Source organism: Thalia democratica, chromosome 8, assembly GCF_965202585.1.
Source record: "Thalia democratica chromosome 8, ktThaDemo2.hap1.1, whole genome shotgun sequence".
NCBI lineage: Eukaryota > Metazoa > Chordata > Thaliacea > Salpida > Salpidae > Thalia > Thalia democratica.
In genome coordinates this window covers 17068580-17212758 of record NC_139172.1, presented here as the reverse complement: position 1 = coordinate 17212758, position 144179 = coordinate 17068580, and the positions used below count along the sequence as shown (strand labels likewise).

The following is a 144179-nucleotide window of genomic DNA, read 5'->3' as shown; positions in this document are numbered from 1 at the left end:
CTGCAACAACGGCATTCACACCACCAAGTACACCGCTTTGTCCTTCCTCCCAAAAAACTTGTTCGAGCAGTTTCATCGTTTTGCAAACATTTACTTCGTCTTTATCGTCCTTTTAAACTTTGTGCCTCAAATCTCTGCCATTCAGCCTTTTGTGTCTATGATTCCCGTAATTGGTATTTTAGCTGTCCAGGCGGTCAAAGATCTCATTGAGGACTATGGTAGAAGAAAGAACGACGCCCAGATTAACGATAGCCCTTGCCAGGTTTTTTCAAGGTAGGTTACGATATACGAATTTTGACGGCGGTTTCGTTCGGCTGTTATTGGTGACAACCGATTTAGACAGTTTCGTTCAAGCAAAATGAGTGATACTTGCTGCAAAATTAGTACTAAAAGCATTTTCAAGTTTTCTTTTTATCAAAGCTTTTCTTTAACTATTAGTTTTAGATGTGCCAGTATATAATACGAGCATAAAATAGTTGGAATTGTTTTCCTTGTACATACAATAGTTCATCTGTAAGTTAGTTAGCAGTTTTTTTTTTAATGATTAGGCAGGTAACATAAAGTATGCTGTTTATAGCTTATCTTGAAATTATCATAAAATGTTTTAATTCGTTACAGCTGTATTAGTGTACAGTTATTTATATAAGTACAATAAATAGCAATTATTTCGAATATGATATAATAGATTGTGATTTTTTTTTTATTTTGTACTTTATAATAACTTAGTCTTTATACTTAACCTCATTTTATTTTTGCATATTTTTGTTCACGTGATAAAATTATGAATAATATCATTAAAAACTGAAGATGACTGCATATTAAAGAAGTGCAGAAAACTATCATAAATATTTTTTGATAAACAAAAAAAAATCAAGTGTTTAACCTTTGGCAGACTTGTGAAAATAAATATGTATTCTAAAAAGTACTTTGTTGAAAAAGTTTTTAGCTTGAAAAATCAATGCGGATGTAAATTGTGGCTTGAAAAATCAAAATTACATATAAAATGCACAACTTTTTTATTTTATATCATAATTACTTATGTAAGAGCAACTGTTGTTTTTTTACCTTTTCTTGTTTAAATCAGTGTTTATCAAATTCTGCAAAAACTTGATGAGTAATGAAAAATCTTTTGTCATAAAATATATTATTTTTATTATAAATAAAGACTAAACTTTTGATATGTTTTAACAGTTATTGAAAGTTTTTTATTGATGAAGACGATTAAATCCTAACAATATTTTTTGTTGAAAATTAAGTATGTACAAGTTTAGTAAAGTAAAAATAAACTGCGTAAAAGTTTTTCAAAATGTTTAAACTTACCGGTTTGAATAGAAATTTATTTTTTTCTAAAGTAGTTCATTGTGTTATTGTTTGTTTGACCACATTTTATTTCAGCAATATGCTATGCTAATACACTGACGTTATCAATGCGTTAAGGATAGTAAAAAGTTATATAACTTAGAAAGTATATGTATACACTTTTATTGAATTTTCGAGATTTTTTTCAATTCAGTATCTAATTACAAACCAGTGTTTCGCCCAGTAGGGCTCTTTGGTTGTAAATTAAATCTGATATAAGTTAATTAAAAACATAGGTGAAATATACTATAAATATTAATCAAAAGCAAAACAAGAGGCTAACAATTGTTAAGTATATAGGTTAAAACAATATAAAAGTTTGTCTCATAGTATTGGTATCAGTTGAATCAAATTAGAACTAAAAGTATAACACTTTTTAAGTTGAAGTTATTTTCTTATTTTATATATAGTTAGATGATCATTTATATTTGATGTATAATGTTTTTGGTAATTTATATTTTGACTTATAAAACTTTGATTTTAAAAGTTAAAGTATCAATTTTGCAGCTTATGAAATAAATAATTTGTTTAACAAATCAAGTTATTTAAAATACTGCTAAGTGAAAGTCTTTAAACACACATAACTTTTACATTACAAAAGTTGAGTAGACAACTAATTAAACTTCAGAAAGTTTCATTTTTATAGCTATACTTTTCTTGTAAAAGGAGTCAATAGTATGAAGTGACATTTCGCACAAAAAAGTAAATCCATGCAATTAAGAGATGATCCGTTTTTTTAATACTTTTTTGAAACAATTGTATTTATAACTTTGTTTTTAATAATTAATTATTCATGTTAATTGCTAACTTTAATAAATCGTGTTGAGTTCTTTTTTAACAAAAGCTTACAATTTCTTATAAATTTCAATAATTTATAGAACTGTATTATGCTATACAAAATGTTAAACCTAGTCTTAAAGTAAAGTGAAACTTCTTTAAATCCAACTACGTTGAAGTTTTCTGTTAAACTTATTTTATTACTCCATTTAAACAGCTTTGTACTAAAACATACTTGCTATTAATTACAGTAACCCTTTGTAACAAAACTCTGGTTATTCATCCAAACTTCAAAAATTAAGTACAACTCGGTTAACATTTAAAGTACAAAAACATTCAATTTTATTTTAACAGTTCAGACATGAAGTATCACAACAGCAAGTGGTCGAAACTTCGCGTGGGAGACATTGTCAGGGTGACTTGCAACTCTGTCATCCCTGCCGACCTGCTGCTGCTGCATTCTTCCGACGAGCACGGTGGCTGCTTCATCGAAACGTCGAACATCGATGGAGAGACCAACCTGAAGCAGCGTGTCGTTGCCAAGCAAGCAAGTGAAAGAGTAAGTTTGTTTTTAAAGTTACTTTCTACTATTATTATATTTTAAAACGTCTAAAACAATTGAATTTTATTTTTTCAAAATTAATTTAAGTAGTTGACTGTTTATTCAATGTTTTTGTATTAACAAGAAGTAGTTTGACTTATAATAGTTTGATAGTACTAGTTTGACATGATATTCCAAATAAGATTTCGTAAGTATATAAACTTTTTAACTTATGAATGGTAGATTTCATGTTCTTAAACAGTTTTGAAGCAACCAGTTTATTTATTCTTTTATAATTAAAACAAAGTAATCACTCTTATAAGTAACTTAAAACTTTAAGCTCCACTTTAAACTTTATTGAGTCAGTTTATTTTACTGAATTGATATCACAGTAACGATCTTGTTAAAATATTTAACTTAGTTCTGCATTCCTATATTAAGTATTCAAAATCTGAGATTTTTGCTGTTATTTGATTTAATAAACTATGTTTGAAGGTTTATACATAGTATTTGTTAAAATGTTTTTATTTTACTTGTTTTTGTTTTGTTTTTCAAAACTTTAAAGTCTGAGATGTTTTATACACTGTTTTGAATATATATAAATGTTTTTGTTTTTAGTTTACTTTTGTTTGTTAGAATATTGTTTAGTTGATATTTAAAGTACAGAGTGTTTTAAGTTAACTTTTATAAATAAGTTTCGCTTAATTTTAGTTGTGATAACTTTTTCATAAATTAAATACTTTTGTATACAAAGTATAAATATCTAATTTATTGTTTAATGTATACATGTAAACAAATCTATCAATTGTAAGTTTTTTTTATTGCTTAAATAACTTTATAATTATTTTTAATTTAAATGTTTATCTAGTTATTTTATCATAGTTTTTAGTTTTTAAAACAGTAATTGAATGTCATTAAAATAAAAAATGTTTTTTCTTTGAAAGTAATTAATTAGATACTAATTTTAATGAATTTTACCTGGTGTAAAGTTTTATTGAAAACTTTAGTTTTTATTATTTAGTCATAGCTGTTTTTGATCGTAATTGATAGTTTACCTATAAGTAAAATATTCACAAAACATTTAATGCTAACGTGAACGGTAAGTAGTTTTAATTTTAAACCGATTAACTTTTTTAATTTTTTTTATTTGCAATAATGAAAGTACTATTCAGAAATAGAACATATTAAAAAAGTGAAAGAAAGTATTAATTTAGTAAAAGTATTTTTTCTTTGTTTGTTTTTTGTTTGAAATAATTTTTCTAACAAATATACTTTTTTAAAGTACTTGAATCATAGCATTTTTAAGGCCTATTTATCTACGTCAGCTTACATACTTAAACATCAATTCAAATTTTTGTTGCAATTTTTACAAACCAAAACTAGAAATATCACAACATTTTTTTTTTCAATTGTTTGGTAAATTTTTGAACTAAGTGTAGTTATTTATTTGAATAAATTTAGCTGTTTTGTTGTTTTTTTAATAGTTTCAAAAATTAATAATATGTTATTAAAATGTTATTAAAATTCATCATTAATATGATTTAGATATATGTATAAAATCATAATGTTTTTTATGTTTCATGTTTATTGTTAAATAAAAAACAACGAGTTACAATGGTTACAAACTGTATAATAGATTTATTGAAAACATTTAAATATCTAGTTATTGATATATTCAACATTACTAAAATACGTTTAAAGAAGCTATAAGAATAAAATTATTTCTTTTCATAACGTAAAATTATTTTTTAATACTTTGTACTCATAATTAGAAAAAAATACTAAATTAAAACTGTCATTCAACTAAATTAAATAAATATCCTTCATAGTTTATCTATAATTGAATCGATTGTCTAACTGTTAAGCTTTATTAGACTATATTAACCACTAACTATTTATAATGGTTTAAAATTCTGTTTCAAAATTTGTTTTTACAAAGTTTGAACAGTGCAATTCATCACGTTTGAATCTAATTTTTTTTTGTATAAAAGTTTTAACAACTTAAAAAAAAAAACATTACGCTTTAGAAATATAGACATAAGTCTTTTAGTGTCATAGCTTATAAAACTATTTTTAGTTTAAATACTTTTTTTACAGAACTTAATGCTTTTTTGGACAACTTTGTTTTTTTATCATAGTATCATAATTTTTTGAAATTAACTTCTTTAATTGATTATTTTTAATACGCAAAATCGGAATTATTTTTTTTTATCATTAATAGTTTGTATGTAATTTTTCTAAACTTCTTTTAATGATTAGTTAAAAGCAAATAAAAAGAAAGAGTATTGTTTAATTTTTTAATAACTATCTTTAATAAAAGTTATATTTTATGCTATATTATTTATACAAATAATTAAAATCGTAAAATTTTCTAATTATTTAAGTCAGCTTGTTATAATTGTATTAAGGCTAGTTTTAAACATTGGATACTAGTTTAAATACTTACATATATTAACTTAAACCAAATAGATCTGTTGAAAAAATATTTAAAAAAATTGTTTTAGTAATCAGCATTCGCTACATTTATTTGATAGTTATTTGAACACTGTGTGTTTAAAATTAGAAACGGTGCATAAACTATGTTGTTTATTTTTTAGAAGAAAAACTTCTATTGAAACTTATTTTTTTCATGTTAACTAAATTATTTAAACTTATTGTTTAACAAGTATATTGATTGAAAACAAGCACACAATTTTTAAAACTTATTTAGAAAATATCAGGTATGAATAAGATCAAAACCATTTTATTACAAAACATTTATGATAACAATTTGACATGTCAGCTTTAAATACTTTGTAGTTGTAAGTTTTAGTTTCAATCAATTTTTTTTTGTTTTCTTTATGTAAAAACCGATTTTGACCTTAAAAGTTTGTTAAATGCTTATTTGTTTTTCCTTTTTTTCTGGAAGAGAATTTAGCAAATTATAAGTATCAAGTTAGTTGAAAATAGAATTTTTGTTTTTGGCGTACTTTAAAGAAGAAAGTATATACACTTATTTTATTAGTGTATGTGTAGTCTTATTTTGCTTTTAGTCATATATATAAATATATACCACAGATGTTCTTGTGCTAAAACTTTATTTCAACTAACGGCGTTTCACTGCTCTCAAATAAATTTAAGAACAGATCTACGGAGTCTCAAAAAGCTCTAAGAATAAAAAAGCTCTATTCTTAGAGCTTTTTGAGACTCCGTAGATCTGTTCTTAAATTTATTTGAGAGCAGTGAAACGCCGTTAGTTGAAATAAAGTTTTAGCACAAGAACATCTGTGGTATACATTCCGATAAGCTTAGCTTATCAGGATCTCCAGGATTTAACGCCTTATAACGTTACATCTTATATAAATATATATGTATTTTATGTGACGTTTAAGTACAAATTGGCTTTAAAATCACTTAGATATGGTAATTAATATTAAATTTTTAACTGTAAAGATATATTATGTGGTATCTAAAACCATATATTGAAGTAGAAATAAAACGATATACTTAATTAAAATGTTTTAATAATAATTTTTATTCTGTATAGAACGATAGCTTTCGTCCGGAATTATTCAAAAGCATAATTGAGTGTCAGACTCCAAACAATGAAATTTACAAGTTTCACGGCAACATGTTAGTTATTGTATAAATTTTGCAGTTAAATATTTTCAAATGCTTTTTTAGTAATGTCTAGTTTGTATAGAAAGTATTATTGTTCACATTTAAAATCTTTGCTTACAGTATTGTTTTATTAGACTTATGTAAAGAATTTAAATTTTTTAGGTTTGTTATGAAGTAAGAAAACTTTTTCAGCATTTAAAACAAATTAATTTTTTACTCATTAGTTTTAAAGATAGTTAATCAAGCAGGTTAAAAAATTTTAAAAGCTGATGATTCTCTACAAATGTATAAATAAACAAGTCTATATATATATGTATAAAATATATTTCCAGAGTCGGTTCCATGACACATTTTTTTTAAGCTTTCGTCTAAAAAACAACTAATAAAAAGCTTCTAGTAATAAAAAATCTACAAAACTGTATTTGAACATTAAAAGTTTAAAAGCACTTTCGACTTATTCTCTTGTCTAGGTAAGCTTTAAAGAATTGTTTGAAGTTTATTTGAAGAAGATAATAAATCGAAAGTACTTAAAAACATTTAATGAAAACACAACTTTGTCGCATATTTATAGTAAGAATCTTTTGGTTATTTATATAAATGTACGTGTAAATAAAACTTCATAACCTACATAAAACAGTAAATTTTTAACATTTGTTCTATAGGTATTTGTATTATCATGCTACTTGTAAGTACGGAACTCGTGTATTGAAAAAAATCACGAACAACTTAGTATAACGTCATCATCAAATTTAGAATAACTTTTGATCAAAAAGTAAATATACCATGATCATTTTACAAATTGAAAACAGTTGTTTTTTTTTACCAAAATATAAATACTACCGCAATCTACTGTTATAATCTTTTGTAATTTAAGCTATACGTTTATGATATAATTTTTACGTACATACTTAAGTACTTTTTTTTATATAACTTTTTTCTGTTTAGTTTATTTTATGCTTTTGTTTTATAATAAACTTTTATTTCTTTAGTATTTTACTAAGATGATTGTGAAGTCTAAAACGTTTTAGGAATTAATAAGCTATTTCATACTTATACTCTTTGTCCATTGCTAAGGTTGAGAGATTTTCAAATTACAGTAATATTCATTATGAATAAGAATTTTTAAGGTACGCATTTTTCGTTGGGTACGCACTTTTGTATTAAAAAGACTTTATGTTAAAATAAAATTTTCCATTCAGACTATTACTTTTTAGGTACGCACTTCTTGCTAAGTGCTCTTTTTAAGCTGTATTCAAAGTTCGTACTTAAGAATAAGATTACTATACTTTATTTTATAAAACGATTTTATTACTTATCATTAGTTTTAGGAAAACAAGAAAATTAATAACCAATATAAAGGAGTAAAACTTAATTAGGTGTGCGATTGCCATATAATTACGACAAATGTAAAAAATAACTAAAACATATTAAAAAACATATTAATAGCTGTAAATAATGAAAAAGTATCAAGGAAAAGGATGTAGCACGTTTTTTTTAGGTTTGATTGTTTTTAAAAAAAAATTATAAACCAAAAACAGTTTTATATGTGTTTAAAAAATAGTGTAAGACTGTTTTAATACTTTGAAAAAACTAAAATTTAAGAGCAAAGTGCTATATATGTACATTTTAAAAAAATGGTATAAATATTAATTAAATTTTTTTATGATTATTGAACAAAAGATACCAAGCACTTTATATTTGTGAAAAATATTTATTAAAAAAAAATTATAATATTGTCATTTTATTTTTGTTATAAAATATATAATATCAAAATAAATATGGTGTATATTCCTTTAAGTTTTGAAATTTTCATAGCTTTCAAAAAGGAGCTTGTAAAGTTTGAAAAAAAAAATTTCATTTCTAATTAATCATTGTTGTTATGTTTTCATTACTAATTTTTTCAAACAATAAACCAAAATTTATATAGTTATTGCTTAAACAAAATACCCTTTGATAATATTTTTTTATCCATTTTTTTTGTAAAACGAACAGTTGTTTTACGTTATTACATACTGACAGAATAAACGACAATAGTCTTAAAATAAGCACAAAATCCAAACAAATTTAAACGCCGCTTCTCAATAACTGTTTACAAATAAATCTGTATGAAAATAACGCCCCATTGACATCACCGTGACTTTGCAGTATGGTAAGTTTTTCGATGGAACGTTTTTAGAAAAGTAATAAAACTTTATTGTTAGCTTAAAGAAGTGGGAAGTAAGGAAAGCGCTCGGGCGTTAAATGTTGTGTTAGTAGATTGAAAAGTAATGGAAATCGCACACTGATGATGGTTTTGCGCTTCAATTATATAATACTTACTTAGTCATAATTATTTAATAATAAAGTTTAGTTTTAAAAGAAATATGGGTTTAAAATTAAACATAGATTAAAACTTTATTTTACGTAAACTTGATTAGCGGTAATTGAAAAATAGTTTAAGCACCTAAATGTTCGACAAATTGTATTAGTAACTTTTTGATTTTCATTATATTAATATTATGTGCTCTAACTTGTAAATTTTTGTACAGAATACCAGGAGATGGTTCCGACAAAATTCCAGTTAACAACCTCAATCTGTTGTTAAGGGGGTGTGTGATCAGGAACACAGATTACGTTGAGGGAATTGTTGTTTACGCCGGACACGAGACTAAAGCCATGCTCAACAATAATGGCCCAAGGTAGGAAAATGCCAATGATTTAAATGATTAAAAAGTATTACTACTCACTTAAAAAGTACTATAGAATTACTAGTACATACTTATTCCGAATAATTAAATGTTTTCTTGAATGTAACAATGGACTAAAAAAGCAATACAATAGTAATTGAAATTAATATACTACTTTTTGTACCTAATAAATGAACTATTACCTTTGCTGAGCTAAGTTATATTTTTATAAACATTTTAAAGCTTGTACGACATAAACTATTAAGGTTAAAAGCTTTTAGTTTATTTTAGAAATGAATATACTAAACAGTTAACAAATAATAGTTGTATTTACTAATGATAATTAAAGTAAAATGCTCTTTGACAAACTAGCTTGTTATTAAAAAAAGTTTCCATAAATTCTTAAAAATAAGAGAACAATTTTGTTAAAGACATTAAGAGTTTTAAATTGTTTATTTTATGATAACAACTGTTTAGTGTTTTTATTTCAATTTTTTGTTTACTGAACAATTTCATCTGAATAACATAGAAATAATTAAAAATAAGCAACTTTTTTAAGAAAAAAATGTTTCATTTTGTACCAAAAAATGAAACAAACTTCTTCTCAAAGCACAATACCAAACTGTTATGCAAATATTTACATTCAACAGGTACAAAAGGAGTAAGCTGGAAAGGCGAATGAACAAGGATGTTTTGTATTGTGTGGCCATGTTGATCGTAATGTGTCTCACTGGTGCTATTGGTAAATTTTTGTTTTATTATTTTTAGCATGTGTGCTTTGTGACATGTATATATATTGTGTAATTTTACGAGTTTAATAATTAAAAAGGATAACTTAAACAATTTATTACACAGAAAAGGATATTTTAATTTTTGGAAAATTTTGAAGCTGTGGTACTTAAAATATTTATATTATTTTAAATATTTAGTATATTAAGTAAATAATTTTTTTATTTTTATATCTAAATTTCCAACATATTAAGTGACCAATATTGCTACTTACATTTTTGCCTTCGGCAATCTTCTCAAACTTTTATTTTTGTCGCGCACGAAGTCAGTCACGCATGACGAATTTGTGCAAAAGCAGCTTGAAATAAAGTTATTCAAATGTAATTATTAGTCATAATATTCAAGCTGATTAGCGATGGTAAGTATTTTTAGACAACAAGCTTTATATAGATTTTCAAACATGTAGTACATGACTGTTACTCGTGCTTTATTTACACTTTAGAGTACTTGTAAAGTTGTTTGTTCCTTTAAACTTGTTTAGAATAAACTTAACCTAACATAAACATCATAAATGATAAATCTAATAAGCTGATAATGATGTGTTAATTAGCCTTTGTTATTTTATTAAAATTTACATTTTTTTGTTAAAGCAGTTTGTATACTGCATTTAAAAAAGTCGTAGCTAAGCAATAAAAATTTGTAAAAAACAGATGAACCAATCAATAATTATTTAGATATTTATTTCATTATTATTTTCTACTTTATTATCTCTCTAACGGTAGCTTTTATCGCAAAAGTATTTTAATTTAAAAAATATGAACGGTAGTTTTCAACAACTACATGAACGGATAATTTTTAGTTAATAGATTAATATTTTTAAAGTTTTGAAGTGATTTTATAGAACTAGTTTTAGCAAAGCATTTAAAAAAAGGTTTGGGAACAACGACTATAACGTTAAACTCTACTAACTAGTTCATTAAACAGATTGATATATTAAATTTTGTTACTATTCTATGTTTTGTTTTTTAGTTGATAAATAATAAATAACAAATGAATATAATTAATACAAACTTTAATATTATTAACAGCATTAAAACTTCAACCATTGCCGAAACGTTTACTTTTAATATTAAATAATAATTAACACATTTTTTATATTACACTTATTTTCTAAAATTTATCTTTCTAAAAGTTTAATGTAAAGTTTTCACTTAGTTAGTCAACCATCATTCAGATTATAACAAACATGCTAACATTTTTGTATTGTATGTGTAAAATATTAAGGTGAAAAACCTCAGACACTTATTTAAGTTTTGAAATAGCACTTCACTCTAAATTTGTGTGGAAGTCAGCCTTTTGAGAGTAGCTATGTGGTATTGTTTCGGCTTTGTGTTTTTGCGCTCTTTTTGTCCCCCTTTCAAGTCAATAACATATTTCGTTTTTTTTGGAAGAAATTGAAGAGGCACGCCGTTATTGCGTTTTGAATTTTTCTTTATATGAGAATAGTTTTCAAGTACCTATATGTTTTTTGATGTGTGATGAATTAATTGCTAAAACTTGATTAATTAGATTATGTTTATCCATCATTTTTAACTTTCATTCAAAAAACAACTTTATTAATGCTTTAGACATAAGTCAGTTATTTTAAAACTGTTTGTGTTAAGCTCAATATTAATTGCTGAAATTTAATAAAAGTGTTTTTAAAATTGTAAGAAGTTTAATATAAAAACTTTGTTATTTATGCTAATTTTTACCTACTACACAAAAATATTGTTTTAATTACAGTTAACTATTTAAATCTTTAATTTTTGAACTCGTAAAACTTTTTTTTTAAATAGCTTACTTAATCAATGTTAAATTTACTATCAAAAACTTTTAGGAAACGGTATTTGGACCGGCCAAAAAAACAACATGAGCCAATCTGAGCTGTTTTTAGTCCCCAACAACGATTTTGAGGACTATGATCCGGCCCTTTCTGGTTTCTACATGTTTTGGACGATGGTTATTTTGCTTCAGGTAAAAGTTATTGAAATTCAGAGCTTAATTTAAAGTTATCAGGAATCTTAATAGTCCGAGTCATTTTAGATGTGTAAAAATTGACATTACTGTTAATTGTTAATCTAAACTAAATACTTTTTGCTTGTCGTAGATATGTACAATGTAAAAAGAATAAAAAATATACATCTTAAACTAAAATTTTTTGTATGCTGCGTTTACATCTCAGCTATATAGAATCTAAAAAAAATATTTTGTAAATATATAACAACTAAAATTTGTCAACAAATCAAAGATTTGCATATTCTAGCAAACTTTTAGTCTTTTTGTAGTAATTTTTGATTCAATTATGTTTTATATTACTTTTAAGAATTAAATACTGTTTTATAAAATTATATGGTCAGTTATGCAGTGACAGTTACACAACAGAGCGATGTTTTCATAAAAAGTATAATAAAATATAATAAAATATAAGTTCAGTGTATTAGTGTCTAAAAAGTACCACAAAATCGTTATTTTATTGAAACACAAGCTCTTCACGTATAACGCGACTGAATTTTATTGATTTAAGATGCATGAAAACTTACTTGTAATAAAAACAGTAGAATAAAAGTTTTTTTTATCAAATATTCATAAGCTCGAACAAAGTTCTAATGTTACTTCAACAAAAACTATACGAAAGTGTGCAATGGTAAATATTCGATATTTTATGTTCAACGCAACACTAATTAGGTCAGAGCTTCACTTTTTTATATAATTAAAGCTTGTTTATAAGTTTTTATCACGCGGTGCTTAAGATAAATCATTGAACCGTTTTAAGTAATAAAGAGTTCACATAAGTTTAAATCACTCTGTTTTGTTTTTTTATTTTACTTTCGGTTTTTTTCAGTTTGTAAAGTTTTTTTTTAACAAAGCATTAAAATTTAGCTTGCTTAATTACTAAATAGTAATTTTTTTACTTTCTCTGAAATGTAAGTACTATTATTTTTACTATTAAGATATAATTTTGACATGTGTTTAGGTTTTAATCTAAGTTATTGGTCTAAAAGTATAGTTAGTTTTTTCTGTAACAATTTTTCTTCAAAAAAAAATAGTTTTTTACAAGTTTACGAAATGTTAGATGTTTAGACTTTTAGTTTTTGTTTGAAGTTTTTTTTTCAATTTTTAAACAAAAGTAAACAACTAATGACTTACTATCTTTCATGACTTCTACGTTTTTAAAGGTTTATTTATTACACTAACGAGCAAGTTTGTTTGGGAAATAAACTTTAAAAATAAAAAATAAATGTATTTCAAGCTATAATAAAGTTTTCTAAAACTATAAAACTTTTCATAAGTGTTTGTTTATAAATATCTTCTACAGAACAAAAACAAATGTTTGTAGGGTAAAAACTAATTTTAAAGAAACTTTAAAACATAAGCTTGTAAAACAACATTCAACTGTCTTTAATTTCAGTTTTGCTAAAAGATGATCTAGTTTTATTAAAGATTTAACGTTTTGTATTCTCATATGTAATAGAATATGTGATATAATACAAAATATGTTCTTAAACATTTGAAGAGTTGATCATAACAGTTCAAGTACAATTGTAATAATTTAAATACAAATAACTACTGCAAATTGCTATTAGTCTATTTTTAAACAAAATTAAAATGACTTAGTAAGAAATAGAAATTCCAAAAAAAAAAAAAGACATACATAAGCTGTTTTGAAAACATACTTTTTGCTCATAAAGTTTTCCGTACTCGTTAAGTTGGTTTTTGTCCTGTAATGCTTCTATCAGGAGATCTAAGGTTAATTAGTTTGCTTAAGTGCATCTTGAAAATTATTAATTTAAAAGATATTTTAAGTGCCATCCAAAAAGCAGTTGAAAAGAGAAAAATAAACTTATTCGCATTTTACTAACAAAGATTTTTTTGTTGTTGTTGATAAATATTAATTTTAGGTACTAATTCCAATAAGCTTGTACGTGTCAATAGAACTGGTAAAATGGATGCAAGTTTACCTGATCAATTCAGATATTCATCTGTACCACGCGGAAACAGACACACCTATGACATGTAGAGCCCTTAACATTCCAGAAGATCTGGGCCAGATTCAGTTTGTTTTCAGTGATAAAACAGGTACTCTGACTGAAAACAAGATGGTATTCAAAAAGTGCACTGTTGGTGGGCAGGACTACCCACACGCTGCTAACGGTTAGTAAATCAATTTCAACTAAGCTTAATCAGTATAAAAGTCGGTGAAAATAGTTAAAACTTTTAAGTTTTTTTTTGTTAAAATGATAATTTTTGTCGAAGTTGCATATTTTATTAGTTTTGGAAACTTTCTAAATGCTACTTTTTTTATAATGTCTAAACAAATATAAACACTTTTTTTAAGACTGTATTAGTGTATAAACAGATTAGTAGTAAGCAATAGAATATTAAGATTTTGATAGTATCACATACTACTTCAAAAGTAATTTTTGAATTGAAAAAGATTTACTTAAGTTGTTTGCATTTAAAGTATTAAAACAGTATTTTCAATACTCTAAAAAGTCTGTATTACTGCATTAATGTTAGTACATTTTTCTATTTTTTCAAACTCTTTTTTATATAAAATAGTGTTAAAAAAGTTTGTTTTATACTTGAAAAAAAAAAATATTTGAAGTATTGTCAAAGGTGAAACACTTTAATAGGTTAAATATTTCAGTTGTTTCTTTCATCACAAACTTAAAATTTTTGAGTCATAACACCAACTGACCAATTTTATAAAAACAATTTATGTTCTATTTCAGTTTTTATAGTCTAACAAAGCTTTTGTCACTTTTAAGTTTGAATTATTTATTTCTTTTAGGTAAATATACCTCAACGTATTATTGAAACTTTATATCTGTTTAAAAAAATTAATATGCATAATTTCAAACTCTTGTTTTTAAAACTCATATTTTTGACAAATAAATACTCCTTAAAATATTTAATACACAAATCAGGTTGAGTAATTTAAATTATTTCTATTATTTAAAAAGCTCCTAGACTTCTGTGACATAAAAAGTCTTAAAAGTATTCGACAGTACATCTAACAGATTCAATTCACTTCTCATTAACTCACAACTTACAAAAATCTAAAAGTTTAGCAAAAAAAATAGTACCAAGATAAGCAAACAACTAATTGGAAATATTTTAAGTAACGATTGCGTTTTTCAGCTGCAAGAATAGAGAACAGTGAACCAACACCAGCTACGTTGCAACCAAGTTTGTTTTGTTTGTTAACCAATCACATGAGCGCTGTTTATTATGTTTAGTTTATAAATTCCTCTTACTGTTCTACTATCAATTCACTTAAAAATAAAATCTTTCGCTACTACGAAGTAAGTTACGAGTAAGTTGTGTGAAGTCCTAAGCATGCTGTTGCGCTTCAAATAAATCTTAAAAACTATAGATCCTTCAAAAAGAAAGCGTAAGAAAGAAAAGGAAATCAAACTAGACAGAGACTCAATCCCGATGAAATATAGTTATTCTGGTGGATCTGTTAGATCTTACCACAGGTTTTTTTATAACATTTGTTGTCCTAGTATTTCTTTGTTAGAATGTTTAAATAATTGTTCTTTCTTTATAAAAATGACAAACATACGTTTATTTTTAACTATCTTACTGCAAAAGTTTGACAACATAATTTTTGAAACTTCAAAAGCTCATATGTGTTTTTGAAAATAGAAAACAGTGACTGATTTTAGTAAATATTGCCCAATGATTTTTCAAAATGCAGTTATTCAATTTTTAATAGAAGTTTTAAACTGTTTATTACCAAGAATATTTCTTAAAATTGTCTTTTTACTCTCAACAGTTTCCAATACTGTAAAAGTAGTTGATAAAAGTTTCTGTATTGTGTGTTTACTTTCTTTGCAGGTGTTTTGATTGAGACTTTAACTTTTCAAAAACGTTTATGTATACTTAATAAAGTTATTGTTAATGCACCATTAAGTTTTTAGATACACAAAAAACTTTTGTTTAACTTTTGTAAACATAATAACTTTTTAGTTTTGTTCTGAACGTAGTTTTAAGGAGTTTCATGTTAAATAAACTATCTAATTTTTTACTTACATTCCAATTTTTTACCGCATTTCAAAATATAGTCCATAAAACAAATAAAAGGCCTTATTTTTTCTATTATTTACTTTAATAATCAGATAGCTGCCAAGTTCAGTCAACTCACTAGGTTTCTAAATAATTTGATAAAACGATTACCTTAAGCTTCTATAAAATAATATTAGTACTTTTAGTTACAAGTATTTCAATTCTTTACAGAAAATCTACTCGCAAAAAAGCGCAGACAGCATTCAACACGGACACAGTAAGAAAAGAGGCTTCAAACAACGACCTTACAGCTACCGATTCACCAGTCCCAACTCGCAAAATGAAGAGAGTAAGAAGAGTTTTATAAACTTAACACAAATTTTTTTTTTGGTTTTTGTGTACTTAATTTTAATTAGTAAATACGCTAATCCTTACTTTATAAGATTAATTTAAAAATAGTACTCAAATTACATTGAGATCTTAAACTTAGCACCTTATTTTAAACTAAAAATGTACGTTGGAATCTATTTGTATTGTTTGTTAAATTAAACACGAAAATGACAGAGAGCAAGATTTGTTTGAAAAACAAATTTAAATGAGTATTAATCAACATAATATATGAAACAAACAAGTTTTGAATTTGTAAATAGTTTAAAATAACAACATAGTCATGGACAACAATGTAGCTCATTAAAATTTCATTCTTGCCTTTTCTTTAAAATTACTTAGCCGGTTTACGCTTTCATTTCGGTTATGAAGTAACTTATACATCAAATACTAACAGACTTATAGGATTATTCTGTCCTAAGCATTCTAAATATTTAGTTTTTTTTTTAATAAAAAGTTTTAAAATTTAAAAAGGTTTACTTGTAATTGTTTTTTTTTAAACACACTCTTGATAGCTATTTAATACTTTTCTTTTGAGATTATATAAATTGTATTTAACAAAAATTTCTGAAATAACTTTTTCAAGATATTTTTGATAATAAAAAGAACTTCTGTTACTGATTTTGCTGACTTTTAAATGTTTCATTTTTAAACAGTTATTGTTATATTATTGCTTTTATGATAGTTAATCTATAAGACTGAGAATCACTAAAATTTCTTATTAATTGTTCTATTTTAGTTTTAAGATGCTTATTTTGTTTTAAGGTTTTAAATAGCTTTTTTTTGAATACTATTTTGTTATTTAGAAACGCAAGAAAATTAGGTCAAAGTTATTAATTCAGATACTTTGTATTATATTCTAAGAAATACTTTTATTGATTTGAGAAAAAATATCATTAATTTTTACGGTCAACTAGCATAAAGTATCTAACAAACAAGATTTTTTTAAATTACTTACCGTTAAGACATTGCAACACTTTATATCTAACTAGGCTGTTAAAGGAAGTATCATTTGTATAGTATATTTTTTGTAAATGTTATAACTTTTGATAAAAACTTAATAATTATTAATAGTAACTAAAATTCGGGTTAAGTGTATAAAGGTTTCTTTTATTTAAAGAAAGTGAAAGGAAGTTTAAAAATTCAGACAAATTCAATACGGTTTAAAATAAAACATATTCCAACTTTTATATTACGTATAGCTTATTCTGCTATAGTTTTTTAATTGTGTTTATACTCAGTTAATCATTAATTTTATTTGTTTTTTTTAATAACTTTAAAAATAAGTTTGTATTTATATTTATTGTATGTTATATATTTATTTAGAATTTTACATGTTTATTAAAATGTTCAAACATTAAAAACGAGAAGTTTTACTTAAAAAGTTTAAAACGTTTGGAAATCATTTTAGTGGTTTTTTATAAGTAACTTGAGGTTAGTTCTTAAATTTATTTAATTAAGCCGTACAAAAAAGCTTTTTTTAATGTCAAAATAGCTATCATTAAATATTTTTAAGTCATTACTTAAGTATATGCACAAATACAAACTACACTAAAATTATTAACAAGTAATAATAAAAATTTTTTAACTTTTTTTAAAGTATTTATGACCAACTTCTAGAGTTTTATCCTTACTATCTCTAAAAACAATTACTTACGTCACAATACAATAACATCTCACACTGAATTTTATTTTAGCAAGTTTCAACAAAGAGGCCGGCCTCTCATCACCGCCGCAACATTTCCTCTGTGAGCGCTAGAGAGCTGCAAGCTACAATAGCCTCCATTACCGATCCCGTCACTTCCGATGCCAACAGTTCCGGTGCCAGTGACGACGAGTCGTTAGGCAGCAGCGCCAACCTCGAAACTGATGTAACTCCGGACCCCGTTCTCTACCGCCACCTAGTCAGCGTACCTTTTAAAAGTCTTGCGTCCAGGCGAGCGGTTGATATGTCAATGAAAAAAGAAAGAATATTTGACTTTTTCGTCAACCTGGCCATATGTAACACGGTTGTCATTAGCAACGACGACGGGGACACTACAGATGCCGGTTCCCTCGCCGGCACGCCAACTAGCGTTTGTTTACTTTTTATTTGATTTTAAATGTAATTTAAATGTGAGCGAGTAACGTTTAAGTTATATGAATTTGATTTTAAACTATTATGTATAAACTATAGCTGATTACTTTGAGTTAATTTTTTTTTAACTATACAGTGTAAAATACTGTAAGAGGTAAAATTAACTAGTAAACTTGTATAAGTATCTAATAAGATATAATTTAAAGTAAATTAATGATACCTTTAAGATTTTGAAATAATAACTTCATAATAATTGAGTTTATGATATGACTATTTGGTTAAAATAAATAGTAGAAGTATTTTATGTATGCGATCCAGCAACTTATTTATAGGTTTCAAATACAATGGTAGTCTAAAAAAACAATGTTAACAAAAATATTTTATTTCAAGCAATTGAACACAAAAATTAAATTTTTGTTGTTTTAGATTAAAATGAAGAGCTTCGATAAGTTGAAAAAATGGTTTGAAATTGCACCGAAATTGTCTCCTCTTACTAGCCCAAATTCACAAGAACCAACCGTTTTAAGTGTTAAATCTCTTGATCCAAGTAAAAGAGAGCAAGCTTTAAAAAGGTTTATTTTATTTTCTTAATCAATCTAATTATAATTTTGGTTTTATTAAAAGATTTACATACTGGTTCTTATTTAACTGACTTAAAATTAAACAATCATAAAGTATCAAAAGTTCAAGTTAGTTTTGTTTTAATTATTTTTTATATGAACAAACATACTCAGTTCTTTATCACCTCCACCTGTGGTTCCTTCTTCAAATGGACTCGTGAATCGGCATGACGAGGGAGACAACTTCAGGTACGAAGCTGAGTCACCTGACGAAGCCGCATTGGTGTACGCAGCCAGGAGTTACGGGTGCACGCTCGCACATCGCAGTCAGAAGGCAAACAAGAACACCGTGACAATCTCACTTCCCACTAAACACAGACTGACGTTCCAAGTAAGTGATGGAGTAAATAGAATCTAGCTGATCAGTAGCTACTAAGTTTGTAGTACAAAAATAAGTTTGTAAATGCATAGAATGTAAAAATTACTTTATTATGTGAATACCTGAACTCATATGTATATAACTGTATTATTTTCATTACTTTAATAAGTAAACGAGAAACATATGTACCCTTGTTCAATAGTTAACTTATAACTTTATAAGAAAAACTTATTTACAAGTGTCGTATAAAAACAATTTTTTTTTTGTTAATTACATAAATTAGTGTTTACAGTGAACTTAAAATTAATTTTATGAAGTTTCTATGTATAAACCGAGTGAAGAAAAACAAAATCCTAGTTCAGTACTAGGTTTAACTTTATTACGTCTTGTTTAACTAAAGTTTTTTTTTTCAGTAAGGTAACTATTGATTTTTGGCATTAACATTTTCCAGGGAAAGTTGTTTAACTGTTGTTTAAATTTAAAACTACCTTCAAAACTTATCCTAAACAATTTTTTGTTCCATTTGTTTTTATTTGTACTTTACATTAACTTTTAAAATAGAAAAAAAATGTTAGTAGATCTAGTAAGTAAACTGTAATCAATTTTTAAGGTGTTACACACTCTTGAGTTTGACTCAGATAGAAAAATGATGTCTGTAATCGTCCGTGACATGAATCGGTCCAATCAGATCGTCGTATACACGAAAGGCGCTGATTCGGCTGTGCTGGAACGACTTGCACCGTGCACTGACCAATCAGAAGCTGAAAAGCAATGTAAGTTACCTTTACAATAGAATGAACACTTCAAACTTTTAACTAAAACTTTTGTTGCTTTCTAAATTTACCTACAAAATGTTTTTGTAATTAATATTTTATGTTTTTGTATCAGTTGAAATTAAGTTGTTTTTATTTAAAAAATGTATATAAAAAAAACCTAAGCAACAACAATTTTGGTATATCAAAAAATGATCTATTAAAAAAATGGTTTGTGTTAATGAGATAAATAAGTTAAGTTAAATTAGAAGACGTATGGCTAAATAAAAAGTCTTCAAAAAAAAAATGTAGTACAAGAGTTTTAGTAAAAGAAACTTTTGTATTTATAGACGTACTAAAACTTACAGCTTTTTATATCTAATTATTTAAGATAGGAACGGAGATTAGCAGCAATAAACCATAGCACTTAGGGTCACTAAATCTACAATATTTTAATTTATAGCAACTGTAGTCTGAAACTCTTACATTAACATAAGCTTTAAAATGTTATTAAAATAATTTTTATATGTAAAAATCCGTAATTTTCATAACTTGTGATTTTATGAATTAATCAGCAAAAAATTATATGGAAATATTATAAGCTATTATCCAAAGTATCAGCAATTTAAATGTCTGAAACCCAAGTTATGATTAACACCCATGGAAAATTCTTTATATACAGGTGTGGGCCAAAGGTATCTTTTTACACTTTAAGTACTGGTATGGATAGACCTACCAAGTATGGATAGAAGTTTTGAGTTCTTTATAATTCTTGCTATATTTATTTTTTAACATAAAAGCTTTATTGATTTTTAGCGGGCTACGGTGGAGACTTGTCAGAGTTGGTATCAAACTCCAATCAGGTTGTTAACCAAACAAAAAAAGCATTAAATGATTACGCTCACCAGGGTCTTCGAACTCTATGCATGGCTAAAAGAGTTAGTATTATATAAAGACTTTCCAATTTTTTTATAGATAAAAAATTGATATTCATTTTTTTAATTCTTTATAACGTTTTACTATTTTACAAATCATCAGTTTAAAATAGCTACTTGTAAGATTATAATTGTAGCAAAAAAACTTTTTTAATTGCTTTAAAAACTTTATTTGAGTTAATGTTTTTTTTTATAAAAGACTTTTTTTGATTGTTTTTATTATCCGTTACAATATTGTTGTAATTTGTTTTAAATCAAAAAATTCTAAGTTCTCGACTTAAATAGCTTTAACAAAAACTTTAACTAAAAAGCTATATACCAATATAGGAGTGAAACATTGTTTTGTTAATAATAAATAGTAAAAATAAATAAAAATTACAATACTATAAAAAGTTAAAACGTTTGTTTATTTTTATAATTTTCAAAGGTTTTGTCTGATGAAGAGTATTCAGAATGGGTAAAAAATCACAATAAAGCAGAATCTTCTCTTGAAAATCGCGAAGAACTACTTAAAAAATCATATGATGCAATTGAAAGTCAGTTTCAATTGTTGGGAACAACCGGAATCGAAGACAAGTGAGTTTTAGTTTCAGCTTTGACTTTGCTATGTAAATGTTATTATTTAAATGTTTGCATTTTTATATAATAATGGTGTAAAGCAGAGAATATGCTTATTTTCTAACTACTATTTACAGACTACAAAACTAAAAAGCAGGAGCAGTTTAGGTCAATAAACTTATCTTAGTTTAACAAGACTCTTGTTGTAACTTTTTAATAAAAAAACACATTTAAAAACAACTAAGTAATGTAAAAGTATTGTGTTCTATCATAATATTTAAATACTTACAGTTTAATTTTTTAAATGTACTATATTCAATGAATATAAAAACTTACAGTTTAAATAGATATTCTTCTTGTAAGTTTAATTCTATCCTTTATGCTTTTATTTTTAATATCAAGGTTATTGGTGTTCTGTTTTATAAATGGTCTGATTTAAATTTTAATTAAACATGGTTTAATTCTTTTTTATACCAAGCTATTAAAGTACCCAGTACCATTGATTACAGAAGTTTACCTTTAAACTAAGTCTAAGTCTACCCTACAATATAGAAAAGTTCAATAAATATGAATTTATGGACTCATATCAAATAAATAGGTTACAAGATGGAGTTCCTGAAACAATAGAGTCTCTCAGGCAAGCTGGAATTCAAGTTTGGGTTGTGACCGGAGACAAACAGGAAACAGCAATCAATATTGGCTACTCTTGCAAGCTCATTCACCAGGACGATGAAGTCATAATACTGTCGTCAGAAAATAGGGTATATAATATATTCTATAATAAAAAACTGTAATAACTTGCAGTTACTTAAACAGCTTAATTTAGTTTATACTTGTTTTCGATAAGAAATATTAAACTTCCTTACTTTTTATATGTCTACTTAGTTTGTTTTATTTTATAAATTTTTGAAGTTGTATTACCGAATACCGGTCTACCAAATCTCGATCCAGGTAATTAAAAGTTTTTAAAACTATTGATGTTAACTACACTTCGAATGTGTTTTTTTTTTCATTCCTTTATTAATTATAATAGGAGGAGTGGGTAACTTTTTTTGTTGATGAGCCAGTTTTACTATACAAAATCTGTTATATGTTTTGGTTTTAAGAAAGCAAATAAAGAGATCTCAACTACTAGAGGAGAAATAATGAATTTATTCTTTCAGAATTTATTTTACAAACTGAATTTCGGTCAAAGACCTCGTCAGTGCTTTAATAGTATTTAATAAAATTTCTTTTTTGAATTATTAAAATATGTTGTCTTAAATAAAGCTTAAATAAGAAATCTATTGTCGACCAGACATATCAATAAAGTAAAAATTGACGGGTCGCATATTTTTGAAACATCGTACTATAAAACTTTACATAATTTTTTTCATTTTAAAGTTATATTGAAATTGAAATAAAACATTTTTTAACATTACTGTGTACAGAAACTCAAATTTTTAGTCCATTTAAAAACAATTTTTATATAAAAACTCAACTTTAGTTGTTAAACTGGAAAATATTTTACGCCCCAAAGCTTGTGCGTTGCAACCTTTGATCCACAACCTATGATTATGTTCTAATTAAAAGTTTAACAAGTTTAAATAACAAATATCTCGTTAATTGATTTCCAGTTCTTAAGTTTATTTTTATATAAAAGGTCTGGACAACGTACGGTCTGCGGCTAAGATCTGGCCCGGGAGTAAACTTTTGTTGGTAAAAATATGGTACTAACAAAAAAATTAACAAATATGTTCAAATAATTATTAAATTTAGAGTAAATTACGATACTAATTCAATGCTTATATTGTTATAACTTGGTGCAAAGACGAGCAAAAAACTCCTATTTGGTATATTATTACAAAATTAAAGCGGCCCACGAAAGTCTATTTCTCACAAATCTAGTCCCTTATATACAAAAGGTTGTCACATCTGGCCTTGGCTTTACAAATAAAATAGGTTACAATCAAAATTGAACAAAGTATACTAAGACTAAATGATTTAGGAATTAGAAAATTCGTTAAATTTTGGAAAAGTACAGGTTAACACAGAAATTGATGTGTTATAAAAAAAAAAGGAAGCAAAACCACTATAAATCGATTAACTTGATCTTATTGTTTCAGTAAAGGAAAACATACTCTAATAAAGTACAAGCTAAAAATTACCTTCGGAATTTCAATTAACCAACTTTTTAACTTCTGTTTGTATCAACAAAAAAAAACATTTCCAAACGCAAACTATAACTTAATTAATTATTTTTAAGTATCAGTTACTGTGAATTTATTCATGCTAGAAAATTTACTAATCTTTTTTCAAGACTTTTTTAATTTCTGTGGTTTCTTTTTACTGTAGGCTTTTCTTAACAAAAATAAATTAGTAATTGCTCTTTAAGATTATTTTGGTCCTGAATTTTTATGAAATAAAAATCTACCCAGTAGATCACTAATTTTAAGTTTTTTTTTGTAAGCTTTTAACAAACTAGTAAGTAAAATCGAAAAATATTTTTAGGAAGAATTTATTCAAAAACTGGATGAAAATACTGAGCTTCAAGAGATGAAAAGGGGAATAACCGCTCCTGAAGACGAAGTTTCTGGATCTGCTTCCCTGATAACCAGAATAACACGATCAAATTCAGACCAAACTTATGTCTCTCCTAAAGATAAAGAAGATCCTTTAGGTTAGAGAATTTATAAAAAAGCATTACAAACTACTGTCTATTTTATAAATAAATATTGTATGGAAGCTTTGAAACTACTTAGTATTATATTTTGATAAGTTTTCATTAACGTTTTTTACCTTACAAAAAAAAACTACAGTTTTTTATAAATAGTCGGCTTAGTTTTAACTTATAAAATATATTTAAAGATGAAACTTTTTTTGGAGTCAGTATTTGATTCTTCTTTTGTAAAGTTTAAATATTTTGTTCAGCAATTGTGATTGACGGCAAGACGCTTGGTTTCGCGCTAGAGAAAGATTTGCAAAAGAAGTTTGTGAGGCTGGCCAAACAGTGCAGATCGGTTCTTTGTTGCAGGGCAACTCCGTTACAAAAAGGTGAAGTCGTCAAACTCATCCGTGACGAACTCAACGTCATGACTCTCGCCATCGGTTGGTGCCTTGTAACTTTTTATCTTACTTTGCATCAAAGTGTTTTTCGTATTTTCTTCCTAGTGCTCATGTTTACTTTTTAGATTATTCAGTTATTTCTTATATGTTTTTAGTAATACCACATAAAGTGTAAAGCACTTTTCTTATCTTTATATATATCATAAAAAATAAATCTATGCTTAATAAATGTTCATAAAAATTTTGTTTTACTAACTTGTGTTGATAAATATCAAAAAAATTAACTTAATGTTGTTATACAAAAAACCATTTAAATAAATAAAAAAACATTTTTTTAAATCTGTTGCAAATAACAATCCTAATTTAAGGTGACGGAGCAAACGACGTTTCGATGATTCAGGTGGCAGATGTTGGGATCGGGTTGTCGGGTCAGGAGGGGATGCAGGCAGTCATGTCCAGTGATTACGCCATTGCACAGTTCAGATTCCTACGCCGCTTACTGCTCGTTCACGGTCACTGGAATTATCAGAGGCTCGCATCGCTTGTTCTTTACTTTTTCTACAAGAACGCAGTTTGTTTATTGCATGCACTTGTTGTATTAATACCTGCTATATTTCTTAAATCTTATAAACAGTTTTTAGTAACTACTCTTAACTTAAAATCGATTAATTTTTAGGCGTTTTCCTTTCTTATTTTCTGGTTTCAAATATTCTGTGGCTTTAGCGGAGGAAACATGATCGAACAAATGTATCTTCTCCTCTTTAATCTCACAATAACCGGATTCCCTCCTCTTGTCAACGGAGTATTTGACAAGGACCTCAAGTCCTCAACTCTCTTAAAAAAGCCACACCTATATCGGCAAGGAATTGATGATGAAGTACGTACATAAATTTGTAATAACTGTTAAAACTATAAATTAATATTTTTATTCTATACTATAAGTTTATATTTATTTAAAACTCTTGAATATAGTTTAAAATGAGAATTATAAATTTTTAACTTGGTTATTATAATAAGGTATAAAAACATAACCGTATAAGTTAACAATTATAAGTTAATTTTTGTTAGATTTCAGTCACTTTCATCTACATATTTATATGAAACATTTACTATTACATTGGTATTAATTTTAAGCTATTTGAAATGTTAAGTAGTTTTTTTCAAACAATCAATAAAATTTATAATTAAGTTTTTCTAAATTTCATTGATTAACAACAGTTTATACTTTTTAAATATATTTTTATTTTTCTAGGTGTACAAACCGCGTACTTTTTGGATAAACATACTTGATGCAGTCTATCAGTCTTTAGTTATTTTTTTCGTCATAATGGGAGTAAGTTGAAAACAAAACAAGTTTATAGAAGTGTTACAATAATAAACAATAATTTATTGTTTCAGGCTTATTACGACTCTGATGTCGGTCTAATTGAGTGGGGAACAGTTGTGACAACTGCTTCGGTTTTTGTTATTTTACTTCACCTTGCAATAGAAACAAAAACTTGGGTTTGTTAAAACTTTATTTTTTAAATTGACAGTAAAAAAACATTTTTACGCTAATGTAGATAATTATTAATCAGTGGGAAGTTCGTTATAAAGTAAATTACCTATTAGTAATTAACTAACCGGAAGGTATTCTAGTGTTTTTGCATACTGTTGAAATTAAAAGTTTATAAAAAACATTAAAAAAAAACCTTTATTAAGTTATAGCGAATAAGTTTACATTAGTTACTTAAAATTCAAAATACAAAATACAGATTTCAAAATCAATTTTTGCTTGGTTTTTCTATAAACTAAGCTGTAATAAATACTTCTAGACATGGATTCATTGGGCGGGTCAGATTGGAAGCGTAGTGGGATTTTTTGCATTTGCTCTCATATATAATATTGTCTGCCCCGCCTGTCTGCCCCCGAGTAACCCATACTACGTAATGGAAAGGGTTATTCAGACGCCAAAATTTTGGCTTTCAATAGTTATTGCCACAGTTATTGCCTTGCTACCCAGGTGAGTAGTCAAAAACTAAAAAACTTTAAAAAATAATTTGTTAGTTTTTAGTTTGTTTATAAAAGTTTGTAATCGGTTTACTTCCATAAACTAGCTTTATTACAAAAAATTAGCTTAAGCAAATATGCATCAAGATAAAAGTTAAACAGCTGTATAACAAAGAAATATCTAATGTTTTAAGAGTTTAAACTTGGTTATAGAGCTTAAAAGTTTATACAGCTTTTATTTGTAAAAGTAACTCTATTTTTAAAACAGTGTAATCAAATAAACTTTAATCTTATCTTTATTAAGCTAGTAAAGTACTTTTGTTACTATGAAAATTTTGAGTTTTTAAGCTAATTAACATTCATTCAAAACAAATAGCTCTTGAACTTCTTAAAGTTTTTTTCCAAGAAGTTTTCATTTCTATCGAAACAGTTTTGAAGAAAAAAAAGGTTTTACTTTTTAAATAATGTATTCCATTATATTTTTGTAAATTTTGAAGTTTTATTTAACTTAATAGAGCAAGATTCTTTTTATAGAAAATACTTTTAAACATTGAAAATTGAAATATAAGCTGATATACTTTTTTAGAGTATTGTTTTTTATAAATATGTTTATAGCTTCTCAATTATATAAATTTTTATATAAGCAAAAAAAAAAAAACTTTATACCGTTTTATATCAAAAGGGCATTATTTAAATGTAAGTAACAAATTTGATACAGTAATACCTAAATAATACTTTTTTTACCATAACCAGTTATTCAAAACAAAAGATTTATAATAATATCTTTACTATTTAAACAAGCTTTAAAACATCTAAAAAAAATTTTTTAGATTATAATGTTTAAAAATGTTCCAAGTTTGTTACAAAAAAGATAAGTTGTAAAACATAGGTGTCTGACCATCATTGACTTGGTAGGAAGGCTAATAGGAATTTTCACTTTATTATTTTAACTACTGAGTTATAATTTTTTTAATAAATTGTTTAAATTATGTTTCTTTCTTTTTTATTAGACTAATGTGTGTTTTTTTAGATACACAATTTAATAATCAATTTTAAAACATCAACCATTTTAAGCTTTTGCTTTGTGGACAAGTTAAATGATTATGCTCACACAACGATTGTACATCTCTGGTGTAGGGAATCATCAGATACTTTAATTATTTAGGGATTAAATATATAGCGCAAATTTCAACTTTTCGTTGCCTGTAAAAATACTTTGACCTGTTTTAATATCTGATAAAAAAATTTTAACAGCATAAATAACAATAAAAACGTTGTTTTGTATGCTTAATAATAATTCAAGCTTTGAGAAATAGTTTTACATTTTTTCTTACGGCAGCAAGAAGCTTATAAATATTAATAGTATACAATAATTCTAATGAAAGTTGTAATTATGGATTTATAAATAAATATTGTTAAGAAACTAAGTCAGAAAAACTTTATTTGAATAATTTAAATAAATAATAATGTTAGTATTAAAAATGTTAGTCAAGTGTAAAAAACTTAATTTTTATATCTGTTTTGTGTTTCAATAATTTTTTAGTTTGGAAAGCTTTATTTTTACTTAAAACATCTATTTTATATCCTCAATAAAAAGTTTGCTAATTTAATTCTATTTATTTAGTAGTAAGTTTTACACTCAATTTAGATTTTTTGTTGATAAATTGATATCATAACTACTACTAGTAAAAGTTTTTAACCTTTTTTAAATCCTATTTTAAACTTGTTAAAGACTAATTAATAACTCCTTTAACTTTCTATAACATAAATGATTTTTTATCCTCCAGGTATCTCATACGTGCGATCCAGACAGACTTCTTTCCTACTGACTCGCAACACGAACGAGTGATGGAGAGGAGAAAAATTCCCAACGTTCGCCACAACTCGTCCAACTCCGTCTCACCTGACCACACATCGGCGTCAGAGTCTGAGTATTCCGTTTCTGTGGTGACGGGAGCTTTCCGAAGTAACGAGAAAGTCGTGGAAACTCAAATAACGGAGATAAAAGACCAAGTCAGACGACCGAATCAACTCATAGTCTCAAGTCACGAAATTAAAGACGAGGCAGCTGAAGTAAAACATGTGAAAAAAAGTTCTTCCTCGACCAGCAACAAGGGCAGTGTTGATTTGATCGCCATGAATGAAATTTCAAAATCTTACGACAATCGGTCTTATGACGCAGATATGAGCGAGGAGGAAGACAACCTGCAGATAAATCCTCCCGTCACCTTCGCTTCCTCCCAAGTTCGCAACCACCGGCGACCGCACACCGCATCCCGTGTTGTTTCGATGAGAAAAGCGCGCGAAAACGACGTCATCGAAGACCTGATGATGTCACAGCCGGTCGAAGTTGTAGAAAATGCTTGGGCGGAAGATAAAAACGTGGTTAACAAGCAGCCACCGCCTACGGAAGACCAACTAAAAACTGAGACAGAAAAATTTACTAGTTTAAGGCATCGATCATTATCGTAACGACGTTGTTAATTGTAGAAGCATAATTTAAATAAAGACAGAAGGTGCAGCGCGTTTCGTTTATATTTATTGCATCACGCCAAAGCCAGTATTTTTTATAAAGCGTTTGAAAATCTATGCAAAAGTAAACGTAGAACTTCAAAGTCTTTCAGAGGCTTTTAAAATACATTTTTTCAAACGAAATGCACTGTTAGTTTTTCCTATTAATTTTTCAATTATATCACAACAAACGTGCATTCTATCGGTTGAATTTAGACCACCGAAGTATTATCTATTCTACCTAATTTTTCGATACATTCTTAACAGCTAACAGTGCATTTAGACAGCTTTTAAAAGTTAGTCACTTAATTACTTTACAACTTTTTTATATAATATTAGTTTTGCTAAACTTTTAAAGAAGCACAGTTTACAAACGTCCTTAAACTCATTTACTAAAATGAACAAGTTATTAAAACAACTTTTTTAAACAATTAACCTCTGAAACAAGTGTTTTTGTTTAATTAAAAAAAAAATTGAATTAAATTTTAAAATAAGTATTAAGTGTCGATATATATACGAGTATAGTAATTGATAGTTATTAGATCCCTTTAATATTTTATATTTAAACATAAACTGTATGCTCTATATGAAGTATATTATAATTAGACTGCTTAATTTTAGATATAATTTTTTTAAGTGCTTATATTTTTTTAAATGAAATAAAAAATACTGATATAGGTCAAAAAGTTTTTAGCTTACTTTCTAGCACAAAAACATGTTAAAAAGTATGTTATTTTTTTTATTTTGTAATATTTTTGGGCAAATACAAAACTTTAATACTTTTTTATTACAAGAACAACAGAGAATTATTTCTCATACAAGTTTTCAACTAAAAATGCAGTTTTCTAAGTTAAATAAAAAAATTTAAATATTAAAGTTACAGTATTAGTTCAAGTCATTTAGCATTACAAAAAGTAATGATTTTTTTTGTAAAAATTTCAAACAAAAAATATTGTTTTAACAAATATTTTATATGGATAGGTATTAAAGCCTTTTTTTAATCTAATGAAGTTTTCAATAGTTCTATTTTCCTACTTTTAATTGAAATTTTGTTTATTTTTGTTTTCAAGTTTTAAAAATTTTAAGTGCTTAAGTTTTGTTTATTTATAACCTTTTCTTCAGTTAAAGTTTTTTTTTCGTTTAAACGCTATAAAACATAATTTAACATTTTATTTTTGAGTTTCAATTCATGTTATACAGTTTTAATAATCACAATGTAGCTATAGTACTTTATTATAATTACAACAAACACGATTGTTTAAAATTATTACTAATTTGTTTTATAGCTGTATTACCGCTTTTAATTAAGGGTATCAATGTTTACTTTCATAGCTAAATAACTGCATACTGCTTTTATCTTTTACTTGCAAACTTTTGTGTAATGTGCCTTTCTTTTGATACTGAAAGTTTTGGTGCCTCTTTGGTATAAACAATAGCATAAAAATACTAGTCTTTTTGTATATTTTTGAAAAGTGTTTTTTGATTCCTGAGATGTAAAGAACAAGCTTTTGAACTTGTAGCTTAAATGTTTATAAAGTCTTGTTTACTACCAAAACATTTAAATATAAATTTTGTTTAACTTTAACAAAAGTATTTTTTTACAATTTTGTAATTTTTTGGAAAAAAAACATTTTAGCAAACTGTGCACTAAATTATAGATATATATGTAAACTTGATTTATTTTAATCAGTATAGAAAGCAAGTAGTTATCTTATGACTTATCAAGTATTAATGGAAATTTGAATTTAAAAATAGGTTTGAGGCTTAAATGAAGTGAAGCTTCTGCACAGATGCACTTTTATTAATTTAAACCCAATTCTAATCCAAATCCTAAGCCATTTTTATGATATTACTTTTTTAATATAATCCCTGATTTTAATTAAGTTGTAAGCAAGCTGCAAAACAAATCCGGCCCACCAAAAAAATTTCTGTGGCCTTCGAACTATTTTCTAGACTAAAAATAAACTTGCAAAACTAGTATATTTATTACTTTTTAGTAAACAATTTTAAATGTGTTTTATTTTGATTGAGTGAAAACAGTAAGGCTTTTTAAAACATAGTTTACATACAAAATATATTCCATTTTTCGTATAATCTTGAAGGTTACGTTAACCCGCAAGGACATATCTGAAACGGAAGGCCATCAAAAAACCTTTTGTAGTAAAATATAGCTTGTAACTTGTAAAAGGCCGTCAACTATACTTGGTAAAAATCGAATTTAAAAGTGTTTCTAAGTAGCACACAGTACAAAAGCAAAACTTCTTAACTTTTATAAGAATTTTTTGAAAGTTTTTATGATATTTGTTTTGTCTAATCACTATTTTAGTATTTTTTTATTGAACATTTTAAGTTTTTGAGAGAAACCACAAGCGCAACTACTAAAATGAGTAAAAATACTACTCAGAAACTTTAATATGGTACTCCATTATATATATTTAAAAGGGTCTGGTAGTGTTTCATTAATTGTTATCTTTGTAATCTCTTAATTGAATGTTATTGAACCAATTTACTAAGGATTCATGAAGTCCATACTGACTTAAACTATAATGATTATTTTTTTGATACTGAATCGAAAACGTTTATAATATCAGTGTAAACCTTTTTAGTATAATCGTTTTTGAGATAAGGAACTCTTCAAGAATGTAAGCATGTTAACATTTGAATGTTTGACGAGCCATTACGGATATAGTGTTGATATTGTTTTATTGTGGTTTATTTTTATAACAGATATATTTCTCAAACTGTCTGTCCGATTTGTTTAAAGTAGATTAAAGTTCCACCAAGTAATTAAATAAGTAAGCATTTAATTATGAGTCAATAAGTTAACCATACCAACATCTATAGCTTGCCACGCGAGCACATTTGAAAAAAGAAACTTTTCATTCAAAACTAGCAAAACAAATTAGGGATATAAAACTTTTTTGAAATATTTTACAACTCAATGGTTCATTTTTACTTAGGAAACTTTTGACCGAGGAAGATATACTTCTTTACTTTTACGATATTAGAAAAATCGTAGTTTAACAACTTATTTTCATCAATTTGTAAATTAATTGTGCACGTCTGCTACTGGTTTGTTTACAAAAAAATTGTCTTTTAATTTAATAATACTGTCTTCACACTGTAAAATAAGTACTAGTTTATTGAACGACAAAAAATAGCGCTCAAATTATTTGGTCCTAAGACCTGGAGTACGAGGAACTTTTAGGTTATCGAGTCGTACACCACGGACACCTTTAAACGTCTTGTAAATAATAATAGTAGAACTTAAGTTTAGATTTTAATTATTTCTCGTAAATTTAAAGAATCTGATTACTTATGCAGTCTATTTATTGTTATTTTCAAATCGTTTAAAGTTTAAACATTTGTTATATACCTGAGAAAATTTTAGACAGTTTTAAAGTCGATACTTAAGTTTTTTTCTGAAGTGTAAAACTAATAGCTTCTAAAGAAATACTTTAACATTAAACAAAAAATGTGTGCTACCCCACTGAAAAAAATCTAGACATGCCCTTAGTTTAAGTAACTACAACATTGTAAAACAAAATGGTGTAAATTAGATCAGATATTAAAAATAAAAACTTTTTTTACTAAAAATAAAACTAAGGATATAACTTACTTTTACTACATAAACGCAATCTGTGTGGTACAATAAAAAGATAAATCTATACAAAAAACGTAAAACGCTCTGCTTTAAATAAACTTAAACAAAGTGTTAAAAGATTTTATGAAGATTTTAAGATAACTGATGCTATAAGAAGACTTATAGTTTAATTTTTCAAAGATGAAAAATTGAAACATAAACAAGCGTTAAAACTTTATACAGCTGCCGTATTTGACCCATGTAAAATAGTATTTAATCATTCAATATAAAAATTCTTGAAACATTAAATACTACAATCAGTTAATTACTTTGATTTATATATATTTTTTTTAAGTTGACTCTAGTAAAAAAATATTAAACTTATTTATGCTCTTTCCCTATGTTATTGTATTTTCATTATAAGTTAAAATAAAATATTACCACAAATACATAATAATATAGCTATTTAGTTTATAAATATTATTTATGTAGTTTATATATATATTTCTTTTTCATTTTTAATTGTTTATGTTATAATTTTGAAAAATATTTAAGTAGTACTTGACAACAGGGTTGCCAAAAAGTAAGGATGGTCAATAATTAATAAAGTTCGTTTGTATTAACTTAAAAAATTGTAACGGGATATCAAACTACTTTTGAAAAACGGTTTTGTGTTTAAAAGAAAATTATTGTTTTTTTAATTAATTTAAATCCTACTACCGGGGATATTTTAACACTGCTTTTTACAATGTCTGCTACAAACCCATCTTTTTTTTAATTTATTTATAAATCCTAACCTCTAAAATATTTTCGTTCAAAAGTTTTGAGCAACAATAGCTGTTTAATACTTAGTGTATATAAGATTGACTATTGCTTTTACAAAGTACATGTTTATTTACAACTTCTTAAGACATCGATCAACTTTGTTACACTTCATTTTTTTTTGCTTAAGGAGTTTATACACTTTGTGAGAAAACTACTTGTTATTTTTAATTACAAGTTTAAAGTTTTAATTTGTTAATACAAGTTAAAAAGCTGAAATGTAGAACACAATTTTTTGTGTTTTAAAGGAATAACATTAATCAAGTTATCATTTTACAATACCTATAGAAAATAAAAAAAATTCAACTACTAAATACTTTTTACATTTTTTCTTCGTGGATTAAAGTTTTGGTATACTATCAAAATCCACCCGAGTTCAAAATCCAGCCGATTTTTTTTCTTTATTTATTAATTAATTTTTTTTTTTTTTACATTTTTTTTATTTAATTTTTATTTTTTTTTCACTATTACTGTTACCTCTAACTCTTACCCTCGATCGGTAAGCGTTTTTCGAATTTGACTGGGTGGGTTTAGATCGCGGGTGAATTTTGAACGTGTCGCATAAAAAATCATTACTAGTTGTTATCTTCATAACTAAGCAGAAATTGCATAGCTGTTTTATGTTAGTATTCTGAACTATTTTTTTGTTTAAAATATTCTTAATTGAATTTTAAATTTACTAAAGATTATTCTAACTGTAGCTTTTTTAAATCTTAAGTTACTGTAGTACATATTAGTTTAATAATTGTTCAGTTTATTTATTCTATAAATTTTATTTGAACTAGATAAATAATTTTAAGGATTTCTAATTTGTTTATGACTGTTATTCATGCAGACGCATGCTTAAACTTTACTTCTTATTTAGAAAAATATACATATGTTTGTTAATTTGAATTATTTTGATAAAGTTTATATTAGTAGTAGTGAAAAATCTAAATAAAAATTGTGATTTATAAACTTATTTGGTTTGAATAAATACTTATAAAGCTATATTGTACATAAATAAAACAAGCTCTATTTTTTTAACAAATATTTTATAAGCTTTTATTGAAAACTTTTGAGTTTTTTTATGATTTAACTTCTTAGTTTTACTTTTTTTTGTATAAATATTTAAACGTTTTTTTTTTGCTTAGATAGTAAATGCTGAAATAATATATTCATTTTGTAAGTAAGCTAAATTTTAATGGCAGATATGCTAACTTAAGAGCTGTTTGAGGTTACAAGCATATTATTGTCATTTACAGGGACGTTTTTTGCTGGTTTCCTGGATCCTTTGCACCCCCCAAAAAACGTAAAAATTACTTAAAACGTTATTTATACAGAAAATTAACATATGTCAATAGATTTTATTTATATTTTTTTCTAAGTTTTTAATTAATGAATGTTGAATATATAAGTTAAGATTTGAAAAGTTCCACCATGTGCTTGTCGACTACTAGCTGTCAGCTAAAGCAATAAATGATTTTCATGCACTGTTTTTGACCTAAAAAGTAAAATTTTATATTAGTTACGCTTAGTTGCTTGTAGAAAGCAAATATATTTTAAGGTGACAAAAGTTTATTAATTAAATGTATGTTAGTTTTAATCTCATATCAGTTTAAAATTAGATTATGTTAAAGCAGATTCCTCAAATTTTATACTGAAAAACTTTCGTAATAGAATGAAATTTTGTTTAGTTTATGTTTTAATTCTTATGGTCTTTAACTACTTGCCATTTAATTTCAACTACTCCGACATGACATTATTGTAGAGACATTAATTTTTTTTTTTGCATTTTTATTAAGTTAAAATGTTTATGTTTCTTTATCATTAATTTTTTTACAAAAGTGTTATGCTAAAACAAGGTGTAAATAAAGCTATCATATTTTTTCATACAGAATATTTTTTTTAATGCTAAATCATTTGCATTTTAGTTAAAGTAACTTTACACAAAAGTAGTTTTCATAACTTATAGTAATTCTTAACTTTAAATGATTTTTATTCAAATTTATTAAAGTACTAGATGCATTATGAATAGCAACAAAATAGCTTGAAGAAAATTTTGTTTGTGATTTTTTTACTTAAGTTATACCTCATAACTGACAATTAAACATTTTAACGCTTGAAACAGCTCTAAGTTAAGTACAATTATTTAAAAGTATTTTTTATCTTTTATAAACTTGTTATTAATTGTATTTTTTTTTTATACAACTTTTATATAAGTTGTCTTCATTTTTTTTTGTTAAAGTTATCACTTGCTAGATTGAAATTAAAATCACTTTTAGTGCTAAGTTAATGACTTATCTTAAACAGTAAAAAAGTTTATGCTATTTTAATTTCTAAATAAACTGAAACTTTTAGAGAAATTTTTAGGATTTCTAATTTATATCGTTATTATATAAACTAGTTAATAAATATTATTATATAAACTAGTTGTTACTTAAAGTTTTTGACTAGTATTTAAGTTATTTTATTTTATTGACTGTTTTAAAAAGATTGCTTACAAGTATAAAAATGTACATTATTACTTAGCTAAAAAAGTTTTTGATATATTACTGTAGGTACCTGCACACTTTTAACTTTATATCTTTTTGTTATATATTTTTTAAACACATTCGAATTCATAAAGTACGCTAGAATATGACTACATCCTTTTAACTTTTTGAGTTTTATCGAAAATAAAAGGTACAAATATGATTTTTTTTATATTTTATTTTCGATTTTAACTTTTACTTGTTTTAAATTTAAGCACTTGCAATTATTACTGACTTATAATTAGGCTATAAGTTCATTAATCAGTATTTATTAATATGTTATCATTGCTTATTATATAAAGTTTTTCCTTTAATTTTTTTATTTTATAACTACAATTACTTTAAATGTCTACGGCTAGCGTAAAACTATTTTCTTAAATTTGCGGTCCACCAGCAACTTTTTCTAAAAAAACTGGCCCGCGACTTATAATAGACTGCCAGCCACTAAGTTAATGAGATATTTTTAGTTTGAAGTTGAAATTAAACTATGATAAAGCTTTACATTTTTAGGTCTAGTAGTTTAATATACATAAAAAAAGGTAAAAGTGTATACTTTAAAGATAAAGCGACATTAATTAAAAGCTAAGTTTAAAGTTTTAGTACAATTAACTATTTACTAATAAACTAAATTTAAAAAACAACGACTTCCTTTTTTTTATTTCCGTATACTTAATAAAAGCTCTTTCAAACCGATCAACTTTTATAACAGAAAAACGTCTTTTGTTTTATTAAAGTAATGGTTTTGAAAATTTTAGGTTTTATTAATGCTTTATGATAATTGTTGTTTTGTTTCACATTTAAAGTACAGAAATAATAAATACCTTTCAGTCATGTACAAACTAGTTGATGTGTTAAAAGCAAAAGAAAAAAAATTCAAAATAATTTTACAAGATTTTTAATAAAAAAAATTTAGAAAAAATTTTTTTGTGTAATTTACGTATATTTTTTTATATAAAATACTTATATTTAATTAACTAAAAGACTAGTAAGTTTTATAGTTTTTTTATAGTGTGACTTAACTTAATAAACTATTTTATAACTTTTACCTATGATATTTAAATACGGACAATTTGTTCTACAAATATTTAAAACTATAAAAGTTGCACAAACATTTTTTATTCACTTATTAAAAGTCTAGTTTTTATTTATCTATCACAACTTGTTTAATTTAAAACATAACACATGATTGAAACTTATGCTTTTGATGTGTACAAAAAGTTTCATTTTAAGAAAGCTTTAACTAATTCTAAACAGTTTTATATAAGTTTAAATTGTTTTTTTAGATAAAATAAGAATCAAAATAGGAAACGAGTTAGATTTTGATTCAAAACTAAACAGCGTTATGGTAAATGAAGACAAAAAGAAAAATTTATTTGAACATGTTTAAAATAAAATTACTGTTAGAAATTTTCTCTTCTTTTACAGTTTAGCTGACTTAACATCGAAATCTATTGAACGTTAGTTTCCAATGGTAATTGGAACCCAAAAATTTTCACAGTTAGATTTTAGTTTTGTTGCCAAAATACTTGCAAGTTCTGAATTAAATATTGACTCGGAAGTTCAAGTTTTTAATGCAGCAAATACGTGGTTGAAACAAAACTTCGAAGAACGTAGCAGATACACAAAACGTTTGTTACTAAAAGTTCGACTCGCGTTACTTTCTAATTGTGCATTGAAACATCTACTAGACAAAACCTTAACGTTCAATAAAGACAATGAATGTGTAAGCATATTTAAAGAAGTTTTGGCTAGCAAAGAAAACTTTTTACCGAACAAGTCTAGTTTTTTCTATACAAGAAGGTATTATAATCAAGATATGTTCAACATTCAGATTTCAAGTGGTACTACTGAAAAATTTGAAGTTCTTCGAGGTGTTACACAAATTGATGGGGGTGATTTAAGAATGTAACCGTTTTACCTTTGATGGAATACCCTCTTCATTCGTTGTCGAGCAAAACAACTGTTTACTTAAAAGGAGAAACTTATGTACTAGATTATTTTATAGAACCAGATAATTTCGGTAACAACCGGAGTATTGCGTTTGAAAAATATTCATTGTCTGCCAACTTATGTAGTAAAATAAGTCACATGGTTGACTTATGTGAAGATTTTTGTGTGTGTGTATTTATGGACAGTATTTTTATTATCGGAGGTGGCTTTGAAAAAGAAGATAGTTATACAAGCACCAGTTTTTGTTTGCAATTTGATAAAACGCGACTAGAAAGAAACTTCTCAGATGAAAGTGGCAAGGCATTGTGAGTCGTGCGCAGTTTTCGAAGGAAATACTTTAGTTTCAGGTGGTTTTTGCGTCACACCAACAACACTCAGCTCTCACTTAGAATCGGTAGAATCTTATGACGTCTTTGCAAATAAATGGTCACCTATGCCTGGTCTGGTCAATCACGGTGTTTATCACAGTTTAGTTGTTCTTAGAAACAAATTGTTTGTTATTTCGATGTTTCAGGGAGCCAGCAAAGTTTCTAGCAATGTCAGTATAAATTTGTTGCTTTTAAGACCACAAATTTTCGGTTTATAAACAAAACTATATCGATTGGAAATAAAATTATGGTCATCCAAGCATTGTGTACGTATATAAGATGTTCTGATATTGATAAAGATGAATGGTTTGAAGAAACAGGTGAAGTTACAAAAGATCTCAGAAAATTTTGCTCCTTAAAGTTACCACGTTATTAATAACAATTTTTTCTAAAGATTAAAGAATTGCGGTTTTTAATTTTTGTTGTACTATTACATTACCATTTAGCAAGTTATGTTGTTTTTGAAAAAATACATAAACACATGTTTTAGTTTACAAATAATCTTAATGGTTTTTTAGTCCGACGTTACTTTGTATATTGCACATATATTTTATTTATACAAAATTTTATGTTGAAAAATTTATAAGTTAAACAGTTTTCATTTCCTTATGAATTAATTAAAAAAGTGTTTCAAGTTTCTAGCTAGTTCCCTATATTAACATTTTTAACTGTGGTTACCTAAAGTGGGCCATACACGATAAGGTTACTGTTGCTAGTAAAAGGATACTCAGATACTTTTTACAAAAGATTCTAAACTTATATTAGGTACTCTGGGGTTTTATTAAAGAGCGAAAAAAAGCCAGAAGTACTTTTAAGAGATATTAGAGGCTATAATACATATTATTTATTGAACTAAAAAAATAAGCGATCAAAACATTTTGTCTTAAGATCTAATGCATGATAAAACCTTTCGGTTATCGAGTTAGACAAATTGGATACCTTTTAACGTTTTGTCCAGGATAGTATATAGAACTATCAAACTAATAAACACAAAGTACCATACTGTAGACTGGAAATGAGGTTCAAGCGGTTATGGACTATAAAAGTTTATTTTGTCGAATAGAAAGCTAAACTTAGTATTAAATATAGTTAGGTACAACTTTATGTTTTGTTTCAAAACTGGTTTTGTTAATTTTCTGCTTCAACTATTTAAAAAGTTATGTAAGTTTAAACCCAACAAGTTTTTACCTTTTATAATGTAAAAACTACTAATAATTCTTCGAAGCTTTTGTCAAAAATTTGCTTGGAGAATGTTACAGAAAAAAAATACCTACAAAAATTACTAAAAAAAAAAATTCTTAAAAATTGTATAATATGTATCGAAAAATAAGCTAAGTTATCAAAATCCTAAAATTTTAAGACTATAGTTTATATAATATTAATTATAGCTTATTTCATTTTAAAATCAGCTTAATTTAGTAAGGTTCAATTTTTGACAACACTTCTTGAAAGTACTCAAACAAGTTATAGAAAAATGAAATGTGTTTTGATATGTTTTTTGAATAAGTCGTGCACCGTTAAAAAGTCGTTCAAAGTTTTTTTTTTGTATGTTAAAGAATTTTTGTATGTAGTCTAAACTTTAATTGTTTACATGTAAAAGTTGTCTAAAAATTATGTTCTTTTATTTTAGAAGTTTAGCAATTTTCAAGTTTTTTTGCCTTAATTATCAAATTCTGGTTTTTCTCGGAACCCTTTACAAATCACAAAATTATTTGTACTAAGAAAACAATTAATTGTAATAATAGCAAGCTCTGAACATGATTTTAGTCAAGCGTTGATTAGATGTATGCATTTACTTATAATTAAACCACAGATCGTTTTCTTAAGTTAGTTATTAGCTAGAAATAGTTAGTATGTTAAGAATGGTGTGCCGAAGGCATGTATTTTTTAGACTTTTTCAAAATAACTTATTTTAGAACTAAAAATATTTGATAATATAAATCTATCTTAAGTTTTTTCAAACAATTTTCCCACATCCACAAAACAATGTTGTTTATTTTAAGGATTAAATTTATTTCCAATTCGTTTGCATTTTTAAATAGAGTTACTTTTTTGAATCATTGTCGCTATACGATATTTGCTGAGGCTGATTGTTCAATTCGATTTAACTTGAGGATTGCCGTTCGTCAAAGCGAAGTTTGGAAAAAGTTATTCTCTCAAAATAAGAGACGCAAAATCACTTTAGCACCGCTACGAAAGAAAACTAAAAGTTCGAAGCGCAAAACATTGTCGAGCGGGTTTAAAATGATTATTCAATCGGCAATTGTTAGTTGCACTTTTTTTACACTTACACCTATTGAAGTTTTTTGCACTTTACTTCACTTTTAAAAGAGCATATTTTTCAAATACAGGGGTTAAAAACAGGTTGAATGATCAATTACATAGATTAATGTCCGATACCGGGACGAAGGGTAAACGTAACAAACCCAAAAAGAAGTTTTCCGTCCAACACATAGTAAGCAGTTCAACAAATAAAGAGGTTAGTCAAGTAATTATGGACACGGCCGCAAGTCATAATAGGTAAAAAACGGTCAATGAGTTTGACCTGACCCGCCAAGCAGAAACCTCCGGCATGCATCGAACTTTTAGCTAAACACAACGGACAAACATTTATTTTTTTTTATAACAACTTGCTATTTATTTGATTTTTCTTCTACAAAATGTATTCTATTGCAATTGTTTAATAAGACTTAAATAAAAAATATTACAAAGTTGCGCGTTCCAACGATATTTATTTTCTAATATTTTCCTTCCGTTTAATGTTTTTCTAGTAAATCTAGCCTCTAGACTAAAAAAGTTTTTCATCCCTATAACAGGCAATAAGCAAAAAAAAATCAAAGTTTAATTCAACATTATAATTTTTGAAACTTTTAAATTAACTAGATCAAGAACCGACCGGATATAATATTTTTAAATAGATCCGGATTCGGTAGATCACTTGTGATAATGCTCATACTTTAAGTTTAAAATGAAAAAAAAAATAAAGTATTTTTTGCTTAATAAAATTACTGAAGATCTGGGTCTACTTATAAAACAATTGATTCTTAAAAAAAAAAGTTGCGTGTACTGGCACCTCAAATTCATTATTCAGAACCTTTCTACTTTCATAGTTGCTTAATAACAAGAAATATATACAATAAGTAAAAAGGCAATAAATCTTAAAAAAAAAAAAACTTATCAAAAAAAATTGTTTACTAAAGCTATTTTTATAAATTAACAATTGTAAAAAAGCTTCTTTTTTTTTAATCAATTGCTAAATTTACTATGAAAGTTTAAAAAATTAAGGCATAAATTAAAACAGTATTTTTCCTATATTTACATTGAATCATAAAGTAATATTAATTTTATTGTTAAGAAATCCTAAATACTTTAAACAAAAACTATCATTTTCATCAGCTTAAAAAAATGAGACATCTAAAACATCAGTTTATTAAGCTAGAAGATGTAGTAATGTAAAGAAAAATATCAAAACTGCTTTATTACTTATTTTATTTAAAATGACCTCTAAACTAAAACAGTTTAGGAAAAATTTAAAATTGTTGTAAATTTATACAACTAAATTTTAAATGTAAATTTATACAACTAAATTTTAAATGTAAATTTATACAACTAAATTTTAAATGTTAATTTAGTACAACAGAAGTAAATAAGTTTGAGTATGAAAATATGCCTTTACGGAGAAAGTTAAAAATTTGTTTATCAAAAGACTTATAAACTGTAACAATATATTCTAAGTTTATTAATTAAATATATAACAAACTTTTTGAAAACTTTATTATTAGTAATCTAAATTTAATTAAAAACATATTTTAGTTTAGTTTATATAAAATATTTTATACAGAAGTAGAAAATATTCTAAAAAATTTTTTGTTGTAAGTTTTTAATGCAAACGATATGAGTAATTATAGAACCAATACACTAGGTATTCAAAACTAAAATAATCTAATCACAATGTAAAACTAAAATAATTTTCTAAGAAATTACCTATTGAAATTATTTCGAACGGTAATTACATAAATAAAAAACACAGTAGTGCAGATAAACTATACATTCTTCACGAACTTAATTTTAAACAAAATAGTCTTCATAAACACTATCTTACGTTCAACATATATCTGATATCAAGGTGACACCAACGTCAGTTCAGGCCTTGTGAACTTTTTCCCTGTCTTGTGTTTGGTACTGCAGGTACAACTGAAGCAGGGTTGTAAGCTGAATCATGTCGGTTTGCAGCTGATGAGTGTACTTGAGGAGGCGGTGATGCTTCAGCACTTGCTGCTTGCACAACTCCTCCATTTCGCCGTCCAATTCCGACACGTCTTCGCCGGCCAGCCTGTATTCTTCCTGCAATTACAAAGAAAATGTTTATCACGACAGGAATGAAGCAAAATTTATGGTATTTTTTATTGTTACTAAATTAGTTTCAGAGTTGCCTGCCACTTTGAGAGGAAAAATATTATGAGCTTAATAAAAAAACTTAAACAAAAATACTTTATTGAATGTGCATTGTCCACTGTAGTGTGCTATATCATTTTAGTGTTAAGAAGAAAATCTTGTAGGTAAAATATATTTAAATGTATGCATAATCAGTATTGTTCTATGTTTCAGTCTATTTTTCAAAGTTTTAATATGTTATGAAACTATTTGAACAAAAATGAGCAAATATGTAATGAACGCATAAACACTCAAGCAAATGAACGGCTCTCCACTGGAAGAAGTTGTTTGTAGGAAAACTACAAGACACCACACAAAGTTGTGTAATTTAAAACAATATTTACAATGCTCAAAGCTGGCTATAAATTATTCAACAAATTAAAGTTGGAAAAACTCTTGAAATAGTGTGTACGGGAAGCTCATTGCTAGTAAGAATGACATTAGATTGCAACATCGTAATAAGAGTAAGAATAATGTAAACAATATCGGGAATGGGTCTGAAATAAACTGTCACTGAACAATCCAGGTGGAGAGTCAATGTTGGTGTCTATGTTTGACTCAAGCGTAAAACATAAAATATTCTCTGATCCATATACTTGCCTTTTAAATTGTGACTGCAAAGGGTCATTCATAATAATTCAATAATCAAATTGAATGTACAGTAATTCATTTAATGTTTAGACATTATTTTGTATATTTTTAGATAACTGTTTTTTAATAAGTATTAAACTTTTAAAAGAAATTTTATTTACACTTACTCTAGTAGTTAAAAAACAATGGTTGAAACTACCTTTTGTGCTTCAATTTTTTCTTCAATGATCAAATTTCTCTTATTCTTCACAGACGAATCGTGTCTAACTACAAACACGTTTCCAATTGCCTAAAAGTTAACAAGATAATTTGTACAAAACAAATAAGTACAATAGAAAACTTTTAAAATATTCCTAATTTTTTTATTATATAAACAATACATACGTATTCAAAGTTTAAAACAAATAAATTATTTTAGTGAGAAACTAACAAACCTTGTAAGCATCATCAAGCATTCTAGTAATTAATCTGCATTTATTTACATAATAACAAAAAGTACTTTTTCTCTGCTGGCTGTTTCCCTGGCTCAAACCAGGAGTTTTTGTGAATTCATAGTTTTCCAAATATTTTTGCTCGTACAACTGTTATAATATTATTTAAAGTAGGTCGAATACCATTAAGACTTCAAAATATTATTTTAATTTAAAACTAAGTTAATTAGAAATACTTATTTCTTAAAGAAAACATTAAAAAAACAGTTTAAACTTACAAGAATGTCAATCACTTTTTACATATAATAGTTGAAAAGTTTCTTGACTATATACTTTTATGTTAAATTTAATTAAGATAAACAAACGAAATAAGTTTGTACTATGTCTATCATACTAGTTTTGTTATAAATGACACTCTGGTAAATATATATCTTAATGACTAGCAGAAGAACATTCTAATTTTTTAACTAAATAATCCAAATCACTATATTATATACAAAACATATTATAAAACAAGTTGTAATAGCTAATAAATGTAGAGAAGTACTTTTACATATATGGCTGAAAACATAGTTGCATACTCTTAATGGGTGAATGTCATTTTTGCACAGCCTCAGTTTTACATGAGGTGTATCTTTTGCACGAGTGGTCACTTTTGCATGATCAGTCACTTTACAGGTATTAACCCTGACCCTAACTCTGGATCTAACCATAACTCTAACCCTGACCTAATTTCTCACCCTACCCCTGACCCATAACCTCGTGCATAAGTGACACTTGTACAAAATGACGCTTCATGCAAAAGTGACGCTATGAGAAAGTGAGGGTTATTATTTTTATAGAAGGTTTAGTTAGAGTGAGTTTTTTTTTAATAGTTTTCAGTGCTATTGTCAACTAAAAATAAAACATATTTTATATAAAAACCGTGATATTTTTAAAAACATGTTTAATTATGTCTTTAAAATTACGGATTTTATATTATACTTTGTAAAAAACCCTAAAATATCTTAAAAACCAATTTAAACAGTTTGTAAGATGATAATGATACTTTACAAGTACAACTTTTGATTTAATACATTTATTAAAAAAACAAATACATTAAGTATTTTGAGAATAAAGTTAAAAAACAGTAAAGTTTATGGTAGATAAAAAAATAATTACAAAACATATTAGAACTATTGAAGTTGATAAATTAGAAATATGATAAAAACTAACGTTAAATACATGCAAGGTAACCACTTTTGGCTCCATGACACAGACACGTTGAATTTGATCAATTGTTTTCATGCTGTCTAGTAATTCACCACATATTTGCATTTGAGGGGCACCAAATCTGCAGTTCGTTGTTTGGTAGTTAAAAATATGTATTTTATTTGATACTTATTTGAATAAAAATTAATTAAAGCAACAAGTATACAAATATTTATATCAATTTTTTTAATTTTTAAGTTCCAGAGCAAAATCAATTAAAAAGTTGTAGAATTGTTTGAAATGAAACTCAGAAAATTTAGCTTTAAATTAAATCTTAAACTTGTCATTTAAAAGTATTATGAGTATATTTTTATTTCTTACTTAAACTTTCATACTTATAAAACATAATTTATATTACCTTAGAACTATCTAGTTAGAGATCAGTTTAAAGCGTTTTATCAGTTGACTATTGAACAATACAAACAAAAATAAATAAGTACAGTAACCTCTCGCTTATTTACGCACATTGTGTCCACAGAAAAAGTGCGTAAAGATATGAGAGATGGTAAAGAAACGAGAGGTACCAAATATGCTCACTATAATGGCTGTTTTTTTAATATTGCCTCTAGTTAAAAGCAGACTGGGCACTTTCCCACTTTTAACTATTTGTTTACTTTATTTTTTAAATGTGAAAACAACAGATAAAACTAGACATATATTAAAAAAAGGATTTGAATTTCTATAAAATAATAACACGAGTAGAAATAATTTTACTACATTAATAATAAGTAGAAATTATCTTTATCTTTATTTATATGTGACATTTATATTCTATTCTACTTGGCAAATTCAATTTATAATTAAGCATTTCTTTCGAATTATAAAATGGTGTATCTTAATATATAGGGCAAGACTGCTGTATTATTTCTTTGTGTTTTAAACTCTCATTATTTCATTATACTTTCATTATTAAACACAGTCATATTTATTTCAGAATTTTGATTTAATCTCTTATTGTTAACTAAATGTCTGATATACTGAGGTATAATTAATTGTTTATCAATTAGTCAAGGAACATAAATTTACAAATTCTAAAGATGAAGAGAGGTGTGTTAGCATTCAAAAACATATTTTAATTTAAAAATATACATCAAACCTAACTTGTGTAATATTAAAAAAAATATTTTTTTTATTTTTTGAATTTTATAGAATTCTGAAATGCATAACTAAACGAGAGTGCGTAACGTCACGAGTGCGTAAAGATCCGAGAGGTTACTGTAAACATTTTACGGAAATAAAACTAAAGTTGTTGGTTTATTCTAAACAAATTTGTTAAAAACTTAAAATCAACTAACTATTTTACATTATTAGACATTTTATGTTAAGAAATGTTTTAAATTGGTCATGATTATTAGTTGTTTATACTACTTAGTAGTAAAAATGGATTATACAATTAATTTATTTAATTTACAAAACTAAAACAATTGTTACAGAGCAAATGAAATTTTTAAAGAAAAACTATTTCAAAACATCACATATGTGTTTATAAGCTATTTCTTCATTTTATTAGTGAAATTCCTAAACTCAGAATTGTTATAAATCTGTTAAATTGTAGTTTTTCTAATTCAAAACAAAAAATAGTTGTAAATCTTTTTTTTTTTGATCTATTTATACTACACAATAAGAGAAAAATATTAACTTTTTCAAAACTCGATTCAACAGATGAGCCTCACAAATTTTGTACACGGCGTTTTTAATATTTATTGAATATCTTCCTTCAGCTTCTTCATAGTTGACTATCCCATCTTTCATTTGACTTAACTTTTGAAGATAATCCTCTGCCATCTTCCAATTTTTTTTTAAATTAACATTTAATCTTAGATATAACTATTATTTATTTTAATAGTTTATTACTAACAAAACAAATTTTCACTCCTATATTTGCATATAGGAGAATCTAAGTTGTTGTAAACAAATCTTATTTAAATAGATTCTATTTGAATAAAGATTTGGTTACAACAACTGAGGATCTCCTATATGCAAATATAGGAGTGAAACATTGTTTTGTTAGTAGTAAATAATAGATAAAAATCTCCTTAAAGACATTGAAGTCGAGAACTTTTAATTGTTTGCTTTAAAATAAGTTACAATATTATCTTATATGTAAGGAAAACATTTAATTTACTAAGTAGTTTTTTTATATCGTTAGAATGGTAGTGTAAATACTTTTATTTTAATTTTAAAAGCTAAATTAAATGCGCAAACCTCTTGCAAAGGCAGTTGAAACTTAATTAACTATTAAAGATTTAAATTAAAACTAAAGATGTTTCTTAAACACCAAATCAAGAATGATTTTCAACTCAGTATTTTATTTTCAACTTCCACGTCAAAATTTTATAACTAATTAATATAATTCTAACTTTAGGTGACAGCTTTGGACTTTTTGGCATATTTTCGATTATTTCTTCAGAATTAAAGCTGCTGGTAGAAACAACAATTCCACGGTTTGTATACGAAAGAAAGTCCGATTTGGCATGCAGCCTAAATATGCACCTAAACAAAACATATTGTTTAAAACGTTTAAAAAAAAAGTAGCGATGGATCATTAAAAAACTATATCTATGCCCATAAAGGAATGCTTAAAAAAACTCAATAATACCTTTTCAAACAAAAATCTAAAACAAAAAAAAATTGAATGGAATTTTACCTGACTAGGAGTTCAGAAATTGTGTTGTATTTTTTACCAACGTGTTTGCTTATAAAGTCATCTCTAACATAATCATTCAATCTTGATATATTCACTGACCATAACACGTCGTCATCCTGTAAAAAGCCTTGAACATTATAAATTTGTTTTTATATTAACTTTAAGACCTTACATTTCTTTGTCTTTTTACTATAGGTTAAAACTTTGGCAAGCTGATATATACAAAATGGAAGAAATACTATACAACTTAAAAAAGAAAATTTTTAGTATTAAAACAACATAACAGCAGTAGTGGACAATAAAGAACTAACATTTTCTATTTTCCTCATTTTGTGTTGAGGACAATCATTGCTATTTTCCATTAAGCCTATTAAAGTTTACATGTGAAAGAAATGTTTTTTTTTCAATTAATAAATTCCTTTAAATACTTTCAGAGTTTGAGATTTTAGTTTAAGATTGTTAAATATATAAGTTTTAATTTTTATAAGCATAGAAAGCAACATTTTTTATCTAAAAGTAGTCAAATTCAACTAGAGTTTTCTAATAACAAAGTAGGCAAATAAATATCCAATAAAATATTTTTTTCAATTTTAACAATAAAAACCAATCTAACTTTAAGGCCCAGTTTTTATTTGATGAAAGCTATTCAATGATAAATAGAACTAAATAAAAGTCAAATGTTTAAAAAACTTAATGCTTTTTACTCACTCTTATGGTTCAATTTAGGTTTTAGAAATCTATAACACTCATAATCTTCATCTCTATCAAACTGTAGATAGCAATTTTCTCTTTGTACTAAATTACGCTCTCTGTTTTTTAAAACTAAAATTTAAATTAAGTATTAGTAATCGAACATAGTTCTTTTACTTTATGAAAATTTATGAAACGGTATGATTATTCACATAAAGATTGCACACTATACAAATTATAAAAAACTTTTTTGAAAAAGGTTACCATTAATAAGAGAAACATAATAGTTAGCCAAATCAAAACTAGCTTAGTAGCCGTTTAATTTTTTTCAACATTTAAGGCCATATAAGAGTCAAAAAACTTGAACAAAGAAAAATTAAAATAAAAAATAAAGTTGACTCTTATAAGACAAAGTACAAATTATTGGTGGAAGACTATTTTAATTTCGACAAAACAAATTCTTATTGTTAGTTTTTATGTATTACCTGCTTTAATAAACTTTTTTTCAAAGTTTTACTTTAATAAACTAATCTTATTAGTTTACATGATCTTTTTTTTTTTTTTTATTTTTAACATCTTTTAAAAAATAGTAAAAATAAGTTTCAAAACCTACTAAAACATGACTATTTATAGTAATGTTCACTTTTCTTAATACAATTATTTTCTAACTTACTGTTATTAATATAATGTTATGATTAAATAAACCTTATCAGCTTTCTTTTGTAATTCAAATTGTCATAAATTGAACAGTCATGTAAACTAAAATTTTAATTAACTTTTTATAGATTACAAAAGTTTAAATTAACTTTAGGACATAACAATAAACTAAAAAGTACTCAATTTTTTAAAAACTAACAATGTTTCTCTATTGAGATATAGTCTCAATTTTATATAAAGTTTCTGATACATACGAAACTGCCATGTTTATTATTAATTTTTCATAGGTTTTAAAAGTTACTGAAACCAACAGTCAAAAGTTTTTCTTTTAAGTTAAAGATCAAAAACTTTCCGAAGACATTCTTTAATGTCAAAAAATATTAAATTATTTTTTTGTGAGTGACTTAACTATTAGTAATGGATTAAATGTATAACACTAAAGATTGGTTCAAATTTAAAAATATGATAAATTTTTAACAAAATAGTTTATTTTTTCTTATAAAATTTTTCACCTTCCTTAAAAAACAAATGCTTTTTTTCTGCTCATTATGCTCATGTTTTATTTTATATAATTTTGATACCTTATACCTCAAAAGTTATTTCAAAATTAAAAAGTGTCTTATAAAGGGTTGCCAAATGTTTTTTGCAAATTTTTTCAAGGTTTTCAAAATTTCCCCTGATTTTTAAAAGTACACATTTTGGGTCTATTTTTAGTTTAAAGTTGAGTTTATGGTAAAAAATTGTGTTAAATAGTATAAAAACATTGAAAAGATACTGTTAAGTTACTTCAATGTGTTTTTCAATAAAAAAAAATGATGTTAGCAAAAAAAATACTTATATTATAAATTCTTGTGTCAAATCGAAATTTAACTACTTAACTTGTTACAGGGTTGCCACAGATCAAGCTGAGAAAAACTTCCTGACTTTTTCCCGACTTTTTACTAAACCTTTCCTGACTTTTTTAAATCAAAATCCTAATTTAAACTTATTCTAAAATACATAATCTAACACTTGAAACCATCTAAAGTTTTCAATCTTATTTTTACACCGATTATAACAACATTTATTTTTTGCTAAAAATTCAATCATCTAACTTCCATTACATCTCTTAAACCATCTGTGTATGATTGATGTATTTGCAATAAACAGCTGTATCAGCAAAATACTTGTAACATTACCTTATAAACATAACTTGTCTGAAAAAAGACACAATTTTTTAGTATTTTTTAACATAAATGTATCTAATAGGAACTTTTATAATTAAAATACATCTATAGTTATTATATAGTTAGCCTTATATCTGTTGTATAGAATTTTTATTTCCTCTTATCATTTAGTACAAAATTTGTAACAAATAAACCTACTCTTATTTATTTTATAAACTTAAGCTTTTCTCTAAATATTACAAATATGTAAACTTAATCATGGCATATACCTCTATTATAACTTATTTTACAAATTTAAACAACTTTGAAAAAATTATAAATAAGTAAATTATACACATCAACTTGTTACATAAAATACTATTTTACCTAGTTATAAAGAACTCAATTATTTACTTAAACAAAAAACACTTTGACTCTAAAATTATGCTAGATAAACTTTTGTGTATATATCACAGTTTGACTATGGAAGTGCCCTTGCTACAAATCATCAAAACTAAAAAGCTTACAAAAACTGCTTGTTCAAGTAGGGTGGTTGTTCAATATGTTAATAGAAAAACTTAGGGCAGTTTTATACAGGATTATTTATTAATCTATACCAGTTGAAACGTACCAGTTGGAAATTAAATAACTTTGTAAATTTATAGGAAAACTTTGCATTTTTAGTCTGACTTTAAGGATTTTTAATTAATTTTGAACCATTTGAAGGCTTTGGAAAATAAGGAATTTTGTTAATTTAAACTGACAAAATCAGAGTTTTTTTTTAATTTTATCGAATTACCTGACTTTTCCCGATTTTTTTTTAAACCATTTTTTACAACTTATCCTTTTTTATGTCATTTTTTTAGTTTTTCCTGACTTTTCCTGAATTCTTGACTTTTGCTGACTTTGTGGCAAACCTGCATGTAATGATTTTTTTAAATTCTAGGTTTATTAGTGATTTTTGTTCAAAATTCAAGTTTTTTAATTTTTTTTTCAAAATTTATCAAATTCCAGATTTCTTAACCTAAATTGTCAAATTCTAGGTTTTTCTAGGATTCCAGGTTTTTGGCAACCCTGCTTATAGCTAAAATGAAACTTTAGATAGGAAGATCAGCTTGTGAAAAACAAGGTGGACCTTCCCCGGTGGCATTAACAGTTTTATATTTTTTTTATCAAAACAAACCACAAAAAAAGATCTAACTATTTGCAAATACAGCTCTACTACTAAATAATATTATTTAAATATACTTTCATGAACCTTCAATAAATTAGATATTAATTTTGTATTTTAGTTAGCACCATAATTTCAATAAATAATAAAATAATTAAACTTAAATTTTATAAAAACAATCAAACCTCTGAAGAAAGTGGGCTCCCACCAGTTGGTTAAAAGCAGTTTGGGCATTATTAAAACATTTTAGCAGTTGTTCATCACTACACTCTTTAAAAGACTTTTTTAATTCGTTCATAACACTTTTTATTAGGTTTTTGGTTGAAATCTAAAAAAAAAAATACTAGTCTAAGAAAAATACAAAATACTAATCTGTTTTACGAACGTTTTTACCTTTCCATTCAATAGAAGTTTTTCCATGAAAATTGAAGCAGTTTCACCATACATATCATAAGTAGAGTAGATATAATGTGGTACCAGAACTAAATGTAATACCTGAAAATTAACTTTCATTATCAAAAATTCAGAATTTTAAAACAGATAATACTTTGAATTTTAAACTTTGTTTAAAATGCTCAATAATTTAAAAATTAAGTAGAGGAAAATATATTTAAAATAAAACAAACAACAATTTTACTCATGTTCCAGATTTGTAGTTAATATGATGAAAATAAAAATGAATTAATCTTCTTTAACTTTTAAAAGTTGTTATCAATTTGTAGAAATTTTTTAGTAATTATATTTCAACACAGCATAACTTAGTTCTTTTTAAGTTGCTTATGATGACTGCATCTTAGCATAAAAAAAAATCATTTTTTATTATTTTTTAAAGTTTTCATACCCCTTAAAAACTCTTTAAATGTTTTTTTCTTATATTGCTTTTTGCTGTTAAGTCAATTTAAATTTATAAAGTTTACATTTTTAAACAACTTGTAACACTAAAACCGTTAATTGAAAAAAAACCTATATAGGTATGAAATATTAAAAATAACTTAAAAAGATAATCTAAAGAGTATTTTTTAACTTATAACTAGTACTTATAAATGCATTTTTTTTATATGTTCTTAAAAAGAATTATTATAAAATATTTTAGATTTATCTAAAAAAATAATACTGATGGTATAGGTAGAAAAATGTGTATTAAATAAAATTTTTACTTACATTGTTAACATTCATATAGTACTTGCAGGGATTCTCATTTTTAAATTTGACAAGATTGTGCTGTTCCAGTACACATAAACATTTTTTCACCTACAAAGTTTAAAAATTATTACAACACAATGACATATAGTATATGCTAAAATAAAAAATAGGTGATGCAAATATTTATAATCTGCTATTGCTAATAACAAGAAAATTATTTACTTTCTAGACTTTTTTACTTTTCCTGTTGATTTAAACATCAGTTTACACATATAATTTCTTGAAACTTTACTTTAAAAATAGAAAAACTTAACTTTTTTTACCTAAAACATAAAACACATATCTCATAATATTTTAAGTTATCAATAATTTTAACTTCAAACTTACACAAAACTAACAAATATGTTGTACTATTAAAAACTGATATTTACAAACAAAATTGTATATGTACAGTGTAATCAAGTCTTGATATAAATTATAACTACATTAGCTATAAAGGGTTAAATTCATAGTTTAAAATTAGACTTAATTAAATACTTGTATACAATAATTACTAAGCTTTAATTTTCTTTTTACCATTTTTATAAACTCATAGTGAGACAAATTGAGATAGTAATCAAAATTAAATAGTTTGATACAGAGGTTACCAAACTCATTTTCATAACCCCCCTTGACGGAAACTGAAAATAATTGCCCCCTTTGTTAAGATGATTTACTAGTTAACTATTTAATTACTTAATTACTTTTTTGTCACCTTACTTATAAACGCCCTTTGATAGCCAAAATCATCCCTAAAGAAGCAATAATGCCTATTCTGGGAAACCCTGCTTAAACAGGTTCCTTATGCAAACTAAGAAAACTAAAACTAATTCTTTCACTATTTTTTTCTGCTCTTACAATTTTTCAGCTACTTAAAATCATTTTAATCTAATGCATATTAAACTGTAATCATTTTGTCATGAGAAATTATCTAATTTTAAACTTAAAGTAAAACTAAAAGAAGAGCTTTTTTCTGGTTAAAAACTTTCATCATTTCTTATTTTAGAAAACTTGTTTTAAATGTTGCAAGGAAAACTCAATAAAAATTTTAAGTATAATGCTTGAGAAAAGAACAGATACAAAAAAATTTAGTTTGTTAATTTTTTTTACAAATTTATTATATATCAAAAGTTAATTATTCTTTTGTTATAAACAAAATATATATATGTCTTTATTATAAAGCTCTTTTAGTCTTAGTTATTTTTTATCCAAAAAGTTTTAGACAATCCCTTCAAGTGCTTAGTTATTTTTTCTTAATTTGATCACTAAAACCAAAATATTAATTTAAATAGAATTTTTATTTTTGAATGTAATTTAACTTTCTACATAAGTTTTAAATAAAAACCAACTATTAGTTTTGGTTTGTACAAACAAAACTTAAAACGTGTACTAATACATTCAAAGAATCAACCTGATTTCTTTTTAGCTTGGTACTGTGCACAATTGAAGACAAAGTAGATTGTGCACCATCACTTTTTATTATTGCTTCTCCAACTTTTGATACAATATCTCCGAAATTCTCCTTTAGAGCTTCAATTGCCAGAAAAATATTATGTTCCATTTTAGATATTTAAAACAACTGTTGAGTATAAATATGTTTGAATATTGGCATTATAAAAATAAATAAAATAAGCTTCGTTTAATAATAGTGTGACCTTAGTTTGTATACTTAATTCATAAACTGTTAATTAGTAAGAAACTATAAATATAAATTATTTTTTAATTTTAACTAAAGAAGCTAAGAACAATATTTAACTGTTTATTTTATTTATGTGATATGTTTCCTTTTTGATTAGAAGAAATTATTTCTCTAATATTATTATCATAAGCATGAAGCATAAACTGGGGTATATTAACCCATCCTTTTAGGAATGATGTCTTTAAAGCATAAATTCTTGAACAACAATAAAAGAGACCCCTGCTTTTAACATATACCACACCAAAACATTAACTATATTCAAAACAGCTGATGCAGAGGGCCACATTTCCTTACTCAAAAATTTATAAAACAATGTCATTTTGAGTTTATACTGAAGTTTTAAGATGGTGCTTTGTCATTATGTTAGAAATTTAAAAACTAATCTTTAAAATGTATTTTATCCCTTTAGAATCTTGAGTCAAATTAATATTGTTATAGACCAGTTTCTATTAAAACTTTGAATTAAAAAAAAATTAACAGTGACTTCCAAAACTACAAATAATATAAGTGTAAAAACACCACATATGAGTTTGCAGTAGGCTCTTCTTACAGACTTATCATTGATCCCTAAACACTTTGCATACACTATATAATCTGACTGACAACAGTAGTTCAAACTATTAAGAATTTCTTTTCTTTAAAAGTAGTTATTTTAAGTAAGTGTGAATTGTGCAGTAGTGTTCATATAATTTTTGAATTTGCACAAAAATTTATTTGAATTTTTTTTTTAATAAATATTCGCATAAAAATTCTTGTTTCAATTTTTAAACTAGTTTTCAGGTTTTTAACTTTTATTTTTAATCCAACTATTGAAAGAACTATGCTTACAAAAACTAATGAAGATAGCTTTTTATATTTTAAGCAAAACTAACTGCAATGCAAATATGTTTTAACTGAGCTTCTCAAAAAAAAAAACTAACTAACCTGAGTTTTCAAAATTATTACAAAAAAAATCAAAATAGCTAAGTTAGACTGAGATTATAAAAGGTATTAAAATAGTCGGAGTGTGTTGTAATCCTGATTAAAGCAGAATCTTACATGCTATTCATTATGATATTTTCATTTCGACTATAGTTTTTTAACCTTTAAGTTCTCATTCTTACATGTTTATTAGAGGATTCTCACTGAAAGTTTTTTAAAAGGTCTAGAAAACAAAAATTACAAAAACAAACTTGTCTTAACAAATAATAGTAAAACTAAATGTAAAAGCCTATTTCTAACACTTCTAAAAAATTAGTAATTTTTTGGTGAAATATTATAACATTTTAATTTGATTCCTAATAAGTAATTTCAATTGGTTTTAAAGTAATTTAAAGTAAACTATAGGGATAGGGAGTACTTTGGTGATGTTTGCTGGTCTTATGAGTCCATATGAATTGGATGTGTTTTTGCTTCATTAAAAAGTATATGAAATAAAAAATAATTAATTCAAAAACAAAAGTTTGTTGCTCAAAAATTAATTTCATCCCCAAAAATCACTGACTTTTCAATTTTTTACTCAAACAGTAATTAAACCACTTATACATGTCCTAGATTTATAATTTATGTCTTAAATGAAAGCTTGTACTTATTGACATAAATTTAAGACATATTAACTGCTTTTGGTGTATTATGATGTCATAATCACTTTAAATGTGCAAAATTTGTCTGTAAAATGTAGGGGCAGGGAGTACAGCACATTTTTTGATCATATTGTAAAATTCAAATAAGTACATATGATTCGGATGTGTTTTTGTTTAATTAAGAAGAGTATAAAATAAAAAAAAATTATTTTGCAAAAAAAAAGTTGCTGCCCAAAGAACTGATTTAAACCCCAAAAATCACATATTTTTTGATTTTTTGACTTAAACAGTAATAAAATTACTTATACATGTCCCAGACTTATAATTTATATCTTAATAAAAGCTTGTAATTATAGGCACAAATTAAAAACATTTAGACATTTCAACTGCTTTTGTTGTATAATGATGTCATTATTACACTAAATATGCAAATTTTGTCTGTAAAATTGTACTTTTTTTTTCTAATATAAAAAGCAAATTCTAATGCTGTTTTACTTATAGTTTTTGATTAAAAATATAAATGTGTCAAGTCAGCTAGGCAGAAAGATATTACTGATGTAATGTCATTTCAATTGCATGTTTATATATATTTAAAATACATTTCAAATCACTTTCCATTATTAAAAATTATAATTATTGAGAGCAATTTATATAAGTAAATACAATAACAATTAACTGTATGAGCTTAAAATTAAAAAGATTTTATAAAAAGCTTTGAAATTAGAGAATTAATATGTTTAAACAAACTAACAAATTAAGTTTTAATTTATTTAGATGTACAATACTTTATAAACTTTAACTAATAGTAATTTGAAAACAATAACATACTTAAAGTTAAAAAAGAATAATACAGATAAACATTTATTGTTTAATTAAATAAAAAATTGTAACTTTAAAAAGAAAATTACACTAAATTTAATATATTTACATGCACTTTCTATGATATATAATCTAAATCTTTTAATCTTAGAAAGGTGCTTTAATAATCATAATTAATAACGGAAAGTGATTTAAAACTTATTTTATACATATATATCAACATGCAATTGAAATGACATTACATCTGTAATATATTTCTGCCTAGCTGAGTAGACAAATTTTTTATTCTAAATCAAAAAACTAAAAGTAAAACAGCAGAAAAATTTAATTTTCATATTAGAAAAAAAAAGTACAGACAAAATTTGCGTATTTAGTATAATAATGACGTCATTGTACAACAAAAGCAGCTGAAATTTCTTTTATTTATGCCTATAATTATAAGCTTTTATTTAGATAGAAATTATATGTCTGGTACATGTATAAGTAATTTTATTACTATTTAAGTCAAAAAATCAAAAAATGTGTGTTTTTGGGGTTTAAATCAGTTTTTTGGGCAGCACTTTTTTTTGCAAAATTAATTTTTTTTATTTTTTATTCTTTTTAATTAAGCAAAAACACATCCAAATCATATGTACTTATTTGAATTTTACAATGTGACCAAAAAAAATGCTGTACTCCCTGCCCCTACATTTACAGACAAATTTTGCACATTTAAGGTGATTATGACATTATAATACATCAAAAGCAGTTAATATGTCTTTAAATTTATGTCAATAAGTACAAGCTTTCATTTAAGACATAAATTATAAATCTAGGACATGTATAAGTGGTTTAATTACTGTTTGAGTAAAAAATTGAAAAGTATGTGATTTTTGGTGGTAAATTAGTTTTTTGAGCAGCAAACTTTTATCTTTTAATTTTTTTTTCAGATTCTTATAAATGAACCATAAAAACATCAAATCATATGTACTTATATGAATATTACAATATGACCAAAAAATGTGCTGTACTCCCTACCCCTATAAACTGCTTCTAATTGTTTACCAACTATTTAATGCTGGTTTCAAAAACTCATTTTTATAATCACCCTCTTGACAGATTTTTTTTTATATATGTGCCATTTTTTATCATATATCCTCTTTTACTAATAATTACCCATTTCAGGGTTGTCACTGGTTTTTGAGAAATTTTTTCCAGGTTTTTGAAAGTACACATTTTGGGGTTACTCTAAGTTTAAGGTTAAAAACTGTGTTAAGTAGTACAATAACATTGAAAAGATACAGTAAAGCTACTTTAAATAAATGTATTTTTCAATCAAAAAAACTTTTCATGATGACAAAAAATTTTATCTATATGATTACATGATAGAGTGTCAAATCAAAATGTTTCTACTTAATATGTAAAAATTGATTAAAATTCTAAGTTTTTCCAGGTTTTATAGTCTAAATTGTCAAATTCCAGGAATCCAGACTTTGTGGCAACCCTACCATTTACTTTTTAACCCTTTTACTAGTTATATTTCCCCCATATAGATATTTAATTATTTATGAATATTTTTTTATGATATTTTTGAGTGGCTTATAATGGTTAAAAGCTATTCAACATTTGACCCTGGAGCAGGATTTAAACCAAAATTTCCAAACTGTTACAATTAAAAACTACTTCAGCAGTAGGCAAAAAATAAAATTCAATGCTTTAAGATTTTTTTAATATTTTCCTAGGAAATATTTTTTTTAAACTGCAATTACCCTGGGAACTGGGAAGCATATGAAAATCCAGGAAAATTCAAGGAAGTGGGGACCAAGTTAGTAACTAATCAAGTTGTTTGATTACTAACAACGATTGACCTTTTTATTACTATTTATAACTTTTCCAATTTTTCCTATAACTTGAACTTTAACTTACAACTAAATCTATTTAACTGAATGAAGATATAAAAATTCTATAAGGGTTGATATCAAAATAAAATATTATGCTTAAAAGTCTGTGAAAATCTGATTTAATATAACCAAAATACAAAGGTGCTGTGAAATTTTTTTTATTTTCAAGACAACTTTTAAAATTTTAAAACAAATAACTTTTACCTATTTTATATGACATGGTCTATTGTTGTTTTTGTATATAAATGATAGTTTTTGTATAAATGACAAGAAATTAATATGAAATAGTTTGCTGATGATACCTGCCTGAGTTATTATCAAAGTGACCCTAGTTATATGAATAGTAAAAATAAGTGTTTAGTATGTATAAAACTAGGTATGTACTTAACTGAATTTTGAATATATATAATATTTCTAAGTCTTGATAGAAATGTTCAAGAATACTTCAGATCTTTCAGAACTCTGGACATCTCCTCCAATACTCGACCCATAATATTGTTTATTGGACAATAAGAAATACGCTCAAAAAGTTTGGTCCAAGGAACTGGTGTACAAAATAACCTTTTTGTTATCGAGTTGCACACAAAAACAGTTTAACGTCATGTCCAGGACATTTAATGCATGATGCATGCTAATAAACTTTTTACTAACTGTTCAAAACAATAATTTTGCTTTTCAGTGAAACTTAAAAATAGATATAATTTAACAAACAGTTTATAGAAAAATAAATAAAAACATTTAAGTTTTAAAATATATCCCTAACAACAAGAAAGACAACAACCCTTCCTTCATAACCAAAATACATACTTAAAAAAACAAAAACAAAAGAAATAACTTAAAATCAAACCAGGCTAATACTAACAATAAGAAGAAACAACTAAAAACTGAAAATATTTTTACTACAAAAAGTGGATCATAATAGGCTAACCAAATGTATCTAATATGTTATAATATCTATTTTCATAAACTTTTGTAAACTTTTCCATTAAACTTTATTGGCTCTCAAGCTACACATTTAGGCGTTGAAACAGAAATAAAAAAATTGAAAAAGTTGTTTTTTTAAGATAATAAATTTTTTTTTTATGGTTTTGTTACTAAGCAGAGAGATAGTATAAAATGCTTGTCCTGGACAAGACATATAAGGTATCCTGGTGATCGACTTGATAACAAAAGGTTGTTTGTGCACCAGGTTCTAGGACCAAAAATTTGAGTGTTTTTTTATTGTTCTATAAACTATAGTGTTGGATACAGTTTTTGATGGTAAGCTGAGTTATAGGATACATTTTAAATCTCTAAAACTGAAGCTTTCTCAATTTTTTTAAATTGAAATGTTAATTAGACATGAAAACATTTAAAATGGAGTACCATCTTTTTACTCAAAATAATAAATATCTGTTGGAGTAGTTCTCTGTAATGTAAATTATTAATAATTTAGTTTTAACATTTATAGCACGATAAGGAATACCAACTAGAGCAATTTGTTATAAACAGATGAAAAATTCAAAATCCCCTAAAAGTGTTAAAATGCTTTTTTCATTTACACTCGGTGTTCTTAATGAAAATAAATATACAATATTTGATACAAATTGAGAACTTTGATTGTTACTATTAAACCTAAACTAAAAATATATGTTTAAGGAAGCTATTTTTGCCTTTTTTCTTAAAAATTATTTTAACAGGATTTTTTTTAATTCTTATATCTTAGAATCATACTTTTAGTTTATTATGGATAAAGCACTTCTTGTTTTTAAAAATAATTTGTTTCACAGGAAGAAGGATTTACTTTTAATTTATTTGTTTCATTTTTTTGGTTTTTTGCTTATTTTTTTTCGGTTTGTTTTAATGAATGTTTTTTAGACATTTCTTCTTAAATTTATATCTATAATTAATTAACTTTACCGCAAGATCAACAACAACAGCATCCGAGACAACCTACGGCTACGACCGGTTTCGTCCTAAATAGAACTCATCGGGCAGGCATAGTCGCGTGAAACCGCTTTTGAGATCTAATCAAGCGGGTTTAAGTACGACGTACTGAAGCGACCGCTTATGGGTAAACTTAAAAAATTTATGAAAAACTTTTTGTCAGTTGTTTTAGCTTACATGTTACATAATACTGTCGGTAGTCGGTTGCAGAGATGTTAAAATGCTAAAAGTTACTATGGTAATTCAGCAATGAAGTGTTTTATTTTTGGTTTGTTTTAAGTTAGTAATTTCACGCTTGAGTAAACAAAGCAGAGCTTTTTAACATGTCTGGTCGGTTGATAACCGAAAGGTTGTTCGTGCACCAGGTCCTAGGACTAAACACTTTGAGCGTCTGTATTTTGTCGTAAAACAAACTATGTATATTGAAAAAAAATTAACACTGTGAGAATTAAAATATAACACATAAAATCATTTGGTTATAAAATTTTTAATGCTTACTTTCCAAGCTATAAAATTAAATCTACGTAGTTTTTGTGAGGTATAAATATTCAATACCTATTTTATAGAAAAAAATATCTATTAAAGTATGTTAAATATCTTTTATTACTTACTTGTACAATCATAACTATTTAATTGTAGTTTAACACAAATTTAAAAGAAAATTTTGAACTGTTTAATACAGGGTTTCCCAAACTCATTTACTTAATCGCCCCCTTTTCAGAAATTTGAAAAAAAATCGCCCCCCACGATTTTACATAGAAGTTTTTCTCTTGAGTATAAACTTTTTAGCTAAAAAAGTTGTGTTCGAAATGTAATTTAGTGTGGTACTTCTTAAGTACGCACTTTTGGGCTGTGTTCAAAGTAGTTTACAGGGCTTGAGAAATTAATTTACAGTTATTCTCTATAAAGCCAAGTAAAGTTTATTAAAATACTTAATTATTAAAAAGCCTCGTGCAATCTGTAAACAATCTTGTTTAAATATGAATTGTTATGAAACTAATGAAACTTTTAGGTCTGTGGTGGACAACTTTTGTAGTCAGCAGTTCATATTTACTAAAAAGTCCATTTCGGCGTTAACTCGTTAAAAAGATGTAATTGCAGGCTGCCTAATTCAAAAAATTAACATATAAGAATATTAAAAAACTCGAACAAAATAGCTATAAAATTATTCAGTATTATTGTGATCTAGGAAAAACTATTGTAAACTGAAAATCAAATTGAAAGCTTATTTCAAAATATTAATTATCAAAAAATTAAATTTATCTATTTTTTACAAGTAGTTTTCAAGTTACTTAGCAGTTCGAAATTTGACTGGATCTGAACCTTAAGTTACCCATCTGAAAACTTAACTGAAACCAGGCATTATAATAATCTCTCATATAACGAAATTCGGACATTTAGAAGTTAATACTAAGTAACTTATTTAAGCCGCAAAAAATACTTAAATTATTTTATAAGAAGGAATATTCTAAAATTACTATTCTAGTGATTAAAAAACTATAAAAGAATGAAAAGTAATTTTACACATAATAAAATAAATATTAAAACATAATTTCTGATCTAGTTTGAGGAAGTTTGACCGACTGGTTGATTATCTCACTTGAAAAATGGTTTCATCAACAGCTTCAGTTAATGCAGTAAAATTATTAATTTCTATGCTAAGATATATTATAAGCAAGTTAGTTGTAAAGTTTAAAATTTAATTTTAAACTTTTTAAGCTATACGTTTCGTAGTAGAACACCATGAAATAGTATTTGACTTGGAATAACATTTAGGAAACTAAACCTTAATTCTAACAATTTATTTTTCTTAACTTAAATTCAAAAAAAATCAAATGTTTTACAATTAATTCTGTGAACAGAAAGTAATCAAAAAAAAAACTTTTTTTTAGGTTAAAATTTTGTTTTGTAACTGTAGCAGTCTTTTTGATAACTTATTTGATTCTACTTAAAAAAAATTTTTCTAGCTGTTAGCCTATAATAATTTTACAAAGGAAAATAGTGAAAAATTAAAAGTGAGCTATTAAAATAAACAACACATTCTAATTGCTAATATATTTTGAATTAAGATAAAACAAAAAAAGCAGTTGAATTAATAGTTTAAAATTCCTTAAGATATAGATTTTTTAACAATAATAAATCAAGTTAGAAAATAAAATTGAGTTTAAGAACCTTTTACATGAAAAACTTAAAGTCATTTCAAATAGAAACCTCAAATCTATACTCTTTTAAAACCAAAAAAATATTTTTTGAGATAAAAACTTAAATGGTTATCAAGTTTTTTTTTGATTTATACAGATTAAACAAGTAGTAACAGAAATCTGTCAAATAAATGTCTTTCAAACAAAAGTTTTAATCACTATGCTATAAAAAACTTTAAGTGTAATGTAATTGAAAAATATAAACTACAAAATTAACCAGGTCGAAATAAAACTACTAACAACTGTGAATTATAAACCATTTAATAAATACAGTAGACTTCCGCTTGATTTCACACTTGGAACAATTTTAAAAAGTACAAACTTAAGAATTAATACCATTTTTTTTTACAAAATGACAAACTTCAACATATTATATGCAATAATGTTATAAATAAGCATAAAATCCACTAAAACATAAAACAAACATTCATTGAAAAATATATCTATATAAGCTATCTAAAATTATATTTTACTTTTTTTTATTAATACTTGTTTATTAAAAGACTTTATTCAGGTTAAATTTAAGAAGATATAAATTTGCCTTTTTTTTTGGGTAAAAAGTGCGAACTCAAGAGTGAGTCTACCATAATTAATGTTTATTAGGCATTATGCAAACTTGTTGGAGAATAAATAACTTGGTAAGTGTTAATATGAAAAGATTACTCAAATACGATACAAACCAGGTTAAGTAAAAAATATTTTAAAAGATCAGATAAAATAGAAAAAACTTTCATAAAACAGTGTCTGCTACTGAAGTCTAATATAATGTGAAGGATGAGGTTCATAAATGCTTGCATGTTTTTCTAATCTGATTCTTAATCAATAAAATAAAGCCTTAAGTCACCACCTTTACAAATATCTAGATTAGATCTTTTGCTCAATATGTTGATAACTGAACTGAAAGCTTTCTAAACAACATAGCTAGACGGAAAAGCTATAAACAATAATCTAAAATCCTCTAAAATAATTTGATACTTTTGCCTTAGTTTTTGTTAAGTCCAAAAGCTTTTATATCATACTTTGGAAAAATTTACTTTAAGTTCAAGGTTTATAAGTCTAAGAAGGTTTTCTGTAAGTCGTTTACTTCAAAAAGATCTGCCTCGAAGGGATCTATGTTTTTATCTAAATAATAGTATTTCAGTGTCAAATTTTACTACTTAATATGTTAAAATTGTTAAAAATTCCAGATTTTTTGTTGCCTAAATTGTCAAATTCCAGGTTTTTTTAGGTTTCTGGTAAATTGGCAACCCTGTTTAGTTTTATTTCTTAGTCTAACTTAGTGACTTATCCAAAACAAATTGAATATATCATGATGTGATAGTTAATAACAGATAACATAGATTTTTACAAACCATTTATGATCCCAAATAACATATATGTCAGGTTATAAAATGGTGAGAGGGATTTCGATCGTCGATGATCTATGTAATTGTTATATAAGAAAATATATGAATGAAAATATGAAATTTACTTAAAAGTAGGAGTCATAAGCACTTCATTTTTTTCTATATTTTACATAAACAAAATAAACTTTTTTGTTTAAGTTTTACCTCAGGGTCAAATATTTGAATAGCAAGCTAAAATTAGTAAAATATCAAGATATAAAGTAAAAATTTTATGACAGCCCAAAATTTTAAAATCGCCCCCTTTTCGCCCCCTTACTAGTTATCGCCCACCCTTTCGCCCCCTTACAAATTATCGCCCCCCGACTTACTAAAATCGCCCCCAGGGGGGCGATATCGCCCACTTTGGGAAACCCTGGTTTAATATTAGTATAATATTTTTTTCTTATTAAAATTCTAAAATAAAAAAATTATCAGTTCTAATACTTAAAGTAGTACAAGTAAGTATAAAAGTAGTTTATGAATGTATTAAAATAATTCTTTTACGATATATAATTTTATTTGTTTAACCTTATAAAAATAAACAAGCTCGTTTTATTAAACAAATTTTTAATTGCTTTGAATATTTAAAATTTTACAAGTATAGCTATTACATTAAATTAAATGTTAGTAAATCTAATAATACGTCTTAACAATATTCTTGTAAACTTTTTTATATTTTGTTAATAAAACTTCTTTTGCTCTAAAGATACGCACTTAAGCGTTGAAAGAGCTGTTGGCAAATTGAATAATAGTTGATTTTGATAAACATAACAAAAAGTTTTAATAAGTTGTTTTGTTATTCAGCAATGTTATTTTGTTAATGTTAATTTATAGTGCTTAGATAAGAGTTGAAACGGTTTTTTGATAAAATTGAACAACTTTAACAGTAAAAGTCTAAACAATTTTCAATATGTATATAACTATATAGAGTTTTTTTTTTGTATAAAGTTTTAAATAAAGAAAAATAAATATTGCATTCGTATATAACTAGTTTTGTCAGAACCCTAGAAACAAAGAATTCTGAATACTGAATAAACACCAGTTTTTTTTTACTTGAAATGTTATTCTTCAACAATTGTGTATAATTATCTCATAGGTTTTAAGAAAGCTGTTCACTAAAATATTGAAAATATACAAACAGATATAGCAAAAATTGTTCTTTTAACTGGACTAATAAAGTTTTTCTTAAATTGAAATATTTTGTACAGCGTCTTTACAGAAAAGAATAAAAGTTTTGTGTAAGTATAAGGCTTTAGACTAAAATAAATCAATCTTGTTGTAATATATTGATCACTCTAGTTATTTTTAAGTTTTAAGTAATAACAGTTATATATGTATAATGTGGGTCGTATCGGGTCTAATATGCACGAATACATTTTTGCAGGAAGGGTCAAATTTACAGGAAGGGTCATTTTGCACGAGAATAAAAAAAAATAAAATAAAAGATAGAAAATAAAATTAGTAAAAAAAAAATTAAAAAAATGTTTAATAAAAACAACAAAAAGAAAAGCTAGCGACCGAGGGTAAGGGTTAAGGGTAACAGTGATAGAAAAAAAAAATTACAAAAAAAAAAAAAAAAATAAGCGAGAAAATAAGCTAAAAAAAGTTACCCATCGAGGGTAAGGGGGTAAAGTGATAAAAAATTTTATATACCTAAAAAAAATTACTAATCAAAAAAAAAAAACAAGTAATAAAATATATACAAAAAAAAAACTGTAAAAGAAACAAAAACTCTAAAAAAAGCTACCGAACGAGGATAAGAGTCAGGGGTAACAGTGAATAACAAAATTTATATATACCTAACAAATTTACTAATCAAAAAATAAAAATAAGCAAATAAATAATAATAAGATGTAACTTTAAAGGGCGTTAAATCCTGGAGATCGTGATAAGCTGAGCTTATCGGAATATATACCACAGATGTTTTTGTGTCAAAACTTTATTCCGACTAACGGCGTTTCACTGCTCTCAAATAAATTTAAGAACAGATCTACGGTGTCTCAAGTTTTTAGATTTTATAGTTTTTTTTTTTTTTCTTAGAGCTTTTTTGAGACTTTGTAGATTTCTTCTTAAATTTATTTGAGAGCAGTGAAACGACGTTAGTCGGAATAAAGTTTTGACACAAAAACATCTGTGGTAAATACTTTTAATAAACTAAAAAATAGAAATAAAATTATCGTCCGAGGGTAAGTTTTAGGGGTAATAATGATAATAAAATAAAAATGAAAATTAAATTAAACTTGAAAAAACAAAAATTTTAAAAATTTAACACGTGCAAAAAGTGTCTTCGTGTAAGAATTTACCTTCGTGCAAAAGTTTCTCTTCGTGCATTTTAGACTTCTACCCGTAATATTCTTAAAATATGCATGTAACTTTTTTAGTATTAATAAATCCTAACAAAGCTGTTAAAAAAAATTTAGGGAGTGAATTATGTTTTTTACCTTCACAAGTCTATGAACACAAGGAGTCGATATATTTTTGAATTAAAACTCAAAACGTAATCAAAAATACATATCTAAATTAAAAAAAAAACTTAAGAATAAAAACTTAAGTTTGAAACTAAATCTTAAAGTTCGAAGAAAATTAGGTTAACGGGTCAAAAACGCACAGTGTGACTTTAGCACGAGCTTTAGCTGTTCTAAGTAAGAATTCTTAAAATTAAAATTTTTCTCTTTTGAACATTGTTTTCCATTAAATAAATAATAAGTTTTCTAATTTATTTTATAACTGGACTGATTAGATTAAACTAAAAAGCCAAAACATAGGTTCTTGCAAAATTAACGCTCGTGCATTATAACTTCTACTGAACTCTTCTTAAATTGTCTAAATGAAAAATTTAGTTTTTTAAAAATTGTTTTATCAAGCTGTATTTTTGTTTCTAATCTAAAATTTTAGGTTATATAAATTAAAAGGTAGTAAATTGACTTTCCAACTTAAGTCGTTTAAATGAAAGACTATCATAGTTAAGTAATAAAGTAGATCAAACTAAAAAAGTATTACTAGAACTATAAGTTTTGATATAAAAGAACAAAATGAATTATATGTACATTGCGTAGGTAAAAAAAGTAATGTTTGAAGTAAACAATACTAGCAAAATGAAGGCAAGAGCTTATAGAGTCTAGAGCAGGTTTTTCCAAACTTAAAAAACTACAGCCCCCTTTTGTAAGATTTTTTTTTTTTAAATACCCTTAGTTCAGCCTAAGACCTTTTTTTTTCTGTTCATCACCAACTCAAGAATTTCTAGTGTAAGTTTTAAATTAAGGCCTCATGGCCCCCCTTTACTGCTTACCAAAGGGGCCATCTGGCACACTTCTTCAAACCCTGGTTACAGTATTTAAAATGTCTACACTATAAACTCTATAGTATATACCCTAATAAACAATAAATTTTTACATAAAAAAAAATCAAACAAAAATTTTTACTTTAATCTCTTTCTTAAAGTTAATCAGGTGTTGTAAGTTGAAAATAACTACAACTGGAAAGACTAGAGAATAAATTGACTTAGCAAATGACGATTTGGTTACCCTGAATGTAGAAGTTGTAATTTGCCTGAATTATACTTAATAACTATTCTATAAAACTTTAAGAAAAATAAGTTAATGCAAACCCATATAACTCTTTCTTTTAAATAAAAAATTAAACTGTTTTATGCTACTTTAGTAAATATTAATTGCTACGACGAAGGGTTCTAGTTTTATATAGTTATAAACATACTTTTAATATTTGAGCTAGTTATTGTGTAGTTTCAATACATAAAATTAAATCGTAGATGAACTAATTCTCTATAGTATTTATAAGACTTTATAAAGAACTAGAAAATATATTTAAAAATGTCTAATATTGTTGGTTTGGATTTAGATGATTATCTATAAATATTATTTAATTTTGTTCGATAAGCAGATACAGATAAGTCTGTCGTCATTGAAAATTTATAATATATAAGTATAGAACTTGAAGCATGATAAATAGTTATGATTAATAAATACTGAATTTTAAAACTCTGAATTTATTTATCGAGTATAACTTATGTTTTAAAAATGAATTTAGCTTTTTATGCACGAAGTAGTGAATACAAAGAAAATAACTGAAAACAATCGTTTGCAATGCTTCTTATTACGTATAATAAATTTAACAAGTTTTTTAATCGTTACGGACTAAAAATTAAGTGGTATTGGTATTTTAGAGTTTAGATCTAAGAATTTTAGATGGCCTTTTGAAAACTTAACAGAAACTTGTGATTATGGATAACAATTATAAAATAGCTGTGTTTTTATAAATTTGAAACACTAGTTTTTAACTTTTTTTGTTTCGATCTAAATGTTGCGTAGTATTTTATTATTTATATTTTTTTATTACAAAACGATATTGTTTTTTACTTTTGACTATTTATAGAAACAAAATCACACGACTATAATCATAAATGATCAAATTGTATTTGTACTTATATAAAAGAAGTTTAAATACAAGATTTATATGATAAATATAATTTTTGGTTTGAGTTTTTGATTGTAAGTTTTGAAAAGATTGTGTTTCTTAGTTTATCAAATACTTGTTTATTTAATCTTTTTCAGTTAAGGAATGGCCTAAATACTGTTATTTTTAATTTGTCTTTTGCTAATAAATAAATGTGTTTTTTAAGAATTCGAAAATAGTGTCAGTTAAAATTTGAAAAACACTTATTCTTAAAGAATCTTAAATTTTCATTCTAAAACTTTAAATCAGTTGTAAAATTAATCAAAAACTATAAAAATAAATTACAACTTGTTCAGCATCTTTTTAGTTTCATTAAAAGAAAGTATTAAATTGTTGTTATAAAAACTGTAGATAACTTTAAGTGTTGAACAATATTTTGTGTTTTATACAGATGACGAAAAATATTTTGTCTGAAAAATAAAATATTTTCCCATTAATAGTTAATAGAACTAACTATTATTAATTAAAAAATACTTTTCCAAAATACTGGTTATATTTTAGTAAAGTTGTAACTTAGGAAAGCAACAACAACAACTTAAAAAACAATTTTCTATAAATAGTCAAAATAAGTTAAACGTATTTTACTTAGGTCATTTAACTGTTTATAAAGGGAAAATTAAAGCTTAATTTTTTTTTACGAAACAAATATAGTTGATATACTTATAGCTTACTTTTTTTAACGATAAATTTTAAACATATAGTTAAAAAAAAAGCATATTGATCAGGTAATTTTGAGCTATTTACGTATATGAACACGCCATTCATAAATCTTTTTTGTTTAATAAAAATAATATTACGGTAAAAACGATGACATATAAACCTCAAATAAAATGCATTATAGTATATAAATTTAAATCTTACTAGTTAAATGATTTTAGGAGCTCGTTTAAACTTCTGTGAAACTTGAAAGGACCTCTTGAGCAAAGGTGCTCAAATCGCGGGTTCAAAGCGCTACAAAGAAGTGTGAACGTATAAAGTTGTTATCGGGGTAATTTGTAAGTGCCGGCCAACGTCACGTAAAGAATCTGATGTGTTTGAACTGCTAAATACAACAATGCTGTTTCGGTTGATAGCATTGTATTTATTAAAATCTTGTTCATTTGTTATCAGTTGATAAAGTTGACAATTACTTTTTGATATTTTGTTATCATTTCTAGCTTTAGGGTTAACGTTTTAGTAGTAATTAGTTATTTATTACCGTAATTTTAATTTAAGGTTATAATTAATATTTTATTAAAATTGATTATCAATACAATTATTTTTTGATTATTACAATTAAAAAAAAAAAGCAGCTTTTGTATAAGTGTAAATTCTAAAAAATGTTTTATTTTTGAAAGATTAATTTTAATAATAAACTATATTCAGTTTTTGAAACAAATCATTAGAAATTTAAATTTTTATAAGACGTTATAGTATACTGAAATATAACGTAAAAGTTACAAATATTCAGAGTAAAAACCACCGAAACAACAATTTTATTCTGTAAAAACTAAATTGCACTAACGGCATTTGTATAACAGTGAAAAATTAATGAAAAAAATATTCAAAACTATATCAATACTTTTTTTCAAAGTTATATATATTAGTTATAAATAATTTATAAAGTTAATACTTATTTAAATTCCCAATTAGTTAAAAGTTATTGTACCGTATTTGATTTTGTTTTACATAAAGTTAATGTATTTTCTAGATAGACCAATTTATTTAAGTTCAAAACATTTTTAAAGAAAATTATAAACATCAAAAAATTAAATTAATTTTTTATTTACTAACCTATTTAATGAATGAAACATATTATAGTAGTTATATTTTCTGTCATGAACTTTAAAAAAATAAAATTTACTTAACTGTAAGTTTATTTAAAAATTAAAATAGTTAATAAGGATTATTTTTTATCAAGTGTAAGAAAAAACATCTCAATGCTTTATTTATAGATCATCGTTAGCAATTTCAACTTATTAATTTAGATATTGTTTATGAATTGGACAAAAAGTTTTACAGATTACCATACAAGTATTAAAAGAAGGTTATCAAAAAAAAAACTAACTTGATTTCTTTTAAACAAACATGGATAGTTTAAAAGTTTTTGCCAGTAACAATAAAAGCAAGCTAGAATTAGTCGTTAACAACTTTAGAACGAAGCCGAGGGTTTCAACAATACAAACTGGAGATATTAAAACATTACAAGTAAGATACTGAAGAATGATCTAATTAAATACAAAAAAAATATTTATACATTAATTTAACACACAAAGTTAGCAAGTTTACGTAAGCTAATACTGTTAATAGTTTTTATCTTCAGCCTATAAAAAATAACAAGAAGTATGCGAATAATCACAGTTGAAATTAGAATTTAATTAAAGTTTTAGTTCAGGGGTTCGAAGTTTTTTGTAAGTCAGGGCAAATTCTCCTAGAAAAAGTCTTTCGCGGGCCGCAATTATTTAAAATAGTTGTAGTTAAATACCAGTCAATAACAAAAACTAATTTAAACCAAAAATGTGATAAAATATTCATCAATAAAGCATGCACTGTAACTAGTAGTTATTCAAATAACTATTAATTGTTGGTAGTTACCACATAAACTTTTATTAATGGTTGTAAAAAATGACTAAAAAGTTGATTGCGGTCCGCAGTTTGCCGATCCCTGCTTTATTTTTGTGCTAAATATTAATTAAATAGCAATAAAAACCTAAAAAATTGTTTTGTAATTTTATAATCAAAAGTTTACTAAACAAAACGTTTCAAGTACAAGCCAATTACTACGTCATAATAATTAAGTGGTGTAGAAATTACTTTTTGTTATCGATACTATTATTTATTAGCTACGACAAAATCGAATTTTGACAGTTCACAATGTTTTAAAAATTCAGTGTTTCTTCTATAGTTTTAAACAGAACTTTGAATTTAATCAAACTATATAAGCAAAAAATAAGTTTGATATATGCGTTTTGGTAAATATTTTTATAGCTTGTGTAAGCTGTCACTTTACGTTTAGTTTAAGACTTTAAATCGCACACAACTTTATAACAATGATAAGTTCAAAAGCTGCATAATACCAAAAAATATTTTATCCAACATAAGTTTATTAATTAGTTGTTAATTCAGGAAATTTAAGTGAATTTCAGTTATATTTATGTTGTTTGCCCTTATTTTAAGCTTGTTTGTTTAATTGTTAAATTTACGACCAGTCAGTATCCATGGAACTGTTTTATTGCTTATGTCTTACTTTGTTTGTACTTTTTCTTACTCTGTTCACTTGTTAGTACTTAAGTTTATTTTTTTCACTTTATTTTCAATGAGCTGTTTACAATGTCTATATCAAGTAAAAGTTCTTCTAGTTCATTAGAAAATTCCCAGCCTACTGGTTTAATTAAGAACAAGCTGATCAATGATAAAAATATCAATTTAAGTGAAAGTTCAGAGAGTTCTAGTTTGGTAAAGTTCGATAAAAAAAGAGTTTCTAGTAAAAACTCTTCAAAAAGCAGTTTAACAACTGTGAAAGACGACGTAGAGTCTAGCAAAGAAAGCTTTATGTTGTCAAAAGGCGGTAGTACAGCTTCTGTAAACTTAGTTCAAGACTCAAACTTCGAAATCACTAGTGCTAGCCACGAAATTATTGAGAAGTCTAATAAATCTGAACCTTCTACTTTAAAAAATAGTATAAGCTCTAAATCCCCAAACAGCAATGTTGACCTTTCTCAAAGCTTTAATGAAAACAGCGGTCAAACATCAAACAAAGTACCAGTTTTTTCTAGAGAGAGAAACTTAGGTATAAAAAAGCAAAATAAGAATATTACGAACGAAACTGCTAGTAAAGAGCTAACAGAATCTCTAAAGTCTGAAAGTTCTTCTTCAATAAGCAGTCTAGTGAGAAATGATGAAAATGCTGATGATGCATCTGAAAATACTAAGCTTGGTGAAACTTCACAAAATCTTTTACACAAATCAAGTACAAGTTTAGACAATACAGAAGGAATTGAAAGTAAAACACACGAGTCAAAACTAGATATTGAATCGGAAAAAACTAATAATGTTGACAATGATAAATTGAGTTCTTCAACAGTTACAAACAAGTTAACGTCGAAAAAAAGTTTGGAGAATGTATCTGAGAAACTTCAAGAAAGCGGAGTAACAACAAAAACAAGTGCAAAAGTCATTCCCTCAGTTACGCAAATTGACAATAAAGTGGAATGTTCTGCACCAGTTAAAAGTCAATCTTCCTCATCAAGTTCAAATGATGATGAAAAGACAAGTCGAGTCAGCTCAGCGGACACGATGCGGTCAGTGAGAAGTATTTCTCCTGACTTTAAGGACGCTAACCCGGAAGTTGTTGACCAATTTGACCACAAGAAGTTCCTCAGCACTTTGAACAAAATTGACGTAAAGAAAAATGTAGAAAGAAAAGAAGTTCCTGTTAAGGAGATACCGGAGAAGAAAGTTTTCAAGAACAAGGTCAGGGATCTGATCATGGAACGTTTCGGGCTTCCTCATCACTTGAAAGCGAGAATGAACGCGAGCTTGTTTATATCGGGTGCTGTTAGTTTGGTTTGATACATCTTACTAAATTAAGTTTATTGGTATAACACTAAAATAGTTTTTTTCAAAGTAAGAAGTTTTTGCCTGTATTTTTTTAGTTATTGAATTTTTGTCTTTGTGTTTTCTTGAACTTTACTTTGCCTACTTGCCATCAACTCGAAAGTAATACTTCAAACATTTTATTTCAGCAGTAGTTTTATTATGACTTCTTTCTTTAGATTAAGAATAGACATGCAACTCTTATGTGGTTTAATTAATTAGGAATATATTACTAAGTTCAGGTGTATAATGTAAGTAAAAAATGAAGAATAAAACAAAACTTTAAAAAAGTTCTTTATAATTAGCTTTATTGTAAGTTTAAGCAAATTATATATTACTACTCGTCTAAGGTTTAACTGTTATTAAAAAAAAAAAGAGTTTGGTTTCAAGAATTAAAAGTAGATAAACAACCAATTAATCTAAAAAGTTAAACAAGTTAAGAAAAATCAATAAAATTTAAATATATAATTTATGTATGAGTTTCGTTTTTTGATTCTAATTTTTTGGTGATGGAAATAGAAAGAAATAAAAATATATATAGTCTAATATTGAACGATTTCAGAATAATTATATACATACAGATTTTAGGTTTAAGTTTAAAATATTAATAAAATTTGTAAACTAATAAACTTTAAAATTCCCTTTTGAGTAACTTATTTCTTTTATTAAAATTTATTTTCAAGTATGTACTTACACCAAGTTCGAGTAAGTTTTAAAGGTCTTTATCAATACTTTTATTTTGAATATATTTAAAACAAAGTTTTAAGAAACTAAGTGTTGACTTAAATGTAAGCCTTTTTTCAAGTGAAACAAATTTTGCTAAACATTTTGTGTAAAGTAAATAGTCTATATTTATGCTTGAAAAGTATTAGTTATTTGATATAAGTTTTAATTGTATTAGAAGCCAACAAAGCTCTAATCCGTTAAGTTATATATTTTTCTTAAGAAAAAGTTCTTAAACAAATTTAACTTTTACCATTCCTATACATCCCAAGACGTTAGCGTTGAGCAAAGCAAATAATAGTTTATTCATTACATGTGTAAGATCAGCATTTTATTGGCAAAATAAACATAAAGCACGCTCGTGCTTGGCTAAATAAATTCCTTGAAGCGAGACGGCGAAAAAGTTATTGTTACTATGGTCACTAAACGCTCGCTGGCGCTGAGTTTGTGCGCTACAATTGTACTCGTAATATCGTTTTAATACGTTATTTACTTAAAAGAAAGCTCTCCGATTAAACTTTTCAAAAAAAGTTTTGAATGGCGTTTATTTCATGGTAGAACTTATACTAAAATACATCGCTGAGTTGTAATAAACTAGAAAAATTTTAAACTTAAAACCCTATTTTGTTGCTGATTAGGAATAGTAATTTGTTGATTGTATTAAAGTTTAATTTGATGTGTTGGAAACTATGTCTAAGGAAGCGAAGAATTTAAAAATTGGAAAGTATAGACAGCAAACCCACAATGTTGTTGAAGCGATGGTGAGCAAATACAAATAATACGTATTCTTGTCTAAAGTGTATAAGGATGAACGTTTGATTAATATAGAATATTTTTTTACAGAATTACAATGATACAAAAACAACTTGTAAAAAGTATAACAAAAAGTATTTTTTGTATGTCAAAACTTTAGTAATTAAATATGTAAAATCGAACAATTACTTTTAGTAACATTTTATTTTGTCAAGTTTGATAACCACTTAGTAAACTTGTTCATTATAAAAACACATCAAAAGATTTAGCTATTACATAATAAACTATAAATCAAGTTTTTAAACACTTTTGAAACTAGCCTTTCAATCATTTATTAAAAGCCAAACAATCATTCGTTAATCTAATATGCACAGGAAAAGTTTCAGCTAATCAATTTTGATTCTTAAAATGCTAAAAAGTATAGTTTTTATTTATTATTTTTTCATAAAATTTTGCTAAAATAATGTAAAAAAGACTTGTAAACTGTTTTTTAATGGAAAATTTAATATTTCATCTATTCTATATATTAAAACAAGTAATTAAATTTTCAAAAACCAAAACTAAAGAAATAATACTGTACCAAATCATCACATAAATTAAAGAAAAAATACAAGCAAAAAATATTTTGACTGTATTTGGTAATAAAAAATTAACTTGAGTCAACTTCGAAAACGTTTATGTTTTAATTTTGTAGAATATGTTTTGGTTTTTAATTTGAAAACAAACCGCATACTTTGCTATGCTGTTTATTTATCTTGGAAATTTTTAATACAGTAAAAAGTGTCTTTAAATCTATATATTTTTAATATATATTGCTTCAGAAAGCTAAAGTTATATTTTGCAAAAACATTCTGAGTAAAAATATTTCAAGAGTTTTTAATAAAAGAATTCTGATCACGTTAATACGCAATTAACAAAACAAAAAAATGTTAGTCTTATGTTTTGGCTTGTATGACGTCATTAGTTACTACAAAAAGCGGTTTGTAGTAAGAAGAAAGTGGGTTAAGAGCCCACTTCTACTACAAAGCCACAGCAGATTTAGACAAATGTAATAATAGCTGACTAGTATTTTTTCCTTTTCGAGTTCAAACTCTGAGTTTACAGTACCAGTAAAGTCATAATTATTTAGATTGCTATATTTAAATTGTTTATTATCATGAACGAAAATAACAGTTTTTGCTTAATGGTTTCTCTGAAAGGCTATCAAAGCTTAAAGGTGTTAAGCTTAATTTATTTTTGTAATTGCAAGTAATAACAACAACATTATTATAAACAGCAAAAGATGAAAGAACAGAAAGAGTCTAAAAGATCTCAACTTGACCAGAGGCATGAGTACATTATAGACATAATTTCAAGAAATCTGCATTTAGACAAGTAAAATTTCAAAAAAGATTGAAGTATTAAAGATGTAGAAGCTATTAACTTTAGATTAGAGTATATACATATTTTGTAGATAAAAGTATTTAAGTTATACTGTTTGGAAAGTATTTAATTTTAGTTAAAGTTCTTGATACTTAATTTAGTTTTAGTAAAAAAAATTATATGTTATAATCAGAATTATGAGCCTACTGCCTCTAACAATACGAAAATAATTAAAGAACTTCAAATAGATGAAAGAGTTATTAGCAGCAAATAGCTGATTTTACTAATTTTGACTTAAAAAGTAATTTTATTATTAAAAAAAAATCAAAATGCTAAAATTTATACAGTATAGTGCATTTTATATAACTATTGTTTGTTGGTTATTGTAAGAATACTATAGTCAGTAAAAATTCTTAATTTAAAGACACGAAGTAGAAGATGCGTTTCTAGAGGGTGAACAACTTGCCCGAGTTGAATCGTTTTTTTCTGTTGATGGAACGTCAAAACTCATGCTTTTTCATCAGGAAGTCGACCATGTTGTAGAAGGAGGTTTATTTTACACCTGTATACTTCTTAACATACAAAACTAGTTTAACATATTTTGGAAAAAAAAATCATAGGTCAGTAAGTTTTTAAATAAGCATTTTTTTAACAGTGGGCCACATTCAATTAGGAAGAAATGACAATAAACCAGTAACACCCTCTCCGACCAGAATGAAACTTTTTGTTACTGATGGTAAAGACCAGGCGTTTTCAGGAAAGTGCATATTTTTTCTCAGAACTGACACTTCGAAACCTGTCACTGTCGATAACATCCACAAGGTAACTTTTAACTTTTACAAAAAAAAGGAAAAATTAAATCTATAACGTACTTTCTATTTCATTAAACTTATTTAAAATTTGTATACTTTATATTTTTAACAATTTTTTGAACTTCTTTAGAAAAAAAAGTTTCATCGCTTATTTTCAAATTTCTTTGTTCTTTTTTATCTATAATTATTTTGATAAACTGCTATTTTTTTTAAACAACTTGAAAGAAAATTACTGGAAAACATTTTAAAAATCTAAACAACTTAAGTTTTATCAATAAAAAAAGGGCTAAACTTTAAATAAATAATCCTATGTATAAATTTTACTTTTTTCAAATTTAAGCATTAAACTAGATTTTGAAAATGAATTTATATAAAGGACATACACATGCAAATTATGGATGCTTCCGAAGGTGGTGTTTTAAAAGCAATAGAGAGAATGTTGTGTCAAATATACATACCTGCGTTGAAAGTCAACACTACTGGCTGGGGTAATTTAAACAAGAATCAGACTAATCTGCTGAAAAACGTCTTCATAAATAAGATAGAATCTTTTGCAAACATGTTGAATGGAGCAAATCAAAGTTTAGAACAAAAAGTTGTGCTTACAGTGAGTTTATTTGTTTTGATCAGACAAAAAAAAACCTGTTTGACATCAAGTGTATTATAATTTGTATTAAATTTGTTGGTAGTAAAACTACAATAAGTTATGAAAATATTCTTAATATAGTTAGTTTATTGTTTTCAAGCAATCTTAAGTTTACTAATAAATCTACAAATAATATATTAAATGAATACAGCCGTTCCACAAGTTAGATTTAAACAAACTAAAGAACCCTGACGATTACGCCACAGCTGCAGCCACGTCAGAAACATTGGAACTAGTAGAAGAGTGCATGAAAATTTGGATTAAACAAATACAACAAGTTGTTTTTTTTTTACTAAGTTCCTTTGAACATCAACTCTAACTATTAAAAAAAAATAGTAGTAACACAGTTTTTATTTTATTTTTTATATGTAGGTGCTCGCAGAAGCGGACCAATTAAGAAGGGAAGCTGATAACATTGGCCCAAGGGCGGAGCTTGATCATTGGAAGAAAAGAGCTTCAAGGTTCAATTACTTATTAGAACAACTAAAGGGCAAGAATGTAAAAGCTGTAGTTGGAGTTTTGCATCGTGCTAAGTCAAAGCTTTTGCAGGTTTAGTTTTAAAAATTTCTTAATTTTCAAAGCATCACATAACACAATTTTGTTTTGAATTTCCTATACTAATAAAAAATAACAAAATACAAATTTAGTTTATTTTTAAAAATCTACCAAAAACAAAAAAATTGTTTTACATATGTAATTATTTTTGCATAAAACATTAAATGGTTCTGAATGTAAAGCATTATCTAAAACAGGAATGGCATAAACTTGATTCGCGAATTACCGATGCAGCAAATGAGTCAAAAGACAATGTTAAATATTTGCAAACACTTGAAAAGTTCTGCGATCCGCTATACAACAGGTATGTTAAAATTTTCTTTATTATATGTTATATTATATATTTATTATATGCAATCAAGCGTTATTTAATTCACAAACTAAAAATTATCAAGCTTAATACACTTCATTTTTTTTTATACAAAATATTTTGAACACATCGTAAGTTAACCTACTTTAAAAAAGACAAACTAGTTCTTAAGTTACCGAAATTTTTATTGATAGTAATAATTTTATTTAAAGTGATCCAGCGGGAATGGTGGAAGCGGTGCCTCATTTGATAAACGCTATTAAAATGATATACAGCATAAGTAGGTATTACAACAGCTCAGAAAAGATGACTTCTTTGTTTGTTAAGGTATATACTTTTAAAACTTTTTTATTTATTTTTAGGTTTGTGAAATTAGTTTTTTTTATTATTATTAACTTTAAAATTGATTAAATAATAAGCTATTCAATAAGTTAAAAGATAGTGAAATTTTTACTCTTCAATAAGTATTATTTTAGATAAGGAAGCTATAGTAAAAATTGTTGTAAGCATAATTTATGTTATACTATCGTAGATTACGAATCAAATGGTGTCCAGCTGCAAAAATTACATCAGTAATAACGGGACATCAAATATTTGGGACCAAGAAAGAGATGAAGTCATTAAAAAGATTCGTGCTTGTATAGATCTCAACAATGTTTGTATAATTTTATTAATTGTGTTACATTAAACTTTGAAAAAACAAAAACATGTATATTGTAAGTAATTATTAGTTATTTATTTTTAGGTATAAGAATTGTAAATGTTTTTAGTTACACTAAGAATAAAAACGATATATTGTAATAGAATAGCACTTGAAAGTTTTTTATTTTTCTTTTAACAATTTGCCTAATTTATGTTCGTTATTTAAAATAAAGATAGAATTAAATAACTAAATGATATTTATTAAATTCGTTTTTTGTTTAATGAGGGATAAAATTTAACTTGAATATTTAGGAGTACCAAAGTTGCTTTCAAAAAACGAAGCAGAAGCTCGAAGAAGAAGGCAGCGATCGCCAATTTGACTTCAGTGAGATGTACATTTTCGGAAAGTTTGAGGCATTTCAAAGAAGACTGATAAAAATTTTGGATTTGTTTAAAATGCTCAAAATTTACTCAACTTTGGAAACCTCTAAAATAGAAGGTTTAGAGTCAATAGCTGGAAAATATCAAGTAAGTCGATATAGATGTAAGCTGTTTAAAAAGTACTTATAGCAAATTGAAAACTATTGAATTTTTAGGTTATAATGACAAATATCAGAAGGAAACCTTACAACTTTCTTGATCAACGAAAAGGTGAGTTCGATCAAGACTATGAAGATTTCAAACGGGGCATTGATGACATTCACAACCAAACCTCGGTTCACATGGACACGATGTTCGACCGAGTTCCTTCAACCATGCGCTCCGTGGCACTGCTGAGAAAGTTCGAGAAGCTAGAAATCGCCAAACTGGAGGTGGAGAGCAAATACGAGGTTGTTCTCAGTAACTACAGTAAAGAGGTTGATGGAATTGCAAAGATGTATTCTAAGCAGAAGAACAATCCTCCCTTGCCTAGGAACTCACCTCCATTAGCTGGTAAGACTCTTGAAACTGTTTAATTGGATAGTAATCAGATTGCTGTTGATTTTATTTTTGTGGATCTCATTACCACTATTTAAAAGGTAAAATCATGTGGGCACGTCAGTTGTACCGGAAAATTCAGCTACCGATGGATTTGCTGATGCGTGAGGCTCCCGGTGTGCTTAAGGGAAACGACGGAAAAAAAGTCATTAAAAACTACAACAAGATTGCAAAAGTGCTGTTGGAGTTTGAACTGATCTACCATCGACAATGGATAAGAGGAGTTGAGCAAGCTAAAGCAGGTTTTAACACTTTTCATGCCTAAAATTAAATTTACGTTTTATCCGACATTTTTAATGTTTTTCAAAAAATACTTATAGGTTTGCAGGCTTCTTTGCTAGTACGTCATCCAGATACAGGAAAGTATTATGTAAATTTTGATCCGTATATTCCAACTCTGATCAGAGAAACTGATCAAATGAGAAGAATGAATTTAGACGTGCCACTTGCAGCCATCAAAATTTTACAAAGAGAAGCTTCTCTAAAAGAGTACAAGAGCAGACTTGATGTAAGAATGGTTTTAAATTTCATTAATAATTTAACCAATAAAAAAAACAGTTTCTGTTTTAGTTACAATTATTTTATATTTAACTTTTCTTGATCATTAAAAGATAATTTAGTTTATCAAGCTTAAGAGAAATAAAAATAAGACAATATATACTTGAAATTTTACTAAAGTAAGAAAACAAACATAATTTCAAGATAAAAAATAATAGTTCAAGGAGCTTTGTGTAAAAGTAATTTGAAATAATTTGAATTACTAATTACGTCTGAGTATTAAAAGAGTCAATCAACTCGTTCAACTGTAGTTTAAATTGAGTTAAATAGCAATGTGAAGTGTATGTTTAAAAAACTACTTTTTGTAGTTACTATACTATACAAAATAACAAAAAATAAGAATAAAAGAAATTTGTTGTTTATAAATATTTTTGCATTTTTTTTAAACTCTCTGATCTGATATTTGAAGTTTTAATGTATTATTATTTATTTTGAAGTGGTGTTTTTACAGAACCTACTCGCGGAAAATGAGAGAGTACGATCAATGGTCCCATCAGCTTTGACATTTTTGTGCGGTCACCATGTAAGCAAAGTGGAAGATGTTTTTGATGTCGGATTGACGACTTTAAATTGGACAAGCATAAATGTAATCAGTTACGTTGAGAGATGTCATAAAGCTTTAGGTTTGTTTTTAATACTACTCTTATTTGGTAAAATCATGCTTTCCGAAAAATAAAAAGTAGCATTAGTAAAGATTCGTTATTTTTAATTGTCAAAAATATTTGTTTCCCAATTTAGATTTAGTCTTAGATTTAATGTTTCAGTTAAGTTATATTAAAAAAGTATATATTAAGCTTTCGATGAAAAAGCATTTAGAATTATAAATTTGTGACAACATAAAAACTATTTAACAGAGGATCTCGAGCTTTTATTAGAGCGAGTGAACAACTTGATAAAGTACCGAATAAATTTCGTATTCAATGAAATGTCAAAAGTTGAGTTGATTAGTTTGCCCGATGACGAGCCTTTGACTGTTGATAAGTTTACTAAAAACGCCCAGGTGGTTAACTGACTTTGACTTTTTCACTCTACTAGTAAAATTAATGACAGTTACGTTTAGTTTAACAATATCTTAATTAAATTATGCTATTTATTTAAAATTTAAGAGCAAAACCGTTTCGTAATAACTGCTATAAACTTCTTTAATAAACATTTTGAAACCAGTAAGCTAGTTTGAGACCTAAGGTGAACAGTATTAGTTTTTAAAAGTAAAGTTTAAAACTGTATATTAATTATAAGTTTTTTTTTAACTTTAAGGAATTGTGCAAAAAAGGAGCAGAGATGCTGCAATCCAAGTCAATGCTTGTGGAAAGCGCAACCTACGAACTGATAAACATGCTGCTTGAAGGATATTCTTTTACAAGCAGCTTAGTAAGTGACTAATACATGGTTTTTTATATGACTCATAACTATGTTATAATATGTATTAAAATATTTAAAGCGAATAAAAGAATAGTATATTTTAAAAATCACATATTTTTCTCCACACATCTAATTTAAGAGATTAATTTTAATAAATAGATGTTTTCTACCAGCAAGAAGTAATTAACTAAACCTTTTTTCCTTTCAGTCAGATGACGAAACAACGACAGAGATCTCTATGAGCGGAACTCAGAATAGCAGGATGAATACTGCCAAGAAAAGAAGAAGAAGAAAAAGAGATAACAGACAGGCAATGCAAGAAGCAGTGACGTGAGTGACATTTGTTGGTTTTATATTCAAAACTTTAAACTTTATAAAAGAAAATAACAACATAACAAAACTTAATAAACAAATAAAACAAATCCCTACATTTCTAAAACGGCTGTCGTTTTACTAGTTTAGGCCTAACGATCAAAAACTCGTAGTGATTTACTAACTTAAACTTTCAAATTGTTGTTTCAAAATTTTCTTAAAACTGGATTTTGTCTATTCAAAGTTTAGTTTTATTCTTTACATAAATGGTTTAAGTAGAAGAACAAATTCATTTTCAGTCTAAATAACATAGTGTGTTTTTATAGAAATATGCCAATATAAAATGATAAAAAATGAAAATTTACAGGGAACTGTTAGGTCATTTTAGCTATCGAAATATGGACGCCCTGGTAAAAGTTGTCAAGTCAACTCTAGAAAGCTTAAGAAGAAAAATTCTTAGCCCTACTCTTCAAAAGTATAAAGGTTAGTTTTACAAAATAATTTCAAAATAATAAAATAGTTTAATATGAAGTTTTAAGTTACTTCCATACACTTAATTTCAAACTCAGAAAGTCAAAAGTATATACATATATTTATACATAAGTCAAAAGTATGTATACATACTTATCTAAAACATTTACCGACTTCGAATAACAGTGAACAGTTTTACTGATGAGAGCAAGCCTTCAGAAAAAGCCATCCCAGTCTTAAGAACAAACGCAATCTTGCTTATTCCTAGCATCGGAATTTCACCAAAGTTAGAAGAAATACAACAAAGCATCACTCAGGTCGCTGACTTTGTTCTGCAAGTGATGTTGGGTGTTTCACAGTGGAACAAGGATTGGAATAAAGTAAATACAATTTAGAATATTTGTCCAAGTAACTCATACTATAAACTTATTTTAAAGTAACACATTTACTTTAAACATATTAAAAAACTGTTTAAGAAGTTTTACAAAACACGTAAAGAATGAATTTCTTCAGAGTAAGCTACCAGACGGTGAAGATAAGGAATTGCTATCGAGTGAAGATTCTCATCCTAAGAAACCAAAAGTAGTGCGAAATAAAAGTAGAATGTCTATGGTAGAGGGCTCCGTCGTGTCAACAACAGATAAATCAGCCCATTTGACTTTGGACGTGCAGACTATGAAGAAAAATTATTACAAAGCGATAAGAGATAATAGCGATGTTAATAAGATGTACTTGCAGCTTGGAAGTATAATCAACTCAACGAGAGAAGTTTGTTTTGTTGTACTCAAACTTGTATTTAATATTTATTTTTATAAGTCAAACTTCTGTATTTTTTCTTAGACAATTGTTACGCAGATAATTTTAAAGTTTTGTTAATATAATATCTCAATACATTTTTGTAATGTTTAAACTATTTATGGCTTTCTATATAAGTAGTTCTAAAATATTCAGGATGTGTGCACAGAAACTTATTATACAAAAAATTATGCGCTTGTTAGAAAGTTTGTTACATAACTTTTAACTAGTAAACTGAATACTGCTATGGTTTTAAGAGTTTAAGTTAATAATATAATAAAAAGTTTGAAAACTACATCAAAATAACTCTTGAAAAAAAATTAATATATACTAAACTTATTCTTAACACATTTTTGACAATAGTTTAGATTTCTGAGCATAGTAAATTTAAATTTATTCACACTACTGTGCGTACGTTAGTGTGAAAAGCAATAGTTTTGTGCACATGTACAAAAGCTCACAATTGGAGAAGCACTGTTCTATAACGTAAACTATCAATAAAAATATGTAAAAGCATTGTAACATTCAGGAGATCTCCGGGCTTCTGAAATCATATGCAAAGTACCAGCATGTTTGGAAAATGGATAGAGAAGTAGTAGAGGAAGACATTGAAAAGAGATCTCCATCTGTAGACGAGTTTGAACAGAAAATACTCAACTACAAAGATCTGATAGATCTGATAAACGAGGAGCCTGAGTGCATGGTCGTGGGTTCGGTTGCTGTTTATACTGGTTAGTTATACAAACTATTTACACACAAACAATTTTGAAAAGTTTTTATTGAAATTATATTTAAGAATATGCATAAATAATACACTAATACAATAAAATAAAATCTACTGCTAATAGTGTAATTGTGTAAAGTCTTAATTAGTTTTATTAGTTTAGAGAACAAATATAACCAAAAACCTTTCATTATTTTTTATATTCAAATTAATACTTTAGTAAAGTACTTTAAGTTTAACTAACTACTATAATGAAAACAAAATATTAAAAAATATCTTAAGTAATAAACAATATATACTTTATTAAATACACAAACATAAACAGAGAACTTGAAAGTAGCGTTAGTGGCCGAGTGTCGAATGTGGATGGCTTTTTACAGTAGACTTTGCAATAGCAAGTACAAACGTAAAATGGAAGAAATTTTCACCTTGGTTGACGACGTTTCGAAAAGAATGAGCAGAGAAGTTAAAGATCTTGATGATATCAGGATCGTTATGGGAGCTTTGAAGGAGATTAGAGAAAAACAAATAGATGTAGATATGTCCATCACTCCTATTGAAGTATGTTTTTTTTGAACTATATGAACTCGCAAATATTAATTGTTAGTATTGAAAAAACATTTTATTTTGAGTACACGTAGCTTGATTATTACTACAAAGCTAATAAACTAAATGTGTTTGAAAAGTTATCTAAAAAGTTTAGATCTCCACACTTATAAAATTTAATTTTTCATTAACTTTTCATTAACTTTTAATTTTTTTAAATAATATTGTAAGCAATTTATTAACCTTTAATCTCTTTAGATTTTTAAACAAGCTTAAAAAATATACTGCAGTTTTTTTCATGGAATTTAATTTTTTTAATTGGTAAAATAGCAAAAGTAGTTGAAATTAAATAACAAATATAGAATTCAAACATACTAGCTATCTTACTTAGCATAATAAATTGTAAAAATAGTTCCTTACATGAAAAATTTTAGACGAGCTACAGCATTCACAACAAGTTCAACCTTCCGGTCCCTAAAGAAGAGGTAGAAAAAGTTGACACTCTGAGGTACGCTTGGGAAAAGGTGTTGGTTCAGGCTACAGCACAGCAACAATTGTTAGTAGAAATCCAACCAAACTTCCGAGGAGATCTTACGAGCAACATAATCCAGTTTCAAACGGACTGTAGAGACTTTTTTGTTGATTACGAACAGGTTTAAATACAGTTTGTTTAAAGTTTTGTTAAATACAGTGCTTATTCACTTCTCCGGACTTCACTTATCCGGAAGCTCACTTATCCGGACAGTTTCAGTAAAAAGAGTATTCAAAAAAAGTTTCAGTATTGAAGTCTACCATTTTTTTATAATACAAATATTTAAGCTCTTATGCTGTAAGAAAATTTTAAAGTGATTTTATAAATTCTACAATTTTGTTCATTATTATGACGTAATAATGCTACTAAAGATTACATTCTATCTTTGTTCAAAACTAGCTTAGTTATCATTAATCTGTAAGCATGTAAAGTAATTCAGTTTATAATTTTTCAATTTAATTAATAATTTTTTCAAATTTATATTTCTCTTAAACAAAAACTAATCTTTTTTCCAAATTAATAATTAGGGCTTAAACTTTACTTGCTTGACCCTCAAAAAACGTGTATCGTTGCAGAGGTTTAGTAAGTCTGATGTTTTTCTACTTAGAAAAAATGAATTAATTTTTTATAATCTTTTATTGAATTTATTTGTTTTTATTATAACACTTTTATTATGCATTATATGCAGCAGTTATATAATTAAATGAAAAAGTTGATTTTTTGTACTTATCCGGATTTTTGGTTATCCGCACATGTTTACAGAAAAATCTTGCCCAACGTGTACGGATAAGTGAATAAGCACTGTACTTTCAGTTGCTATAATAAACACAACTAGTTAAAAAAAAAGAAATAAATATGCAAAAAAAAACCTAAAAATAGCTACAAGTATGTTTGCTATAAAGTTTAGGTAAATTTCTATCACAAACTTATTTCAAACGAAAATTAGAGTGCTGAACTAATTAAAATTTTAAGGAAGGACCAATGGTTGCAGGCGTTCCTCCTCAGGAAGCAAGCGACCGACTTATCATTTTCCAAAACAAATTTGAATCTATTTGGAGAAAGTTTATTACTTATTCTGGTATGTTCAATATCAAAATTTTATACAAAAATGGTTTAATAAAGCTTCTATACTGTTTGTACAAAAACATTACTTTAAAATACCTGATTTGTTTACTAATATACCTCAGCTTTCTTATTGTTTTTGTAGTCTATGATAGTATTTAATTGTTAGTCACCAAATTATTGACAAATCAAGAAAAGTTTTACAAAGCCTGTAGTAGAAATTTAAACTTAAGTCTTTCTTATAAATTAAAACTTTAGTTTGTAAACTCGAAATTAATCGTACGCAAATAAGTTTCATTTTTAAATTTTTCAAAATCAAGGTGGTGAGGAATTGTTTGGACTTCCGGTAACTCCTTACCCAAGGCTGCATGAAATCAAAAAACAAATAGGTCTATTGCACAAGCTGTACAGCTTGTATAACAATGTTATCGATACTGTTAACGGTTACTACGACATATTGTGGACAGAAATTAAGATAGAAAAAATCAATGACGAACTTAGCGAATTTCAAAGCAGGCACGAACAAAATTAGCTTTTTTAAGAAAATAAATTATTTTTCATTTTTAGTAAACTTAAAATAGTTACTTCATACACAATGTCAAAAATAGTAATAGCCTAAATAACTAATAAAGATCTAAAATTAAATGCTTATTTTTCAAATTTACCTTTAAAGTAGAAATTTACCAATATTCAATGCAATATTGCAATATTTTACATATAGTCATTAAAATATACCTGTAGATGTAGAAAATTACCAAGAGCTCTACGAGAGTGGCAAGCATTTTTGGACTTGAAAAAAAAAATTGAAGACTTTAGTGAAACTTGCCCACTTCTTGAACTGATGTCTAACAAGGCTATGAAGGATCGTCATTGGAAAAGGATATCTAATGTAGTTTTTGAAACTATAGAGCTTGACTTAGATATTAGAAATTTTTTATAATGTTTTATTATTAGATTAAAAAATAAAGACTATAAGTTTGATTTAAATCGACACTATTTTAACAATTACTTTTCGGCAAAAAAAAAAAAAAAAGTTAATCAATTCTTGTATGTGACAGCAAAAACAAAACTGTAGGTTACTGGTCACGAGTTTGATGTGGAAAATGAATCGTTTCAACTTCGAGGTATTATGGATGCTCCCTTGCTGCAGAAAAAAGAAGATATCGAAGACATATGCATTGCGGCAGTTAAAGAAAGAGATATTGAAGCTAAATTGAAACTTGTTAGTTGTGTTTGAGATAATTTACTAAAGAAAACTGCACAATTAAGCGAAATTTAACTTTTATTTAAAAAAAGTTCTGTACATTTATATTTATTGTTTATGTAAAAATTTTGCATTATAATCGTTTATGTAGTCTGAAATAAAAAATAAAATATTCCAAGCAACATCAATAGTTACAATTATTATTAATATTTTCTAGTTTTTTGTACATTTCAGTCTTTATAATTAAATCTATTTAAGGTTTGTTACAGATTAGAGTTTCATAATATAACAAAGTTTTTATGTTATATCTACAGTTATTCAACTTATAATAAATATTTAATAGCTGAGTTACAATTAATTGAAAGAAAATTTTTTATTAAGATATACTTAAATATCTAAAATGTTGTTTTTTTAGTTTTTATAAAAAGTCAAAAAGCGCGTTTTCGTTTTGAACCGCTAGAATGTAATAAAAACTAATGACAGGTAATATCCGAATGGGATGGTCATGAATTTGTGTTCGGTAATTTCAAGACCAGAGGTGAGTTGCTCTTAAGAGGGGATCACACGGGAGAAATTGTTACAGCTAGTGAAGACAGCTTAATGATACTCAGTTCTCTTATGAGCAACAGGTCTGAATTATTTAAGAATAAGATAAAGTTTTATATGTTATCTTTATTTATTTGTAAATTTTTTTAAGTGTAAATTTTTTAACTTAAAATAAATTTTAATCAGAATTGTATCAACTTTTAGACTTTTTACACATAAAGCTTACATTGACCTTATTTTAATAATCTGAATTAGTTAATAACAAATAACTATATTTTGTAAGTTTGTAGTTTATGTTAATGAAACATTTAAATTTTTTATAATAAATCTATGTAACTAAGTTTTGAAAAAGTAGTTTTTTGAGCTGAAATTAAGCAATTAAAGCAGCATATTTAAATTTAAAAATATGTTCTAATGTTTATTTCACTCAGATACAACACCCCATTCCGGCCACGAATTCAAAAATGGGTACAAAACTTAACAAATACTACAGAAATTATTGAGAACTGGATGACTGTGCAAAATCTATGGGTTTACCTTGAAGCTGTTTTCGTCGGTGGAGATATAGCAAAGCAACTTCCTAAAGTGAGAAACTATGAGAGTTTTTCATAAGCTAAGGAATTTGACTTAAATTAATATCGATGAAAGACTTTATTTATATTTTACATTGCTTTATAATCAACTTATCAATGATTTCAACTAAGTTTTTTTTTTTTTGTTCTGTTTTTTCTCAATAACATTAAATAACAATTCAATGCTTTTTTTAGCTTAGTGTAGACTTTTATAAGATGATAATAAATAGTTTATACTTAAATGGCTTAAAAAACTAATTATACATGTCAACTGTTTTTCAAATAATACTTATCGATAAATCACACATGTAAATAAACTTAAATAAAAACAAACAAATTTGTAACAACTAGTTCAAAAATATTTTCTAGGAAGCAAAAAGATTTTCTAACATAGACAAATCATGGGTGAAGATAATGACAAGGGCTCATGAAAACCCAAAAGTGATTAACTGCTGTGTAGGAGATGAAACAATGCAGCAACTCTTACCTCATCTTCTTGAACAGCTTGAACTGTGCCAAAAATCACTCACTGGGTTGGTTTTTCAGGTTTACGAAAAAATTAAAGATGCTTTAATGAAGCCGAAAAAAAGTTTCTAAAATATAAATAAGTAACATTTAAAAAGACTTCTATGAAACCTGTACATAGAAATGTTAGTGTATGGTTTTGTTTGTTTTTTACTACTGACCCCCAAAAACAGTTCAAAACGTCTACAGGTAATTTAAACACAAAAATAAATATAGGTATCTGGAGAAAAAACGTCTTCTTTTCCCACGATTTTTCTTCGTATCCGACCCTGCTCTTTTGGAAATTCTTGGTCAAGCAAGCGATTCACACACAATACAATCTCATTTACTCAATGTCTTTGATAATATCAAGTCTGTGCGCTTCCATGAGAAAGTTTGTTTTAATGGTATTTTTGATGCAGAGTTGATTTTCAAAAGTTGTACTAGCTCAATCTTTTTATTCAGAAGTTTTCTTTTTTTATTAAACATAATATTGAACTACTTATTTTAAAATTGATACCGTTTTTTTAAAGTTTCATGAAAACAGGGAAGCGCACAGTTCCAAACCGCGATCATTTCCCACCCGATTAAGGGTAAGCTTACCGACCAAAGGTAAGAATTAAGGGTAACAGTGATATTAAAAAAAAATAAAATAATAAAGAAGAAAAAACAAATGGGTTGGAATTGTGCGCGTGTGGGAATTGTGCGGATAGGAAATGATAGCGGGTGGAAACTGTTAGTATACCATAAAAATAATAACTTATTAAGTTGTTAATTCTTGCAGCACTACGACAAAATATTATCAATTGCTTCAAAAGAAGAAGAAACAATTGACTTAGTAACACCTGTGCTGGCAGAAGGCAATGTTGAAATCTGGCTGCAACAATTGTTAGACAAATCAAGACTGTCGCTACATGGAATTATTAAAACTGCCTACATGGCCATACAAGACCCATCATTTACTATTCTTGATTTTCTCAACACCTTTCCTGCTCAGGTAAGCAAATATGAAATATTTACTTTTAATTTTAAGGTTGAAATTTTGAAATTTTACTTTAAATAAGTATTAAGGTCCAAAGTTACTGTAAAGAAAAATTATTGTAGCGTTTGAAAAAGTTTCTTAGAACTTTTGTACGTAGTCTTAGAAAATTAAAACGAACTTAATATAAAATAGACAGTTCAAAAAAAAAAAAGCTTTTATTACGAAATTTAAAAACCATACTTATACAGGTTGGAATATTAGGAATTCAGTTTGTCTGGACTCGTGCCTCTACAGAAGCTTTAAATCAAGCGAAGTACGACAGGAAAGTTATGCACGCCACAAACACAAGCTTTCAAAACTTGCTGGATACACTCATTGACCAAACAACTAAGGACTTGTCTAAAGTTGAGAGGACCAAATTTGAAACACTTATCACAATACACGTGCACCAGAGGGACATCTTTGAAGATTTAGTAAGTAAAAAACAATTTAGTTTTTTAACTGTTTTTGCTTACTAATTATAACTAAAGCCAATAGTATAAGTATTCGCTATATAACATTTTTTTGAATAGTTTTAATACAAATTGGTATATTAATGATGTTGTTTGTAAGTTGTAAACTTAATAAATAAGTTTAATTAATCTGAAACATTTTCTTTTTTTGGCTTTTTAAATGTGTACAATTAAGTTGTGAAAAAATAATTTATCTTCTACAGGTTAAAAAGAACATCAAGCATCCAACAGACTTTGAATGGCAGAAGCAATGTAGGTTTTACTTTGATGAAGATTCTGACAAAACAGAGTGCAAAATAACGGATGTAACTTTTGCGTATCAAAATGAGTTTCTCGGATGCACCGACAGATTAGTCATAACTCCACTCACTGACAGGTACTTTGTCATTTTTATAAATCCTTAACTACTTTCGTAACTCAAAAGCTCATTGAAAAACTAACACTGAATTTGCACTATCAAGATATTGTCTTTAATGTCTTTTAAAAATGCAGATATTGCTCTTTGTAAAGAAAGATTTTAATCATAGCGTTTAGAAAACTAGAAAACTTTTAAAAAAATTATAGATGTTATATCACTTTGGCACAAGCGCTTTATATGAGTATGGGTGGGGCTCCGGCTGGTCCCGCGGGAACAGGAAAGACTGAAACGACAAAAGATATGGGGAAAGCCCTTGGTAAATACGTGGTCGTCTTCAACTGCTCCGATCAGATGGACTTTAGGGGTCTTGGAAGAATTTTCAAAGGTTCTGCTTGTTTCTTAATCATATTTTTAATAGATATTTTTTTTAGTTTTTGAGTACTTTAAACTTTTTTTGCATTTGACTTTTTTATATAGAAATCACCAAAAAGATCTAAACATATTAAACTTAGTAGGAAAGGTAAGTGTGATCTAAAAACTTAATTACATGTTTTAATTTTTTTTAATGCATAAATTAAGACTTTTTGATAAGCTATCATTTGAAGGCTTTTCAGAGCCTCTTAGTAAAAAAAATATTAGAAACAAATACAAATATTTTGTACTTCGAAATATTTTTTGTTTGTTTTGTTCTTTACTATTTTGCTTGATATAACATTATAATGTAAGTGATAGGACAGTGTCTTTATGTGTTTAAACCTCTTTATCTATTTTTTTTACTTTAGTTTTTAATAATAATTTTTTTAGTACACTGTTAACAAAAAGTATCTAAAACTCAAAACGTTTTAATTAAACTTAACTAGCCTGATTTAAAACTTACAAATGTTTGAAATAATTAATAATGTGTATATGTATCTATAGTGTACTATATCTCGTCTTCCTTGTCTTCCTTCAATAGATATAATAATATTTTTAGTAATGAACTTTAAATTAAAAAAAAATTATATTAGTATATAAGTGATATATTTATTAATGTTACCAAATATAAAGTATCGACAGTTGATAGTAAAACGAATATTTCTACTAGTATGTAGTTTGTTTGTATACAAACGTGTTTTAGATGTCTGCATTCCCTCGTTATTTGAAAATATTTTAGCTCAAATAAAGTAGCAAAAACCTATAAATAAGTTAAATGTGTTAGTTTTATTTTATAATACCACCGAATACTTGTGTAGGATTGGCTCAGTCAGGATCTTGGGGATGTTTTGACGAGTTCAACAGAATTGAACTTCCCGTTTTGTCAGTTGCTGCTCAACAAATTGCTGTTGTGCTGCAGTGCAAGAAGGAAAGAAAAAGTAAATTTATTTTCACCGATGGTGATGAGGTGAGCGCGTTGTCTTTTTATTTGCTTTAATCACCTAAGTGTTCTACATAAATCTAGTTAAAGTATTGCTTTATGTTCGTTTAAATAACATTTATGAGAGTTTTTACTCTTTAGAATTAAAATATGTCAACAACTAGAGTTGTAATAACAATTTATAAAAAACCAGGTTTCAATGAACCCAGAGTTTGGTATCTTTTTGACAATGAATCCTGGTTATGCAGGACGTCAAGAACTTCCCGAAAATTTAAAAATTCATTTTAGAAACGTTGCTATGATGGTTCCTGACCGTCAAATTATTATTAGGTAAGCTTCTCTTTGAAAAAAATTTAATACTCAATTTAATGTATACAAATTAACTTGACCTATGTTTTTAGTTATGCTTTGACTAACTTTTGAATTCAAAAACTTACATAAAACTAGTTATAAGCAATAAAGTTTTACAGAGTTAAGCTAGCTGCAGTCGGATTTAGAAATAATGTTCCACTTGCTAAAAAGTTTTATATTTTGTACAAATTGTGTGAAGAGCAGCTTACTAAACAAGTACGAACTAAGTTTTTTTTATGGTAATTTAATTATTTTTTGTTTGAACACAAATTACTAAAATTAAGTAAAACTGAACAATAACATAAATATTGTTCTATTTTGTAGTAAAAATCAGCTGCTACTAATTCTAAAATATGATTATCAATAATACACAACTAACATGTTTTTTTTTAATAAAATAAAAATAGAAGACAATTTTTCAACTTGGTTATAACAGTTTTATTTTTTTTAAATATTTTCATTACAAAGTTTACAGTCACAAACAACAAACTTTTACATTTCCAAAACTCTTAAGGTTCACTACGATTTTGGATTACGAAACATATTGTCCGTATTGCGAACACTAGGAGCAGCAAAGAGGTCAAATCCTAACGACACAGAAAATATGATAGTGATGAGAGTTTTAAGGGACATGAACTTGTCGAAGCTTATAGATGAAGACGAACCGCTATTTCTTTCACTTATCAGTGATCTATTCCCCGGTAAATTTAGTGCCTTTTATATAATTGAAAAAAAAGTATGTTTTAAAAAAAAAAGTTACTTTTAAACAATCTAATCAAATAAAATTTCATTTCGTCGTTCTATTTTTAAGTCTGTTTTAATTTTATTTTATTAATAATTTTACTACTTTAAATGTTCTAGTTTTAAAACTTTTAAAAGTTTTTTAGTACTAGACTAAAAATTCAAATACAGCGTTTATCAACTTTTTTAGTCCAGTTTCTTTACAACAAATGTCCTCAACTCAAAATTTTTGAAATCAAAAGGTATCAGTCTCGACAAAGGTGGTTACCCAGAGTTGGAACTTGCTATCAAGCGTCGCACAGAGGAGGCAGGTTTGGTCCACCACCCTCCGTGGGTGCTGAAAGTCATCCAGTTGTTCGAAACGCAGCGAGTCAGGCACGGTATGATGGCTCTGGGACCGAGCGGTGGAGGAAAGACATCTTGCATTCACACTCTAATGAAAGCTATGACTGGTACTTTTGCTTCTAAGTTTTTTAATCTCATGTTTGCTTTTATCTTGGTACATGATGCTATTTTTTATTGTTTTTACTTTGTGAAAGCATATGTCTTAGGAAAACAAAAAAAAAAAGATGTTATTAGGTATATTTACCAGAGCAAAAATTTTTCATTAACTTTTTATTTCAACACCTTTTTGTTCAGAAGCTTTTAAAGTCAAAATAAAATATTCAGTTTTCATGACTTGACACCAAATATTTAATTTTCATAGCGTCTTTATGTATTACATAAGTGAATTTTAACAGATTGCGGTCAACCTCACCGTGAGATGCGGATGAATCCAAAAGCCATCACCGCGTCTCAGATGTTCGGAAAACTCGATGTTGCCACTAATGACTGGACCGACGGTATTTTCTCAACATTGTGGAGAAGGACTTTGAGAGTGAAGAAGGGTGAACACGTTTGGTTGGTTCTAGATGGACCAGTTGACACTATATGGATCGAAAACTTGAACAGGTTTGTTTTGAATGTTTAAAAATGTCTTCTTGAAAATATTTTTGTTAGTCATTCTTATCAGCATATTTTTATAATATTTGCTACTTATTTTAACTTTGATACTATTATTAATAATACAGAGTCTTATGAATATTTTCAGCAATTCATACAATAAATCATAACTATAAGCAATTGATTTTTGAAGTAAGTTCTTCACAAATTTGTAAGCACAAATAAAATAATTTACTACTCTCTACTCAAAAAAATATTTATTGAAGTAATAAAGTAAATTTTTATAGTGTACTAGATGACAATAAGACGTTGACCCTTGCAAACGGAGACAGAATTCCCATGGCACCTAACTGTAAGGTAGTTTTTGAACCCCACAACATTGACAACGCCTCCCCAGCAACTGTATCTAGGAACGGAATGGTGTTCATGTCCTCTTCTGTATTAGATTGGCATCCCATATTGCACGCGTGGCTAAAAACGAGACCTGACTCAGAAGCTAAGGTTTGCTGTTAGAAAATTTGTGACATATTTTTCTATGTACTGAAACACGAAATTTTTTCTGAATATATGTAACTGGGGATTTTTTGATTTATCAAAAATGTCTAAACATAGTAAATTTTAACTAAGAGTTGTATTCGCTAGTTTCAATAAAATTTCAATGCTCTACTATTTATTACAACGAATAATATTTGTTATTGATGTACTAATTAAACAATAATATTAGTGAAAATTGGTTATTTTAATTACTACCTGGTTTAGGTCGGAGTTTTTTTCCACTAATATATTATTCAAATAAGCTCTTCTCATTATAGTAAATTGAGCAATACTTTTTAGTTAGGACAAAAAAACTATATTGATGTACTAATTATAAGTATTTATTATGAAGGAATATTTTTAAAGAATTTTATAGTTCATCTGTTATAAAAGTTTATTTATTAGATTATTTAAATAAGTAATTAAACAGTTTTACAGGATTTATTGCTTTAAAGTAACAATATGATTTAATTTTATCTTTCTTGATTTTACTCTGTTATAAAACTCATATTGCAATGTATTTGATATTTTTCGACTTAGCAAAATAATCTTAAAACTTACAGGTCATAGCAGAAATCTTTGATAGGTGTTTCCCAACAATATATAGATATGCAGTGCAAAATCTTGTATTTAAAATGGAAGTACTCGAAGCTTTTATAATCCGACAATGCATCGGTAGATTTTAGTTGATTTGTTATAAGAAAAAAGTCTGTAATAGTTATTTTAACTTTCATGCTCAGCACTAATAAGGTTACGGTAAAATCTTATGATTAAAAGAATAAGTGTAAAAAAAATTTAGTAAGGTTAAATGTATGGCTCAAACAAAATGTTCAAACAGTAATTAATGAAACTTATTTGATACTTGATCTAATAAACGTTTAAAAAATAACCACTACGTGTTTTTAGTTTTAATGGACGGACTTATCGAAGTTCAAGACAAATTAGGGGCTCCGAGAAAGTTTGTTGAGAAAATATTCGTGTTCGTTATTATGTGGAGTATTGGAGCTTTATTGGAATTGGAAGACAGAGAAAAATTACAACAATTTTTTGAAGGTTTATTTAAAGTTTTAAGCAAGTTTCAAGTCTTTTTATACAAAAACTTTTTTTTACATAAGTTATTTTTTACAGAAACAAAAGGCTTAGATTTAGACCTTCCTGTCATTCCAGAAGACTCCGAAGACACAATATTCGATTACACTGTTGAACAATCCGGAGAATGGGTTCATTGGAAGACTAAAACATCTGGTACCAATTTTTAAAATAAATAAAAACAGTACTTGAAATTTGTCAGGCTTTAGTTTTATACAACTAAATATTGAAATTATTTTTTTTGAAACAAATAATTTTATTTTTTAAATAGAGTACACTTATCCACACGATAGAACCCCTGAATACAGCTCAATTTTGGTACCTAACGTCGACAATGTCAGGACTGACTTTTTGATCAAAAGTTGTGCCAAGCAAGGAAAAGGTGTTTTGCTTATTGGAGAACAAGTTCGTTTGTTTTATTAAGTTCTAACTTGACCATAGATTTCTGTATAACAATTTTTAAGTGGTTTCTCTAGCAAGGTTTTATGCAACTAACTATGAAATAACTATAGTATGGAAACTTTAACGGTTGTTGTTAGAAGAAAATCAAATATAATTAATTTGTCTAGGGTACCGCCAAAACAGTTATTATAAAAGGGTTCTTGTCTGCTTACAACTCTGAAGAACACTTGTTTAAGACAATCAACTTTTCAAGCGCAACTACTCCTATGATGTTCCAGGTTTGATTACAGCTATAAACAAAATAATGAAGTTGATTTTTTTAGCTATATACTTTTAGTTTACTAACATTTATTAGTATAAACCTTCTAACTTTTTATTTTTTAGAGAACGATTGAAAGTTACGTTGAAAAACGAATGGGTAGTACTTATGGTCCGCCTGCAGGTAAAAAGATGACAGTTTTTATTGATGATATAAACATGCCAATTATCAATGAATGGAAAGATCAGGTTGGTGGTTAATAATAATTGTGCTTGGAATAAGTTAAAAATTAGTTAATTTAGTTATCTAAAGTAAAAACAAGTACTAATTAAAATAAACTTTTATAAAATAGATAACAAATGAGATTGTGAGACAAGCAATGGAAAATGGAGGCTTTTACAACTTAGACAAACCTGGAGACTTCACAAACGTTGTTGACATGCAGGTATAATTAAGTGCTTAGTTTATTATACAACTTAACTTACAAAAGCCACTGATAAATGTTTGTTCTTGAAAAAAAGCCTATTTATAAGCTAACACAATCACTTTGAAGTTTGTTGGAGCAATGATTCATCCCGGAGGAGGTAGAAACGATATTCCACAGCGCCTCAAGCGGCAATTTTGCATATTCAACTGCACATTACCAAGCAACTCCTCCATCGACAAAATTTTTGGAGTTATTGGTCTCGGACATTTCTGTGCTGAAAGAAATTTCAAGGTTATTAAATTATTGCAGTGTTAATCATTTAAAAATATTTCATATCTATTTTTTCTCTCTTTATTTGATAATAACTACTTCAGTGAAGTTTATAAACTTAAAATATTAAGTTTCATTTATTATTTTAAAACATATGGAACAAGAAAAACTAAATAACTTTTTTTTTGAATCAATCAATAATAGTCAGAAACCGCACTTACTCACAGGCTCCGGTAACTGATCTGTTGAAAAAGCTAGTTCCTCTCACTAGAAGATTATGGCAATCAACTAAAGTTAAAATGCTACCTACTCCGGCCAACTTCCATTATGTCTTCAATTTAAGAGATCTCAGTAGAATCTGGCAGGTTAAAAAAACTGTAATAATTACAAAAAAAAATTTTGTTTTTTAATTTGTATATTTTTGTATGACAAACTATACCAAGTTTTATTCAGTCAAGTTGTAAGTAATTAAGTTTTTTGTCAAATTTGCTTTTGATTTATTTTTATTTGTCAACACATAGGGTATGATCAACTCCATAAGCGAAGTAGTGGTCGACGAGACAGCGTTGCTGAAGCTGTGGAAGCACGAATGCACTCGCGTCATCTCCGACAGGTTCACCAATCATCGCGACGAGGATTGGTTCACCAACAACTTGTGCACGCTGGTATCCGAAGTGCTCGGTGAAGACGCTGCTGATGTCGTTCGTGAAGAGTCGTACTTTGTTGACTTTCTAAGAGAACCTCCTGAGCCCACAGGTGATGAGCCCGACGATTTTGACTTTTCACCGCCGAAAGTTTACGATCCGATCCCGTCGTTCGATTTTTTGAAGGAAAAACTGCAAGGGTGTGTTTAAAGTGTTTTCGTATATAAACTTTATTTTACTGTTGTTCATACGAATACAATTTATTTTTTTTTAACAACAAAATTTATGAATACTGATATATTTTGAATAAGTTCGTGTATTAATTTTTTCAACAAAAAATATCTCGAATGAAAAATAAATAAAAGTATGTAAAACTTTTTATTTATTATTCAAAAGGTAAAAAACTTACAGGTATATGGATCAAATGAATGAAACAGTTAGAGGCAGCAAAATGGACCTGGTATTTTTTAACGATGCGATGGTTCATCTAATCAAAATATCAAGAATAATCAGAACTCCTAAAGGACATGCCCTTCTTGTTGGTGTTGGTGGTTAGTTTTCATTAAAAGCTTATAAATATAAATAAACACTTCATATGTAAAAATTGCGTTTGTCGAAAACAATAACTTTGTTTAGATGATAAACTGAGTATTCCTCATTTACATTTTTTACAGGATCCGGAAAGCAAAGTCTCACAAAACTAGCATCGTTCATTGCCGGATACCAAACATTTCAAATTACTCTAACACGTTCTTACAACGCTGGAAACTTAATGGATGACCTTAAAGTTTTGTACAAAAGTGCTGGACAGCTGGTTTGTTTTTAATTCAGTTAAGAGGCATGTAAAATATAAAACAGCTTCATAGATTTTAAAGCATCAAGTTTTAAAACACCAATAAAAAACTTTAAGGAACTTACGGAATATTAAAAAAAAAACATTTATAATAATAGGGCAAAGGCATGACTTTCATATTTACTGACAACGAAATTAAAGAAGAATCTTTTCTCGAGTATCTAAACAACGTTCTGTCTTCTGGTGAGGTCCCTAACTTATTTCCACGTGACGAAATGGATGAGATGCTACAGGTTAATTCGTTTTAAATAATTCATTAATTAGTTATTGAGGTTGTGCTTTAAAATAAGTTTAAACTTTACTCTCTTAATATTTACGTTGAAAAAAAGTAATTCAAAGTTAAAATTAAACGGAAAAACTTACTTGAAAGAAGCTTTAAGTTTTACCTTTTGAACAGGAACTGATTCCAATAATGAAAAAAGAACATCCAAGAACTCCTCCAACAAACGAAAACTTGTATGACTACTTCATGACAAGAGTCAGAAAAAACTTGCATGTTGCCTTATGCTTTTCACCTGTAGGTTAGAAAAAGTTTTTGTTACAGTTTAAAACCTTGTCATTAAGTTATTACGTCATAATAAGCTAGTTAGAAAAGTATTTCTCTATGATCTCCAAAAACTTTTGAAATTAAAATCCCTAAACTTTTTTTAACAAAGTTCAAAAAAATATAGAAATAAGATTTGAACTTCTTCTATACTAACCAAAACTTTCAGGAGAGAAGTTCAGAAACAGATCTCTGAAATTTCCAGCTCTGATTTCAGGATGCACCATGGGTTGGTTTAGTAGGTGGCCTAAAGACGCTCTTATTGCGGTATCAAGTCATTTCCTCAGTTCATTTGATATCAAGTGTGATAACAAAGTTAAAGAAGAAGTTAGTAAGCAATTGAGATATTTTAAAATATCAATTTTTTATAAATTAGTATTGTAACTGATACTTGAAAACTATTACCGTACTTTGTAAAGTTTTTCATCTTTTGTTAATTAAACGCTGTGTAAAACTTTTGCTTGATAGAATATGCTTTGAAAAATCTTTTACGAAATAAATTAACTATCTTTCTAACTTAATTTTTTTTAAACTATGTTAACTTTGTTGCTACTACTTGGACTTTTGCTATAAATGAAAAATCATGACATAGCTGGCATTCCAAATCTTGTTTAAGATTTTAAAGTTTACTTTTTATGCTAACAAATAGGTTCAAAAAGCAATGGGAGTGTACCACGACGGTGTAGCTCTTAGATGCACTGAATATTTCCAGAGGTACAGAAGAAGCACCCATGTTACTCCCAAATCATACTTGTCATTCATTCAGGTACTATGAAATACTTTTTTTTATAAAACTTTAGTACTATATTCTATTCGAGTAAAAAGTTTAAAAACATTTCTACTTTAATAACTAAATTAAAAATGTTTGACCCCCAAAATGAAACCCTACCCAATAACAACATAATAATCAATAAAAGAATAAAAGTTTTCTAAATACATACTATTTATAGGGATACAAAGAAGTATACTCGTTGAAACTTAGCGAACTTAACGAGCAAGCTGATAGAATGAAGCTTGGTTTGGAAAAGTTGCATGAAGCAGCTTTGTCAGTGAAGCAACTGAGCATTGAACTGGTGGATAAGGAAAAAGAACTGGAAGTTGCTAATGTCAAAGCAGAGGAAATACTTACTGAGGTATTTGAAAATAATATGAAGTATATTTTAAATAGTATAGTTTCAACACCAACAGTTTGCAGCATAAGTCAGTGTAAAAATTGTCAAGTTTTTTTTTGTTTAAACTTGATTTTTTTTTGCTTTTTGATAAAAGAACTTCAAGTTTTGATAATTTTAAGGTGACCACGCAAGCCCAAGCAGCAGAGAAAGTTCGTCAAGAAGTGCAGAAAGTGAAGGATAAGGCGCAATCTATAGTTGACGTAATCACAATAGACAAACAGTCAGCTGAAGCGAAACTGGAAGCTGCGAAGCCTGCACTCATACAAGCAGAAAACGCTCTCAAAACAATCACACCTGGTGACATATCCACTGTTAGAAAGTAAGTTTTGAAGAATTTTTTTAATCTTATAACAGATTTTTTCTAAAATATAAATTTCATTACCTCAGATGTAATATTTGTTTAAAAATCAAGGTTTTTTAGCCACTGTTAGAAAGTTAGTTACGACGAACAGATAAGCTAAGAAACTCTAAAAAAATCTTGTTAGACTTTTAAAAAAGTTATGATTGTATACGTAAGCAAAGCTTAATTTTTATTTACGCTATTTTTATAAATTTACACTTTGTTATAAAACTACAAAACAAGAAGTATTAAATTTAGTAATTTTAAAATATACTTTGAGCATTTTAGACATTATTATTCATACTAAACTAAATAAAAAACAAACAATTTCATACCAGTTTTTCACCTTAAAAACAGACTTCCAACCCCGCCACATTTAATTCAGAGGATTATGGACTGTGTGTTGATTTTATTTCAAAGAAAACTTACAAATGTAACTCCCGATCTGAACAAAGTCGGTTTTATCAAACCTTCTTGGTCTGATTCCACTAAGATGATGAACGAGCCCGGTTTTCTCAATAAGCTCCAAGAATTCAATATGGATACTATAAACGATTCTGTAATTTTTTTTATTTCCCTATACATACTTAAAGTTTGCTAAGTATTAAATTTAGCTAGTTTACTGAATAGAAATCATTCTGTCTCTAACTAAATTGAACTTAAACTACCCAAAATAAAAACTACGCTATGAAGTTAACTGTTTTTACATTATACAGGTGGTAGACTTGCTTCAACCATACTTTGAGGCACCTGATTACAATATTGAAACAGCCAAAAGAGTTTGTGGAAATGTAGCCGGTCTTTGCTCGTGGACAATTGCCATGGCTAATTTCTATGCTATCAACAAAGAAGTTTTGCCTCTTAAAGCAAATCTTGCTAAGCAGGTTAACAAGAACACTAAAAAAAAATATTTACTGAATTAGTTTAGTTATATAAGGCTTTTCTAAACTATCAAAATTATTACAAAAAGTTGTTAAAATATTGTTATACATAAAAAGAATAATTATTTACTTTTAGCACAACAATGTTATACTAACTACATCAGTACATATTTAAAAGCCGCTGACTCAGATTAAAGCCTTTTCTAGAGAACTTAATAACATATGAAACTAACTATTTTAAAATTAAAACAAAATTTAAAGTATCAACTTTTAATAGGAAGCAAGATATGATGTTGCAATGAGTGATTTAAAAAAAGCAGAGTTTGAACTTGAAGAGAAAAACAAAGAACTTGCAATTGTACAGGCAAAATACGATGCTGCTATGAGAGAAAAACATGTTTGTTTTCGTTGACTTCCTAAACTTTTTGTTTATTCAATTTTTTTGTATAGTCGTTTTTTAATGCAAAGTAACAAGAAATAAAATATACAATTTTTTTTTGTTTTTACTTTTAATTAGGCTAGATGAAAATATTCTGCGACCTACTTTAATAACAGGATTTAATTTAATAACTTTGGTTGTGACTCAGATTTTTTTGAACAAAATAAAGTTGGTGTTCTTTATAAATAGGAACTAGCAATGAGTGCTGAGCAGTGCAAACACAAAATGGAGACAGCCGAGTCGCTCATCAATGATCTAGGAGGTGAAAGGCTGCGCTGGACTGCACAAAGTCAAGAATTTGCAGCTCAAACAACAAGGCTTGTGGGTGATGTCCTTATGGCAACTGCATTCCTTAGTTACGCTGGTCCTTTCAACCAAGAATTCAGACACAACTTTTTAGAGGGTACTGTTTTTTTGTATACTTTAAAAAGTTTAAAATTTAGTTATCTTGATACTGATTTAATAAATATTTCACAGCGTTTTTTTATTACAAAGCTTTTTGGTAAATTTTTGCTCAAAATTTATAAACTTAATTAAAAACTTGTGACATAAACACAAATCAAAAGGTTCTAGTGTTTTTTTAAAAAATGTAGGAATGAAATATTAAAATTAGTATTGATTTATCGTATAAATCATTTAGAATGGAAACAAGAAATGACATCAAGACAAATTCCTTATACGGACAAATTAAACTTGATAAACATGCTAGCTGACACGCCAACTATAACTGAATGGAACTTACAGGTTTGTTATTTATCCGTTAAAAGTTATTGTTATAACAGTTAGAATTGATTATAATTTTAAAAACAAAGATTAATTATTTTTAAATTTTACAATTAACTTTTATTTTGTTAATTTTTGTTAATCATTTTTAAAAGTACATTAGGTTACGTTAAGCTTGATAATTTAGATTTTCTTTTAGGGTTTACCGAACGATGATTTGTCAGTACAAAACGGAATTATTGTTACAAAATCAGCAAGATATCCTTTGTTAATTGATCCCCAGGGCCAGGGTAAAATTTGGATTAAAAACAAAGAAGCTAATACTGATCTGCAGGTAAATTAAAAGCTAGTAAATTAAAAAATCTAGTTGTGAAATATATTTTACTATGGTTTATACTAAAGTAATAAGTTTTTTTGTTTAAAAAATAACAAAAGAGTGAATGTTTTTTAAGCTATTTAGTATTTACAATTAGTAAAAGTTTTTTTGACTTAGTTTTAAGAAATGAAATAACAAAACATTTGAATTATCAATATGTACACTTATTCTTAGTTAAAAAATTACCATTTACACTTTTTAATAAATCTAGTAAATAATTTTGTTTCAGCTAACTTCTCTCAATCACAAGTACTTCAGACAACATTTAGAAGACTCATTATCTAACGGTAAGCCTTTACTTATTGAAGATGTAGAAGAAGAACTTGATCCAGCACTAGATAATGTACTCGATAAAAACTTCATCAAAATCGGAAAGAACTTTAAGGTAATAAATGAACTTTTATTGAACGATAATCTAAAGTTTAAATATTTACGTTATCTTTCTGCTGCAAAATATTTTTAAAAGTTAGTTAAAAAATTTTATATGTGTAAAACAATCAAAAATAAATGTTTTTAACAAATCTAAAGGCAAAAAATCTTTTTTATTAGGAAAAGCTTTAACTCTAACTTATTGTAAACTAACAAAAAACACATTGGGTTTTAGAATTTAGAAAAATAATAAGTAACTCACTGAATATCAACTATTTTTAATCGATATACTGAGAATATGTTGTATGTTATAAAATTATATCTCCTAAAAGCGGCTATAAATAATAAACAATTAGCAAGCCAATATGTTACATTTATAAATATAAAAGATATAAAACAAACAAGTGCAATGTTTGAAAGGTACAAGTTTAATACTTCTTAAACTAATCATATTTTAAGGTAAATGTAGGAGATAAAGAAATGGACGTCATGCCAGGATTCCAACTGTACATGACAACGAAGCTCCCAAACCCTGCCTACACCCCAGAAATCAGCGCAAGAACGTCAATAATTGATTTCACAGTTACTATGAAGGGACTGGAAGACCAGTTGTTGGGTAGAGTGATCCTTACTGAAAAGAAGGAACTTGAGAAGGAAAGAAACGATCTGCTGACAAGCGTCACTGAAAATAAAAGAAAAATGAAGGTAAGTTGAAACTTTGTTTATTTAATTTTTTAAACCTTTCGAACATTACACATGCGTTAATAAAAAGTGAAGATCAGAACATAAATAAACACTTTTTGTTTAGATTTTTCTAGCTTGAATTTAAGATATAAACTCTTTTTGGATTATTAAGTTTATAGTTTAAAGTAAAATAATCGCTTAAATACCATGTAATCTTTTAAACTTATGCCAAAAATACTATATCAAAATTCAATTATTTAAAATTTTATTTAAATCTAGGATTTGGAGGACAACCTGTTGTTCCGCCTAACATCAGTGCAGGGCAGCTTGGTGGAAGATGAAAGCTTGTTAGGAGTGTTGAAGGTTACAAAGACGACAGCGTTAGAAGTGACCCAGAAACTACAGACTGCAGCGGAAACGGAAATTCAAATAAACAACGCCAGGGAAGAGTACAGAGGAGTGGCGGGAAGGGGAAGTATTTTGTACTTCTTGATTGTCGAGATGTCCATGGTCAACGTGATGTACCAAACATCCCTGAAACAGTTTCTCGGACTCTTCGATCTTTCACTTGCCATGTTAGTTTAACTTTTATTAGAAATTTTTATCTTTTAAACTCAAGTGTCGATTTTAACTATCACATACTATATAAAATTCTTAATATTAAAAAATAAGTTTTGATGAAAAACAAAGCTTAAACTTTTGTTCAGGGCCGACAAAAATCCGATAACTTCAAAAAGAATAGCAAACATAATCACTGTGATGACATATCAAGTTTATAAGTATGCTGCAAGGGGATTTTATGAGACTCACAAAATGCTGTTCACACTGCTAATGACCTTGAAAATTCAATTATCTAACCACGAAATAACCCACAAAGAGTTTTTAACTTTTATTAAAGGTCAGCTATTTTTTTTTTATTTGTAAAGTAAAATATATTTATTTAAAAATATAAAGGTGGTGCTTCGCTTGATTTGAATACGTGCCCTCCGAAGCCTTGCAAGTGGATTCTTGATATGACTTGGCTTAATTTGGTTGAACTTTCCAAGCTGCACAACTTCAGCGAAATATTGAGACAGGTACAGTTTTTGTAAAATAAAAAGTGTATAATGAGCATTTGTACGGTAGTTTAGTAAAAATTAAATTGAAAAACAACAATTAAGGTATATTAAAAAACTTTTTAAGGAATTATTTTTTATCAATTTAACAACTCTATTTCGTTTTTATTGATTTAACAAAACAAAATTTATTTTAATTTTTCTGTAAAACTCTCAATATTAGATACCGAACAACGAAAAGCAATGGAAACATTGGTTCGACAAGGAATCTCCGGAAAACTCACCGATTCCTGACGGGTATGAAGTTTCACTCAAAGTTTTTCACCGACTGCTGTTAATTAGGTCTTGGTGTCCAGATCGTACCACTGTTCAGGTATTTTTTTTACTGCATTTCCTTTTTTAGTTAAATTATATTGTTTGACATTTATATGATTGTTGAACATTAAAATTTTGTTTGTTTTATTTTCTATCAATTTTTTGGATGTTATACTTAAAGTTTTAGAGTTAATTTTACGTGTTAAACTTACTTTTAACTGTTGTGAAATACTACTTAAAAAAGTCTTATGACATTAATAACCTTCTATTTCTACGGTTTCTTTAACTACTTTTAAGATTAAAAAGTAAATTTTTTTTCTTTAAAGTTTAAGTAAGCTTTTGTGTAATAACAACAAATTATCTTCAAAAGAGTCGCAAGTACATAACGGAGACGATGGGCGAAGAGTTTGCCGAGGGAGTCGTGCTAGATCTGGAAGAAATGTGGGGAGAAAGTAGCATCAGGATCCCCATGATCTGCTTCCTTTCCATGGGATCTGATCCGACGACACAAATCGTCAATCTTGCGAAAAAGAAGAAGCTGGAGTGTAAAGACGTTTCTATGGGACAAGGGCAGGAAATTCACGCGAGGAAACTGTTGCAGAACACAATGACTAATGTTAGTTTGTTTAACAAGCTGATAAACATGCTCTTTTTTAATTTACATGAAATTTATTTTATAAAACGTTAAAAGACTTTATTCTTTAGTAATCAATTAGCATCGTAAAGTGTCCAGTAAAATTGGTTAAGCTTATCTTGGTTTTATACATTTAATGAAAGTTACTATCTTTCTTAGCTATCAATATTTTTGAAAAACCTATTTCTTTTTAACATCGAACTACTTGCATTGCTATTTTTGTAAATTCAAAAAGTAATAATTTGCTATTTGATTACTCGATTTGAATTATCAATACAAAAGCATTAAAAACTGTTATGGTACGTATTGTAAAAAAACGGCAACTTATTGTAAATACTATTTATTGTTCTATAAAAGTTTTATGTAACTTTAAAATTCATATAAATATTAGTATAGATTCATAGCTTCAAACTAACAAAGACTGTAAATTTAGGATTAACAAAGAAAAATGTTTTTTAACTTTAATTCTCTAACCAGTTGCTGATGTTTTACTGTTTGTATTTGTTTCTACAAACTTAATTGTTTTGTTGAATTTGCAAGATTATTGTGTACAAACTTAATTAACTAATAAGGCTTTTAAGTTTTATATTCCAATTTTTAGCTTCGTTCAAATATTTTTAATATTTCTTTGTTTCATTTGTTTATTTAGGTTAGACTAGTATTTTTATTTTAAACGATTACTTTGGTGAAATATATTGTATAGTGCACCACTAATTAGTATAAAAACAAAATAATCTTTAGTTTATACTTAAACTGTTTTTTATGTTTTTACATTTAAGTTTAATTTTTCCAGTTAAAATTCGAAGCAAGTTTTTTTTTTTCAAATTATGCTGCAAAAGTGAAAAATTAAAAGTTTTCAATACTTTGACTATGTAAACAGTTTGTAATAAATCGTATACTAAAACTGAGCTATCATAGGGTGGTTGGGCATTACTGCAAAATTGCCACTTGGCGTTAGACTTTCTTGAGGAACTTATGACGACAATTCAGGAAACCGAAGAAGTTCACCCCACCTTTAGACTGTGGATCACAACTGAAGTTCATCCGAAATTTCCCATCAACTTGTTGCAAATGTCTATAAAGTTTACTAATGAGCCGCCACAAGGACTTAAAGCTGGGCTGAAACGTTCTTACGCTGGTTTGTTTTATTTTCTGATTTGATAAAACAATAAGTCTATTCCGATGCCTTCTCAAATAAAAATAAATACAAGTTTTGGTAGCTAAAAATGTTTTTATCATAGGAATAACTCAAGATCAGTTAGAAGAATCTTCGATGAAAGAATGGAAGCCGATGCTCTACTCTGTTGCTTTTCTTCACACTACTGTTCAAGAAAGAAGAAAGTTTGGACCAATCGGTTGGAACATTCCTTACGAATTCAATCAAGCAGACTTCAATGCGACAGTGCAGTTTGTAGTAAACCATTTGGATGACATGGATATTAAGAAAGGTGTTTCTTGGAACACAGTCAGATACATGATCGGTCAGTTTAAAACCACATGTTTATTGCTTTTAAAAATTTTAGTGTAGTAGCAATACACGTTGCAAAATCTATACTTATTAATATAATTTAATATATTTTTGATAGCAAATAGAAAATTTTTTACTTAAGCCAGCTTTTTTAAACTGTGCCAACACACAAACCAACAGGCATAATTTTTTTTTCAGGAAATTTAAGTTTATTTACTTTTAGTTCTTATTTATAAAAAACTCAAACGACGTTAAGGTATTGTTGTTTATATATTACCAATAGTTGTTTAAATTATTTAAAAAAACTTTACTTATAGGTGAAATTCAGTATGGAGGCCGGGTAACAGATGATTTCGACAAGAGGCTTTTGAACACTTTTGCTAAAGTTTGGTTTAGTGCCGCTATGTTTGAACCAAACTTCGTATTTTATCGTGGATATTGTATTCCTCAATGTAAAACTCTGCAACAGTATTCAGACTACATACAGGTAAACCAAAACTTTTTATAAGGTTATGTATTTATAAATACATCAAAAATCTATAGAAATCATGTTCTAGCTTCAATAAAATAAAATAACTAGCAGTAATTTGATCTTATAGAATCTATTTTATATATATAACACCACGTATATTAAGCATAAAAAACTAATTACAGTCACCTTTTGCAAATCAATGCACATTGCGTCCACAGAAAAACTGCGTAACTAAACGAGAGGTAGCAAACTACCTAGTATATTGGCTACATTCAGTTTGGCAGCTTTTCCACTTTTTTGTTTACAAAAATAGTTTTCATTCAAGTTTTAAGTACATATAATTGAAAAAAAAATTATTAAAAATTGTCTATAGGTGTAAACAGTTTTTTTTTTCTTTTTCCCTGCCCACCTAAGACTAACCTTGTTTTGCTAGAGTAAGATGAAATTAGTAAAGTGTATGCATGTTTTTATTTAACATCATTGCCACATTTTTCTGGAAAACTTATTTTGAACTGTATCATTAGATAATTTTTTATTGTGTTGTTTACTTTTGTTATTGTTAGTCAATCATGTTTCTTTAAAAGTTGAATTTTTTTTTATTATTAAGACTTATGGTACACTGAGGCACGTTTAAATGTTTATCAACCGTCAACGAACATAATTTGGCAAAGTTTAAACAAATATAAAACTGAGTCAGCATTTTGAATTATAACCCAATACATATAATAAATTAACAATATCAAGGATTTTTCCATTTTTTTTTTACCTTTTAGAATTCTAAAATGCGTAACTAAACGAGAGTGCGTAACCAAACAAGTGCGTAGATTCGCGAGAGGTGACCGTAAATCACTTTAAGTTGTGATGAAAAACATATTTACTTATCGGTGTAAAGTTAACCATTATTTAAACAAAAAGTATACACCTATTAAACTACTGAAAAACTAATCAACAATAACTTTCACAGACCTTATCGATCAACGACACTCCCGAAGTGTTCGGCCTCCACCCCAACGCCGACATAACTTACCAGACGAACAACGCCAAGTCCATCCTCGACACCATCCTGTCGGTGCAGCCGAAGGACAGCAGCCAGGGGAGCGGCGGAGAGACGAGGGAGGACGTCGTGTACAAGATGGCGGAGGACATGTTAGGGAAACTCCCCAAGATGTTTGTGCCTTACGAGGTGAAGGAGAGGCTGAAGGCGATGGGAGCGCTAAAGCCGATGAACATATTTTTGAGGCAGGAAATTGACAGGATGCAGAGGGTTGGTTGTACTGCTTTAAGAGTTTAATTGTATCTTAATATTTCTAAAATAATATGTTCTAACTAAAGCTATGTTCAGTACTAAATAAGTATATTCAGGAATATCTTAAGCTGAATTTATTTACTCAAACTAAGAATTCTTTTTAGTTTTTCTTAATCCGTTTTTTTTTCAAAACAAGTATGAAATAGCAATTAAATTAAGTATTTGGCTACTTTAGGTAATCAAGCTAGTTTCATCAACACTTATTGATTTAAAACTGGCAATAGAAGGTACAATAATAATGAATGAAAATCTAAGAGATGCTTTGGACTCCATGTATGATGCAAGAATACCTAATCAGTGGCTTAAGGTAAGAAGGATAATTTTATTTAAAGCTATATTTAAAGTTTAGACGTTCTTGAAAAATTATTAGTATTAATTTAACTTATTAAAAACAATTAATTTTAAATTTATATTTTTACACTTATATGTAATTATAAAGTCTTATAAATTATTTTAGTTTCAATATTTTAATTAAGAAAAAATTAAACTTGTGAAAGTACTAATTTGTACTTACTTAACTAGTTCATTTAGTTTGCCAGAAGAGGTTTAATGCTTAGAAATTAACAAAAAAATAACTAAACAGATATCTTGGCCATCTTCAACCTTAGGTTTTTGGTTTACTGAACTGCTTGATAGACACACCCAGTTCCATACATGGTGCTTTAGTGGACAACCAAAATGTTTCTGGATGACTGGTTTCTTTAACCCACAAGGATTCCTTACTGCAATGAAACAGGTTTTACAAGTCTACACTGACTTTAAGCTTTAAAAAAATATTGATAAACTAAACTATAACTAAGTCACGTTTTACCTAACACTACTTCAAATTTAGTAAAAATTAGTGTCATTTAATAGCTTCAAAGTTTTTTATAACTTCAAAATTAGTTGATAACTATTTTTTGTTTTAAGTCGTTTTTATGACTTTAAAGGGCTTAACTAACACTTAATATGTTTTAAGTTTAATATTTAAACAGCATAAAACTATTCAAATAAATTTAAACCATTGTAAAGTTAAAAAAGACTGACTTCAACTAAATTCATTTTACCTTAGAAATAAATAAAACATAACAAAGATTGTGAAAATTAAAAAAAAAACCGACGTAAACAACGAACCATAGTAATTAATTAGTTATTTTAAACAATTAACAAGTAGGCAGCGTTGTTAGTATTGTTGTATAATAATATTTATATATGTGTTTTTTTTAAACCTAAAAGTTATTTCTCTTTATAAAACACTAAAAGTTCATACTACCATTAACTTAAACAGGAAGTCACAAGAGCGCACAAAGGATGGGCTCTCGACAGCGTGCAACTTCACAACGAAGTCACTCGCTTTATGACGTCGGATGACGTTCCGGTGGCACCCGAAGAGGGAGTGTACGTGCACGGTTTGTACTTGGAAGGAGCGGGGTGGAGCAAAACCAATCAGAAGCTGATTGAGAGCAAGAGCAAGGTTTTGTTCGAGCAAATGCCCGTCATACTCATCGATGCGGTTCAAACTGGTTAATTTTTTGAATTTGTAGAAACTAGTAATAGTTTTTCGTTTCGCTTGACTTGATACATTTAGCTAACTTAAGACTTAAACAACATTATTTTGCTTATATATATAATAAATCTGCACACTAAACCCTCAATGAACTGGTATTATAAACAATGTCGTTGTTTAGGTGGAAAACAAGAAAACAAAAACACATACAGCTGTCCAATCTATAAGAAGCCATCAAGAACCGACTTGAACTATATCGCAGCAGTTGACTTAAAAACTTCAGTGTCTCCGGACAATTGGGTGCTAAGGGGTGTTGCTTTACTTTGTAATATTAAGTAAATTTTGAATAAAACAAATTATTATAAACCTCAAGGTATTATCACTGTTTTTATAAACTTTCTTAACTGTGTTTTACTTTTTATAAGTGTTTTTAAGTAGTTTTTAACAGTATTATGTTTTATTCAAATCGTTTTTTTTTTATCATCATGGCAATCAATAAATTTTAGTTTTAAACCAATCGTGGTTATCTTTTACTTTGAGATTTTTTTAAAACCTAACGAAGAATACATATAAAACACAAAAATTCGATCGTTCTAAAAATTTTGTCAGTTATACTTAATCTAATGATAAAGCAAACAATTAGTCATAATTTCGACCAATTTAACAACCACATTTAAATAACTTCTAGAAGTATTAATTAATTAATTTTAACTAGTTTAAGTTTTTATTAACGTAAAATTTTTGTACGTTTACTATAGAAATAATAATTTGTACTTTGTAATCAATACCGGTCAATGATCTTAAAACTTTCTTTTTATCGACATATATAATAATGCGCTAAATTTTTCTTAGATTATATCCATAAACAAAGAAAAAAAAAACGAATTTGTTTCAAAAATTTTTATTATTAATTTAAAAAGAGTGTTATGAAAAAATCGTTTTAAGTAAACAGTAGGACACAGTGTCGAATATATGTCGTAATATGTTTGTTGGGGGGTGAGGAATATTTGAAAGTGTTTAAAAAACCTTTAATTTGATTTTTTAAACTGATTTAGCAAGATAAAAATGCTGCAGTTTATAAAAGTCGTTTGTAAAACAAATTTTTAAGGAAAAAATAATTTTAACTGTTTTATTATACTATAATATAAGCTTTATTTTAGGTATAGCATCCGCTCCACCCAACGCTCCTGGTAGAATGCAATTTTTCTTCAACTGAGTAAATTAATCTTAGATTGTAGATTTTAATAGCTAGAATACATTTTAGATAAACATCAAAATACTCAGCAGCTAACAGAAAAAAGCATTATTTGATTCATAAGTACTTAAAAAAATACTTATTTTCATAAATCTAAATTCCGGTATACTTACAATACACACCCATTTTTTTTTTGAATTTTTTTTTTTGCTGTCACCTTTACCCCTAACCCTTATCCACGGTTCTTGAATTTAATCAGGTAGGAATTGTGCGCGGATAAGAATTTATCGCGGGTGGTGACTGAGCAGTTCTCCTAAATTCATAGGGTTTTAAATACGTTTGTTGAAGGAATTTTAGTGTATAAGTTTTTTTTAAGTTCAATAACTGGATTTGCAGTACCAATATATAGAAAATGATAGTTGTAAGAACAGATTTAATTCTTTATCCGTTAGTACACTTAGCTTACAGATAGTTGAAAAATAAGATATTATCAAATTGTTTAATTATATTTTTGAAGTCTGCAAATAAATTTAAATTGCTGTTAATATAAACCTTTGTGACAAAATTATCATTATAGATTAAAAGTAAAGTAAGTTCATAACCAATGCCAGTCTGAATAAAGTTTTGAAATGTCACTATATTGCTGTTGTGGTCTTTTAGTTGAAATGACATCATCAATTTTCAAAAAAAAACTTAAGAATCAAAGCTTAAAAATATTAAAAATATATATACCATATTAAATTGTTTATTGAACACGAAAAAGAACTCGTCGCTAAAAACACATGTACTTGTACACTGGCGGGAATCTACAGTAACATTAAACGATCTTTAATTGCAGTATAAAGTAATATAAATAAGCCACAAATAAGTTTGTTTTTACAGTAAAAACAAGTGTAGTTTAAGTTTAATAGTTATGTGACTTCAAGTTCAAAAATAGTGTAAAACTTTAGTATACTTACTAATACTAGTATTTTTAATTGAAAATATAAAGCAAATTAGTAAGGGCTTTCTTTTAAAAACAGGTTCTCACAAAGAATAAATTTATCATGACACAAAAATTTTGTTTATTTAAAACATTTAGTTTCAGCTGTTTCCAAGAAGTGCACATCACAAAAGTTAAACTTCTTTTTTAAGGTGTACAAATTGGTTGTTTTAATATTTAAAACTAAGTAAGAAAGCAAGTATACTAAAACAAACAAAATTTTATTAAATAGTTAAGTAACTCTTTTTTTTTTCTTTTCATCACCATTGCAACAAAATTAGTTTTGTTGATATTTAATACAATTAATTTTAATTTTTAACAGAAATGAATATATAAAAAAAATTTTAACTAGTCAAATTCCAAAAGATACGTCAGTTTTTAATTTGAACTTTTAACTGTTGGTAAATTTAAATTTGTTTCACAACGAGATAAATAACGATCGATTGAAGAACTGTATTTGTAGTAAATAAAAAATAATGTTTATTAAATTTTTTTATTCCTTAAATAAAATGTTAAACATTATTATAAATTTTTTCTTAACCTTAATTTAATGTTTTTTTACGGAATAAAGTTATTACTTAACTGCTTAAAGTTACTACCAACAATTTTTCTTATTTATAAAAACAAATAATGTCATAAACTACTAAAAAAGTTGTGCAAAGTAGGTTAAAACAAATTTAAAAAAGAAATAATCAAGGTTCATAAAAATGTATTGACAAAACTTTCAGCTTATATCTTAATAAAAGTTGGATAAGTTGTTTATAAATCAGATTTACTTAAGTTTAAAAATTTTCGAACAAAAACATAAAATATTTACGATGAATGTCTTGTTTAAGGTTCTGAAAAGCAGCTAGAAGCTTACTTTTTTAATTAAAATATTAGTTTTATCATTAAAACTATAAAACTTATTTAAATTTAACTTATATTTAGTTAAAGAAAATAGATTTAAATTCCTTTAGAATTTATCTTAATGTTTTACACACATTTTACGTTATAAAAAAACATTTGTGTTGTTATTTTAATTTGATTTAAACTAAGCAATATTAAAGTTCTCAACTTAAGTATCTTTAGAAGACGAATTATATTTTGTTCTCACAGATTGTTGTAAACACTGTTTGTTGTTTATAACAATATATAAATTTTGTTTGTTTGTTGTTTGTAATTTATATAAAATTTGTTTGTATTAATCTGTGAGAATAAAGTATGAAAATATTGTTTTAAATTATTTGTTTTTTAATAACAAGACAGAAGCTGCGGCCAAGCAGCAAGATTGTAAACTTTAAAGCTTTTCAAATTTTATGTTTGTTTTGTAGAAGAAATGTGCACATATTTGGTTAAATGTAACATTAAGGGTTTATATATAATAAGGATATATTAAGATTTTGCGACTGAAATGTGTTCAAAATAAAACATCTTAAAAATTATACCAACATCTGCTGATGGCAATTTTATAAGTTAATCTAATGATAAATGATCCAAAAAAAATACAGTTAACTTCTAAAGATGCTCTAGAAAAAAAGTCTTCTGATGAATACAGCTTGAGAAGGGCAAAAGTAACACTATTTTTGAAATCAGCAAAACTGTCTCTTTTTCATATATAAATTGAAGAAAAATTACTTTGTTGATACAAGCTTCCTTTAACTTAGTTTTTAATTGAACGTTGTGAAAAATATTATAACTTCTTAAATTTTCAGTGCTTTTTGAAAGCTTCTAGAAGTTTAAAGCGTAAGTACCTAAAATTCTTCCGATAAGTTTGTAGATTAAATTGGTACAAATAACTTTATCACCAAATAAAACAAAAACAGGAAAGATTGAGTGTAAAAATTAAAACATCTATTTACAAATTTTGGTTATATTAAAGTTAAATTTATAGTAGTTTAGATCTAAACTAAACATTTAGGTTGAGTTAATGAAGAGCTGTTAATTTTCAATCGATGCTTTGGTGGTTATTATTTTAAGCTTAAATTTGTTTTAATGAGAATATGACTAAACTTTTTTAAAGTTCTAAAACTCATTTAATTTATAAAAATGCTTCGTAAATTTTTACATAGTAAGTTTTTATCGAAGCATAAATGAAGTTCAGCTAAATCGAGCAACAAATTTTGATAAAATTTATACTGCAATGGAACACAAAGATATAAAACTGATTAAAAACTAGGCAAAACCTTACTAATGTATAATAAAAAAGTATTGATTTAAAAAAACCAAAGAAAAACAGTTTGACGTTCCCTTTGACTTTCTTTTCAGATCGGAGCTATGTGAACTCATAGGACTATACGCACTAAACAAAGTCAAAGCTGTATAGAACAATAAAGAAATAATTTGTTTAGGGCTAACAGCCTTGACATAATTTTACAAAGATATAACTAGGTCTTAAAAAAAAGAGAATGAAAACAATTAATACATTTAAAGACACCGAATTTTAATAACTATTGATATTATAAGATATTATACTACATGCTAATTTTTTGGCGTAACTTAGACATAGCTAACAATAAACACAAACCATACAAAAATTAAAACACATAACTTAAATAATTCAATAACAATTTAAACTTTCATATAACTATATGAAAAAGCAGTAATAATAGAAAAAATATACGTTAATATGTCTAAAGTAAAAAATTTCTAACGACAATAATTAAAGTTCACATATCAAAACGCCTTAAACAAGTCAAATTTTAAAAACAAGCTTGGTTAATACATGTATATCTTGATTTCTATAAATAGACATAAAAATCAGTTAAGTAACTTCGAAACTTGCAAAGCTATGATATCAATATATTAAATTCAACACAATTTAAAGTTACGTAATAATGTTAATACATTTTGTAACTGAAAATTTACAGTTCAAAGTCCTAAAGCAGAGATCGTCAAATTACGGCCCCTCAAGGTCAACATCTGCGGTCCGCGAGGTACTTTTAAGCTAAAAATGTACCTTTTTTAAAAGTAAAAATAAAAGTTTTCAGGGTTAAAACTTACATTTAGGCTCTTAATTTAATAAATACTCTTTAGTAATGCTCTTTCATTTCTTAATTTATGCTATTTGTGGTTTAGAACAGTATCTTTATATTGATTATTACAACTGTTTTAGAACAACTATGGCCCACGAACACTTATAGTGCGGCCTGTGAAGACTTTTCTATATAGTTCGGTCAGTGAACAATTTTTTGTAACGAAATTGGCCTGCGACTTATTAAAGCTTGCCGACTCTTATTTAAAGTTATAAAAAAAGTATGCAGTAAATAATTCGTTATCAGTGCTTATTTTGAAATTTTCTTCACCTTAGTTTGTAAATACTTTTTATCAATCTATTAAATAACTTAACATATTTCTTTCAACTAGTATTCAAAGATTGATGTTTTTTTAATTCTATCTAGTAGTTTTATTCTAAGAAGTCTTTTTTAATTTTTTTTCAGTTTCTAATTCTATCGTTTGTAAATTTTAGTTAAGTCTTAATGTCTAGATTTATGATTGTTTTTATGATTGTTTTAACCTAAAAGTTTATGAATATTTGATACCTGAATGTATCTAGTATAGCGAAAGATTGTTTTAGAACTTAATTCATTGAAAATTAATATTTGTGGTTAACACTAAATATGACAAATTAAAGTACGGCCTTAAATAAGAAAATAGACTTAATTAAACAAAATTATTGAAATATTTTATTTGCTAAGAATGGTTATAAACATTATTTTTTTTCGTTTACTTTCAGCTTATTTTGGCAAAATGTTTTGTCAGGGTTGTCTTTTTTATAAAATATATTTAAATAATGTTAATTTACCTTTTAAAGAAACATTATGTACAGTTATAATAGCTATTAGAAGCTTCAGACTGCTTATGAGTTGTTTTTAAATAGTTACCGTATATAGACACAGTCATTTTCTCATTAGGTGAAAAAGTCATATACGCCTTAAACTTTTTGTATTTTTTTTTTCAATTTGAAAAAAAAAGTTGTTACTTTGATAAAATAATACTTAACATTAAGGTATAACTCAAATTAACTTAAGAAAACCAGTAGAATTACTTTTTTTAATCTAACTACTTTTAAGTGTATAAGATTGAAAACATGCTTTTTCAGGATATTTGTAAGGATTACAACAGATAAGAAGAATCTTATTTTTTTATGATTTGTTTAAATTTTTACTTAAAACCTATAAAGATAAAAATTTTACTAGAATTTTGGTCAAAAACGTTGAAAACAAATATTGTATTGTTATACTTGTTTATTTTTTTTATTAGTTTTACTTAAACAATAGTTCATTTTCTTCAAGTAGTAGATAGACACTTTTAAGCAGTAAATAGTTTTTATGCTTCCTAAAAATACTTGATAAAAACTGTTAGTTACTATGTACGACTAATTTATAAAAAAATTCTTTTTTTTTAAATATTTATTTGTTAGATCATAAAATACAATCTTATCCAGTTAGTAAGTTTACTTAGTGCATCATTTTCAACAGTCATTCTGTTAAGTTTAGTTTTGTATCATAAGTCTGTAATAGTTAATACCTAAAAAATAAGCTCTAACTTGTTCTATTTTTAAAAGTGTACAAAGTTAGTTTGAAATTGTTAAAGTTAAAAAAACACTCATTATGGTACATTTAAGAGATAAAAGACTATTTAAAGACCTTAAATTTCATATACAATTTAATAAAATCTAATTTCTAATCAAATTTCAAGCTTACAATATTAATTCCATGAAGTGTTTTCATTTTTAGTAAAAGGAAAAATCAGAAGTAAAAATAAAGTCCGAATTCCTTTGGACATGTTTAAACGTTCTCAATACTAAATCTTTATGTATGTAATTTAATAACTTGGTTTCATAGATTTTCACAATTGCATTTTATTCACTAACATTAATATTTTAGTAAGTTATAACGTATTTGTTTAAACATATAGCGAGCTTATCTCAACGTTTCAAGTAAAGCTTACTAATGCTTAGTAGTTATAAACCTGATTAGTATACCGTAATGTAAAGTTTATATGAAATTTATACAAAAACAGTTTGCATACTACTATTTTTAGTATCTTATAAAACTTGAAATAAAAACATTTGTTATATAAAAAGATTGTTACAAAAACAAACGACTTGTTAATTTATGATGGTTGTAAATTAAAATCCGAAGTTTTTTAAATGCTAAGATAACATTCTTAAGGTGGTTAAAAGGGCATGTACTTTAATTAAAATGGTTTAATAATTTATTTTTGAAGTGTATTTTCTCAAGTTAAACTTTTTACGATCGCCCTAAAAACAAACAACTAAAAGTAAAGCACTTTGTTGTGAGTTTTATGATTTAAAAGCAAACAGAACTTACATTTTCTTGTACCAGAAAAGCTTTTACTGACGTAGCTAAAAATACCCGGAAGTTTTTTTTTGTCATTTACGGAAGTAAACTCAAAACAAAAAATTGGACAATAATTTTAGATTTTAGTTGTTTCCATTAGATTTTTCGTGTAATTAAACAACAAAGCTTAATTAATTCTATAACTGAACACAATTTAAAATTTAAAATAATTTTGCTTCAAGCGAACGAAATCATCAATCGCGGAAGTTTCCTTTTACGTCATAGAAAACGCGTGTTTTACTGTATATCACGTGATATTTGAACGACCACGTGACTTGGAAATGTTTATAAGATGGAACATCAAATGATGGGCGTCGCTTTTTTTCTGAGCACGTAAGCAATTACTTGGGTACTGATTTATTTTTGTTTTTTTTTAGAAAAGTTGTCACATTTGCTTTTTGTTAAGTGATAGACTTAATTTTTTACGTTATGTTTTAAAACTTCGGGTATCAAAAAAAAATTACTTTATTTTTAAAGTTAAGGTTATTCAAAGTTATATAGGTTTTATACTACTTTAAAAGTTTAAAATGTGTATGTATTATTCAGTTGTGTCCATTACTTTGAAACCTTTTTACTTTGACAGCTACATTAAATTAGTTACCAAATTAAGAATGTAACTTATACGAAGTTAGTAAAAAAAAATATTTTAAAGAAATACTTTATTTTAAAAATGTTTACAGCTGTTTAAAGATTTAATAATAAATTGAAATATACTAAATAAGGAGGATTGTATGCCTTAAAATAACTTTTTTTTTAATTTTCAAGGTGTATAATAAATTTAAGTTATGTTATTAGAAATAATAGATATTACTATCAGATGTATTTTCGAATTTTCCTTTATTTTATGTTGTGAGTAGCTGTTTGTTTCAAGTTTACTTTTAACAAAGAGAGTTTAAACTTTACAATCAAAACTTTCTAAAATTGACTTTTTATTTTAATACTTAAAAAGCTCTTCCTAAATATCGGTACGGTTTTAAAAAATAAATCAATTTTAAAATTAAATTGCTTGTTCTCATATGAAAATAAAAACAATTTTAATAAAATATAGCTACACTTAGCAAGCAGTAAACTGTATATAATTTAAGTGTCTCTGATAAACGAAATACACTTATTATACAAGTACTTTCGTTTATTAAACAAACATTTTCAAAGCTTATTCAAATAGAAACTGATAGCCAGCAATCAATTATAATAAAACATTAATTTAAAAACTTAAAATGTTGTTAAACTCGACGTATTTAAAAACAATATTACTACAGTACTATTTAAAATTAACTTATTTTTTGAAACAATAAAGTTTTAGTTGCTAGAATACAAACAAAACTTGATAAAAGCAGAAATAGCAAGAGTATTGTTGTGATTTTAAAATAGAAAATTTAAACCCATAAAAGGTAAAGAGAATGAAAAATATTTTGCATGCGCGAAGTACGAAAAACATCATGTGTCTAAAAGCAGTCTAGGAGCTTATCTACTTAGTGAGAAAGCTTCATAGGTATATTTCAAGAATTTGAAAGGCGTTTTATTTTGTTGGAACTGCACTTTAAGTTGTTTTGTTTTAGTTGCTGTGTTCACAGCTGTAAATTGTAAAAAAAGTATTTCATTTTAATATAATTACGACAGAGATTAAAAATATTTGAAGCGTTGTATTTCAATACAAAGTTAATTTACCATTTTAGTGTATTTTATGAAATATGTTAACCATAGCATTTTTATATTGTGCTCACTGAAACTTTTCGCGATGAATCGTTTTTCTTGTAATTTTTAAAGTTGATGTCGGGTGTGGCATTTGAACCACGTGATCAACACCAAGTCACGCTTCAATTACTTTGTGTATTTGAAGCATATGCTGCTTCCTCGTCTTAAAATTTCCGTTGCAGCCTACCAGCTGCTACTGCTACTGTTGATTCCACGCCGAGTTTCTCAGCATTTTGAATTTTTGAATTAATTTTTGATTACAGTTGTTTGTTGACTGTCAGTTTCTATTTGAACAAACCTTAAAAATGTTTGTTTAATAAACAAAAGTACTTGTATAATAAGTGTATCTTGCTCAAAAGAGACAGTTAAATTAAGTTGTATGTGCACTTTACTGCTTGCTAGGTGTAGTTGTATTTTATCATACTTGTTTTTTTATTCATACAAGAGTAAGCAGTTTAATTTTAAATTTAATATATATTCTTAAAAACGTACCTATTTTTATGAAGAGCTTTTTAAGATTTTAAATAAAAAGTGTATACAATTTTAGAAAGTTTTAATTTATTACGTTTAAACATTGTTTTTTTGTTAAAAGTAAACTTGAAACAAACAGTTACAGTATAAAAACTAAAAACAAAAGAAAGTTCAAAATCACTTTTGATAGTATACATTTTAATCTAACATTTCTAATAATATAACTTAAGTTAATACACCATCACAATTTAAAACAATATGATTTTAATTCGTATAATCCTCTATATTTAATATATTTGAATGCATTATTAAATCTTTAAACAGCTGTGAAAATTTATAAAATAAAGTCTTTCTTTAAAGTAACTTATTTTCAAACAGATTTTCGGAGCAATTGCTGATTTATTGAGACATTTAATTGAACCAAATACTTTTAATTTACGTATTAAATAAACATCTTTAAATTCCTTATCGTCTGTCATCTTTAGATTTAATTCAAACTTAAAAGTTTTTTTCGAAGCACAACTTAAAAAAATTGTTTTTATTCTTTATTATCAGAAACATTGAAAAAAAAGAATATTAACAAAGAAACTTGCAAGAAAATTTTTAAAACAACACACCTAATTTAAAAAAGAAATTTAACAACTTTTTAAAACTTTAAAGTACTTGACGTTTTTTATGTTTTTTACTACAATTTTTCTAAAACTTATAAATCAAAAAAGCCGTGTTATAACCAAAATTATATATAAAGTTTCACAGTTGCTCTAACTTGTGAAAACACTCAAAGTATAACTTATGTAGGCTTTAAAGTTGAAGATGTATGTAGTTGTATTCGTTTATTTAATGCTATATTTGTCCTCTTAAATATCTAAATATTTACAGTTTTCGTAATTGTTAATATCTCACATATCTATCAATTATGACTGATAATCAGGAATTAATGTCTGGCATCAACTCATTTGCTCGTGACAGTCTGAAAAAGACTAAGACTTCTGAGACAAAAGCCAATACAGGTTTATTTTTAATTTTTTTATATAGAAAACAAGTTTAAACTGACGTTCTAAGTTTTTATCATTAACTATTAGCTGCTTTTTAAGTTGTTTAAAAAAAAATTGTTATTTATTTTTTTACAGCCCTGGCTCAAGAACAGACTATGGCTGGTCTTGCTAAATTTGACAAGTCTGGTCTCAAGTCCGTAGATACTGCTGAAAAAAATACTTTGCCAACAAAAGAAAGTTGGTTTTTTTTTATAATAAATTTTTATTAATTTTTAAAGTTTCTATTTTTTAACGGCCTATTGTTAACTAAAAATACGCTAGTTTTAAACAAACTATTTTATTTTAGCTTAGGCTTTATAACTTTTAAACAAAACTTATACTTAAGTTTAGTAGATTAAGTATGTAATTTTAAATACTTAAAAATAAAAATTAAATGTGTAAGTAAAATGAATAATACATTAGTTCTAATTTTTTTCAAGTGTAAAAATAAAAAAAAACTACTTTAACAAGAACTTTTAAACTAAATAAACAATTATTTTGGCTTCTATTCTAACTTAAGAGTATAATACATTTTATAAGATAAAATATAGTTATTTAAACACCAGTTAAAACGGCACATATATTAAATGTAATATTTTTAATGTTGGCTTATTTTTTTTTTAATTATTGCCTAGTAAGTTAAAATTTAAACAATACCATATATTAAACAATAAAGTAGAAACATTTCACATAATATTAAAAAAAAAAAAAACATGTACTTTTAATTGTAATAACATTTTTACTAGATACAAAAATGTGTTAAAATTTCAGGACAACTATTTTTTATGCATTACGTGTCAAAATTTATGCCTAAAATATAATTGTTGATGTGTTTTTAAAATATTATGACATTAAAATACAACTACGAAACTATCACGAGCTAAAAATTCCATGTTTTGTTTTAAGCACGTTCTAAGTTTTTATAAATGTTTACCTTATAAATACCACACGACTTTCGATTCTAGACTAAACACACTGAAATGCTGCAAATTAGCTACAATTTTAAAATGCACTTCAGTTCAGCTTTGCAAAACTATAGTCAGTATGTTTAAAACTTAAAATTAATAAAAATGATTTATCAAATACTTCTAGGAAAACTGTTTATACTTTTGTGGTTTAAAAGTTTTAGTTTTCTTTAAATGTAAAAAAAAACTTTTACACATTTATCATTTTACAGCCATCGAACAGGAAAAAAAGTCTGGGTTCTAAAAGAATTTTATGTGCGTCTGACTTCGCCAGCATTCGATTCGTATTTTTCTATTATACTTTAAAAATTCTTTCAGCTAACTAACTTTAGTTTCAATACTAGTATTTTCATAACAAGTAAACTCTGTAAAATAAAAATCGGTTTTATTTTTTTGTTTTAAATATTTATTAACAAGCAGTATTTTTTATTGTTAATGTTAATTAGTTTCATTTATATTTTATACTTGTTCTGTGTAAAATAAACATATAAACAAAAAATTAAATGTTTTAATTCTTTAACTTGTTTTATAGTATTATTTAGCATTTAAACCACTAGTAATCATAATTGTGAAGTTTTGAATATTTTTGTTTTTTGATGATTATTGTTTAGTCTTTAAAAAAGTTCTAAGTTTTAATTTTTTATAAAGTTTTCTTTTTAACTACTAGCTTATAATTTCATGAATATCGCAATTTGTCAATGTCAGCACTAAGCAGTCGCGAGAGCTAAAGTTAACAAAACACCTTATATGGAAAATTAAATGTTCAACGTATCATTTTCTCGAAGAAATTAAGGATTGAAGAATTCCAAAAAAAAAACAACTACAATAATTGTTTTTTTTGAAATAGTAACATATGTTAGCTTAATTAAAAGCTAAACTTTGAATTTATAACATACTAGTTAGTATAACTGAGACATTTATGTTATAAACAAATAGAAAAAAAGTATATTTTACTAATAATTTTTTCACTATAAATAAAACTTTTAAGTATATACTTACAGCAAATTAATTACATTTTTTTTTGATTAAGTAATTTAAAAAACATCTTGTCGCAATGATAGTCAATAACTAAATAATTATATTACAAGAACACCTACAAAAAGAACCTTTTGAAAACTTGTAAAAATTCTTAATAAAGCTTATTCTTACTGACTTTTATATAGAGTTTAATTTATTTATGTTATAACATTTATATTATGTTTTAGAATAAGAGTTTTAATTTATTAGTAATTTTTTTAAGTTTTAAAAAGTATATTTTTCTATGTTTAATATTTTAGATATTAATGTATTTCATTTAAGTCGTCATGCAGTAAAAATGACAATTTTTTATCAGTTAACTAAAATGAAAGAAAAAGATAAAAATTCTATAATTGATAAGGAAAAATAAAAATATTGAAAATAATATTGTTAATACTTACAACAACGGATATTTTTTACACTACAAATTATTCGAAAAAGTCAGTTTATATACTAAAACGTGAAATAGCTTCGACTTTTTAAATTCATTAAAACGCAAACTATAAAAATTTTTGTTCAGCTGAAGCTTCTTTATGCTTTTAAGTTTCCGGCAAACAAGTGAATCATACAAACAAATTTAAAAGATAACTGAAGTGGTAAAAAACTATAGAATAAAAAATTAATAGATTAAACAAAAGTGTAATTGTTTCTTAACTTTTTACATTTATTCTTTGATTAACTGACTTTTTATTGTATTATTACAATAAGTTAAAAGGAAAAGATGATTTATAAAGTTTTTAGCAACCAAACAAACCATTTATCTAATTGACGACTAAAAACAATGAAATTGGAATGCATCTTACGTAGTAAAAAATATTTTTAATTATCATTTATTTACAAAAAATAAAAAAATAAACAAGCTTTTCTTATATAGTTTAGAACTAAGGTTTTTACAAGAAAATTTGCCACTATATTAGATTAATTATTTTTCTTAAAAAAATCTATGTTTGTAGTTTTTAGTTATATTTCAGTATCTTTATAAGCTATAGAAAATAACATAGTTATACTTTATAATACTCTAAACACATATCTTATTCGTAGCTTTACTTCAAAAGTAGTCCAACTATTTATATTGCAAATTTCAAACAGACATTACACAAGTATAGCAAATACAAAACTAGTAAAACTTGAAGTTTATATATAAAAATCCTAAGTTATATAGTTTTACTAGGATACTAGGTAAAAGGTTTTTTGAGAGAAATTACAATAAAATATTGAGAATGTTGTATATTTTAAAAAATATAAAAAACTAAATAAAACTTTTTACTTTCGTATACAAAATATATAAAGATTTTTTTTTCTGCAAGTTTATTTTCATATTTATTTAAGTAATACACTTTTCAGGGGTCGAAAAATTTCAGCCTACGGGTCAAATGTGGGCCACCAAGCAACATTTTTTGATTGGTACAATATAAAGTAAAATAAAAAACAACTTAAACAAAAGAAAGAAGCTCTAATAAAACTTAGGAGTGTTGAAATATATTTATAAATATACATAGACTTTATTATGATAAAATAAATGATTACGCTCTAGTTTTAATTGTTAGTAAATTGATCCTTATTTTAATACTCATTTGGTGTTAAACTTTAATTCAAGTATTTTTTTAATACTGCGGCCCGCAAAAGATTTTATTATTTAATGTGGCTCGCATTTTTTTTTCAGCTAAATTAGTCTAAGGGTAGGTAACGTTTTCAGTCGGCGAGCAAGATGTGGAAAAATTAAGTTCTTGGCGAGCCGGGACATTTCAATTTCATTAAATTCACGGAAATTACTCAACTATCAAAATAATTTTGAAAGACGTTTTTATACTCTTCACTTCAAACCTAAGAGTATTTAATGTAAGTTTCGAATTTCCAGTAAAATTTGATTATAACCTTTTACTTTTTGCTCTTCACTTCAGGACTCAGAATATCTAGAGTAAGTTTTATAAATTTTCTGTCGCAGGCCGCAAGTTATATTTTTAACTGGCCACATCATGCTCGCGGGCGGCCGTTTTTCCATTCGTGGCATAGATTTCAAATATATTTTCTAAATATTGGCAAGCCGATTATTTTCACTCCAAAGACCAGTTTAATCTTTTTTCGTTAGGTATCATTTTTTTTTTTTGACTTTAAAAAATAGAAGAGCACTTTTGGTCAAATTATATATGAGAGCTGTGATAAGTAGTAGAAAAAACCATAAAATAGTTTCTATTAAGTGAACTTATAAAAATAATTTTACTTCAAAAATATTATAGCTTTAATAATTTAGGTACTGTTTCACTATGCTAAATATTAAAAATTTTATAGAGTTTACCGTAAGTAAAATTTTTGATAGTACATTTGATTCACGTCTTCGGAAGCTCTAGAACTTCTTAATTTACGTAGATTGAAACTATCTACCATGATATCGTAAATAGCTCTGAAGACGATATGAATTAATACATTTAACCTTTCTTTCTAAAGCTTCCGTTTCTTTTCGAACAGTGATGTTATTTTGTCATCTAACTTGGTCAGACCAAGTGGTATGTTATAGTTGTTTTTATTCTAACTCATTCTATACGTTGTCAATGGAATTTCTGATTTTTTTTGATGGTTAGGAGAGACTCTAGCTTATTTACGGGTTGAAAGTAATTTAAAGACATTTTAGAATTTTTCTTGGTATATTGTGTAAGTTTTAAGTGACGTTCAAGTCTACTGTCCGTAAATTCTTTAACTTTTATGAGTTTAATAATCACGTCCCATACATTTCAAACGACTTTTAAAGTTCTAAGACGTATTTATAATCAAATGTATATTAAAATATTAATTTAAAACTATTAAAATATCAAGAATGTGTTGTTATATTTTAAAAAATTTAAAAAAGTTTTACGTCCAAAAATTTAAGTACATGAACAAAAGTTATAGTGTGCGAAAGTTTTCACAACGTGTTGTTTCTAAGTTCATTTTTAATTATAATGTAATTAAACTTTAAATATTAAGTCAAGAAAAATCATTTATTTTTAATAAACTGATTTTATCCTAAAATGTTTTGTTTAAAATATGTTATGCATACATTAAACCTTTCAATAAAAACAACAAGGATAATAAATAACGTAATAAGCCTAACGATCAAAACAAGCCAGACAAATTGGATAATATAAATAACTTATTTTAGTACATAAACACTTTTTCTGACTAGTGGCTGTTGTCTGTCCTTTTAAGATGATTATTTTTACAGATTTTAACAAATAAATAGAACTAAAACAGTAATAAGCTTAGACCTCGCAGAACTTTTTATTCAATAAGCAGTTATATGTCGTGGGTCAAATAAATATTTTTGTACTGAACGGGTCTTGTTTGTCTAGATCTTTAAGATTAAAATCTCTGATTTTACTATTTTAAGGTTATCTTATATACTCTACCTATTTTAAAGTTTTTCTTTTATTAACAGTATTGTTTTTGTTTTAAGTTTTTAAGCTTAACTTTTTTTAAATGAAAGCAAATGTACTTATTATAAAACTTTTATTGGTTATTATACCGCGAGTACACTTCAAAGCTTTTCTTAAACTCTTTTTTATTTAAAGCTTACTAAATTTGTCACTATATACTTTTTTAATCTACATTTTTTAATGTTTTTTGTTTTTTACAATCTTTTATTATTAACATTAAGTCGTTTAAAAAATTAGTTAGTATCAGACTTAATTTACTGTAGGTACGTAATTTTGCAGTCATGTTTCAAAGTGCTTTTTATCTGATATTCAATACACAGTAGCGCTTATTCAATGACCTTCTCTTTTTGATTTTGTTTTTATAGATTTTTTCAAATTCTTAAAGTATAATTTTTCGAAATTAATAGCCTATTAATAGATTTTTAACACGCCTGGCCTGCGAAATAATTTTTCTAATAAATCTAGCCCTCTGACAGAAACATTTACCTACTCTAACCTACAGTACGTCAAAATCATAAAAAATATTTCAAAAAACTAAATTCATTTAATACTTTTTTTATTTTTATACATTTTAGTTTCTAAAACAAACTTATTATTTAAAGCCTTCATTTCTACTTTACCATGAAATTAATAATTCTAAAATCATGTCTTCCTCTAACTATAATCTTTTTTTTTTATAATCATCTATGTATAATCAGTTAAAATTTATGCAATTATAATTAAATTTGGTAAGGTTTACATAGTTTTTACTCTTTATTAGAAATTATAACAATACATGTTATGATCTACTGTCAGTTCAATTTTTGTTTTAAATACTTACATCATTGATTACCATTAATTCTGCTGATTTTGTCTGCAATGTTTTGCTATCAATAACATATATATTCTTTTCAGTATTAAACTTAAAATTGACTTCGAACTGTTAAGCAGAAAAACTTGAATTTTAGTAAGAAATTTTATAATTTTTTAAAAATTGTAAAATAGAACATTGTACTATATTAACGTTGAAATAAAAGTTTTTTTAAATGTTAAAAAGACCTTGTATTATGTTGTACTTTTTTATAGTTTTTTTTTTAATTCTAACTATTTTTATTGTAGTTTCAAGTTAGTAGTAATAGAAGTTGTCTAAATAAGTAAAAAATAATAATCCTTAACGACTAAAATTAAAGTTTTTTTTTTGTAGAAAAACTACAAAACTCACTCTCCCCTCTACAACAACAAACGTTTTCTGAAGATCAAGCGAGTTAGTTTGAGCTCATCGTGTGTTACTTCACCTACCCTATCTGTAAATTTATTAAAAAAATATATATCTTTTAATTAAAAAACAAAAACGAATCTATCAGTAAACAAAAAACAGATTTTTTATTTCTAATCAACCAAAATAAAAACTAATCCTTACCCTTCATTGAAAAAAACCCTAGTGACACGTCGTTTGGCAAACACTGACAGGGTTAAAATCTTTACATTCAAACCACATAGTGTGGAAAAATCCTGAAGCTCAAATCTCCAAGCAAGTGCTGCCGACGTTCTGAACGAAACAACAATAACAACAATCTAGTTATGACATCACTACCACCAAAGTGAGTTCACAATTAGCTGTTAAAAATTCAAGTAGCGAATACCATTAAGCAGTATAATTTATAAACAAACAACTACAAAACAAAAAAGTTCTAAAAAAACAAAAAAACAAAAAAAAATATTGATAGCAATAATTTAACACAAATCTTGATCTATATTTTATAACTTGACAAATGATTTCTCTCATGACAATTTTTTATTTAAAAAAGTACCACATCTTAAGATAAATTTTTCTTTATATGATAAAAATAAGATAAATAACATAAAATATTCAAATTTAAATTTACACAAAGTTCAAAAGAGAAACAAAAAATACAATAAATCTAGTTTATGCACAAAAGTATGAAACAATAAAAAAATATGCTCAGACATATCATTAGAAGCACTCCAATTTTACTTCTTGTAGCAAGTTCAGAGAAAAATTTTATAACAGTATTTAATTTTTTTCTTTGGGAAACTACACCAAAATTTTGGATCCAAATACTAGGAGTTTAGACCATCATTGAAAAAGCATAACTTTGTATGTTTTTACTATGTAAAAGATTTTAAAAAATACTTATCGAACACCTTTGGATTATTATTTTTATTTTTAAGTCTTTTTAACTTCAGTAAAACTAGAACATGATATTTTAGTATCAATTTGATTTTTATGATCTAACTAATTAAAAATTATTGTAACTTATATATGAAATAAAATATCAAAGTAAAATAATTATGATAAAAAAGTACTAAGTACAACTACTATACATTTAGAACAATCATGAGCACAAATAGTAAAAAATACAAACACTGTAAAAATACAATAATTAGGATCACAAAATTAGGATATGATTAGTTAATAAAATAATTAGGACTACACACTAAAGATTAGGTAACAATGTTAAAAGAAAACAATTATGATAACAAAACAAAGTTAAGCAAAATATTTAAATAAAACGATAGAAATTGAAAGGTAAAAGCTCTGGTTTAAGCAAAATATAGTAAGAAACTTAAGATTATGACTTAGTTGAATTATTGAAGTCTTTATTTTTGTTAAATGTTTGAACTTACTAGTATATTTAAAAAGTAAGAATAAGCAAAGACGTTTATTTTTTGGTTAGTTAAATTATTTAAACTGGAATAGAAACACAGATATAAAAAAAATTGTAGAATATTTTTCTTGCACTATTTATTCATGTAGTAAAAAATATTAAAATGTGTTTATCTACTTGCTAATAGTAAACTATAGAGAGCTGCACTTTATAAGGAGTCTATGTACAAATACTTAAAAACAATGTTGAGTTTATTTATTTACTAATTTTCACGCTGACGCGATGATCACAAAAAATATACTTAGAAGTTAATTTTTGAATTTATTTGTTTACTTAATAAAGTTGAGTCAGAGTAGTTCTTCAAAGTCTATCAAAGCATGCGGCATGGTGAAACGGTTGACTGAACTGTGTCATTGAACGGTAGAGTGAGCATCGTCATTAGCCTACAGCTAGTCTGTCTACTTGCATATTTATGAGAGGCGTGTTGTATAAAGCTTCTAAAAGGTTTCTTAGTCGTTTTGTAGTTTTGAAATTAAGGACAGGAACAAAAAATTTTTAGTATAGGTTCGTTAAAGTATAAACCATATTTGTTTTAAAAGGAGGTCAGAGCTTATATGAATTTAGAAAATTTGTAGGAAACAGTTGCTTTCTTTTTTATACTAATTCTTGTGCTGTAGTGATGTGATTTGTTTTGAAGAAAGCTTAGATTTTTTTCAACTATTAGTGACAACTAGTCTATAATTTATTTTTTCGTTGTAAACTTTGTTTAAAAGGTTTTATTTAAACCTAATTACATTTTATATGCTTGTATAAACAGTTAAAACACACACAAAAAGCATTTCAATTGCTTATTTTGTTGGAGACTGGTGTATAAACTTTTATGACGTAGGACATTTCATCATTATGTAAAACTAAATAAGCATGCTTGCGTTTGATATAGATAGGAAAACCAACAAGTTATATTAATATATGCAATTACTTTGGTTCAGTATAATAACGTTATTAGTCAGTGCTTTTTCAATTTAAATTTGTAGTTTTTTTAACAATACTTTTAAGTATTTAAATTCATTAAAAAAAGTTAAATTTCTAATTAAGTTCGTAATAGTCAGTTGTTGAAAATTAAACCTAAAAATTTATTCTATTTCTATTTACTTGTCTTGTATATTATTTTATGGTTTATAAGCATTTTTATTCCAAGAAAGTAAAAAATTATAGTTGTTTTAACATTAATAAAGCTTTTTTAACTTAACTACGTCTCAAACAAACTAGGATGCAATTTAAAGTAAGCCGAACTAAATTCAAGCTAAAAACATAATTAAAAGTAGATAAACATACGAGGTTACAAATACTTTAGTACTTTCAGTTAAAACTAATTACTAAAACATCAAAATAAAAACCTTAATAAATTGTAACAAATACTTTATTTTAAAACTATTATCTTTTTAAGTTGTGTAGAAGCTTTTGTACAGTTTCACAAAAATCTTTACAGTTTTGATTTTACATCTAAACTTTAAAACTTTTATTTTTAAAGATAATAATTAAGGATATCAACTTATTGATAAGGAGAATAATTAACTTCCAGTACTTTAAAACTTTATTTAAAAAATAGCGTTTCACTCAAAAAAAGATATCATTAGTTAACAATAAAATCTGGAAAAAATATGGTTAAAATATAAGAAGACTTTAGGCTTAAACTAAATAAAAACTGTCAATAAAGTATGAAAACATCTAAATTAATAAAAACTATAAAGCCTTGTCACTTACAACTATAAAAAGATAAACAAAATAAAAAGTTTTTTTTTTAAATTATTTAAACAGGAGGCAATATTTTTATAATGCTTGTTTTTACTGTAATATCTACTTAAAATAATTTTAAAACATATTTCATTACAGAATTTTTTTAATATTTTTATGCTCCGTATATGGCTGAATTATCAACAACATTCGCCATAGAAGATTTCGGTAACAAATGGATTTTAAAGCTTAACGAGTTCAGAAAAAACAAACTTTACTGTGATGTAACTCTAAAAACTAAAGATAAAGAAATAGAATGCCATAAAGTCGTGCTAATTTCATGTGGAGGTGTTTTTGAGTTAGTTTTAAATTATTTAAAAATCAATGACACCATTTTTTAAATAAACCGCAGCTAATTTTTTTTTGAATAATTCAAATTTAAAAAAATCAAACTCCTTGATATCACGTTTTTACTTTTGTATTTATATGTATATTTCGTTTATTAATATGCTTTAATACGGATTTTTTGTACGCAGACATTTTATTAGACTGACCACGTTTTAGTGCAACGAAATATAAATAGCTCTAAGAGTCTGAAGATCAACATACACTAGAAAAAAAAAGCGTGTAAAATTGTATACAATTTGTATTTTTTTAATAGTTATTAATACTATAAACAAACATTTATAAGAACAAAAAAGGTTTAAACAAGTAATCTAATGTAAAAACTATACCTAAACATCTTAAAATAAATAATTAATTTATAAATTATAATATTATTTTATGATGTTACTCTGTTTTTTAGTTTTGATAACTTACTTTTGATAATTTTTATATTTTTTTTGTATTTACAAATATACTTCTCAGTAAGTATATCTGATACGCATAAAAACATTTTATAAAATTCCACATGTTTTTATTCTTTTGTACGTCGACCTTACAGACTATGTAGAGATGTTCATATTTTTGACAAGAGAAACGTTTTTGAAAAAGTAATTTTAAAAACAGTTGTTTTTACATTTTCGAGCTTGCTTAATTGGATCTCTAGGAGCTAACGCTTTATTACTTAAATCTAGAATATTTTCCTTTAATTTTTATAACTAAGATGACTTACTTAACTATAAAACTTTAAATTTCATTACAAAACATTCTTTTCTTAGATTACGTAATATTATAAATGACATTGTATACATACGGAATTTTATGCTTGTAATCACGTACAACTTTTTGAATAACTAAATTATTTTTAAAACTTTTAAATTTTTATCTGTTTAAAATTTGAAACTTTTCAGCAAAAGATACTTCAGGTTTTGTTAGTTTTTGCTCTATTGTTCTATCATTAATTTCGATTGATAACAAAAGTCTAGTAAAGTTTTGAAAAGAAATTCTGAAATTTAAAACTGAATTTATTATCAATTTAAACATTTAAAATGTCTAAATTTACCCTATTTAAACAAACCCACTTCATCGACTTACACCAAATATTTTAAATTTTTCTAGTGTTGGTATTCACAACTTATATATTTAATAAAATATAAGTAGCGACTCGATATCCGAAAGGTTTTTTGTACACTAGTTTCTTGAACCAAATTTCTTTGACGTTCAAAAAACTGTTATAGCAATTGTTTTGATATTTTCGAAGGTTTTTGGTATTAAATGTTTTTCACTAAAGCTAAACTGTTAAAATAAACATAAAATTTACACTTAAAATTTGTTAGATAAAATGTTATCTTATAACTTGTTTTTGTCTGTTAATTTTCGTCTAAAACATAAGAACTGTGTCTGTTTTTCATAAAATTAAAAAAGTTAATTAAATAAAATTTTACAAAATATTAAGTAAAACTGTGTAAACTTAGTATTAATTTCCACATGTTTTATTTCATTTTTTTTTATTTTTTACTTTACTGTTAAATGTATACGTGCCATTTTATTAAAGTCATTTTAAAAGAAAAACATTTTAAGTTATTTTAAAAGTAGTCAGATATAGAAAATTGTTTTGTAACGAAACTTAATAATTTGATTAAACTCTAAGTACATATACCAAAAATAGGTCATCGCTTACAGAAGGATGCAACTTGAAAGAAAACGTCACTGAGATGACTTTTGATTGTGCATCTGAAGCTTTGGAAGCAATTATTAATTTTGCTTACGAAGGAACAATGACTATGACATCAGAAAACTTACTTCTGTGTCTTAAAGCATCTCTAGAATTAAAATTAGAAGAGGTATCAGACAATATATTTCGAAATAAATTTAAAAACTCTAATAATATTTTTTGCTTCGTATCTTATAACTCAGGTATCTGTAGAGAAACATAAAATACTGATATTGTTTATATAAAATAAAATGTACTAAAAAGTTGTTTTTTTTTCTTCCTTAATAGTTTAACTTCTCAATTTTTTGGCAAAAGAGCTAAATAATAAAAACAAGTATAAAAATATTTACTTTTGTCATGACTACTTTCGGTGAGAAGAGCTGACCTTTTCAAATTATGTTCAAGCAACAGTTATATACCGAACATCGAATAATCAAAACCACAACAAAAAACAGTTTCATCCTACAACGGCAAAAAAAAAAATATGCCCTTTAAATGAGGTAATTACAGAACAAAAAACGTCAGTTGGGAAGCCAAAGTCAAGACAGATAAAAAAAGTCAAAAGAGATAAAAAATCCAATACTTACATAGAGTTAGGCGATAACATACAAAATAAAGCAAAATCGTTAAACTAATGTCGACTCCAAACCTGAAAACAAAAACTACTCTAAAATGTACAGACAACTAATAAAAACACTAAAACACTTACCTATAGCAATTTAGGGTACAAGATAAGCTGGAAAATTTATCAACAAAGACATAAAACAAGCCTAACAAAATTTTTTGAGGTTATTCATAAAATATCCGATTATATTATTTGAACCATAATCTAACTGAATAAATAGAATATCTGATTTAATGAAAACTTGTTAATAGACACAGATACAAATTTGTTTTACAAAAAAAAAAAAACTTAAACCTATTTTTATACTAACGGACTATTATACTTTTTCTTTATTTGATAAAAGTTTAAATTTAGTAATTACTGGGGAATTAAGTTGAACTAGATGATGTTTAGAACTAAATGAAGTTTAATTAACTTTTTTAATTATTTTAACCTTACAAACCAAAGAAACTTCAAGTCTAAATACATATTAGAACTTTAGAAGTAAAACCATCAATTACACTTCTAATTTACTTTAAACTATAATTAAAATGCTTCAGTTATTTCTGTTGAGTAATAAAACTTCGTAGTTTTTGTAATTTTGTTGCTTCATACAAATTAAAAAAGTCAAACCGCCTCATCGAAACGAGTTATTCTAAAACAATAAATGTGTTCATACTCCGTTATCCAGTTTATATAATGAGTTGTCTAAAACTCTAACATTTCAGATAAAAATTGCATGCATTAACGTCATTGAAGAAAAAGTGCTGCAGCTTTTTAGCACTAAAGATGAATTTTTTTCCGACCTTTTGGACTTTCTCAAATCAAACACAAGCAATGGAAGTTTGTGCGGCTGCGATGACGTTAAAAAAGTTGAAGATTCAGTGTCCGCGCGAATTTCAAAAGAGCATCCAGAACTTTCATCTACATACGACACCTGCCATGCATTTCTCACATGCGCCGGACTTAAAATTCCCTCGGAAAAAGAAGACGTGTCTAAAGAAGAAAAAAATCCGTTTGGAGAAGAAGAAGAGGAGGAAAAGGAGGAGAAACAGGTTGAGGAAAGTGGAGGAAATCCTTTTGGTGACGAAGAAGAAGATGAAATAGTCATTGAAACACCAAAACCTTCTTCAACTGATTCTGGCGTGAAGTCTTCGGAGAGTTCCTCTCATGCAGCGGTTCCCGAAGTTGTTGTCGTGAAAAGCATCAACCCGTTCGGCGACGAAGAAGAAACCGACGAAATATTCGAAGTGAAGAAGGAAGAGGAGCAAAGCAACCCGTTTGGAGATGAGGAAGAAGACGAGGTGAAGCCCATGACTCCTGTTCCTAAAACCCGAAACAGCTCTTCGCTTGAAGCTCCGAAGCCGCTCGCCAGGAGAAGCACGAGTCCGACTCCGACGAGGAGAAAAGCTCCTCCGCCGCCTCCGGCATCTCCTTCTTTGAGGGAAAGAAGCGCGACTGCAAGCAGTAAGAAACCACCTCCCCGCCCGAAGCCTCCTTCAGTTAAACAAGTAAATCGTTTTTTTTTCAGCTCAAATATTTTTTCTTACTGTACCTTTAAGTTTTTGTATTGTTTCAAACTATGCGTAATTATTTTGAAATCATATATAAAATGGTTAACAAAACCGCTAATGTAACAAAACCGTTATAGTAACCGTTAACAAAAAAAACGATTTTTAATCGTAAAGCAAAATACTTTGAACTTTATAAGAAACTAAAAAAGGGTATCTAAAGTAGGCGATATTGACCAATTAAAATTTTTTTTATCATGTATAAAGACGGATAATCATCTGGGTATTTATTAGTAAAGTGGTAAATATTTTATAAAATTATGCAAAATGGGCGATTACGAAAGTAAATTTAAGAAATCTTGATCAAAACTCATAAAAATTTATTACTATGTAAACTTACTGTGTACCCAGGAAACTGTTTACACTAAAGTTTTTAAGTATATTTTCATAATTTTAAGTCAATTTAAAACTAGTCTATGATTAATTTTTTAATATAAATAAATTGTAACTGAAAGGCTCAGACAAAAAAATATTAAATAAGTTTGCTCTTACTTAAGAAGGAGAAAGTAGAAAGCAGCTCGCCATCTTTTGCAAGATCATTTGGTAAGACTTTACGCAAAAGTTTAAGAATTTCTAAAAAAGCAAAAAAGAAGTCTTTAGAAAGCTCTCAAAAAGAATTCGTGAGTGGAAAATAGTGGTCGTGTTTCTAAGCTTTTATGGTTTACTTTATAAACTTGTGCTAAGTTTGTTTGTCTTTACAAAAAGCATGAAGGTTTCAATTGTGTTTGAAATTAATTAGAAGTTTGTTTCTGTTAGCTTCTAGTTCAAATTTACTAGAAAAAAATTGTTTGTTTGGAAGTATTCATATGCAACTCAATTTAAAATTAATGTAAATTATACTTTTTAAACCGTAAAGGTTTGTCTCAGTATCAATTAGGTTTGTAAAAAAACCTCGGAAATTGTTTTAATTTGCATTTTTGAGTATTTAATTTAAAGCATGTTTAATTAAACTTTCTTAGAGTCTCTCTTTTGAAAATAACTTAAAACTCAAAACTACTGCATTTTTTATCTGTTGAAATTTAAAGCTTTGAAACTGTACTTTATTTAAAATACTTTTACTTCTTTTTGACAAATAAAACAAACTCTTCTCCTAATTTTTTAAATAATTCACAATAAATTTTACACAACAGCTGGTTTTAAACAATTTAAATTGCATATTCTTTGTTAGCTTTTTGTACCAGATTTTAATAGTTTTTATTATTAAATTCATAGATTATTTATATTGAAAGCTATACTATACATATAATTTTTTTAAACTAAACTTAATGATGAGTTTCATTCCTTTTAAACTTAAGCAAAACCATTTTTAGTACGTTTGCATAAGTTTAAAATGCAAAAATTTTTTTTGAGTATTATGTGTTTTGCACAGGTAGCTTTCACTCTTTAAACTAAATATTTCAAAAGTAATAAACAGCAAAATGTTGAAACTTATTAGACTTGACAACTCACAAAATAAGTTTTGAATATTTTAGCGTTATTTTATATAGTTAGCTAGTAATTATATATGCATAGAAATATTTGTCTTTTTACTGTTTACTTTTAGTTACAATGTTTTTTTAAGAAAATATTTCCACAGTTTAAATAGTTTTAACTTTAAGAGTACTTTTTTTTTTGAAGTAATTTAAAAGAAATTTAAACTTGTTGAAACATTTGAATTATTTTCAATATTTTTATCTGACTTTAATAAATTTTGTTTATTCTATAGTAATACTTTTGTGACTATTATGAAAACTAAATATAAATACTTAAGTAACAACTTTTTTTATCTTTCCTTATCAGATAAGATATACAATATACAAACATCAAATCCTAAACTAATAGTGGAAAAAAATATATATTAAAATTATATATACTTTTCATTAATTTACATTATGATTGATGTAATTATTATATTTTTGTAAAAATTCATACTTTTTTATATTGTTTTAAATATATTTGTTTTGTTTGTACAGTTTTCTAATCACAAATAAGAATCTAAACATTTTTTTTTAATAGAAAATAAATATTTTTAAAGTAGTCTACCTATTCCAAAGGCAAATCAGGCCATAGCTTGCCAAGATCCACATCCTACTAGACTTTGAAATCAAATATAAAAACTAATCCGATTCCGCCTGGTTTTCGATTTGAAAAATAAGGTCCTATCTAAAACCGGCCAGATCTCAGTTTATATAAAACATGTGAACCCGGCTAAATTTGTTTTTATATTGGCTCGGCCGGTACTGGATCTTAATTAGAAGTTGAGATTCCGCCGCAACCAGGTTCCAATTTTTTTTCAAATTAAAATCTGGTTGGACCTGGATCTAAGCAAGCAATCGCCAGATTAAGTAGAATGTTTGGTATTTTTTATTTTAATTCAGTAATATAATTTCAAATAAGCATAAGAGTTTTAAACATCTAAGTTTTAAAAACTTCTGAAAGTATAATAAAGTGTTAAAAGTTGTGAATTTTACAGGTTAACGAAATCAAAGATGAAGAAAAAGTAAAAGATAAAAAAGAAAAGAAAGGAAAGAGTAAAAAACTATCATCATTGTTTTCTAAATCATAGTTTTTATATTTATATGCAACTTTTATAAAGATTAAATAAGTTTTTTAACCTATATCAACAACAAGTTTTAAATAAAATTAGCTTTTAAAAAACAACTCTGTAGTTATGCTATTAAATCAAAGTATATGTTAATGTTAAATACACTTATGGTAGCATTTGATTAAAGCGTTATGCTGGTTTACCACACTTACAAAGAAACAATGATGCTTTTTGAATTTTTGAATTGACTTTTTATTTTTTTATTTCCGTTGCTATTACGAAAAATATAACTGCTAACTTTGAATGTTAACAAATTCAACTTAATTAGTAAATTTGAATTAAATTATATTGCTTAAATTGCAAAAATCTTGCTTTGTTGGTTTTTTTCAAAAGTAAATCGAAAATAGTTATCAAATCATATTCAAACAAATAAGTATTGTAAATTAAAAAGTTTATTAGAACCAAGTATTTATATTTTAAGTTCTTATCTAAATAGTGTTTTTCATCCTAAAACTGAGAGGGTTTTATATTTAATTTTTTGTTAACTGTTTAAAATAATTATTTAGAATTAATTTTGTCTTTTGAATCAAGCATAAATTTCTTTAAATTTTCAAAAAAAAATTTTTGAAACGTTTTTCGTAGAAATAAAAATATAATTGTCTAAAATTAACTATTGTGATCTGAAATATATAGAACACTTTATCAGCTCAAATATTATTGAAATAATAAACATACAAAGTATGTTTAATAGTAAAAGCTGTGAATTTTTTTAAATATTAAACTTGTTTTAATTCAAAGATAAAAAAAAATAAATTGGTTTGTAATTAAAGTCTTTTACTAAGAGCTTAATTTATATTTTTCTAATTGCAAATATAGCGTTCTAAAAGTCATAGACAAGTAAAGTTAAGTTGTACATAAGTTTTTGTAAAAAAATGTCAGTTATACTAAATTAAAAACAACAATATCATAATTAAACATATACTAATAATTAAACTTATTTAATTAAGATGCGGAGATGGCTTTCATTATCAATTTAATAACAATAAATTTCAAACCATAAAAACTTCAGCAATCAGAGAAAGTAAAGAACGATGTTGTTGCACAATAAAGCTAAGATTTAAAATGTTTTTATCTTACAAAAGATTAATTACTTTTTTAGGAAAACGTTTATTTCAAAAAAACAACACTAGTAGGCATTTCACAAAAATTATATTTTCTAGATTAATATTTCTTTTATTTTGGCTGCCAAGACTAAGAGCTATAAAGTTTTTCGTTTATTGTTAATTGCTCACAAACCAGAAACTTTTATAAATTTTAAAACGAATTTATTAGAAATCTATCATAGTTCTATATTTAAAATTTATGTTAAAAGACTACATATTCCATATCATAGTTGCAAGATATATCTGAGAAAAATGGCTATAATAAATACTCGAGAATGACATTTTGAATAAAAACAAACAAACGTTTATTCAGTGTTTTTTGTTTTTTATTTCTGGAATTGTCGCAGCTCTGTTCCAAGGTATAACCTGTTTTTTTTTCAGTTTCTAGTTTTGATTGAAAATAGTATTTAACAAAGTATATACCAGGGGTTTCAAAATTTATATCATAACCGCTCACTTGGCAGAACAAAATTGAAAAGAGTCGCCCTTTTAATATTCAATTACCCTTTTAACTATTTGTTCTTCAATAGTTATTGGTCCTTGATAGTTAATATCACTTCAAAGTGAAATGTCGCCTACTTTTTGAAGCCCTAATGTAAAATAGTTGTAAAATTGACATTAGTTATGGTTTGGTTATATGTTTTCACAACTTTAAATAACTATTTTAAATTGCTTAATTATAAAGAAGTTATTTTTGCGCAGTCTTAAGATCTGCGCAAACTTAAATTGTTCTATAAGTTGTTTATCATAGAAAAGCTTGTGCTTTTTTCAAGAAATTCTTTTAAGGTAAGGTTTGGCAACGTACGGCTCTGAGGCCGAATCCGGTCCTCTGAGTGAAAACTTTTACAATGTTTACAAAATTTGATTTTAATCCGGATGGCGAAAGGTAAAACAGCGGCCTGCGAGCATGGAAATCTGACCCACTAAGCCGAACTTTGATACCTATACTAGAATTCTAGTTTTGAATTTAAGGTAAAAAAATCGTTTTTTTTTTTAATTTTAGAGGAAAGTTTTAAACTTACACTAAATAAAGTAAAAAGAAGGTCACATAAAATTAGTATTTGTCAAATAAAGTTATATAATTGATTTATTTTCTTGAATTAAATGAAAATGGAATACTCCGGTCCGTCAAAGACTAAGTTTTTATAAATTTAACTTACCTACTAAAAACGTTGCCTATCTCTATTTTAATAACTCTGAACCTTCAAGAAAAGTTTCAATTAAATATCAAATTAAAGTTTAAAATGTGCTCAACACACACGTTTTTGAATAAAAAACAACTATATTTGAGTTTTTGTTTTTATTTGTATTTTTATAAAATTAACAACGGGGGGTTAATTTATTTATATCACAAGTTGGTTTTATTTTGTAGAATTTTGTTCAAGTTATAAGTTGCGTTTAATAGTTATTGATAGTATTTTGTTTATTTGATATATGAACAATCATATTTGGAAAATTAAAATAACATAAACAAAAAAAATTTTTCTCCCTCCTTGTTATAGGAATTTATTTTTTGTTATTAAACAAATTTTAGCTTCTTTGTGTGCAAGTGTATGTTATTTTGTTGAGTGTCGAGTTGAACAAAACTGCTCAAAATAGACGTACGAAAATGAACTAAGGAAAATGGACCAAAAAAAAAGTGAATTAATTTCTTCATAATTGCTAAGTACAAGTCATTATCATAATTACTCAGTTGAAAATGAATTTTATTGAGCTTAAAGATCAGCAAATTCTTTACTCGTAGAATCAAGAACTTCACAAGTAAGTCTTTCTCCTAAGCTAATATTTCTTATACAACTTATTTGTTTTAGATGTAAAATCAATCTTATTTTGATCAAGTTTGGCAATGATGACCACTAACTACCTAAAGAATCGTATGCTTCAGCAGTGCTTATTCCAAAATTCAGGTCTTCGCTAAATATGTATAAATAAAATTTTATTTTTGCTACTTTCAACATAACAAAACATTGACTATGTTAAAATAATAGTTAAAAAAGAATAATTTAATCTATATCATAATTAACATACTGAATATGTCACAACTTGATTAATTTCAGTTGTGTATCTGATAATTTTTATACAAAACGTTGTTTAAAAATAAAACTGGTAGTAACCATATTAAAAAACTACATTTTCTTAAGTCGAAAATACTTTTATTTTTGATAGCAATAAGCTTAATTGCATGACATCAACAACAATCCATTCAACATTTTGCGCATCGATTTCTTCCTCGTAAAACTGAAAACTAGTTAAACCATTAGAAACCAATAAATTTGCTGCTTGCTTCACATCCCTCTGTTTGGAGTGTTTACAGGATTTAGTGGTTGGCTGACGTCAGATGCTTTGCGTGTTTTGTTGCCACCGTATAGTAAGTTGCATTTTGAACATTTAAGTTTAAATGGCTCTTTTTAACATACGCTTAATTTTCAGGTTTTCTTTAATTATAAAATAGTCAAGTAGTTGAGGGTTAATTTTACACAAAAAAATCAGAACTTGTACGTTAAAGTTTTAAAAGCTGACTTTTTTTGATTTATCCATGGATCGGCAGCATTCTATAAGTCGCGAGCCAATTTAATAGAAAAAGTTGCTTGCGGGCCGCAGTTATGTCAAAATATGTGTAAGTAATCAACATAATGATAATTTTTTTTTATGTAACAAAACAAGAAGTAGTAGAGCACTAGTGATAATAGAATCTTAAACTTAAGCCTTACTTTAAGCTTTTACCTTTAAAAACTTTGTTATTACAGTTTTTAAAAAGGTGTGTTTTATCTGAAAATAACATCGTGGGTCGTGTTTTGCTAGCGGGCCGCAGTTTGTCGATCCCTAGTTTAAGCTTTTTGTGTAAGAAAAAATTAGCACAGCCAAGGGTGGTCCTTGGTAATTACGTTTTATAACATAAAGGTGAAACTTTAAGTCTATGGGAAACTTCTATACACTAGAAACATTAATTTAAAGGAATCACTTGAATAATTTTTAATTTGGTTTTAAATTGTTTCAGTAAAAAACAACTTGACGGCTTTCCACGCCGCTTCCTCGGTTTCAAACTTGATCGAAGCGCAGTCGCCGCCGCTTTTGAAAAAATGTGCTCTATAAATCCGAAGCGGTCGAACTGGTACCTAAAGTCCTTCCCAGTCACCATAAGATCAATTCTGCCGATCTAAATTTTCACGGTAGGGTTCAACTTGCGGTATTTTATTTGCAATCTTGACGTTTCCCAGCATATTGTTGTCGAGGCAAGCTTGGCCATGCCTACGTTTTTGTACTTGATGAAGCAGTAACTGCCGTTTAGGATATATATGAGCATTTTTGTTTCTGATGTAGATGCTTTCCAGAGACCCATATGATTTAAACAAGCGTATTAGCAATTTTTTCAGTAATTCTGGAATCCAATTTAGTAATGTAAAAGAGTTCTACAAGCAAAAGTACTTTACCAAAAAGTAATTACCAAGAGCATGTTCTGTTGGCGGAATGAAATTTGAATTTTCAAAACATATGTCTGGTGGAGAAATCATTTCTTCAATTCCACCTAGAAACTCTATCTGATCATGTCCGCAAGACCTCCTATCTCTCCTGTAGCTACTGTTTCTAAAGTACTTTTTGTTTGAACTAAATAAGAATTAGATTTTAAGCTCTTTCCACGCTCTTCCTTCAGATCAAACTGAAAGTTAAGTCTCTTTCTTTTCACATAAAGCTCCTTTTTTTCATATGCCCTTCAATCTTGACATCATAAACGGCAGTTGCACTTTCGAAAGTGCAGTAAGCCAGTAGATCGTTAGTTCTATCATAGTACTGCGTTGTTACGGTGCAATCATCAAACTTCCTATATACATTTTTCACTTGGGTGCGGACGACGTTTGCAAGAAGGTTTGACACGATAACTATCTTCGGTCTTGAATTTTTATTACCTTTTTCTGGACTTCTCCTGTTAGACCTTCTGCTGAAATCAGAACTCAACAATTTGTAACTGGAAAATGCTGCCTCTTTGAATTTCCATAGCTCCTTTTGATACCTCTTCTTGACATCTTTATTACTTATAATTCAAAACAATAAAAAGTTATATTCTGAACTAATTTCTAGCTTTCATTTAAAGTATTTTATTATAGAAATTTAAAATAATTAAGTATTGTTTTAATATTAACAAAAAATATAAAAACAAACAATAAATTTAAATTAAAAGGTTTGAAAATATATCTTCTTGAGTCTTTTATCAATTCTAAGATAAATCTTTTTAGTCCATTGTTTAATACATAGATTTTACTCTTTAAAACCTGATTGACTAAAAACAAGACTGGTTTATGATGATATTAAAAATCAAAAAGTAAAAGTGAAATATTGAAAAAAAACTCTCATTTAAGCTTGAGTACTTCATAGAAAAATGTAGAAATAAAAGTACTTAAGATCTCTTAAACATACATAACTAAAAAATAATAATATAGACTTATAATGCAACCTTAAATTTTATTATAACATGAAAGCTTAAGTAGTCTAAAAAATAAACATATTGAATTTGTGCAAATTTCTAATTAATTAATTTATTTTTTTTCATTATTGATTTTTACTTTATCATAACTTAGATTTAATAATTACATATATATACATTGAATTTATATTCATTTAAAATTTTAATTCATAAATTAAAAAAAAAAGTTTTTACGAACCATGGCAAAATATTTAACTTGTAAAAATATAAAAGTATAACTAATTATTTCGATTTATTTTTTTTATCCTTATTTACCTCTGACACTATTTCTTTCACTTTAAAGCAAGGTAAAAATTAATATATTACAGGAAGTCGGTATTCCATTACTAAATATATTGATTAAATTAATTAGCAGTTAAAAATAGAAGATCTGCTCACTGAATTCTTTTTCACACAGTATAAATAATTAGTTTGATCAGAACAACCTTTTTAGAAACTTGGAATGTTTTTGATAAGTATA

At 26.4% G+C, this 144179-nt stretch overlaps 5 protein-coding genes across 11 annotated transcripts in view; 4 read left to right on the top strand and 1 right to left on the bottom strand.

The window, feature by feature from the left end:
* LOC145841937 (phospholipid-transporting ATPase VD-like) overlaps positions 1 to 29673 on the top strand; it is a 44581-nt gene extending 14908 nt beyond the window's left edge. For 2 of the 3 annotated variants that reach the window (XM_082949246.1, XM_082949248.1), the window contains 25 exons: positions 1 to 273; positions 2491 to 2695; positions 6204 to 6289; positions 8806 to 8955; positions 9594 to 9685; positions 11552 to 11688; positions 13614 to 13866; positions 14857 to 14904; positions 15092 to 15197; positions 15958 to 16075; positions 17811 to 18188; positions 18617 to 18762; positions 18925 to 19141; positions 19740 to 19902; positions 20698 to 20819; positions 21244 to 21392; positions 21973 to 22135; positions 23865 to 24033; positions 24285 to 24461; positions 24788 to 24990; positions 25096 to 25296; positions 25672 to 25752; positions 25818 to 25922; positions 26234 to 26421; positions 28196 to 29673. The exon at positions 1 to 273 is cut by the window's left edge and continues 126 nt beyond it. In XM_082949246.1, coding sequence (XP_082805372.1) covers positions 1 to 273; positions 2491 to 2695; positions 6204 to 6289; positions 8806 to 8955; positions 9594 to 9685; positions 11552 to 11688; positions 13614 to 13866; positions 14857 to 14904; positions 15092 to 15197; positions 15958 to 16075; positions 17811 to 18188; positions 18617 to 18762; positions 18925 to 19141; positions 19740 to 19902; positions 20698 to 20819; positions 21244 to 21392; positions 21973 to 22135; positions 23865 to 24033; positions 24285 to 24461; positions 24788 to 24990; positions 25096 to 25296; positions 25672 to 25752; positions 25818 to 25922; positions 26234 to 26421; positions 28196 to 28880 — 4615 coding nt within the window. In that variant the 3' untranslated portion in view covers positions 28881 to 29673. The remainder of the gene's footprint in view (positions 274 to 2490; positions 2696 to 6203; positions 6290 to 8805; positions 8956 to 9593; positions 9686 to 11551; positions 11689 to 13613; positions 13867 to 14856; positions 14905 to 15091; positions 15198 to 15957; positions 16076 to 17810; positions 18189 to 18616; positions 18763 to 18924; positions 19142 to 19739; positions 19903 to 20697; positions 20820 to 21243; positions 21393 to 21972; positions 22136 to 23864; positions 24034 to 24284; positions 24462 to 24787; positions 24991 to 25095; positions 25297 to 25671; positions 25753 to 25817; positions 25923 to 26233; positions 26422 to 28195) is intronic. The other variant, XM_082949247.1, reaches the window with a different exon arrangement.
* Positions 29674 to 42042: 12369 nt separating this feature from the next.
* LOC145842514 (DNA-directed RNA polymerase III subunit RPC3-like) lies at positions 42043 to 53928 on the bottom strand. Its single transcript, XM_082949972.1, has 13 exons — positions 53766 to 53928; positions 52334 to 52423; positions 51566 to 51667; positions 51358 to 51500; positions 48218 to 48318; positions 47821 to 47876; positions 47510 to 47625; positions 47223 to 47355; positions 46502 to 46647; positions 44827 to 44944; positions 43615 to 43761; positions 43380 to 43469; positions 42043 to 42499 (listed from the first exon to the last, which is right to left on the bottom strand). The coding sequence occupies exons 1-13, from the start codon at positions 53913 to 53915 to the stop codon at positions 42299 to 42301; spliced, it is 1593 nt and encodes a 530-aa protein (XP_082806098.1). The 5' UTR covers positions 53916 to 53928; the 3' UTR covers positions 42043 to 42298.
* A 27528-nt stretch (positions 53929 to 81456) lies between these two features.
* LOC145842025 (dynein axonemal heavy chain 5-like) lies at positions 81457 to 111164 on the top strand. Its single transcript, XM_082949372.1, has 66 exons — positions 81457 to 81584; positions 81784 to 81905; positions 82255 to 82370; positions 82545 to 82738; positions 82872 to 83126; positions 83683 to 83884; positions 84203 to 84438; positions 84858 to 85076; positions 85928 to 86033; positions 86338 to 86533; positions 86759 to 86906; positions 87093 to 87239; positions 87705 to 87850; positions 88199 to 88352; positions 88709 to 88872; positions 89081 to 89237; positions 89628 to 89840; positions 90074 to 90298; positions 90541 to 90713; positions 90902 to 91080; positions 91928 to 92076; positions 92243 to 92379; positions 92520 to 92616; positions 92915 to 93101; positions 93384 to 93593; positions 93882 to 94092; positions 94371 to 94584; positions 95181 to 95292; positions 95524 to 95670; positions 95746 to 95862; positions 95978 to 96111; positions 96276 to 96386; positions 96493 to 96615; positions 96720 to 96812; positions 96921 to 97085; positions 97292 to 97429; positions 97586 to 97908; positions 98120 to 98259; positions 98383 to 98522; positions 98660 to 98794; positions 98959 to 99082; positions 99275 to 99432; positions 99755 to 99871; positions 100056 to 100238; positions 100397 to 100596; positions 100975 to 101176; positions 101334 to 101501; positions 101776 to 101895; positions 102127 to 102340; positions 102578 to 102681; positions 102860 to 102994; positions 103266 to 103421; positions 103865 to 104110; positions 104369 to 104664; positions 104797 to 104987; positions 105044 to 105165; positions 105368 to 105517; positions 105830 to 106075; positions 107012 to 107231; positions 107335 to 107574; positions 107879 to 108048; positions 108998 to 109297; positions 109515 to 109646; positions 109923 to 110075; positions 110607 to 110841; positions 111007 to 111164. Exons 1-66 carry the CDS (start codon positions 81495 to 81497, stop codon positions 111162 to 111164), a joined length of 11265 nt encoding a protein of 3754 aa, XP_082805498.1. The 5' UTR covers positions 81457 to 81494.
* A 10206-nt stretch (positions 111165 to 121370) lies between these two features.
* Positions 121371 to 123016, top strand: LOC145842559 (thymosin beta-10-like). Its single transcript, XM_082950019.1, has 3 exons — positions 121371 to 121523; positions 121644 to 121745; positions 122725 to 123016. The coding sequence occupies exons 1-3, from the start codon at positions 121430 to 121432 to the stop codon at positions 122754 to 122756; spliced, it is 228 nt and encodes a 75-aa protein (XP_082806145.1). The 5' UTR covers positions 121371 to 121429; the 3' UTR covers positions 122757 to 123016.
* An 8429-nt stretch (positions 123017 to 131445) lies between these two features.
* LOC145842200 (uncharacterized) lies at positions 131446 to 138600 on the top strand. Of its 5 annotated transcripts, none has more exons than XM_082949605.1 (5): positions 131446 to 131640; positions 133333 to 133507; positions 134710 to 135492; positions 136053 to 136172; positions 138005 to 138600. In XM_082949605.1, exons 1-5 carry the CDS (start codon positions 131471 to 131473, stop codon positions 138095 to 138097), a joined length of 1341 nt encoding a protein of 446 aa, XP_082805731.1. In that variant the 5' UTR covers positions 131446 to 131470; the 3' UTR covers positions 138098 to 138600. The 5 variants fall into 5 exon arrangements, with proteins under 5 accessions (XP_082805731.1, XP_082805730.1, XP_082805732.1 ...); XM_082949604.1 differs by having other exon boundaries at positions 136050 to 136172; XM_082949606.1 differs by having other exon boundaries at positions 136050 to 136211.
* The last annotated feature ends 5579 nt before the right edge of the window (positions 138601 to 144179 follow it).

What these genes read in the sequence shown, in the direction of transcription:
- LOC145842559 (XM_082950019.1), top strand. Translation starts at nt 121,430, where the DNA reads ATGACTGATAATCAGGAATTAATGTCTGGCATCAACTCATTTGCTCGT. An exon ending in TGAGACAAAAGCCAATACAG is followed by an intron (nt 121,524 to 121,643) that starts GTTTATTTTTAA and finishes ATTTTTTTACAG; the next exon opens with CCCTGGCTCAAGAACAGACT. An exon ending in TACTTTGCCAACAAAAGAAA is followed by an intron (nt 121,746 to 122,724) that starts GTTGGTTTTTTT and finishes ATCATTTTACAG; the next exon opens with CCATCGAACAGGAAAAAAAG.
- LOC145842514 (XM_082949972.1), bottom strand. Translation starts at nt 53,915, where the DNA reads ATGGAACATAATATTTTTCTGGCAATTGAAGCTCTAAAGGAGAATTTC. An exon ending in CCAAGCTAAAAAGAAATCAG is followed by an intron (nt 52,424 to 53,765) that starts GTTGATTCTTTG and finishes TAAACTTTGTAG; the next exon opens with GTGAAAAAATGTTTATGTGT. An exon ending in AAAAAATTGAAGCACAAAAG is followed by an intron (nt 42,500 to 43,379) that starts GTAGTTTCAACC and finishes TTGTAATTGCAG; the next exon opens with GAAGAATACAGGCTGGCCGG.
- LOC145842200 (XM_082949604.1), top strand. Translation starts at nt 131,471, where the DNA reads ATGGCTGAATTATCAACAACATTCGCCATAGAAGATTTCGGTAACAAA. An exon ending in TCATGTGGAGGTGTTTTTGA is followed by an intron (nt 131,641 to 133,332) that starts GTTAGTTTTAAA and finishes TACCAAAAATAG; the next exon opens with GTCATCGCTTACAGAAGGAT. An exon ending in AAAGCTCTCAAAAAGAATTC is followed by an intron (nt 136,173 to 138,004) that starts GTGAGTGGAAAA and finishes TGAATTTTACAG; the next exon opens with GTTAACGAAATCAAAGATGA.
- LOC145842025 (XM_082949372.1), top strand. Translation starts at nt 81,495, where the DNA reads ATGCTGCAATCCAAGTCAATGCTTGTGGAAAGCGCAACCTACGAACTG. An exon ending in ATCTCAGTAGAATCTGGCAG is followed by an intron (nt 97,430 to 97,585) that starts GTTAAAAAAACT and finishes GTCAACACATAG; the next exon opens with GGTATGATCAACTCCATAAG. An exon ending in TGCAGAACACAATGACTAAT is followed by an intron (nt 106,076 to 107,011) that starts GTTAGTTTGTTT and finishes GAGCTATCATAG; the next exon opens with GGTGGTTGGGCATTACTGCA.